The following is a 121,896-nucleotide window of genomic DNA, read 5'->3' as shown; positions in this document are numbered from 1 at the left end:
TGATTACTATGAAGTTATTGTTTTCCTGGCTTCTGCTGAACACAAATACTGAAAAGATTGAGCCTATATGTAAGGCATATGTTTGGGGTAAACAAAAAACATGCAGGTCAACAGTTTAGATTACAAAAGTCTTGTTTACCTATTTATGTCAACATGTCCTAAAAACTGCAACATCTTAACCATCTGGTTAGTTTCCATGAATCATGATCTTTTTAGTCAATACAACACAGGGATTTCAATTCAAAGTTCTATAAAGGGATGGCTTTATAGAAGGGATCTTTAAAACGACCATTTAACTAAGCCTGGCTTGGCTAATGAAAACATATTCGTTGTTTTCTCATCTGGGTGGGGAGATTGCTGGTTGTGGTAGATTTTCCTTTCAGTTTTGCAAGTATTTTCCATTTATATGACTACAGATTAGACATGGATTTTGCTCTGCTTTAAATTATGTAATTTAAATTATTTTCTATTTTATTTAAATTGTCCAATTAATTACTGAATCATCTATTTGGTTTGAAAGTTTATGACTTTACGAAAATTTTCAGTTTAACTTGAAGTGATTTCTTGCTCCGAATGATGGCATCCCAGAAGCACCAAGGATTTTACCCATGGTTGTGAAGTGCCATTTTTGTTTTGAATGGTTTGATGAATGTAAAATAATAAAAAAATAAAAATTATGTATGTATTTATATATACACTCACACAAAAAATAAACAAAAAACCTAAAATGGTCAGAATGGTCTCCTTAGGCATATATGGGCTTAAATGCAAGTTCTGATTCAGTAATGACTATGGAAAATTTTCCCCCACATTTAGAAAAGCTGTTCTTTAATGCAAAGGAAATATACCATGGTATCAAATGGTCTTTTCTGACAGATGAAGCAACTACAGAAATCTTTTATTTGTTCAAAGTAACCAGTGATACTGATACAAAAACAAAACAAAAACCAATACCCCCCAAAAAACCGAACAACTCCAATACTACTACTTCAAAACAAACATATCAAACTTGATTTCCATTAGAACATATTCTTCATACTAATAAATCAAAAAACCAAGATCCAGATTATATATATATAAATATATAAAAAAGCAATGCAAACAATTATTGTGCTTCATCTTCTGGGCACGAATGCCAAGTTAGTCGCTCTTCATAAAAAGCGATTACGATCTGAGGACACTTCATGTTTTGCCTCTTTTGCCAGCACCAAGTCTGGCCTCATCTGAATCTTTCCTGTTAAGAGGAAAAAAAATTTACAGTTAAAATTCTAAACTGTTTACATCAACTGAGAACTGTATATTTAAGAAAGAATAATTCAATCCAATAAAAGGCATTTAGTTGCTTCAAGAGTTATGTGGTATTTTTGGCTGTGTTCCAATAATTTTGATTTTAAAAAAACAGGCCATAGTTTGCTGACCTCTGCTTAAAAACATCATTAAACGAAAGTAACTAGAATCATCCTTTCTGCAGATAATTATAATTTATTAATGGAGGAGATTATAAACATTTCCAATGAAAAACTTAAAATTAAAAAAAAAAAAAAAAAAAAAAAAAAAGCCTGCTTATTTCTACTTTAAATTACAATGGTTATCACTTACACACTTACCATTTCATGAGAAACATTAATTCTCCACTGCTGTCCGTGGCACCAATTATGCGTTCAGGATCAAGACCTCTAGCAAAGCCTCTTGGTTTGTCAGCCTGTTTAAAAGAGGTTGACTATTTATACACATGCTTCCACAAATTTTTTCTATACAGCAAAAAGAACATTAACTCCTGTTTTTGTTATAGTTTTTAAATAAAAACCTTCAAATACTGAAACAGAATGAACAGAGCAAGAGCCTGTATTTAGTACTAAATCATGTAATTTCTATTAATTTTACAAACAGTAAAAACAAATCTGGATGTCTGCTATTCAATGCGGAATGCTTAAAATTTCTAAAAATATTCTGACTCAAAAGACAAGAAACAGACAAATTACTTTATTCATACAAAGGTAGCAGGGAGAGAACAGTGTGGGCACATAGAGAAGGGTATTTAATCTGCTCATTTCTGGGAACTCTGATCAATAAATAATTATTTATGAACTCCTGAAACAGTTATTTCACATCGCTTCTAGAAATCAGTCTAAATTACCCACTTTTTAAAAAAAAGCATACACAAAATACAAACAATGAAATAGTAAGGACTTTTAAACTTAGACTAATTAATATTATAGTTAATTTAAATTACAGGAAACCTTACAAAGTACTTAGTTTAGTATAAACCAGTGACTCTCTGTGTGGTCTGAGGACCCACAGGGATCCCTGATACTTTTCCAGTGGTTCTGCAAGGTCCCCTCTTTTCCATGCATGCATCATGTGACTTTCGATTGTCTTCACAAACCTCAACCAAAACAACAGACCACAGCAAATAAAATGCAGAAGTAGACAGATAATGACCAACACAACCAAAACTTTTACATGACCCCAAACAGAAACTCTGTACTTATTAAGCATTAACACCCCATTCCCTGCCACCCTGTAATCTACTTTCTGTCTCCTTGAATTTGCATAAGTTTTTTATTGTTACTCAACTAAATTAATACACAAATATCCTGGAAACTTTTCAGTTTTAACTTTTAATACAGTAAACATGGATATAGCTGTAACTCATATAAACAAAAGTTCTTTGGGATCCTCAATAATTTTCTAGAGCATAAAGGAGTCCTGGGACCAAAATGTTTAAGAACTGTTGATACCAACAAATCCCTTCTCCCTCCCACAGAGTGTTCCATCAATGACCTGGGCTCTGTAGTCAGACTGCCTGGATTAGAATGATGGCTCTTACCCTTACTAAGTGTGTGACTTTGATCAAGTTACTTATCTTCTTGGTGGTTCAGGCTCATTATCTATGAAATAGAATAATTACAGTATCTCTCTCATAGGTTTATGAAATGCAAGTTGAAGTACTAAGAACAATGCTTGGCAAAGTCACACTTCTGCTGAGCGCATGGTTTATTTTCATTTTATGGACACTGATTCTAACATTTTTTTCTTTTCACTTGGGCTGCCAAAGTATTCAGAACCAAATTTGTGGCCAACTTCTAGTTTTGCCATCTGTAAAAATGGGGTTAATACCTATCAACTTAATAAAGGTGTCATGAAGATTTAATGGACTATCTGTAAGGCATCTGGCATCTAGTTCAAATGATCAAATTTTAAGTCCAAAGTACTTACCAATAAAACAAAACATATCTGAAAAATGTTTAGTCCCCAAGCCTACAACATGATTCAGCACCAAGGCCTTTTCCTAAATTGTCATGCTCAGCAATACGCAGGGCAAGTATAATCTCTGTTCTAGAGTTGAGGGAAGAAGTAAGGAGTTATCTGATGTGACTACAGTCACAGAGATATTAATGAAGCAATGACAGGATCAAAATACAAAAGCTGTGAACCCAGTGTTTCAATCCATACCAATAAAACTGAATTATTATTATCAGAAGCTATTTTCCTCAAATCAAATTATTGTTTGGGAATACTTTGTCAAAATAAAGATCACATGCCAAAGTACTTTCTATGGTCAACGCCACTAATGGTCTACAATCAAGATGTGCTATGTGGACTGTTCTCTTTGTAATATAAGGGATCTCAGTGATCCAATCTTACTGCTGCTTGTATTTAAAATGCTAGTCTTGGGTGGCAGGAAATTGGTCTGAAATGGGATCAAATCCATGAATCTACCTGAAACAGCACTAGCATATTTATACAACGTAGGCTGAACTATGCCTATTCTTCTTGTCCTAAACATTAAGCATTTAAAAAAGACTAAAAATGGTGTTTAAAAAGTATTTGAGTTTTAAAAAATACCTTAAAGTTACTTAAAAATCAACCCACCAACCTTTTACAAAAAGTCAGTTTGGTTTATACTTACAGCATCTCTTTTCTTCTTTGATTTGCTGTCATCAGACTCACTGTCAGATAAAGATTTTCTTTTGGTACCATCTTTCTCTTTACCAGCTTTTTGAGAATTAAGGAATGCTTCAATTAACTCTGGGCAATCTAAATTTTCTTCAGGCTCCCAAGTATTGTCAGCACTATTCAGTAAAAAAAAATGTTGATTAAATTAAACATGGTCATCACATGATCTGGATCTATTTTATATGTATCCAAAACAAATGTCTTGCAGATACTAACCATTTCCTTCTTATCCCATATATTCTTGAGAGAATCTGCCTGTATTTCCTTTTCAGAGCATCTGCTTTCATAACCCTTACAATCAAACGGGAAATCTATATTGCCTCCAAGTTAAATGAACCAAAGGTGGATACCTGACTCTGACAGAGTAATTGGGACTCTTCAACTTCTACAGATGTCCCACCTCAGAATTTCTCTGAAGTGCTTGTTGAAAACACAGATTCCCAATTACTTCCCCAAATTAGTAAATCAGATTATATCCAGGGCTGACATTAAGCAGGGGTTGGCAAATCATGAGCTGGGAGTCAAACTCAGCCTATTGTCTTATAATATAGACTTTGGGTTAGGAATTTTTTTTTCTTAATATTTTTAAATAGTTGGGAAAAAAAATCAAAATGAAAATTATCTGAAACTCAAATGTCAGTGTCCATAAACAATGTTAAATAGATTTACAGCCAAGCTCATTTGTTTAGTGTTTAAATTGTCTATGGCTGCTTTTATACTATATCCTCAGAGTTGAGTAGATCTAACAAAGACCTATTGTCCAAAAAACCCAAAATACTTAATATAATGCCCTGTTCAGAAAAAGTTTGCTGAGCCCTGATATAAAATATGCCTATTTCCATTTGTTTTTTCAGAAGGGCTGAAAAAAAAAAAGTGTGTATTACCAAATCTTAAAAGATTATCCTAAACAAGTGATAGACTTTCCTAATTTTGTGTGCTATTATCCAAAAATCCTTTATGGAAGCAGATGAAATGAAATCAATCCTTTTAAGGATGCTGGGAAAGGTTCTATTATCCTCTGGCACTTACAACTGGGTCTGGGAGTCAGATTACTTGCTGATATCCTGAAACTCCAAGATTGGTAAACCTAAATTAGTGGGCAGAGGACAAAAGATCTGTGGTTGGAGTCTCTATTCCTCATTATAGCCTTCTATACTATCTAATACATTTTACTGCACATGGTAGGTTCTAAAAAATACCTGCAGTCTTAAGTTTGGGGAGGAGAAAGAGAAGAGTTAGTTTCTAATGTTTTGATGGGTACGACAAAGAGACGGGTTTTAGTGTCTCATGGGATTTCAAAAAACTGTCTTATCATTTGGAAGTAATCACGTCTCTGGCAAAGTGGATAAATCTAATTTTAAAATAGTTCACAGACTTATTTTTACTTGGCTTTGTTATCTGTAGGAAATTTTTCTGGTGGTAAATTATGGACTTATTTATGTATAACTAAGTTCAACTAAAGTAACTGGAAGGATTTAACACAGATACCTAAATCTTCCACTCAATCCATACCTCCAAAATTGCAATATGGAGGTGGCTTTAAATATGAAGGGTGGGAGTAGTAGTAGATAACAGGTATTTGAAGCCCAATTATGTATCATACACCCCCATCTCCATTATGCTCAGAAAAAACTGCTCATCAGTCTCCACCTATCCATTTTTAATTATTAAACTGCTTTGTCACTGACCATGATAGATGAGCACAAGTGTAAAAGCAGAAATTTTCTGCATTTAAGCTACTCACAAGACAACTAACATTACAAAGAGTGGTTATGAGAGCAATTCTTAACAAGAAAGATAAGGAATGAGCTAAAAAAATTTCCAAGTTCAACTTTTTAGAGATGAGAATATAGTATAGGACCTGGATTGTGATGAGCACTTCTGTTGAAGAATGACCTGTCTACATTATACAGCTTCAATGGTTTTTACTTCCCTGTGTATAAAGGGAACAAGATAGATTAGGTATTTCAACTACTATTATATCTAATTATATTAAAATGCATTCCATTGGAAACTGAACTCATTTTATGAACACGACTCTCCAGAGTAACGAACTAGCCTCATACATAGTTGGTTTCAACTGTAGGCTAAACAGACCCAAGCAAGATACCCTGGAATTAAAGGCATCTTTAAATTGAAAGAAAGCAGAGGGAAAATTGATAAAGACCCCAGGCTAAAACCAAATTTTAAACAACATGTTAAGTCCAGCTAAACATACATATATATATTAAAAAAAAGCACTGCCGTTTCTTACTCTGTAAATCCCTTCCACTTCAGGAAATACTCCACCTTCCCATTCACTACACGTCGATCCAGTACTTTTTCCACCACAAATTCTTCAGGCTCTGCCTCTTCAACTTTTTTACTCTTTCCATTCTGCTTCTTTCCCATTTTTTGCTAAAACAAAACAAAAGAGAAATTTAAGAAACATTCTTTTTTCAATTTTGAGTATATTTTAAAAGCTAAATTGCTTATATTATGGTTGCATTCAGAACATAAATTTTTACTTCTACATGCAGGGCAGACACTTTCTGAAAAGATAAAGTCAACAGATAATAAAATAAAGGAATGCTTAATTCCACTGGTTTAGCCCAAACCTATCACCCACCACCCTTCACCAAAATATATAATTAAAAACACTATATGGAAAATAGTTTTCTTTTCCCAGTCTTATTTCCACACAGCCTACAAGACCAAGTTTACCAGAGTCTTCACTCATTTTAACCAGAATAGAGAAACAGAAGGTATTATAAGATGAAAAGGAGAATAAGTAGCAGTGACACATATTAGGTGAACCGGAGACCTGTTAACTATAGCCCCATGACAATAGAAAGATCCCCTTTCCTAAATCAAACTAAGTTCAAACACCAGTGCTAAAAGCACTCACTATAACACAACTTTCATAAATTTTAAAGCAGAATAGCCTGAATACTTAAAAGCTCATTTCAGAATCCTGATACTTATCAATTGCACGGTCAACCATGGAGACCACGAGTAGGTTAAAATGACAAGTTTATTTTCCCATAATCTTTGTAGATACTCCTGAACACTTGGAACAAACTTACAATGCTGTTCCTTCAAAGTGGCCAAAATGCCTAATCATTTCAGTTAATCAAGGTGAAAAATCCTTCTTTGCTGGTTCCTTGAGAGAAGGAGTCTAAATTGCTAGCCAACCAAATTCACTTTAAAACAGTATGTTGTTGTTGTTTTGGTATAACACTATTTAAGTGATACAGGAGAGCAAATTCAACCAGCTATTTTCCAGTAACTCAAAACTATTATGGGAGGACTGAAAATGGGCAAATTAAAAAAACCAAAAAACAAAGAACAAAAAACAAAACAAAACAAAACAAAACAAAAAAACTTACATGGTTAATTAGAAAGACTAAGGGGGGGGGAACAACCCTAATGTTATGTTTATTTTAAAATCATTTTCTCTTGAAACAGGTGCTATTAAAAAAAAAAATTGCAACTGTCCAGGCACTAAAGCCATCACAGAAACAGAGCAGGCAAGCAAGAAAAAGTAACGGGAATGTCTCAAAATTGCAAAAGGACATTTAAAGTGATATAGATGTGGGAGTGGGGCATGGTACATAGACATATACAAAAAAAAATTTCCCTTGAATTTTTAAAAAAAACATCAAACATCTGATTTTGTTGGATACTATTTCCAAGTCAAGCCTTCAAATTCTCTGTCAGAATACTTGAGTATTGGGCCCTGTCAAACAGCTTTCTGCCTGTGTATAGTACAAAGAAAGAAAGAATGGTAGCAGCAAGAGCAAAAAGACAAATTGGAATACACAAAAACTTATTAGATACTGAAAAACAAAACAGCTACTGACTTTGAAAATAATAAGTTAACAGAATAAAGAGGAAACCCAAAATAATACAGAAAATAAAAGATGGTAGACAAAATGCCATATTTACTACTACAGCATTTATAAGCTAGTTTCAGGTGCTCATCTTTTTTCTTAAAAAAAAAAAATAATAAAGGTATTAACTGGTTTAAGCCAACAGATTGTTTTTTTCAAGCATAGGGTGAATTTTGGAGCCAAAATACATGTCTCATTACCTAAAAGACAATTTACTCAGTACTCCATTTTAAATACAGCACACATCTCACAAGACTAATGAAATTATTTTAAAATGGAAAGATAAAAACTTCTAAAGTAGTCAATTTGTGATACTATATGAAAAAATAAAATATTTAAATACCAATAAATTACGAACACTGAAGACTATCAAATTGCATGCAAAAGCAATATAAATTTAATGGGAGCATCTGTTCGTTTTCTATATTTACATTCCTCCTCAAGGCTGCCGCCTGTCTCATGGACAGCTAGTTCTTTTCCTATTAAAACTTACTTGATAAAAGACAGTTGACTGTAAAGCCAATTCAATTATCTACATTGGTTTGCTGATTCCAGAATTTCAAGGCTAGCTCAACCCCGAGGTATACAAAAGATGCTTCCTGCTTTTTCCATCCATGGTTTTACTTCATATTTGAGAATCATGTGCCCATTTGGCCAGACAAACTTTACATTTCAGATTTCAAGTTCTTTCTCAGGACACTTGACTCAAACATGCAATTTTATGATGGCACAAATTAAAAATCACCAATTTGCCCTTTTTAGTGTGAAACCCAGAGGGGAATATCCAGCCCCAAACAAAACGTTTTGCTTTATTTAGATGTTAACACCTTCATATGCTTAAGATTATTATAAATGCAGTGGGTTAGAATTCAATACCGTGGGAACCATAACTTTGAATTTCGTGATTTTTATGTGAATATTCCAGTGTTGGTTTTTAAAAACTTATAATTTGACATGGTTGAATATATGTAAATCTTTAAACATTTGTAAAATTTTTTTATGAAGCCTAAGTATGCCAACTGTGGATTTAAGAAACTGTAGGTGGAGAGAAAAATTTAATTTCTCAAAAAGATCTAGCAGCTCTAGCCTTCTCTCCTTACTGAAATAATAATTTGGTTCATTTTGTGTAATAATAAAAAAAAAGTCACCGCAATGATTTTAAGATTCTTCTCTATTTTAAAGTAAGCAAGTTTGAAACATGATAAAGTAACAAAAATAATTTGAAAAATTCAATGAATGTTGCTCCAATCTAGGTGTGCAAGGTACCTGTTCTTTAAACTGGATATTACTGAAAATACTTGGATTTCTCTAGCTTTCAGGTACAGTGATTTAGTGAATATTATGCCAACCAACAATGGCTTTACAGCTTTGGTTGCCTATACTTGAAAAATATTCTTCCATGTTACGTAATTTTATGTATTTTATTTCAAGATAAAAACACTCTACAAAAATTCATTTTGTGCTGTCCTCCAAATTCTCTAGAGTTAATAAAATTAGGTTTCTTTAAATGAATTAAGACTATTAAACGAAGCCAATAAGCGTCTCAATGTAATGATTTTGTTTTTGCCCCTAGTTCTCCCTCAAAAATACTGGGGTTGAGGGGAGGGGGGCATATGGATGTAAATTTCTCAACCACAGAGATGCAAAGTTATAATTTTCGGGAAAAAAACTTGAGTTAGATCCTTACATAGTTTAGGTTTCCATTAACTTACCAATGTAGTTTTATTGGAGGCCATTTTTTATTGCAGACTTGAAGAGCTATTACTAGAAAAATGCATGACAGTTAAAAGGAAGTTTGCATTACACATAAAAGGTAGCTAAACACAAGCTCTGTTTGGATTCCAACCCCCACGTAGGCAGTGTACATATCAAACAGATATAAATCCAAAGAGAAGCAGATCTGAGCTCCTATGAAAATTACTAGTATTATATGTCTGAAGAGTACATCGTGTTCTAATTAAGTGGATCCAGAAGACCTTACTGGGGATATTTGCACCTGAAAGGACTGAGCTTTACCTGGGCTGAAAAACAGTGAACAAGTGTCATTACCACTAAAATCCCGTTTATACCAATTCTATATTCAGCTTTGAAAGAGAACAAACGTTTTGTTCAAAATCACACACAATCACCCAAACCACCACATCGGTAAACTACCGTGAATTTTTTCTTCTCTAGACCTTGTTATTAGTCCGAAAGAGCTTGCGATCTAATCCCAACTTGATTTCTCCTCAGAAACTCTTCTTCATTCCAATTACTTGTTAAAAAAAAACTAAAGGGAAAACACACCGAGAAGGTACACTCCCATTTAATGTCACTTTTAAAAACAAACTGCTACCCTAAGTTCATCGAGTCCCCCTTGGCCCGAGGTCTCTCCTGGGTTAATTCCGGAGTAATGAGGCCTAGGTGCCCACCCCCCACCCGAGAACGCGGGCCTCGCGGTCAGCGCATCCGCGGGGAGAAACAAAGGCCGCGGCGCTGGGGCTCAAGGGCACTGCGCCACGCGCCACCCACCCCACCCCCCGCCACCACCTCGGCGGTGGCCACGGAAAGGAGCACACGCCGCAGCCTCCGGCCAGCGGTCCGTGCGCACTGCCAGGCCTAGCGGATGCTAGAAAATGCGCCGCTCTCCCAGGAGGCCCAAGACGCCGACTAGGCCCGGCGTGGCGGGCTTCTCATCTGGAGCGGGGCTGGGGGAGGGGAGAAAGAAATGCGCTTTGTCTAAAAATAAAGCCGCTGTTGCCACAGGTCTCCACCCTCCCGAGGACAGTTTCGTACCCCCGACTAACTACTGGCACAGGCCCTGCGCCCGGCCCGCCGCCGGGCCTCCGCTCGCGCCAACTCCTTCCCGCCAGACACGGACTAAGGGTCCAGCGGGAGCGAGCGACTGAGGGGTACCCGGGGTGCATGTGGTATCTTAATCACTACCACCGAGTCGTAACTAGATAGAAAGAGAGACACCGACTTCACCGCCTCCGAGCTGCTCCGAGTCCCGAGTCTGCAGCGTCTCCGGCCCTGGGCGCCTCCAGCTCCAGCCACATCCGACGGGGAGGGGGCCGAGGAGCAGAGCGCGCGGCCGCGGGGGAGGAGGGAGCGGCACCGCCCACGCCGGGCGGCCGCGAGGGGCGGGGCGGACGGGCGCGCGTGCGCCCGCTGCAAGGAAAGAGCCTAGCGCCGCGCCTGTCAGGAGCCCGGGGTCGTGCTGGGGCGGGGAGGGGTGAGCGGCGGCGACAGTGGCACTCACCGTTCGCGGCGTGGCGGAAGGAGAGGGGAAGAGGGGCGAGGATAGTGGTCGGAGTCATCTCGCTGGATGCTTTTCTGCTTCGCAGAGGTGGCGGCTGGCGCCAAAACAGGACTCCGCCCACTTCCTCGCCCCTGGGGTGGGTACCTCTAAACGCTGTGATCGGGGTGGAGAAAAACTTGGGGGAATTGGGAGGTAAGAAAACTCCCCTTTGAAAACCGTTCCGGAAGACCTCTACGGAACCCCAGCGGTCGACTCCAAGGACATTGAGCAGGGTTAGGTCGGTGGAATGTGAATAGTAATTTGATTAGAGGTCGCTTTGGGTGTTTCCGGAAGGGGTCGAGTCAGTTCTCTGGGGTGGAGGAGAGAAAACGAAAGAAGACTATCAAGATTTTCATGGCGGGAGAACCCGGGGAGAGGGGTTCATCAAAAACGCTGCTGCGGGCACCACTTTAGAACAGCGGAGTAAGCTCCTCCCGACAGCGTTAATTTCAAACTGCGCGACCGTTTCTCACCTGCCCTGCGCTTAGGCGGGGGCTGGACCCAATTCTGAGAAAAGAGATACGCAGGACTCGAGCGTTCCGCAATTCACTGCCCCCATTTACGCAAGTAACGTCAAGCACAGCCACTGGCCGTAAACGGGGGGAGGGGCACGTATTTGGCGTAAGGTCGCCGTAGAGCGTTCCCGCCACTGGCGGCGGTTAGGACGTTTACGCAACGGCCTGACGTAAGGGAAGACGCGTTAGTCGGAGGGAAGGTTCTAGAAAAGCGGCGGCAGCGGCTTTAGCGGCAGTAGCAGCATTGCTGGGGCCGGTGTGGAGCTGTTCCTAGCGGCGTTGTTTCCTGAGCAGCGGCAGTTCTCACTACAGCGCCAGGACGAGTCCGGTTCGTGTTCGTCCGCGGAGATCTCTCTCATCTCGCTCGGCTGCGGGAAATCGGGCTGAAGCGACTGAGTCCGCGATGGAGGTAACGGGTTTGAAATCAATGAGTTATTGGAAAGGGCATGGTGAGGCCGTTCGCGCCTCACTAGAATTCGGGTACGCGCCGCCCTGGGAGAGCGCTAGTGAGATTGGGTCGTTCTCGGAGGGTTTGATCGTGAGATTCATTTGAGGGGAGTCGTTGGCGGAGGACTGATTGTACAACGCTTTTCCCACTCAGCCGCCGGGCGCCATTTCCTTTTACTGGGGGTGGGGGATGGGGAATTTTTACATGGCGAACGCAATCCTGTTTCGGTGAAAGTGAGGCGCGGAGGTGGGAATTCTTGTTCCCTTTTTAAAACACGCTGATTTTGGGGCCCCGGCGTTTCCGCCTTTGAGCGTTTCGGTGGCCGTGAGGCCCTCGTGAGTGAGCCTGTGGAGCTTCCCCTCCCCCTCTCCCGGGAACCGGATTTGGCGGCCGCCATTTTCCGCTCTCCCCTGCCTCGCAGCGTTTTTCTTTCAACTCTTGTCAACTTTATTAGTTTGAGCCTTTAGCCGAGAAATTAAAGTAGCTAACTATTTCTTGTTTCTCGGGTTGTTTTCGTATCGTTTCGAGGTTGATTCGGAGTGTTCTGTGAGGTTGCATTTGAAGGTCCTGCGCACCTCGTTAAAGGCTTTCCTTTCCCCTCGATGAAATGGCGCCATTACGTTCTGAAACCACACGGCGGGGGGGGGCGGGGCTGGGCGTTCGCCGGGGCTGCAGTTTACTGTTCAAGAGAAGGTGAAGGCCTTGGGCCGGGTTTAAGGCGAGCCATGTTACAAAGAAACCATTTTGGTTTTTAGCACTTGTTTCTTTGACTAACGGTTTTATCTGTATCTGAAGTGATTAAAAAGGGTAGTGGGATCGCAGAAAATTTTAGAAATACAAAATCAAAATTTGGAGCCCGCGGATTAGTACCGACTACGAGGGTAGCAAGGGGAAGGAGGGTATGGTGGGGGGCGGTGTATTCATTCCGGAATCCTGTCCTGAAGGATTTAAATTGTAGAATTTATTCGTATTTTAAGTAAACGCTTGTACTGAGGGATTTAACTTACATTGGATTTAAAAAAAGGAGCCTTGTACGTGATAAGCCAGCGATTAAGACCAAAGTGGAATAAAAATGACTTTTTCCTTAGTGTTTTACGCTGGTTAAGACATGGCTCGGGCTTTAATGCGTGTATTGCTATGTATAAAACCGTTTTAGGTCTGGGTCGCTACGTATTTGAACTTTATATATGTTTGCAATCGTGGTTGATCACGTTGATAAGCATAAGGTCTCAAGCGAAGGGGTGGGTCCTACCTGGTTATTTTCTTTGATCCTAAAGCACGTTTATAAAATAATTTTGTTTATAATCGATAGAGTGGACATCGGGTAAGTTTGGAAAAAACTGAGGTAAGTAATAAGTTTTTCCTTTTTGTTAGTGATTTGTAAGTAAGAATTGTAGGTGTACAATTTTTTTTTATTCGTGATTTGTTTGGGTTCAAGAGATTTAATTTACTGGCACTCAGAATAAAATTTTGCTTGAATTCAAATATTAAATGCACCACTTTAACAAGGTGTTATTATTTAAATGTCTCATAGATTAATGATTTCAATTTTTTTTAATTTTCAGAATCTTGAAAACTTGCATGTGCAGAAAAAAAAAAATGCCCGACTGGTTGGCTCTTACTGTTTTCTCCCTTGAGCAGTTGGGAGAATATTTATGCTCGGGGGAGAAACCTTCGTAGAACTGTGGTGTAGAGAGCAATGATACTCTTTCATGGGAATCACATATTCCTAGTTTTCAAAATTACATTTATCTTTGTACCTTGTGTTAATACTTTTATTGCAGTTGGTTCTGGACATCATGAACTGTTCTGGTTTTTAAACCTACTTGTCTTAAGCCGTCTTTCCATAACTGACCACCCAAAATAAAGGGTTGTTAATTGAGCACATTAGCTTGCTGGTTTGCAGATGTTAAATTTTAGCTCTGATTTTTTTCCTTTTGACTTAGAAAATTCGAGGCATTTTATGCTGGATAAGTTAGCCACTACATTGAGAATGCCTAAACTTTCGTTGTTTTGATGAACAAGTAAAGTAAATGATGGTATAAATATGTAACTGCTAAATAGTCACAGTGGTCAGTTAAACATTTTTTATGGCTTTTTAAATGTGAGCTTATTACAGGTGAATATATTTTACTCTGTTAGCTGAGTAAGATTTGGATTGTTTCTGTTCTGTCATGTAAATAACAAATGTAATAGTGTCCGCAAAATTGCAGTTAGTCTTAAGTTTTAGAAGACGGTGGAAAAAAAATAAACTGCTTTAGTTAGAATCATTTTAAGGTTATTTTTTGTGTTTGCCTCCAACGTTTACCACAATTTTTAGTGGAGTTTTTACGTTTGGCTACTGCAATTCGTCTTTCCTACTTGAGTTTTTGGTTGGGATGCATTAGAATCACCACCAGAGGGGGCACTTGAGGGAAATTTTTCTTCAGATGTTGAATCCTGAAATATAAATAACAGGTTTTAAGAAACCAGAGTTACTGTAATACTTTCTGAAAAAGTTAATTGAGTGTTTAAAAGCTGACTTCTCTGTTTTTAGATATAAGATTGAATGAAATTTTGGATTTTAAGTTAGTGACTACAGAATTCTTTTTTCCCTAGAAAGTTTAAAAATTATAAGTGATATTAAATTTGTTTAAAATGATGTGAAGTAAATTTAGATCAAGACTTAATGACTTTGAAACTTGTATAGTTAAGTTTGGGCAATTTTTTTGGTGTAACACAGCTAATATGCAGTTTAACATATGGTTTAAATTTGATGTAAGTTTTTTTTTTCCCCCCCAGAAAACTTTAGAAACTGTTCCTTTGGAGAGGAAAAAGGTACTCTGCCAGCAGGTCACCTCATATTTAAGAATTTAATTTCCTGCATACAAAGAGAAAATGTAAATAAAAATTGAACTGGTGTTTTCCTTTGCAGAGAGAAAAGGAACAGTTCCGTAAACTCTTCATTGGTGGCCTAAGTTTTGAAACCACAGAAGAAAGTTTGAGGAACTACTATGAGCAATGGGGAAAACTTACAGACTGTGTGGTATGTTAACTGTGGAAGTCTGCCTGCAGATGTTAGCCTTTTAACTGTGTTAAAAATGTTAAGTGGACCATTAGTAAAGGATCACTTTTTAAAAGTCCTGTTTTAGTAAAAAAAAAAGTAGTCATAGTTCATATTGCTAGTTATAGTGGCTGAAGTTTGGTTTAATGCTAAAATTTCCTGTTTGCTTTGAAGGTGATGAGAGATCCTGCAAGTAAACGATCAAGAGGATTTGGTTTTGTAACTTTTTCTTCAATGGCTGAGGTCGATGCTGCAATGGCTGCAAGACCTCATTCAATTGATGGGAGAGTGGTTGAGCCAAAACGCGCTGTAGCAAGAGAGGTGAGCAAAAACATACTTTGTATAGTATATGTGAAGAAAAAAATGCTGTGCCACTGAAGAACAGAATGCAATTTTTGAAGAACTAAGTTCTTTGTATCCAGTACAGGGTTCTTCCCTTAAGAGTTTTGCTAGGTTTCTGCATGCACCCCCCCCCCCCCCATTTTCAGAGGACTAGGTTCTGGTAAGCAGTTACATTACCTTACCAGGCATGTTATAGTAGGTTATAAGCTCTATATGTACTCAGTGTGCTTTCAGATTATGCTTGTTTGTGGGGTTTTTAATGCACTTTTAAAAATACATGCACTGCTTTAGGAATCTGGAAAACCGGGTGCTCATGTAACTGTGAAGAAGTTGTTTGTTGGTGGAATTAAAGAAGATACTGAGGAACATCACCTTAGAGATTACTTCGAGGAATATGGAAAAATTGATACCATTGAGATAATTACTGATAGGCAGTCTGGAAAGAAAAGAGGCTTTGGCTTTGTTACTTTTGATGACCACGATCCTGTTGATAAAATTGTATGTAAGTATCTATGAGGCACTAGCCTCAATGTTCTTAGGTATGTTTGTGTATGTTGCCAACTACAGCTTATTAGGTAATTTATAACTTGGTTATTATATAGAATGTATACTTAGCAGAGTATGAATTTTTCATTGCAGTGCAGAAGTACCATACCATCAATGGTCATAATGCTGAAGTGAGAAAAGCTTTGTCTCGACAAGAAATGCAGGAAGTCCAAAGTTCTAGGAGTGGAAGAGGAGGTATCTTTAAATTTCGTTTTTTTTTTTTTTCTGTTTTTGTTTAAGTTTTTGTATAAGTACTTATCACTAACCAGGGCATTTATTCTAGGGAACTTTGGATTTGGAGATTCACGTGGTGGCGGTGGAAATTTTGGACCAGGACCAGGAAGTAACTTTAGAGGAGGATCTGGTAAGTTCTAGGGGCTGAAATGGTGAATGTACTTGATTGGAAAAAAATAAGACTAGCTTTTGATGAGACCTAATTTTAAGAAGTTCCTAATAACTTTTAAATACGTTGCATTCTGGTGGGTTCTTCTGATTTTGGCCAGGCTTTAAAAAACAGGGAATGATAGCATAACCATGTATTTATAGATCAAGGATAATCAATTTGCAGAGGTCCTTCTATAGTCTTGAGTTTCAAAAAAGTAAGAATGATGTTGCAACAGGCTAAAAACTATGAGGTGCTCCGGGAGTAGTAAATGAAATTACCAGAGGCTTTACTTTAAGCTTAAAATACCTGTGACTGCTGAAATTTTGGTTGTAACCTTCAGGTGTATTTACCTGAAATAATATCATAATGAGGTACCAACAAACTAGATGGCATGGGCCCATCTAGTATCATTCCTCTGTATAAATAATATGGAGCCTCTTCTGATGCACCAAGTTGAAGGCAAAAAATTGAGGCAGTTGTATTGATATATTTAATTACATGATTTTGTATGTTTATTTTTATGAGTAAATTAGAAACATATAAAGTCCCATCATGCGAGGAGTGGTTCCTAATTAATCATCCAAATGTGCCGATAAGAGAACTTTTGAGAGAAGGAATGTTAGAAATTGAGTGAGGAGGCACCATAATCCTTTCTTTGCATTTGACAGATGGATATGGAAGTGGCCGTGGATTTGGAGATGGTTATAATGGGTATGGAGGAGGACCTGGAGGTCAGTTTCTTAGTTTGGTTTATGTAACATCATCATTGTATATGTCTTTTAGTTGATGCGTATATATTAAATTGTTTAACATATTTTATCCCTTTACTTGCCCAGGGCTTAGGTGATGGTTGAGTTGTTTGGCTTTTCGTACATAATTATTTTGCATTTAAGCCATTGTATCCTAAGGAAAGTATACTAGTAAGTGTCACTGAGGTATTGTAAAATCATATGGTAAATTCTGAACTAGAATTTAAAGATGCTGTCCTATGTTCAAGCAAGAGAATTGGACCTAGCTGTGATATTGTTCATATACTGTGTGTATCTCAAAGGGGAACAAAGGATAGGACTCAAATCAACATGTAGGGTGGGATAGTAGATTTAACAGTAACTATGTCTTAGCACTTTCCTTGATGATGAATCCTCAGGATAACATCCCCCCAAATAGTCTAGGAAACATTTTAAAAGTGTGCTCCTGGACTCATAACATTTGTGAGCCAGTTATGTGTCAGGTGCAAATAGTATTGGATACATACCAGTTTTGTTGTGGTACAGAAAAGGTTGATACTTGGTGACAGATTTCCTAACAGTAAAGGGACATTTAAAAACTGAGTCTACCTATAAGATCTAGTTTTACCACTCATTAGGTGTCACTGTGAGTAAGTTCCTACATCTCACTATTCCAACCTTGCTTTGAAGTTTTAAGGTTTTTGTTTTGTTGTGCTTTGTTTTTGAGAAAGCTAAGTTCTTAGACTTGTTGCAAGTAAATTGAGCTGTACCAGTATTAAGGTTTAGACTTAAATTTATAAAAGTTTGCTAATTTCTGGTCCTCCCCCCATTTCTACTCAGAAGAGGGTATTGGGCACATTATATTTAAGAGACATGGTAATTCACAGGGAAACATGAGTAGTTGGGAATTTAAATCTTTTGTTCCGATGAAGGAATTGTATGATTTTTTTGCTTTCTCCCAGTGACCTACATTGCTTGTTTACCCCCAAGACCCTTGCCCAAAATACACTCTTAAGATCCGATCCTTCAAGAGAAACACTTAAATACCTAGTTTTGGGGAAGAGCTGTGGCATTATAGGTATTTAGATAATCTCTCTACAAATGGTTTTATCCGATTGGTTGTGGGTAGACTCCCCAAGCTCCCAGAACCCGAGGATAAGTATTCTGCCCTTGAGGCTGCTGTAGAAGTGAGTTTGCAGGATGGACGTTTCACTTAATAAAGTGTGTATTTGGAAAGCAGGAAATGGATGTGATAAAAGACAGTTCAAATGGCTTTGGAAGTATTAAGTAATTACTTAAAGGCTTATTTTATAATAGGTGGCAATTTTGGAGGTAGCCCTGGTTATGGAGGAGGAAGAGGAGGATATGGTGGTGGAGGACCTGGATATGGCAACCAGGGTGGGGGCTACGGAGGTGGTTATGACAACTATGGAGGAGGTAATAAATTCACCTGAAACCTTTATGTGGGAATTTGGATTGGAGTTAATGACTTAAAACTTGAGACTTTTCAATGTTGTCATTAGTTGCCTTTAAAAATTGTAGAATTGTAGATAGGTGTTTTGTGTTTTTTCTGATTTGTCTTTGTGGGTTATTTATCTTAAAAGTTTAAGCATGTATCAGTTGTTTGGTGTTTGTATTGTTTTGAGGTCCATAATGCAAAATTAGTATTAAAGTTTTTCTTTACAGGAAATTATGGAAGTGGAAATTACAATGATTTTGGAAATTATAACCAGCAACCTTCTAACTATGGTCCAATGAAGAGTGGAAACTTTGGTGGTAGCAGGAACATGGGGGGACCATATGGTGGAGGTAATTGATAACTAATTTTTGTGTGGTTAAAGGCATTATGCTTTTGTGACTCAAAGGAAGATAGCATTTGTTTTATATTATTTGGGTTAGTATTTCTATCTTATACATTATTACTGAAGTAAATTTTGTGAGAATCCTCCAGAAATACTTCCCAGCAATTTTTACATCAGATTGTGGACAGTTTTTAATAAGACTGAACAGATTTCCTATTCTTCGTGTGCTTTGTTTTAAATCCCTCACCAAGTGGTGGTACGTGGTAGATGACCGTCCAAAAGAATAGCAGCAGTAAAATGTCTTCAGATTTAAAGGAGCAAGTTGTGATAACTGTGAGCCTGAAAATTCATCACTTAAATGATTAGGTTAACTGGAAACAAATAATGGGTTATAATCTTATTTTTATAAGAGTAGATGGCTATGGAATAGAATCAAGTAGGTAGGATTATCATGGGAAACTAAAGTATTTCTCATTTTTTCCAACAATTCAGGAAACTATGGTCCAGGAGGCAGTGGAGGAAGTGGGGGTTATGGAGGGAGGAGCCGATATTAAGCTTCTTCCTATTTGCCATGGGTAAGTAGCTTTTGAGTTTTACAATTATTATTGTCTTGGGAGACCTAGCTGCAGGAGTAAAAGCTTTTTAGGATCATGTTATCTTTCCTAAAAATCTGGTTAGATGGATAATTTCATAACCTATTTTTTTTTTACTCTTTACTTCTGTTGAAACAGGCTTCACTGTATAAATAGGAGAGGATGAGAGCCCAGAGGTAACAGAACAGCTTCAGGTTATCGAAATAACAATGTTAAGGAAACTTATCTCAGTCATGCATAAATATGCAGTGATATGGCAGAAGACACCAGAGCAGATGCAGAGAGCCATTTTGTGAATGGATTGGATTATTTAATAACATTACCTTACTGTGGAGGAAGGATTGTAAAAAAAAAAAAAAAAAAATGCCTTTGAGACAGTTTCTTAGCTTTTTAATTGTTGTTTCTTTCTAGTGGTCTTTGTAAGAGTGTAGAAGCATTCCTTCTTTGATAATGTTAAATTTGTAAGTTTCAGGTGACATGTGAAAACTTTTTTAAGATTTTTCTCAAAGTTTTGAAAAGCTATTAGCCAGGATCATGGTGTAATAAGACATAACGTTTTCCTTTAAAAAAATTTAAGTGCGTGTGTAGAGTTAAGAAGCTGTTGTACATTTATGATTTAATAAAATAATTCTAAAGGAAATTGTGTAATTATAGACTTTTTATTTTAAATAAGTTAAGGAGTGGGTAGTATACTTAAGGTCCATTGCAAAGCTGTTGTTGTATTTGTGTTAAGATAAATGCTGGTCAGATATAAGTGTGTTGTCTGCAATTCATCAGGATTAAATTATCTAGATAACTTAAGGGATATCTCTGCAAGGAGAAACACCTTTTTAGATCTTTTAGATGCTGCTTCTTCAATGCAAGGAAAGGAAATAACCCCAGCGAGGTACTCTTCAGGGACACAGGTCTAGTACAAGAGCCAGTCTTAAGAAACTGTGCTGTTTCTACAAAGCTTTAACTACAGTAGTTATAAGGATGCCAACGAAAGCTGAGGGTGTAGAGCAAAATAGTTCTAAGCTTCAGTTAAACTTCTGTAGGTAAGATCTTATTTACTTTTCCTTTCTTAATTTTCCTCCCCAAAAGATAAACTAATACTCTTCAATGGTCTGTTTCAGTATAGTGGTTCTTATGTAGTTTTAACATAGTTATAAATTGAGTTTAACAATTTTTAAACTCAAAATAATAATTTTATAAACCCTGTTTTCCAATCTGTCATTTACTTAAATTATTTTGGTTGTTTTTTCCCTTTTTTTCCTTCTTTCCCATCCCTTCCCCTTCCATGAAGATTCAGGTGCTTAACATATCATTTTTTTCCCTGCTGGAATTTTAGCAATATGAACCATGGACAAGTATATTCTGCTGCCACAAAGACTGTAAAGTGCTTCATTTCAACAGCTGAGGCAAGCCAAGTGATCATTAATAAAGCTTTTCTTGGTTCCTTCAGTGGTGTTGGTAGTAAAATGGTAGGTAAAAGTTAGGCTGTGCAAGTTCAGTAAATCATAAAATTGTTACACCCTTCTGTATCACATTTCTTGGATCAAGCTTTTTGAGCAAACTAGGGGTTTTTATTAAAGACATTTTGGTCTTCTGTTACTTGATATGGTTCTATCTAATCTTACATGCTTATCAGGATAAGGGACAAGGTAGGGCAAAAAGGTTGAATCTGCTTACAGATAATAGTTTATACTTACAAAAGTGCGTGTCTACATTATAGTCCTGCATGTATCCAGTACTTACAGCTGGATTTCAATTGCCCTACCATATACTAGAGGTATAGGTTGGCTGCTGAAATTTATTTCTTAAAATAATTGTTTTCAGTTTGATCACCTGGCTTTATTGCCTTTTCAGGAATTTGATAATCAGGGCATATTCTCCTATATTTCACCAGTGAGTCTTCTTTGATCCTAGACCACCAGTGAAGTTATTTAGGTTCTTTTGAAAAACATGATAAACTTCTTCAGATACTTTTTTTTTCCTTTGGCAGGAAGGTGTCTTGCTGCAGGTAACTAATGAAGAAGTGGTCAACCACAGAATCTTCAAGAAATAAGAAATTCTGTACCATCTGAAAGTAGTTGTTGTTGGTGCCTTCATTTAAAAAGCACTCTTTAAGATTAAAGGGAAATGTTTTTTTGATAAAATACAAACTTCATTTAGTACAGGTTCTTAACTATAAAACAATTAGAAATTGAGTATTGTCTGTAAAACAGTGACATTCTAAAGTCAGCTAGAGAGATAAATGTATCGTGTTTTAAATTAGGTTTTGTGAGTGGACAGATTAAAATTCTATTTTAAATATAAAGTTTATAAAATAAATACTTTTGTATCCAAATACTTGGTGTACTGTTTACACATAAAATGTGTGAATTTTGTTTTTATAAACATTAAGCTGTCTAAAAGATTGCCATACCCTAAAATTTTGAATAATATCACAAAGGTTTGCGTATTCATATTTGCAGTATTAGATAAATGAGAAAAACTATTGTGGGCGTTGGGTTTTTCTAATAAAATGCCATTCCTCGTACACTATATTCAACATTTGAATACTAGTTTTCTTGCTTTCACATACGTTAAATACTGCTGGTGGCTTTTTAAAATCACAGATTCTAACCAGCTTAGTGTTCCACATAAACTAGCTATGGAAGGCACTGAGTGTAATCTGTCATGGTAGTTAATCTTAAATGACAATTAGTTCAATTGAATTTTAAACTAAATGGTTATCTGGTTATTTTTTGAAAGGGTTAAGCTTGGTTGATAGAATAAGCAGAACAGGAAATCACTTTAGAAGGGTTAACTTAAAAATGTTTTTATTTTGATAGTGGTATAACAGGTAAGTCAAGCTATTGATGGAAATAAGGCTAATAAGCCTAAGTGAAGGAATTGTGAGCTGTTTCCTATTTAAACTAACTGCATACATCATAGGCTACAAAGTTAACTTGGCATCAAATTGAAGTAATCTGATTTTGAAGGTTTTTAAAAATGTGTGTCTACAAAGAAGTTGAACGTTGGAGAACATGAAGGTAAATCAAGTTAACTGCACAACCTTGCTATCTAGCCCTGTTTTAGTGCAGTAACTCCTAAGGTTAAAGGGAATGTCAAATTGAGGGGAAAAAAGTTACATAATGCATTACATAATAGGTTAAAAATGAACTGACTTAAGGGTGTACTACAAGTGTATTAGGTCTTGCTGGGAATTCACTTCAGGCCCTTTTCTCATGTATATATTGATTTTTTTCCTTAAGAAAATAAAATTTAGGGAATAAATTCAAATAACTGTCCTAAAGGCAGGAAATCACATTGAAGTTTAGGGGTGCTGGGTTTTCACCTCTGGGTTATCCCCCCAGTGCTGCAGAACAAATAGCTGCAAAGCTTAGGACAGTGGCACAACAATGAACACTTTTTTGCCTTGTACAGTGTGGGCTGTTTGGAGCAACTTGGCTGTGTGGTTCCAGCTGAGTCTCAAGGTTACAGTCATGGGAAGACATGTCTGGTTGAAGAACTTGGCTTCCAAAATGTTTTAAAGGGTTGACAAGTTGGTGCTGGCTGCTGCCTTTCCCTTGAGTGATTCAAGAGCAAAAAAAAAACTGATGTAATTTCAGAAGTCATACTATCCTAACACAATGTGGGATGGTTTTCAAGAGCACGATTCAAGAGGGGTAAGGATCATTGAGCACTGTGTTGGGCAGTGGATACTGCACTAAACGTTTTGTGTTGTTTTTAATACAACATTTCTATGAAACTGGTTGGCTCATTCGTGCACATAGCATTTTGGAATGTCCAATTTGTCCCATCAGTACAAATTAGGTTGCTCTGAGCATGTTTTTCATCATGCTCAGATGTAAAATTCAGGTTTCAGGAGGAGAATCAAGTCTTAAGACAGCTGTGGTGTTTGGCAGTTGATAGTAAAAAAAAAGTATGTACCTTTGCAGATGGGAAAGTCACTTAATTTTTACCTAAAACACTGCATGTACTTCAGTTTCAATCACTGAGTTAACAATTGATTAAAAGGAAGGACTTGGACCCGGTTCAAATGGAATGTAGGTTTGAGCCAGTCTTCTGTGAAGTGCAAGGTAGAAGGTGAAACTGCTAAGACTGGTATGACTTCACAGTTGTCATTGGTCCCCTTTCAGATTTTTGTCCACACCAAATGCCAGGCACTGTGGGGCACAACAGTCCCTCTTGCCTTCGATCTGTTGGGATTGTTTTTCAAATCAAGGAAGTATTAATGAACTGTATCTGTTTATCTTTTATCTTGGTTAGATATAACAAAAAGTTGATCAAATGCCTGTTCACAGCTTGGTTCTGTAAAATGCATAGGGCATTAATGAGAACTTAAAGATCAGCTCTATGATGATCCAAGATGGTAGGCAGAAAAATACCCTGCTTACAGTTCCAGCTTATGTGCCACGAATCCAGTAAGTTTAGATGTGCTTTTGAGTGATAATTGCCATGGAACTAGCTCATGGTAAATTGGACGGTCACTGAATTTGAGTGTTGGTAGTCTAATCCACCTTTGCTAACAGTGCCTCAGATACCTTTCAGATTTAAGCATGAACATTTTGACTCCCAGCTTTCTCCACACTGCATATTGTTATTTTATTGCCTATCTGATGTTCTGTCATTTACTGTGGTCTTAATACTTTCATTGGTTTGGGAAGAATGCAGTCTGACAGACCTTAAGTGTTGAGTGAATAAGGCCACTGTAACAGTTTTGTACAAATACATAGGAATTAGTTTTTAAATTTACTTGATTTTTGTAACATGCCCTGAAGCTGTAATCTAGATAGATACCTGAGAGCTTTTCTTGCAGAAATGCACCCTGTGAACAGAGTAATCAAACCAATTGATCATTAATGAAGTGGTTATTGAAAGTAAATTTTTGCATCTAGAAGTAGTTGCCTTCAAATCTAGAGCTTCTAAAAGCGCTTAGGACTAGCATGAAATGGAAATTTTTATTGTTAAAAAATAGAGCATGTTATTTTCATTTAGAAATGAAAACTGCATTCCTGTAGCCCAGGATAATACTTGGGACTTGTGATATTCTATGTTTTAAGAAAAGCACGTGATTCTTCTAGAAATATTTGGCCTTGATTGTGAATTAAACATTAGACCAACAGGGTATGTGTTAATCTTGTTTTCCAAATTTGGCAGTGTTGGTGATTTGATTATAGCTATCATTGGGCAGTTCAGTACCCTGTTTGCCATATTTCTAGGATTGATTAGTATTTGGCTCATTTTCAGGTCCTCCTGACCAGAGTCTATTCCTTGTGTGGCTTTATAACAGTAAGCTTTGATTTTATTTTGGTGAAACCTCAGTGTTTTAGGATATGGTGTGAATTTGGCAGTTTTATTGGCTGCATCCTCAACCTGAAAAACGCCTGTTTCTTGTTGCATGAAGTTCTGTTTCCCTGTATATTGGTAGCTCCATTATATCTAGTTACAGGAGGGAGGCATGCTGAGGTTTCTTAGCCCCAGGCATTCAAAGGGCTATTAAAGGCCAATATATACTCATTCTAAAGCTCCCTTCTTGATATCTTGATGAGACCTTGAAAATGTATTTGGTTTTTGCTTTATATCAGCGTCCCATTACTACATGTGCCTCAGTTTAGCTTGCATCTCATTGATTTATATACACTTCCAAATGAAAATAACATGCTCTATTTGCTAGATTTTCACATTTCTGAATGTGAGTATTTTGGAGGGAAACTTAGCAAAAAAGTAAAATTTGCTTAGAATATTGGTATAAAATAGAAAAATTTTAGAATATAAATTCAAATATAAAATTTATTTCTACAGAAAGTAAAGGTTATAAATTAAGTATTCATAGAATTAAACTAAAATAGCTTTTGAAAAGCTATCATACTTCAGTACTACTGGATGAAACGTTAAGGCATTTAAAGTCAAAACATACATTCTTAAAATAATTTACATGTGCAATATGTGCTCTTTCTGAAGGGGCAGTCTTTCACCAGTTTTTCAGATATTACCCTATTACATTTCTGAACACACTGTGAATCTTGCATATACTGTAGTTTGGAGTACTTTGTGAAACGCCATGGCTTCTGCAAATTTCCCAGAAGTCTGATCTTCAAGAAGTTGAAACCTCTCAAAATGTAGTAAGTGGTTGATTTCAGTAGCAGTACAACACTTCATGGGAGTAAAAATTGAAGCTGTTTCAATGATTCGTGATATCACCAGTTTGTGAATACACACTATTTTAGCCATGTAATGGGAGTCCATCTTCAATTTCTTCTCACTTTTTCTTTTTCCCTTTTTCCTTTTTGTGGCCTGAGGTCACCAGTTCCTTGGGTACAATCAAAACACTTCCATCATGACCACACTGCAGAGCATACTGGTTTGGATTGACTGGCCTACCTTGGTCATCTCTCAACCTACTGAAAATATCGTGATAAAGATCATGCAGTTTCTGTTTCATTATGTTAATAGCTTTGTTACACTGGGCCTGCTCTCTCTTTAGAGTTTCCTTTTTTGCTTGCAAGTTAAAGACATCATCTTCTAGATTCAAAATTATATCTAATTTGCGTTTACGACAATTCTGAGCTGCCACCTTATTTTTTCCTCTTCTTCTGATATCACGGATGAGTGATACTTGTAAGTCTGTCAGATAGTACCTGCTTAGCATGTTGTTGAAAGAATCAACAGGCATGCAGACAATTTCATCTATAGAAAAAGGAATATGTAGAGCTTTAGCACGGTGTTCATCACGGCTTAAGTTTCTATCTGTATCATTGAGGCCCTTATTCCTTATTTTCTTAGACTTCTCAGGCCATGAAAGAGATTCAGAAGTGGATTCCATTGCACTTGACTGTAAGTGATAAGTGTGGTTATGCAGTATGTGTTGAAATTCAAGTTCTCCATGTAAACCAGAATCACTGTGATCCATGTGACAAAGCTTACCAGGCTCAGGGTAGCTGCCTCCTACGGCTCCTAAGTCATGATGGGAAACAGATTCAAGGTCACTAGTACAGCCTATAGCACCTTCATCACAGATACAGTGAGAGGAATTAGACTTTCTGACGGAAGTGCTACAGTGATTTGAATTTAAGGCGAGTCCAGAATCAGAATCTGGTTCTTCAAAAAGTTGAGAAACTTCCATTGGATCAAAACCTTCCATGGCCAAAGATAATAAATTTATGTCATCAAATATGTTTACATCCAGGTCATACAGAAGGTCCTGGCTTGTTAGATTCCTCATCTGATTATCAACAGGTAGAAGAAATCCTGTCAAATTAGTTCCAGGAAAGGTCTGCTCAGGACTGGTGGAAGAATTTAACTGCAGAAAAGACTGAGGTGGCTGTGAATTTCTAGTTACTGTATCTCTTCTAAATGTATTATTGGAACACAGTAACATGGCCTCATGGAGACTCACATCCTGACTTACAGCCTGGCTAAAATCTACATTATAATATGAAGAATTCATGCCATCATTGCCACTGCTGGGAAGAGGTGGGATATCTCCTAGTGAGATGCCCTGAAAAAGGAAGAGAAAACATTTTAAACATGCATAACAACAGCAGTTGTATTATGTAACAACGCTTTCTTGCTTTTGTCAATTCTACACTAATGAGGACATGCATTGTCTACAAAACTTTTCCCAGTTAAAGGCAATACAATAATGGGATATGAGCCCAAATCAACAGAATATGCTGTATTTAGGAAAAGAATTGGTCTGAGTATCCTGTAACTTAGTATATAAAAATCTGTCTCATTTTGTTACTATAATCTAATACTATGATCTTATTCAGTATTTAGGATACAATTCTCATCCTAGCTTTTGATAATCCACACTGTGGAGGGCCAGTAGTCTGTGGCAGGAGAGGAGTGTTTCAGGGGAATGCTTTAAAAAAAAAAAAAAATTTAAGTAGACTAAGAAATCAGAACTGGAGAATGTTACATCTTTAACATAAAGGTAAAGTTTTAAGTCAGTCATAGAATACTAGGTTGAAAACTTTTAAGACCCTCCCTTTTAAACCAGCTAATGACTGGATCCCTTTCATAACATTCCCCACTCGTGTGTTCACTCAATGCTCAGATAATTATAATTACAAGGAACTGAAAAATTGATGATCAAGAACACAGAAAAAGTTAACTTCTTTTAAACTAGACAGGGACCTAAGATTGTATAGTCCAGTCAAAAGAATTATGAGATCTCAATTCTATTTCTGTTCAGAATGTAGAAAGCCACAAGAAACTGTAGCTCCCATCTATTTTGATAATCTACAAAATAATTTCTTGGTCCAATCAAGAATTCAGATGAACTGAATTCTAAAGCCTGACAAGCCTCTCAAAGGAAAGATGGGACATTTGTTTAACCTTTAGCAGCATATGAGAGAAAGGTAGCTGTCAATTTATATAAGTGGGTAAGGAGAGCTTGGAACAACTAATAAAAGGACAAATCCCACTTGGTTGGAATGCTGGATGATGACAGGGACTAGAGGAACACTCCACAAATGCTGAACTGAATTGAAACAACAAAAAGGTTGGTGATGGATGACCTGAATCTGCCAGCTCAGACCTCTCCCCCTTGGTCTTGCAACAGCTTAAGAGTCAAAGAGGCAGCACAACTTCGGGACCTCCTGCGGTGGATTCAGACTATAGAGCCACTCACAGCAGCAAGTTAGAACCAACTCCATGCTTATTCAGGCACAAGAACCCAAGTCCACAGAGACCCAGAGTAGAACATAAGCAGCTGGTGAGTGCTTGCATGCAAAACAGCCCCCTGGAAGGAAAACTACAGCAAAATTGTTGGTAAGAGGTACACATAACCCGGTCTATGATTGCTGGATCACCTAAACAACAAAATAATGGAACTTTTTATACAGGACCTTTCTGGTTCCACAGGGGTGGACACCTTAATGGAGAAGTAATCAGAGGCAGAAAAAGCTCACAGAAAATATAAAGGGGGAAAGGGGGAGTGAACTGGTCCAAGGTGGGATGGGTCCCAGAAATGAAGAATGTAATGAAAAGGGGGCAGTAAGTGAGGGAGAGAAGTTAAATCAGAGGAGAAAATATTGCACAAAAACTAAACCGATCAGGATTTCTGGAGAAGGAACACAGAAAGGAAGCTTTCTTCTGGAGATGAAACAATTGCATATAAAAGAACAATTGTTGTACCACATATCCAGGTCAAGAATCAGATGAAGAACTGAGAAAATATGAACAGTAAAACATGGCTACTCTAGAGGTCCACTATAAGTTGGACCAAGCATCAAAGAAGAGCATTAAGATACACCAATCTACAATAAAATACCAGGCAAGGGGATAACTGACCCTGGGAGTGAGAACATCAAAATAATCAGATGCCCAGACATCAGCAAAAATGACAAGCCAATACTAAGACAGGAAGATAAGCTCAGTCAAGGTAACAAATTGGAGAAACTAGTCAAAAATGTTCAAACAAATCTCCTAAAATCAATTCAAGGAGATGAAGAAAAATATGGATAGAAATAAACTAATGGAGGCTACAGTGCTAAAAGATTAAGACAGTGTATGAGTAAAAATAATTAAATGGTATGTGATTACCTCGATAAAATTGCATTAAAAAATTAAATGGTTTAAAGCAGATTATGGGGATGAAAAGCACAATAATGGAGATTAAAAATACACTAGAGGCAGGAAAGGGACAAGATGGCAGCATAGAGAGGAGTGGAATTTAGTTAGTCCCCTGGAGCAACTAGTAAATAATCTGGAACAACTGCTGGGGGACAACCATGACTGTCCACACATCATACACCAACATGGATTGGGTGGAATGGCTGAAATCACAGCATAAAACCTAAATAAAAACTGCAGAACCATGCAGGGAGCCCGCTCCCCTGATGGCAGGCTGAGCTATAAGACCTCACTGTAGGAGAAAGCAGCGGTCCTGGAGCACTTATAGTTCAGCCCAGCTCCAATTGGGGTTTTAATTAACAAATGTGGACTGCTGAATAAAAGCTACAAACATAGACAACCCTTAAACAAGCAGACATAGGCTTTTAGAGATAACTGACCTTAAAGAGAGAAAACTCCTGTGCCCTGGGAAAGGGAGCCCAGAAGACCAGGTGCTCTCTCTGACCCACAGGTGAAACTGGGGGGCCGTGGACTGGCTCTGAAAGGGGGCTTTCTTTCCCTTTTTCTCTCTCTCGACCTGAATGGCTCAGTGGAGAGAACCTCAGCTATTTTCAGTTCGCAGCACTCTGACCCAGACAGGGTGGAGGTAACAAGAGTCAGAGAGACAAATGAGCAATTCAAATGCAGAAGATAACTCCCTAGAGGGTATATGTTCCCTAAGAGGAAGGAGGTGGGGCCCAGCTCTAGTGCCTGCCTTCCCTTCAGAACTCAGACACCAGAGCCTGGGGGAAAATAGCCAACACAGAAACTAAAGGGGCCACACCTCCTTACACCAGTAGAGAGTGACAGGCTGACAGGTGCCACCTGCTGGGTAGGTTAGGAGAAGCACAGTGGCTAGAGGCCTCATAGGAAAGTCTGTCAATCTTCTAAGACATACGCTCAGGGAAACTCGAAACTGAATATAACCCCATTCTGAGACCTGGACCCGTTCTGGTCTAGGAAAATCTGGTTGTGGTAACCAAGGAAAGCACATGCCTAGATAACAGAAAACTACAAATTACGCTAGGAAAAACGAAGATATGGCCAAAAGGAACAAACTTACACCTCAAGTAAGATACAGTTGACATAATGTTTCAGTTTAATGAAACAAAAATTTTCAAAGAAATATGCTAAATTATATCAAAAACCAAATCAACGAGTTCAGGGAAGATATGGCAAAAGAGATGAAGAGAGAGAGCTGCCCCTGCCGCCATCAACATGGAGACGTTGCACGGAGTCCCATCTTTAAGTGCTTGAATGTCCCAACCTGAAGCTGAAGAAGCTGCCCTGGGTTCACATGCCGTTGGCTATGACTGTGTATGCTCTGGTGGTAGCATCTTCCTCATCACCGGAGGAATAATTTATGATGTTATTGTTGAACCTCCAAGTGTTGGCTCGATGACTGATGAACATGGCATCAGAGGCCAGTAACTTTCCTGGCCTACAGAGTAAATGTACATTATATTATGGAAGAACTTGCATCCAACTTCCTGTTTACAATGTGAGATTTAGGATTCATAATCCTGGACCAATCCAATGCACCAAACATTCCAGAACTCAATAGATTTCTTCTGCTGTTCATTGGATTTGTCTGTGTCCTATTGAGTTTTTTCATGGCTAGAGTATTCATGAGAATGAAACTGCTACGCTATCTGATGGGTTAGAGTGCCTTTTGAGAAGAAATCAATGGATACTGGATTTGCTCCTGTTAATGAAGTTTTAAAGGCTGTACTAATCCTCTAATATGAAATGTGGAAAAGGATGAAAAGCAGCAGCAGCAGCATCTAGTGAAAACAGGAAGCTTATTAAGGCTTGGCTAGAATTTCTTCTTGGTAATATCAGAGCGACAATCATATCACAGTATTTTTTCCTGCTGACCTATGGTAGCATATCAACGATGTGAATGGCATTTTCTTTTTAGATTTTTATTTCTAGAAGGAAATATACTCCATTTCTACAACTATAATATTGAATAAAGTGATTTCTTTTTTAACAACCCCCTTAACAGTTTTTGGAGATGGCATTTCTGATTTTCAGAAATTAACGTAAAATCAGGAAGCAATATCCTATAACCTGAGAACTCTGGACAGTTCATCAGCTTTAGCTATGGTGCTTTGCCTTTAAACAGTGTGTGTGATAGCACATTATTTCAGATATGTATGTAAGATTATTTCCTGAACAATAAGATGTATGAAAGGAGAAATAATTTTTCTAATTAACACCTTTTATTAAAAAAAAAAGAATACAAAGGAAATACTGGGTGAACATAAGGTAGAAACCCACGGTTTGAAAAAACTACTAGAAGAATCTCTGGAAATGAAAGGCACAACACAATGGAGACATAGAACAGCAGCTCTCAAGAAGCAGAAGGGAACACTCAGGAACTGGAGAACAAGACATCTGAAATCCTACACACAAAAGAACAGATAGGGAAAAGAATGGGAAAATATGAGCAACATCTCAGGAAACTGAATGATAACATCAAGTTCATGAATGTACATGTCATGGGTGTCCCAGAAGGAGAAGAGAAAGGGGCAGAAGCAATAATAGAGGAGAAAATCAATGAAAATTTCCCATCTCTTATGAAAGACATAAAATTACAGATCCAAGAAGTACAGCGTACTCCAAACAGAATAGATGTGAATAGAACTATGCCAAGACACTTAATAATCAGATTATCAAATGTCAAAGACAAAGAATTCTGAAAGCAGCAATAGAAAAGTGATGCATCGCATACAAAGGAAGCTTGAGAAGACTATGCGTGGATTTCTCAGGAGAAACCATGGAGGCAAGAAGGAAGTGGTGCAATATATTTAAGATACTGAAAGGGAAAAACTGCTAACCAAGAATTCTATTATCTGGCAAAACTGTCCTTCAAATATGAGAGAGAGTTTAAAATATTCTCTGACAAACAGACAATGACCGAGTTTGTGAACAAGTTACCTGCTCTACAGGAAATGCTAAAGGGAGCACTACAGACTGATAGGAAAAGACAGGAGTCAGAGGTCTGGAATGCAATTTTGGGTGATGGTAGCACAACAATGTAAGTACACTGAACAAAGATGACTGTGGGTATGCTTGAAAGAGGAAGGTTAGGAGCATGTGGGACACCAGAAGGAAAAAAGAAAGATAAAAGACTGAGGCTGTATAACTCAGTGAAACCTGGAGTGCTCAACAATTGTGATAAAATGTACAAATGTGTTTTTACATGAGGGAGAATAAATGAATGTGACCCTTGCAAGGTGTTAAAAATGGGGTGGCACTGGGGAAAAAAATACAATCAATGCAAACTAGAAACTATAGTTAACAGAAACATTGTTTTATGCTTCCTTTAATGGAACAAAGGCAATATACCAAAGCTAAATGCCTGTAAGAGGGGGGCATAATGGAGGGGTATGGGACTCTTGGCATTGATGATGTTGTCTGACTCTTTTATTCTACTTTAGTTTAATTCTGTTTTCTTTTTGTTGCTTTTTAGCTGTCACTTCTTTTTCTTTTGTCTCTCTACCTTCTTTGACTCTTCCTTCTTCTTTGTGGAAGAAATGAAGATGTCCTTATATAGATAGTGGTGATGGTGGTGAATGCATAAATATGTGATTATACAGGGAACCACTGATTGTTTACTTAGGACGGAATGTATAGTGGGTGAACAAAAACTGCATTAAAAAAAAATGGGTTGATGAAGAAACCTTGAGGGCACTATATTGAGTGAAATAAGTCACACACATGAGAACAAATATTGTATGGTCTTACTGATACGAACTAATTAGAACATGTAAACTCACAGACATGCAATGTAAGTTACCAAGATACAGAACGAGGATAAAGAATAGGGAGTGGTTGCTAACTAGGTTGAACTTAAAGTATTTGGAAATGGGCAGAGGTGATGGTAGCACGTTATTGTGAGAATAACTAACAGTGCTGAATGGTTTGTGAATTTGGTGGAAAGGGGAAGCTCAGAGTCACATATGTCACCAGAAGGAAAACTGGAGGTTAAAATATGGGAATGTATAAAACAGTGAATCTTGGGGTGGACAATGTCTGTTGATTAATTCTGCAAATATTAGAAATCTCTTTCATGAACTTGAACAAGTGTATGACACTATAATTAGAAGCTAATAATAGAGCGGTATACAGGGAAAAAATACACCTACTGCAAACTATGTACTACAGTTAACAGTATTTTAACATTCTTTCATCAACAGTAACAAATGTACTATGCCAATACTATGAGTCAATAATGGAGAGGGAATGGTTAGAGGTATGGGAGGATTCATGTTTTCTTTTTTGTCTTTATTTCTTTTCTGGAGTAATGAAAATGTTCTAAAAATTGAAAAAAAAACATTTATTGTGGTGATGGATGCACAGCTGTGTGATGGTACTGTGGGCAACTGATTGTGCACTTTGGATCTTTGAATAATTGTATAGAATGTGAACAATCTCAATAAAATTTAAAGAAAGAGCCAAGGAAAACCATTCAAAATTAAAAAAAAAAATACACTATAGGCAAATAGCAAATTTGAACAGGCAGAAGAAAGAATCAGCAACCTAAAAGATAGGACAAAAAGAGGAATTAGAAAGTTTTAGAAGGAATAGAACAGAACTTGTGGTGAAAAGTGCAATGAAGAGTAACAGTACACTAGAGGTGTTCAGCAGATTTGAAGAAGTAGAAAAAATAATCAGCTACCAAGAACACAGGACAATCAAAATATTATAGACAGAAGAACAGATAGAGAAAAGAATGAAAAAAAGTGAGCAAAGCCTAAGGGCCCTCTGGGGACAACATGAAGCATACCAACATACATGTATGGGAGTCCCAGAAAGGAAGGAGAAGAAAAAAGGGGCAGAAAGAATATTTGAGGATTATCTGGCAAAAACAATCCTTCAAAAATGAGGGAGTTTACTCAGGGGTGTAATCTCCCTGGTAATGCAGGATATGACTCCCAGGGATGAATCTGGATCTGGCATCATGGGACTGAGAACATCTTCTTGACCAAAAGGGGGATGCGAAATGAAACGAAATAAAGCTTCAGTGGCTGAGACATTTCAAGTGGAGTCGAGGAGGTCACTCTGGTGGACATTCTTATGCACTATATAGATAACACTTTTTAGGTTTTAATGTTTTGGAATAGCTAGAAGTAAATACCTGAAACGATCAAACTCCAACCTAGTAGCCTTGACTCTTGAAGATGATTGTGTAACTATGTAGCTTACAAGGGGTGACAGTGTGACTGTGAAAACCCTGTGGATTGCACTCCCTTTATCCAGTGTATAGATGGATGAGTAGAAAAATGGGGACAAAACGTAACTGAAAAACAGGGTGGGATGGGTGGGGGTGATTTGGGTGTTCTTTTTTAATTTTAGTTTTTATTCTGATTCTAATTCTTTCTGATGTAAGGAAAATGTTCAAAAATCGACTGGGGTGTCACAGTTCCTAAAGAACCATGTTCTCTCCTTCCTCAAAAATGAGCCCTTAACTATATTCCAACTTGAGAATGTATTTGCTGCCTCATGTGATGCAGCAACTAAATTCTAAGATTCGGGACAGGAACCAGGCAGGAACAAGGAAGAAAGAACACTGGAAAAGTCAGACACATTTACCTGGGTTTGTGCTCCTGGCTTGATCTTATGTCCCTGAGCTACCCACTTCCCCTCTCTGAGCCTCAAATTTTTCAGCTGCAAAATGGGCATAATAATACTTACCTACGAGGGTTCTTGAGTGGGGAGTAGGAGATGGAATTTAAAGGAGAGAGGAAGGAGTAGGAGGAGACAGCAAGAATCTGAGGTTTGTGAGCTCAAAAACAATAAGGTTTCACGGTCCCTAACTATTAAGTGTGCTTAGCTCTGGGGAGAGAAATGGGGGCAGGGAAGGGCAGTGAGGAGGGGACTTTTATTTTTATAAACATTAGTATGTTTGAAATTTTTTTACAGTGAACATGACAATTTTGTAATGAAAATATATTTGGTGTGGATAGCATACATCAATAAAACGTTTTTTAGAAGCTTATATTTTTGAAGCATTTCATTGGAAGGTCATCCAGAAGTCTGGTAAGAGTGGTTGCTTCTGGAGAGGAGAACTGGGAGACATGAAGTCCAGGGTGGGAGGGAGACTTTGCACTGTGTACTTTTGTACTGTTTGAATTTTGTCATCATGAGCTCCTATTACTTTTTCTTTCTAATACGTATTACTTTTCAAAAGAGTTTAAAATTATTTTAAAAATAAAATAAAGAAAACATTTGAAGTAAAAAAAAAAATGGATTGGGGTGATGAATGCATAACTATAAGATCGTACTGTGAACAGGTGATTGGTACATCACAGATGATTGCATGGTATGTGAATATATCTCAATAAAATTGAATTTAAAAAAAAAAATGAGGGAGTTTAAACATTCACAGATAAACAGAAACTGAGATAGTTCATCACCAAAAGTCCTCCCTACGAGAACTGCTAAACAGAGTTCTTCAGGATGAAAGGTAAAGACAGGAAAGTGGCTTGGAGCAATGTGAAGAACTGAAGATCTTCAGTAATTTTAAATGGGTAAATGCAAAACCGAATAGTACTATATCCTCAATATATAACTCTAATTCCTATAAGAATTAAAATACAATTGAATAAGAAATAGTCATATTTCCTGATAATGGAATGCAAAATATAGACATAATGTGGGACAAATCTATATAAAAGGGGGAAACGGAGGGATATGGGGGCAGAGAATGTGTATGCTATTGAAGTTAAGTTAGTATCTTTTCAAATTAGGAGGTTATAGGTGGAGGTTGTATAATACAGACTAGACGGTAACCACAAAGAACATACTTAAAAACATACTGAAACAGATGAGAAAGGGATCAATCAGATACATCACAAAAGATAACTATAGAGAAAAGGTGGCTCCAATAAAGGAAGAGAGACAAAAAAGTTATGACATAAAAACAAAAGGACAAAATGGCTAAAATAAGTACTGCATTTATAATAACACAATGTTAATAGATTAAACTCCTCAATCAAAACAGAGATTGGCAGAATGGGTAAAAAAACACGATCCAACTATATGTTGTTTACAAGAGACAAACCTTAGACACAGAGACACAAATAGGTTGGAAGTGAAAGGATGGAAAAAGATAATCCATGTAAATAGTAACCAAAATAGAGCTGGGGTAGCTATACTAGTATGGGACAAAATAGAATTTATGTCAAAAGTTTTTACAAGAGACAACACTATATAGTAATAAAAGGGTCAATCCACCAAGAAGAAATAACAATCAAATATTTATGCACCTAACCAAAGTGCCCCAAAATACATAAGGCAAAACTGGCAAAACTGAAGGGAGAAACAGACACCTCTACTATAATAGTTGGAGACTTCAATATACTACTCTTATCAGTAGAAAACATTTAGACAGAAGATCAATAAGGAAATAGAAACCTTGAATAATATAATAAATGAACTATATCTAATAGACATATGCAGAGCATTGCACCCCAAAACAGCAGGATACACATTCTTCTCAAGTGCACATGATTGTTCTAGAGGATAGACAAAAGAAGTCTCAATGCATTTAAAAAGACTGCAATTATACAAAGCATCTTCTCTGACCACAGTGGAATGGAGGTGGGAATCAACAACAGGCAAGAACTGGTAAATCCACAAATATACAGAAGCTAAATAACACTCTCTTAAACAATCAGAGGGTCAAAAAGAAATCACAAGGGAAATCAATAAATATCTTGATGAATGAAAATGAGAAGACAGCATATCAAAACTTATAGGATGCAGTGAAAGCAGTGCTAAGAAGGGAAATTTATAGCCCTAAACGCCTACATTAAAAAGGAAGAAAGAGCTAAAATCAAAGACCTAACTGCATACCTGGAGGAAATAGAAAAACTAATCCCAAAGCAAGCAGAAGGAAAGAAAGATTAGGGCAGAAATAAATGGAATATAGAATAAAATAAAAGAGCATTAACAAAACCAACCTTTGAAAGGATCAATAAAGTTGACAAACCTTTAGCTAGACTGACAAAATGAGAGAGAGGATGCAAATAAACTCAGAAATGACCCCACAGAAATAAAAAGGATCATAAGAAAATACTATAAACAACTGTATGCCAAGAAAATAAGACAACCCTAGATGAGATGGATGAATTCCTAAAAATACACAAAGAAACACAGACTGACTCTAGAAGAAATAGAAGATCTCAACAGACCAATTATAAATAAAGAGACTGAATCAGTCAACCCTCCCCCCACAAAGAAAAGCCAAGGACCAGATGGCTTCACAGTTCAATTCTACCAAACATTCCAAGAATAATTAATACCAATCCTGCTTAAACTCTTCCAAAGAGTTGAAAAGGAGGGAACATTACCTAACTCATTCTATGAGGGCAACATCACTCTAATACCAAAGCCAGATAAAGATACTACAAAAAAGAAAATTACAGACCCATTTCTCTAATGAATATAGATATAAATTCCTCAACAAAATAACTGCAAATCAAATCCAAATGCAAATTAAAAGAATTAGAAACCATGATCCAGTGGGATTTATCCAAGGTATGCAAGGGTGGTTCAATATAAGAAAACCAGTTAATGTTATATACCATATTAACAAATCAAAGGGGAAAAACTACATGAACACCTCTGTTGATGTAGAAAAAACATTTGACAAAATCCACATCCTTTCCAGAAAGCTGTTCCTTTAAGATCCAGAATGAGACAAGAATGTCCACTGTCACCACTGTTATTCAACATTGTACTGGAAGTTGTAACCACAGCAATTAGGCTAGAAATAAAAGGCATCCAAATTGAAAAGGAAGAAGTAAAACTTTCACTATTTGCAAATGACTTGATCCTATATATAGGAAGTCCCAAAAAATCTATAACAAAGCTTCTAAGCCTAATAAGCAAATTCAGCAAAGTGGTGGGGTACAAGACCAACACTTCAAAATCAGTAGTGTTTCTATACACTAATAATGAGCAATCTGAAGAGGAAATCAAGGGGAAAAAAAGCTACTAAAAGAATAAAATATACAGGAATAATATTACCAAGGATGTAAAGGACTTATACACAGAAAACTACAAAACATTGCTAAAGAAATTAAATATCTAAATAAATGGAAGGACATTCTGAGTTCACAGAATGGAAGACTAAATATTGTCTACTCAAAGTGATTTACAAATTCAACACAACCCCAATCAAAATTCCAACAGCCTTCTTTGAAGAAATGAAAAAGCCAATCATCAAATTTATTTGGAAGGGTAAGGGGCCCCGAATCGCCAAAAACATCTTGAAAAAGAAGAATGAAATTGGAGGACTCAGGCTTCCTGATTTAAAGCATATTACAAAGTTACACTGGTCAAAACAGCAGGGTATTGGCCACTAGAATCAAATTGCAAGTTTAGAAAAGGACCCTCACATCTACGGCCAATTGATTTTTTTTAATTTGTTTTTCATTTTTTAAATTCAGTTTTATTGACATATATTCATATACGATACAATCATCCTACAATCATCATACAATCAACTGTTCACAGTACCATCATATAGTTATAAATTCATCACCCCAATCTATTTTTGAACATTTTCCTTACAACAGAATCAGAATCAGAATAAAAAATAGAAGTAAAAAAGAACATCCCAATCATCCCCCCCCATCCCGCCCTATTTTTTATTTGGTTTTCTGTCCCCATTTTTCTACTCATCCATCCATACACTAGATAAAGGGAGTGTGATCCACAAGGTTTTCACAATCACACTGTTACCCCTTGTAATCCACATTGTTATACAATTGTCTTCAGGAGTCCAGACTACTGGGTTGGAGTTTGATAGTTTCAGGTATTTACTTCTAGCTATTCCAATACATTAAAACCTAAGAAGTGTTATCTATATAGTGCATAAGAATGTCCACCAGAGTGACCTCCTCGACTCCACTTGAAATCTCTCAGCCACTGAAACTTTATTTTGTTTCATTTTGCATCCCCCTTTTGGTCAAGAAGATATTCTCAATCCCACGATGCCCGGTCCAGATTCATCCCTGGGAGTCATATCCTGCATTGCCAGGGAGATTTACACCCCTGGGAGTCAGGTCCCACGTAGGGGGAGGGCAGTGAGTTCACCTGCTAAGGTGGCTCAGTTAAGAGAGAGGCGGGAAGGAAACATCTCAGCAACAAAGAGGTACTCAAGGAGACTCTTAGGCACAATTATATGCAGATTTAGCCTCTCCTTTGCAGTAATGAGCTTCATAAGGGCAAGTCCCATGATAGAGGGCTCAGCGCATCAAACCACCAGTCCTAATGTTTGTGACAACATCAGCATCAGTCCAGGTGAGGAAACCCAACACCTCTGCATTTTCCCCCAGCTCCTCAGGGGGTATGGCCAATTGATTTTTGATAAGGCTGCCAAGCCCACCAATTGGGAAAGTACAGTCTTTTCAACAGATGGTGCTTGAGAACTGGATATCGATATGCAAAAGAATCATATATAAAAATTTACTCAAAATGGGTCCAAGACCTAAACATAAGAATGAGAACTATGAAACTCCTAAAAAAAAATGTAGGGAAGCATCTTCAGGACCTTGTGTTAAGCAATCTTTTCTTATATTTTACACCCAAAGCACAAGCACCAAAAGAAAAAAATAGGCAAATGGGACCTCAACAAAATTAAAAACTTTTGTGCATCAAAGGGCTTTTGATTAAAGTGAAGAGAACCTACCCAACGGGAGCAAGTAACTTGGAAACCACAGATCCGATAAGGTTTAATATCCAGAATATATAGAAAAATCCTACAATTCAGCAACAAAAAAAAAAACAACCCATTTAAAAAGTGGGCAAAAGACCTGAATAGATGTTTCTCCAAAGACAATTTACAAATGGCCAAAAAGCACATGAAAAGATGCTCATCATTAGCTATCAATGAAATGCAAATCAAAACCACAAGATACCATTTCACACCCACTAGAATGGCTACTATCTTAAAAAAAAAAATAAAACACACACACAAATTACAAATGTTGGAGAAAATGTGGAGAAATAGGAACACATTCATTATTGGTGGAAATATAAAATGGTGCAGCCATTGCGGAAGACAGTTTGGTGGTTCCTCAGAAAGTTAGGTATAGAATTATCATATGACCCAGCAATCCCTCTACTTAGGTATATACCTAAAAGATTTGAAAGCCAGGTTTTCGAACAGGTATTTGCACACCAATGTTCATTCAGCGTTATTCACTACTGACAAAAGGTGAAGCAACCCAAGTGTCCATCAACCAATCAATTTATAGATAAATAAAACATGGTATATACATAAAATGCAATATTATTTAGCTGTAAAAAGGAATGAAGTCCTGAAATATGCATCAGCATGGTTGAACTCTGAACACATCATGTTGTATGAAATAAAGACAGTCATAAAAGGACAAATATTGTATGACCTCAATGATATGCAATAATTAGAGTAAACAAACTCGTAGAGTCAGAATCTAGAATATAGATTACCAGGGGAATGGATAGAGTTAATGCTTAAATCGTACAGATTTTCTATTTGCATTGATTGTTAAGTTTTGGTAATGGATGGTGGTAATCGCAGCACAACATTGTGAATGTAATTAACAGCACTGAATGTTGTTAAAAGGAGAAATTTTAGATTGTATGTATGTTACTAGAATAAAAAGTGTGTACAGTCCTATGTTTGTACAATACAGAGAACCCTATTGTAAATGATTCTAAACCCTTCTGTAAACATTCTTTCATCAATTTTAACAAATGTACAACACTAATGCAAGGTGTTAATAATAGGGTGGTTTAGGGAACTTATTTTATGCATGATTTTTCTGTAAACACACAACTTCTCTAATTAAAAAAAAAAAGTGGGTAAGAAGAAGCCAGCTTAAATTTTAAATTCTTAAAAGCCAAATGTCTGCCCTCCCCTCTAAGTGGGACCTGACTCCCAGGGGTGTGAGTCTCCCTAGCAATGCGGGATATGACTCCCAGGGATGAACCTGGACCTGGCATTATGGGATTGAGAACATCTTCTTGACAAAAAGGGGGATGCAAAATGAAACAAAAAAGTTTCAGAGGCTGAGAGATGTCAAATGGAGTCGAGAGGTCACTCTGGTGGGCATTCTTACGCACTTATGTGAATATCCTTTTTTAGATTTTGGTATATTGGAATAGCTAGAGGTAAATACCTGAAGCTGACGAACCGTAACCCAGTAGCCTTGACTCTTGAAAATGATTGTGTAACTATGTAGCTTACATGGGGTGACAGTGTGATTGTGAAAACCCTGTGTATCACACTCCCTCTGTCCAGTGTATGGATAGATAAGTAGAAAAATGGGGACAAAACTAGATGAAAAATAAACAGAACTTCTAATAGGAAGTGAGACCTGGTAAGTTTGCATAGGTTAGTGTGAAATAGCAACACATCCCAAAGTAATTTGGGCAGAGAATAAAATATATGCAGGGCCCCCTTGAGGAGCCGGGGGGAAATGCAGAGGTGTTGGGCTTCCTCACCTGGATTGTTGCTGATGTTCTCACAAACATTGAGGACTCTGGTGGTTTGGTGTGCCGAGCCCTTATCTTGGGACTTGCCCTTATGAGGCTCATTACTGCAAAAGAGAGGCTAAACCTGCTTATAATTGTGCCTAAGAGTCTCCCCTGAGTACCTCTTTGTTGCTCAGATGTGGCCCTCTCTCTCCAGCTAAGCCAACTTGGCAGGTGAACTCACTGCCCTCCCCCCTACATGGGATCTGACTCCCAGGGGTGTAAATCTCCCTAGCAACATGGGATATGACTCCCAGGGATGAATCTGGACCTGACATCGTGGGATTGAGAACATCTTCTTGACCAAAAGGGGGATGCGAAATGAAATAAAGTTTCATTCGCTGAAGGATTCCAAATGGAGTCTAGAGTCACTCTGGTGGGCACACTTATGCACTATATAGATAACCCTTTTTAGGTTTTAGTGCAGTGAAATAGCTAGAAATAAATACCTGAAACTATCAAACTACAACGCAGTAGCCTTGACTCTTAAAGACGACTGTATAGCAATGTCACACAAGGGGTGACTGTAATTGTGAAAGCATTGTGGAGCGCAGTCCGTTTATCCAGTGTATATGGATGGATGAGCAGAAAAATGGCAACAAAAAACTAAATGAAAAATAGCGTGGGAAGGGAGGGATGATTTGGGTGTTCTTTTTTACTTTTATTGTATTCTTTTTTTCGCTTTTTCTGGTACAAGGAAAATGTTTAAAAAAATGCACAACCATATGATGGTACTGTGAACAACTGATTGTACACCACGGATGATTGTATGGTATGTGAGTATATCTCAATAAAAATGAATTTAAAAAAACAAAACCCCAAAAAACACACACAAAAAACAAAAAAAAATACATGACTCCTGGGGATGAGTGTGGACCTTGTATAATAGGATTGAGAAAGCCTTCTGGACCAAAAGGGGAAGAGAAATGAAACAAAATAAAGTTTCAGTAAGAACAACAACCAGACGTAGCCCCCTTCCCCATACTGCTGACACCCCCTTTCAAAGTTAGGATAGTCACCGCCTAGACACCCCTGAAGATGGAGAAAGAGCTTAAGTGAGAGGAAGGGATAGCAACAAACAAGATTTAACAAAGGTCTATGAATACTGAAACTTTATATAAATACATATTTTTTCAGATGCTGGGGTGTTGGAATAGCTGGAAGGAGGTAAATGACATGGTGGAACTGTACCCTATAACATCCTTTGAAATTTGCTCTACAGCTACTCATTGAATTGTGCTTTGAAAACCTTCACCTTTCTGTATATACCCTAAATTTCATAATAAGGGAAGAACTGAAACTGTAGAACTGTAATTCGTAACAATTTTTTTTAATTTACCTATATAACTATGTAAGTTTTGAAATTACCTATATAACTGCTCGTTGAGCTGTACATCGAAAGTTAACATATTTCTGTATGTATATTACATTTTACAATAATGGAAATAGCTGAATATTGAATAATGAAGACATTCTTTGAAATTTACTATCTAACAACTTGTGAAATCATACTTTGAAAGTCAGCACTGTTATGTATATATGTTCAAGTTCAAACTAAAAAAATGCATTAAAAACTAGATGAAAAATAGGGTGGGATGAGGGGAATGATTTGGGTGTTCTTTTTTACTTTTATTTTTTATTCCTATTTTTATTCTTTCTAGTTTAAGGAAAATGTTCAAAAATAGATTGGGGTGATGAATGCACAACTATATGATGGTACTGTGAACAGCTGATTGTACACCATGGATGACTATGGTATGTGAATATACCTCAATAAAACTGAATTAAATTAAAAAAATTAAAACAAAAAAAAAACCAATTGGCCAAGTATGGGTGAGCAAGAGTTTGAAGTGCAAGAATCCCCAGATACAAGGAGACTGCACTCACTTGAAAGCCCTTTTCCACAGGCTTCTAACTAGGTACAGGTAGGAGGTGATAAGCTACTGGGGATAAGCACGGAGCTCCAGGAACTTCCCTACACATTTCTCTCCTAAGAAGCAAAAGCTTAAGCCGCTGGGGACTGTGCAGCAAACCTCTCATCCCCAGAAGACAGGCAAAGATCCATTAGTGCCTGGGGATAGGTAGAAGCCGAAACCCTCTGCCCCTGGGGCCCTGAGCCTTGGACTCAGTATCCTGCATCTTTATGGACCAGTAAGAGGTCTGCTACTATGAGGGGTGGAGCAGGAAACTCTCCATAAAATACCAACCACAGATTAAAAAGGCAGTTTGCCATGGAAAGGAAGGACAAGAATGCTGAGAAAATCTACTTTCACCATTCGGTATTATACCAGAGGTCCTAGACAGTGCAATAAGGCTAAGACAAGAAAACTGTATCAAAAGTACAAACGTTGGAAAGAAAGAAGTAAAATGTTCTCTATTTGCAGATGACCTGACTGTAGAACCCACAAAATAACTCCTATAATTACTGAATTAGTAAGTCACAAGAGACAAGGTTAATGTACAAAAATAATTACATTTTTATAAGCTATACTGAAGCAAAAAATAAAACGAAATTAAAACAATTCCATTTACAATATTTTTAAAAAGCATAAAATATTTAGGAATAAATTTTACAAAATCCTCATAAAATCTCTATGCTGAGAACCATGTAATATTGCTGAGAAAAGTTAAAAGACCTAAATAAATGGAGAAACATATGATATTAATGGATTGGATGACTCTGCTGTTAAGATGTCATTTTTCTAAATTCAGATATGGATTGAATGGAATCCCAATCATAATTCCAGCAGGCTTTACTACAGAAATTGAAAACCAGAGTACGGTTTTTGCTATTTAAAAAAAAAAAAAAATACAATGCAAAGATGTTCAGTTTAACTCTCTTATCAGGGGTGGCCAATTTTTTCTGTAAAAGGACAGATAGCAAGTATTCCAGGCTTTGTGGGCCAGGGTCTCCGATGCAGCTACTCGGCTCTGCCACTGCAGTGGAAAAGCAGTCATCAACCACGCTTAGGAGAATGAGGCTGACTATGCTGCAGTAAAACTGCATTTACAACAACAGACCACAGGGGCCTTGGTTTACAGACTTCTGCTCTATGTAATGGGGTTTTACCTTGTACCAGATCATCAAATTTGTCAAGATTATGAGTTGTTTTGGGATAAAATTTGATTTTATTCAGTTATTTATAAAGTCCTTAACTTGAAGGGTTTTCTATTAAATTACTAATCTACCTGTAACTCTGGTAAAGAAAAAAAAAACTCTGCCATATTTCTCCCAGTGTTATTCTGTAATGACATTGTCAAATGTTTATTGCCATTGTGCTTCAATATGGGTTAGATTTGACTATATCTTTGTGATTATTGTTTGCAAGGAGGAAAGACATAAATAATTTGGTTAATTCTCCAAAGCTGAAGTGTTTCTATAAAAAGGAAACCTAAGTCTGTGTGCTTAAACAATACACTTGATATAAATCAAATATAACATAAGTATTACTTTAAACTATGTTGTCAAAGTAAAAGGATTGTACTTATTCACAGAGAGGTGGGTGCAGGTCTGTTTCCACAAAGATAACAGTCAAGCTTCCAGTTACCTCCAGGGAATTTTCAGGCTGTGATGAAAGCAACTGAAATAAATCTTCCAGAGAGGAAGATGTGTCTGTCCCATTTAGATGTCTCTGTAGAAAAAGAGAAATGGTAAATCATTCTTTAGATAAATTAAAAGACTGAAGTAGTTACCTGGGGATTTATACTTAATCTTTAAAGGGTAACCAGGTCTTACTTCCATGCTGGATTTTTATTCCTATTTTTTTCTCAGTTGGTTGAAAATTTTACATTTTATTTCTTTTTTTTTTAGTACTCTTCTTTTAATGCTTTTTTTTATTGTGAACTTTAACATATATACATAACAGGATTAACTTTCAAAGTACGATTTAACAAGTAGTTAGAGAGCAAATTTTCAAAGAATGTCATGGGTCACAGATCCACAACTTCAGCTATTTCCATTGTTATAAAATATAACATACATACAGAAAGGTGTTAACTTTCGATGTATAGCTCAACTAGCAGTTATATAGGTATTTTGAAAAACTGTTATGAGTTACAGTTCCACAGTTTCAGTTCTTTCTTTAGTACTCTTTAATAATCTAACATTCACAAAGTCAAAAGGATATCTCTTATCTCCTTCCTAATAAACAAGGACCTTTAATTCCAAACTCCTTCTCCCCCACTTCTGCCCTAACCATCCACCTTTTCATTTTTGGCTAGTATTTTAAATTCCATGCTATTTTATCCCTCCATAGTTACCCCTCACAATTGGTTACAAAATTATGTAATTTTTACAATCAATATTTATTTAGATTTACCCAAAATGTTTTACCAACTTTTTTATTCATCATTGCTTTTTTTTTTCAGTTACTTTAATCTTTATTTCTATTAGGTTTTTTGTCTACATCATTACAATAACATAGCACATACAATTTTATGTCATGTTTAACATTTACATTGTATCCTAAGCACTGTTATTACAAGTTTTTGTGACTCTCATTTTTTTTGCAATTTTATTGAGATATATTCACACACCATCTTTATTTCTATTAGGTTTTTTGTCTACATCATTACAATAATACAGCACATACAATTTTATGTCATGTTTAACATTTACATTGTATCCTAAGCACTGTTATTACAAGTTTTTGTGACTCTCATTTTTTTGCAATTTTATTGAGATATATTCACACACATACAATCACTGCTTACAGTATCATCACATAGTTGTCCATACGTTCCCATGATCAATTTTAGAACATTTTCATTACTCTAGAAAAGAAACCAGAATAAAAATAAATCCCCAATCCTCCTGTTTCAGTTTACTAATGCTGCCAGGATACAAAATACCAGAAATGGATTGGCTTTTATAAAAGGGGGTTTATTTGATTACACAGTTACAGTCTTAAGCCCATAAAGTATCCAAAATAACGCATCGACAGTCAGGTACATTCACTGGAGGATGGCCAACGGCATCTGGAAAACCTCTGTTAGCTGGGAAGGCACATGGCTGGCATCTGCTCCAGAGTTCTGGTTTCAGAATGGCTTTCTCCCAGGATGTTCCTCTCTAGGCTGCAGTTTCTCTCCAAAATGTCACTCTCAGTTGCTCTTGGGGCGTTTGTCCTCTCTTAGCTTCTCTGGAGCAAAAGTCTGCTTTCAGCGACCATCTTCAAACTGTCTCTCATCTGCAGCTCCTCTCTTAGCTCCTGTGTGTTCTTCAAAGTGTCTCTCATGGCTATAGCTAGCTCACTCCTTCTGTCTGAGCTTATGCAGTACTCTAGTAAACTAATCAAGGTCCACGCTGAATGGGCGGGACCACACCTCCATGGAAATTATCCAATCAGAGTTATCACCTACAGTTGGGTGGGGCACATCTCCATGGAAACACTCAAAGAATTACAATCTAATCAACACTAATACATCTGCCCACACAAGATTGCATCAAAGATAATGGCGTTTTGGGAGACATAATACATTCAAACTGCACACCTCCCATACCCTTAACCCCCCATATGTTGACTCATAGTGTTGGTGTGATACATTTGTTATTACTGATGAAAGAAGATTAAAATATTACTGTTAACTCTAGTCCACAGTTTGCAACAGATATGTTTTCCCCCATAAACCTCTCTATTATTAACTCCTTGTAATAGTGTTGTACATTTGTTCTAGTTAATGAAAGAACTTTTAAATATTTTTTTAATATTTGTACATTTAATCACAGTCATAATCCACCACAATATTCACTGTTCTACATTCACATCATCATTGCTTCTTAATCTCACTCCTGCCTTCAGGGATCAGTTTCTTTCTTGATGAAAAAACTTTCAGTAGTTCTTGTTAGGAAAGGTATATGAGTGGTAAATTCTCTTAAGGTTTTGAAACCTGTAATTATTTTTATTTTATCTTCAAGCTTAAATGATTGTTTAGTTGATAACAACATCAAGTCTAATGTTTTCTCTCAGGACTGTCTCTTCTGGCATTTATTACTATTGATTAAGTTTGCTATCAGGCTGATTTTTATTAATAGCTAATCTTTTTTTTTCTTCTGATAATTTTCAAGATTTCTTCCTTATTCTTTGCTGTTCTGCCATTTCACTTTGGTATGTCTGCGACTTAATTTGCTTTTCTTTACTCCCTTGGGACTGTGTGTGTTTTTAATCTGAGGACTCATCTTTAATTCTGGAAATCTTTTGCCACAGATTCTTTGAATAGTGATTCTTCTATTAGAAATAATTTAGATTTTCTCCTTCTATCAGTGATGACTGAATTTTCCTTTCATATTTTGCATATTGTTTTCTCTCTGTGATACATTCTGGGTTGATTTCCAAGTCACCATTTTCTTTAGTCATGTCTAATTTGCTATTCAACCCATCTGTTGAATTCTTAATTATGACATTTTTCAAATCTAGAATTTCATTTTGACTCTTCTAAATCTATTTTCTCTTTTCTGTTCTTGCCTTGTAGATTCTGTTCCAGTTTGCTAATGCTGCCATTATGCAAAATACCAGAAACGGACTGGCTTTTATAAAGGGGGTTTATTTGGTTACAAAGCTACAGCCTGAAGCCCATGAATATGTCCAAATTAAGGTATCGAGAGGAGTATACCTTCACTGAAGGAAGGCTAATGGCGTCTGGAAAACCTCTGTTAGCTAGGAAGGCACATGGCTGGCATCTGCTGATCCCGTGTTGTGTTCCAGCTCCTCTCTCAGCTCCTGTGCATTCTTCAAAATGTTGCTCTTGGGGTGTTTTGTCCTCTCTTAGCTTTTCTGGAGCAGACACTGGGCTAACATCTCCAAAGTGTCAGCAAAAGTCTGCTTTCAGCAGCCGTCTCCAAAATGTCTCTCTCAGCTGCTCTGAAGTCCTTCTGTTTGTGAGCTCTTTTATGGGACTCTGGTAATTAAATCAAGATGCACTCTGAATGAGCGGGGCCCACATCTCCATGGAAACAATTCAGTCAAACATTTCACACACAGTTGATTGAGTCACATCTCCACGGCAACATTCAATCAAAGGATTCCAACCTAATAGGATTGCATTAAAAAACATGGTGTTTTGGGGGACAGAATACATCCAAACTGGCACAGATTCCATTCCTTCATCTCCTTGAACAATTTAAGAACCTCAATTTTGAAGTCTTTTTCACAGAATTCAAGTGTGGATCCTGACATTTTTGTCACCTCCTGATTCTTCTGGCTATTTATTTATTCCTATTGTCTGCAGTTTTTAAAGGTGAACACATCTTTGTTGGGAGTTGTTTCTGTAGGAATCCCACACACCACGGATTATGGACTATAAAAGCAGTTTTGTGTTTTTCTCTGCAAGGGCCAATTTTTATGTTTCTATGTTACTTTCCTAGCTGCTCAGGATTCGATGGAGATGGTAGTGTGATGTGGACCCTTTATCTGGCATTGGTCTCCATTTGGGATGGAAAGACAGATTCTTTGTTTGGTCTCCTAGATGGTGGACAGAATTGCGCTAGTTCCCAATTCCTGAAAAGGAGAGCCTTTAAACATTTCTTAGCTTTCATCAGGGTGCTCAGGTTCCCCCAGGCTGGCTTCGCTTGTCATCTGCTGAACCCCAGTCTCTCTCATGACATCTGTTTCCAATTCCTCTTTGAGCTCTTCAACATCAGTGCCTGGTAAATTCTGAATTTGAGTTTCTTCTATTTGTAGAGTTCCCTGTCTTGTTTTTGAGATCTACTGTAGATTCAAAAATCATATCCATTATATTTTATCCAGGAGTTCTACATTTTTGGTTTGTGTATGGAGGTATTTTTACATGTTAGCAAGTTCACAATACTAAGTGACGTACCCATGTGCTGTGCATCATTCCCACCCAGCTTTGTACTTTACAGTTCCCTCTTCCAAAGATTCAGATCAGTTAGACTGATTAATGATTCATAATTTCTTAAGAATTTTCAGAAGTACTCAATGACTTCTGTTAATGACTCCAAAACCAACTGCTTAGTCCTGGCCGACCAATGACCAAAGTTTGCTGATGGTCACAACTGTGTGAGCATGGATGATGTCAGCACAAACAGACCTGAATTCCTAGGAAAACAATCCTTAATCATGGGTAAATAGCATTATTTGCAGAAAAGAAAGTTTAACACTTAGAGCATAGAAGTATGGGTAGGAGGATCAATCTGCTTAAACTGAATTATGGACTGGTTCTTCAAGCTAAAGATGTGTTTCATTAAATTATTTTGCCTTTTCCTTTCTTCAGTGCCCCTGGAGGTGGGAGGCCGAGGGGCTACTCCCCTACCAGCCAGGCTCTCTAGCCCTCAGCTTCTGGTTGGATGGTGGGTCAACAGGAGATCCAGGCAAGAGATGGAAGGCTGGGAGGAGAGAGCATGCCTTTGAGACTACAGTTAAGTGATAAATAAATGGTACCTTCCCAAAAGATGACTGTGAGGTTTGGATGAGTACCTGGGAAAGTGGGCTGAAATGTTGTCTCCTTCAAAGTAAATGTGGTCTTTTAATATTTCACGAATATAAAGTCCACTGGCACTAACTTGGCAGGTGAAATCACTGCCCTCCCCCTTATGTGGAACATGACCCCTGGGGAGGAATCTAGACCTGGCATCGTGGGATGGAGAACATCTTCTTGACCAAAAAGGGGATGTGAAATGAAATAAAATAAGTTTCAGTGGCTGAGAGATTCCAAAAGGAGCCGAGAGGTCACTCTGGTGGGCACTCTTACGTACAATATAGACAACCCTTTTTAGGTTCTAATGACTTGGAATAGCTAGCAGTAAATACCTGCAACTATCAAATTGCAACCCAGGACCCTTGAATCTTGAAGATGATTGTATAATAATGTAGCTTATGAAGGATGACAGTGGGATTGGGAAAGCCATGTGGACCACATTCCCGTTTGTTCAGTCTATGGATGGACGAGTAGAAAAACGGGGGCAAAAAAAAAAAAAAGAGTCCACTGGCACTGATCTGACAATGCAGTAATGTATGTGCATGGCAAAGCCACAAAGGGCACATGAATTATGAGGAAATGCAAAGTCTATACGATGAGAGGAGCTGGGGAGACTACCCACCAAATGAAGGTACAGGCAAGTGTGCCCAGGAAGGGGGATACTTGGAGAGGCAACAGAGAACTGGAGGGTGAGATCAAAAGAGCCACACAGGATATTCAAAAAGGTGCATCAAGAAGCTCACAGAGCTCAAAAAGTAATGGCATCTGGGAGATACCTAAACGTCTTTAAAAACGAGCTTATCAAAAACCTGACATTATGTTAATGCTGTTTCTCATCCTTGCTCCTAACTTTGCTTTAATGGCTTCCCACTGTCCTCCAGTACTTGAATTCCTTAATCAAAGCCCTTCCTTATCTTGTCTCTGCCCCCCTCTACGGCCTCCTCTCCACCTCTGCCCCCTTCCACTTCATAGCTGAGCCACAGAGGACATTCCTCCTGGAGGAAAAGCCTCCCAGGTGTGGCATCCATGAACATTTCCTAGGTCTAGAACACGGCTCCCCTCTTCCCTGCATCTTTTTGGTCCCAATTTAAAGTCTGCTCCCTCCAGGAAGGCTCCTGATACCCTCACAGTATGACTAAGCTGGATACCCCTTCTCGGTGCTGCCCCTCCAGCAGGCACATCGCCGGAGCACAGCACTTAACCCCGCTGGGCTCACAGGTACCTGCTCTCCTCCCCACCAGGCTGGACGGTCCTGAACGCAGGACCGCTGCCCCTGCTGCCCTGAGTCCTCACGCCCTGTCTGGTGTTTGTGACGAGGAGGTATGGAGTAACAGTGAATAAGCCTTTATGGAATAAATGAATGAACAGTTTGGTTATTCAACCCTCATTTTATTTTGTTAAGTTAAAATTATAAAGCCAATTTATTTCGTATTATAAAAATAATTCATGGTCATAATAAAATAATTAACAGCTGAGGACCTGGAGTGAAGTCAGTGTCCTGATGGCTCCACCCTCCAGGGAGGTCCTCACTTCTGTAACTCAGATACACCCAGATAAAATGCACACTGTTCTGCAGCTTATTTCCCACATCACATTGACCCACCTAATTCTTTTCAATAACTACATCATTTTCCATTATGTGGAGACGCTTTATTATACATACACACACACACGTGCATATATTTAACCAAATGGATATTTAAATATTTATGGGATTTAATTTCATCAACCTTTTCCTCCATAGCTTCTGGGTTTGGTTAGGCTTAGAACAACCACTCCCTCTCAAAGATAATAATATTCACTCATATTTTCTTCTTATACTTTTATAGCTTCATTTTATTTAAGTATTTGATCCATCTCAATTTTATTTTGATGTAAGATGCAAACCAGACTTTTCAGCATAAGTTGTTCCAATATCATTTTCTGAAAAATTCATCTTTTTCCCATTTATGTAACACAAATAAACCAGACATATATGCTGCTCTGCTACAATAAGGCGTAGCTGCGTAGCAAAACTACACACACACACATATACAGAGGAATGAGAAAGGACTTGGATTCAAAGTTTGGCTTTTTTAGGATTAAGAGCTCTTTTTCTTCATCTTCCTCCTTATAGTTTTATTAAGCTGGCATGAATGTATTTTAGATAACACCTCATTACAGGTTTAGGGGGGGAAGAGAGCACTGTGGACTGAGGTGGTCCTTTGGGAATCTTAGAAGAAGAAACAGGTTTAGGATCAGAAGAGGCAGAGAGAAGAATGAAGAGAAGGGCTGTAAAGGTGTGGAGGGCAGATTGCTGGTGTGGAGGGGCCAGAGAGAAGACCACAGCAGCCAGAGCCAGGGGCTTCTGTCGAGAAGCTGCTATAGGGAATGGGGGGGTGGTTAGGTGGTAGGGGGTTTGCTCATTATGCCAAGGAGTCTGGGTTTTATCCCAGAGAAAACAGTGAGCCATGAGGCAAAGAAGAGACATTGGAGGTGGGGAGAGGAACACACCCTGTATTTTAGAAAGATGACTCTGGAACATGGAAGACCAAAGGCTAAGAGGCCAATCGGGAAACTCATGACCAAGGGCATGGTGGCAGTTAAAGATGGGCTGAGAGGCGGGGCAAGATGGCAGACTGGTGAGCTGTATGTTTTAGTTACTCCTCCAGGAAAGTAGGTAAAAAGCCAGGAACTGCGTGGACTGGACACCACAGAGCAATCTGTCTTTGGGCATACTTCATACAACACTCATGAAAACGTGGAACTGCTGAGATCACCGAAATCTGTAAGTTTTTGCGGCCAGGGGACCCGCGCCCCTCCCTGCCAGGCTCAGTCCCGGGGGAGGAGGGGCTGTCAGCTCCAGGAAGGAGAAGGGAGAATTGCAGTGGCTGCTCTCATCGGAAACTCATTCTACTGATTCAAACTCCAACCATAGATAGACTGAGGCCAGACACCAGAGACTCTGAGAGCAGCCAGCCCAGCAGAGAGGAGACGGGCATAGAAGGAAAACAACACGAGAAGCTCCAAAGTAAAAGCAGAGGATTTTTGGAGTTCTGGTGAACACAGAAAGGGGAAGGGCGGAGATCAGGCCTTGAGGCGCATATGCAAATCCCGAAGCAAGGCTGATCTCTCTGCCCAGGGCACCTTTCCTTAATGGCCCTGGTTGCTTTGTCTATTAGCATTTCAATAACCCATTAGATCTCTGAGGAGGGCCGTTTTTTTTTTTTTGTTTTTTTTTTTTAAATCCTTTTTGCTTTTTCTAAAACAATTACTCTAAGAAGCTCAATACAGAAAGCTTCAAAGAATTGAAATTTGGGCACGTCAAGTCAAGAGCAGAAATAAGAGAGCTCTGAGACAAAAGGCAATAATCCAGTGGCTGAGAAAACTCACTAAACAACACAACCTCCCAAGAAAAGGGGGGTGTCCGCTCACAGCCACCATCCTGGTGGACAGGAAACACTCCTGCCCATCGCCAGCCCCATAGCCCAGAGCTGCCCCAGACAACCCAGTGTGACGGAAGTGCTTCAAATAACAGGCACACACCACAAAACTGGGCGTGGACATTAGCCTTCCCTGCAACCTCAGCTGAATGTCCCAGAGCTGGGAAGGGGGAGCAGTGTGAATTAACAGAGCCCCATTCAGCCATCATTTGAGCAGACTGGGAGCCTCCCAACACAGCCCAGCAGCCCAGAACTGCCCTGGGGGGACGGCACTCACCTGTGACATAGCACAGTCATCCCTCAACAGAGGACCCGGGGTGCACAGCCTGGAAGAGGGGCCCACTTGCAAGTCTCAGGAGCCATACGCCAATACCAAAGACTTGTGGGTCAGTGGCAGAGACAAACTGTGGCAGGACTGAACTGAAGGATTAGACTATTGCAGTAGCTTTAAAACTCTAGGATCATCAGGGAGATTTGATTGTTAGGGCCACCCCCCCTCCCCGACTGCCCAGAAACACGCCCCACATACAGGGCAGGCAACACCAACTACACACGCAAGCTTGGGACACCAATTGGGCCCCACAAGACTCACTCCCCCACTCACCAAAAAGGCTAAGCAGGGGAGATCTGGCTTGTGGAGAACAGGTGGCTCGTGGACGCCACCTGCTGGTTAGTTAGAGAAAGTGTACTCCACGAAGCTGTAGATCTGATAAATTAGAGATAAGGACTTCAACTGGTCTACAAACCCTAAAAGAACCCTATCAAGGACAGCAAATGCCACGAGGCCAAAAACAACAGAAAATTATAAAGCATATGAAAAAACCAGACGATATGGATAACCCAAGCCCAAGCACCCAAATCAAAAGACCAGAAGAGACACACCTAGAGCAGCTACTCAAAGAACTAAAGATGAACAGTGAGACCCTAGTACGGGATATGAAGGAAATCAAGAAGACCCTAGAAGAGCATAAAGAAGACATTGCAAGACTAAATAAAAAAATGGATGATCTTATGGAAATTAAAGAAACTGTTGACCAAATTAAAAAGATTCTGGACACTCATAGTACAAGACTAGAGGAAGTTGAACAACGAATCAGTGACCTGGAAGATGACAGAATGGAAAATGAAAGCATAAAAGAAAGAATGGGGAAAAAAATTGAAAAACTCGAAATGGACCTCAGGGATATGATAGATAATATGAAGCGTCCGAATATAAGACTCATTGGTGTCCCAGAAGGGGAAGAAAAGGGTAAAGGTCTAGGAAGAGTATTCAAAGAAATTGTTGGGGAAAACTTCCCAAATCTTCTAAACAACATAAATACACAAATCATAAATGCTCAGCGAACTCCAAATAGAATAAATCCAAAAAAACCCACTCCGAGACATATACTGATCACACTGTCAAACATAGAAGAGAAGGAGCAAGTTCTGAAAGCAGCAAGAGAAAAGCAATTCACCACATACAAAGGAAACAGCATAAGAATAAGTAGTGACTACTCAGCAGCCACCATGGAGGCGAGAAGGCAATGGCACGATATATTTAAAATTCTGAGAGAGAGGAATTTCCAGCCAAGAATACTTTATCCAGCAAAGCTCTCCTTCAAATTTGAGGGAGAGCTTAAATTTTTCACAGACAAAGAAATGCTGAGAGAATTTGCTAACAAGAGACCTGCCCTACTGGAGATACTAAAGGGAGCCCTACAGACAGAGAAACAAAGACAGGACAGAGAGACTTGGAGAAAGGTTCAGTACTAAAGAGATTCGGTATGGGTACAATAAAGGATATTAATAGAGAGAGGGGAAAAATATGGCAAACATAATCCAAAGGATAAGATGGCCGATTCAAGAAATGCCTTCACGGTTTTAACGTTGAATGTAAATGGATTAAACTCCCCAATTAAAAGATATAGATTCGCAGAATGGATCAAAAAAAATGAACCATCAATATGTTGCATACAAGAGACTCATCTTAGACACAGGGACACAAAGAAATTGAAAGTGAAAGGATGGAAAAAAATATTTCATGCAAGCTACAGCCAAAAGAAAGCAGGTGTAGCAATATTAATCTCAGATAAAATAGACTTCAAATGCAGGGATGTTTTGAGAGACAAAGAAGGCCACTACATACTAATAAAAGGGGCAATTCAGCAAGAAGAAATAACAATCGTAAATGTCTATGCACCCAATCAAGGTGCCACAAAATACATGAGAGAAACATTGGCAAAACTAAAGGAAGCAATTGATGTTTCCACAATAATTGTGGGAGACTTCAACACATCACTCTCTCCTATAGATAGATCAACCAGACAGAAGACCAATAAGGAAATTGAAAACCTAAACAATCTGATAAATGAATTAGATTTAACAGACATCTACAGGACATTACATCCCAAATCACCAGGATACACATACTTTTCTAGTGCTCACGGAACTTTCTCCAGAATAGATCATATGCTGGGACATCAAACAAGCCTCAATAAATTTAAAAAGATTGAAATCATTCAAAGCACATTCTCTGACCACAATGGAATACAATTAGAAGTCAATAACCATCAGAGACTTAGAAAATTCACAAATACCTGGAGGTTAAACAACACACTCCTAAACAATCAGTGGGTTAAAGAAGAAATAGCAAGAGAAATTGCTAAATATATAGAGACGAATGAAAATGAGAACACAACATACCAAAACCTATGGGATGCAGCAAAAGCAGTGCTAAGGGGGAAATTTATAGCACTAAACGCATATATTAAAAAGGAAGAAAGAGCCAAAATCAAAGAACTAATGGATCAACTGAAGAAGCTAGAAAATGAACAGCAAACCAATCCTAAACCAAGTAGAAGAAAAGAAATAACAAGGATTAAAGCAGAAATAAATGACATAGAGAACAAAAAAACAATAGAAAGGATAAATATCACCAAAAGTTGGTTCTTCGAGAAGATCAACAAGATTGACAAGCCCCTAGCTAGACTGACAAAATCAAAAAGAGAGAAGACCCATATAAACAAAATAATGAATGAAAAAGGTGACATAACTGCAGATCCTGAAGAAATTAAAAAAATTATAAGAGGATATTATGAACAACTGTATGGCAACAAACTGGATAATGTAGAAGAAATGGACAATTTCCTGGAAACATATGAACAACCTAGACTGACCAGAGAAGAAATAGAAGACCTCAACCAACCCATCACAAGCAAAGAGATCCAATCAGTCATCAAAAATCTTCCCACAAATAAATGCCCAGGGCCAGATGGCTTCACAGGGGAATTCTACCAAACTTTCCAGAAAGAACTGACACCAATCTTACTCAAACTCTTTCAAAACATTGAAAAAAATGGAACACTACCTAACTCATTTTATGAAGCTAACATCAATCTAATACCAAAACCAGGCAAAGATGCTACAAAAAAGGAAAACTACCGGCCAATCTCCCTAATGAATATAGATGCAAAAATCCTCAACAAAATACTTGCAAATCGAATCCAAAGACACATTAAAAAAATCATACACCATGACCAAGTGGGGTTCATTCCAGGCATGCAAGGATGGTTCAACATCAGAAAAACAATCAATGTATTACAACACATTAAAAACGCGAAAGGGAAAAATCAATTGATCATCTCAATAGATGCTGAAAAAGCATTTGACAAAATCCAACATCCCTTTTTGATAAAAACACTTCAAAAGGTAGGAATTGAAGGAAACTTCCTCAACATGATAAAGAGCATATATGAAAAAACCCACAGCCAGCATAGTACTCAATGGTGAGAGACTGAAAGCCTTCCCTCTAAGATCAGGAACAAGACAAGGATGCCCGCTGTCACCACTGTTATTCAACATTGTGCTGGAAGTGCTAGCCAGGGCAATCCGGCAAGACAAAGAAATAAAAGGCATCCAAATTGGAAAAGAAGAAGTAAAACTGTCATTGTTTGCAGATGATATGATCTTATATCTAAAAAACCCTGAGAAATCAACGATACACCTACTAGAGCTAATAAACAAATTTAGCAAAGTAGCGGGATACAAGATTAATGCACATAAGTCAGTAATGTTTCTATATGCTAGAAATGAACAAACTGAAGAGACACTCAAGAAAAAGATACCATTTTCAATAGCAACTAAAAAAATCAAGTACCTAGGAATCAACTTAACCAAAGATGTAAAAGACCTATACAAAGAAAACTACATAACTCTACTAAAAGAAATAGAAGGGGACCTTAAAAGATGGAAAAATATTCCATGTTCATGGATAGGAAGGCTAAATGTCATTAAGATGTCAATTCTACCCAAACTCATCTACAGATTCAATGCAATCCCAATCAAAATTCCAACAACCTACTTTGCAGACTTGGAAAAGCTAGTTATCAAATTTATTTGGAAAGGGAAGATGCCTCGAATTGCTAAAGACACTCTAAAAAAGAAAAACCAAGTGGGAGGACTTACACTCCCTGACTTTGAAGCTTATTATAAAGCCACAGTTGCCAAGACAGCATGGTACTGGCACAAAGATAGACATATAGATCAATGGAATCGAATTGAGAATTCAGAGATAGACCCTCAGATCTATGGCCGACTGATCTTTGATAAGGCCCCCAAAGTCACCGAACTGAGCCATAATGGTCTTTTCAACAAATGGGGCTGGGAGAGTTGGATATCCATATCCAAAAGAATGAAAGAGGACCCCTACCTCACCCCCTACACAAAAATTAACTCAAAATGGACCAAAGATCTCAATATAAAAGAAAGTACCATAAAACTCCTAGAAGATAATGTAGGAAAACATCTTCAAGACCTTGTATTAGGCGGCCACTTCCTAGACTTTACACCCAAAGCACAAGCAACAAAAGAGAAAATAGATAAATGGGAACTCCTCAAGCTTAGAAGTTTCTGCACCTCAAAGGAATTTCTCAAAAAGGTAAAGAGGCAGCCAACTCAATGGGAAAAAATTTTTGGAAACCATGTATCTGACAAAAGACTGATATCTTGCATATACAAAGAAATCCTACAACTCAATGACAATAGTACAGACAGCCCAATTATAAAATGGGCAAAAGATATGAAAAGACAGTTCTCTGAAGAGGAAATACAAATGACCAAGAAACACATGAAAAAATGTTCAGCTTCACTAGCTATTAGAGAGATGCAAATTAAGACCACAATGAGATACCATCTAACACCGGTTAGAATGGCTGCCATTAAACAAACAGGAAACTACAAATGCTGGAGGGGATGTGGAGGAATTGGAACTCTTATTCATTGTTGGTGGGACTGTATAATGGTTCAGCCACTCTGGAAGTCAGTCTGGCAGTTCCTTAGAAAACTAGATATAGAGCTACCATTCGATCCAGCGATTGCACTCCTCGGTATATACCCGGAAGATCGGAAAGCAGTGACACGAACAGATATCTGCACGCCAATGTTCATAGCAGCATTATTCACAATTGCCAAGAGATGGAAACAACCCAAATGTCCTTCAACAGATGAGTGGATAAATAAAATGTGGTATATACACACGATGGAATACTACGCGGCAGTAAGAAGGAACGATCTGGTGAAACATATGACAACATGGATGAACCTTGAAGACATAATGCTGAGCGAAATAAGCCAGGCACAAAAAGAGAAATATTATATGCTACCACTAATGTGAACTTTGAAAAATGTAAAACAAATGGTTTATAATGTAGAATGTAGGGGAACTAGCAGTAGAGAGCAATTAAGGAAGGGGGAACAATAATCCAGGAAGAACAGATAAGCTATTTAACGTTCTGGGGATGCCCAGAAATGACTATGGTCTGTTAATTTCTGATGGTTGTAGTAGGAACAAGTTCACTGAAATGTTGCTATATTATGTAACTTTCTTGGGGTAAAGTAGGAACATGTTGGAAGTTAAGCAGTTATCTTAGGTTAGTTGTCTTTTTCTTACTCCCTTGCTATGGTCTCTTTGAAATGCTCTTTTATTGTATGTTTGTTTTCTTTTAACTTTTTTTTTCATACAGGTGATTTGAAAAAAGAAGGGAAAGTTAAAAAAAAAAAAAAAAAAAGAAAAAAGAAAAAAGACAAACAAGGGGAAAAAAAAAAAAAAAAAGATGTAGTGCCCCCTTGAGGAGCCTGTGGAGAATGCAGGGGTATTCGCCTACCCCACCTCCATGGTTGCTAACATGACCACAGACATAGGGGACTGGTGGTTTGATGGGTTGAGCCCTCTACCATAAGTTTTACCCTTGGGAAGACGGTTGCTGCAAAGGAGAGGCTAGGCCTCCCTGTATTTGTGCCTAAGAGTCTCCTCCTGAATGCCTCTTTGTTGCTCAGATGTGGCCCTCTCTCTCTGGCTAAGCCAACTTGAAAGGTGAAATCACTGCCCTCCCCCCTACGTGGGATCAGACACCCAGGGAAGTGAATCTCCCTGGCAACGTGGAATATGACTCCCAGGGAGGAATGTAGACCTGGCACCGTGGGACGGAGAACATCTTCTTGACCAAAAGGGGGATGTGAAGGGAGATGAAATAAGCTTCAGTGGCAGAGAGATTCCAAAAGGAGCCGAGAGGTCACTCTGGTGGGCACTCTTATGCACACTTTAGACAACCCTTTTTAGGTTCTAAAGAATTGGGGTAGCTGGTGGTGGATACCTGAAACTATCAAACTACAACCCAGAACCCATGAATCTCGAAGACAGTTGTATAAAAATGTAGCTTATGAGGGGTGACAATGGGATTGGGAAAGCCATAAGGACCAAACACCACTTTGTCTAGTTTATGGATGGATGTGTAGAAAAGTAGGGGAGGGAAACAGACAGACAAAGGTACCCAGTGTTCTTTTTTACTTCAATTGCTCTTTTTCACTCTAATTATTATTCTTGTTATTTTTGTGTGTGTGCTAATGAAGGTGTCAGGGATTGATTTAGGTGATGAATGTACAACTATGTAATGGTACTGTAAACAATCGAAAGTACAATTTGTTTTGTATGACTGCGTGGTATGTGAATATATCTCAATAAAATGATGATTTAATAAAAAAAAAAAAAAAAAAAAAAAAAAAAAAAAAAAAAAGATGGGCTGAATGAGCCAGACACGGTGCAGGAAGACAGGGCTTGGTGGCTAGATGGGGGACAAGGGAGAGGGAGAGAGAATGCTGTGGCTCCCAGCTGATAAACAGGAAAGTAATTGGATGCTTATGGACGGCTGGGAAGAGTGTCAGATTTTAAACAGGTGTAACAGGATGTTACAGTGGAACTATTTCCAGGTCTATTAAGGGCCCAAGATAATAGGTGCCAAATATTTCTGCAAAGTGACATGCTAGGCTGCAGTGGGGCCCCTCACCCAATTGAGGGTCAAGAACGTGTGGAAGTTGGAGAGGTCAGGGAGTGCAAAAGGGAGGACTCTTTAGGGGTAAGATCTCTACCCTTCCCTCTCACTTCAAGACTGTCAAGAAGGGCTTCAAGGAGATCACTTAGAAAGCTGGGTGTGTGTTCCCTGCAGCCTGGGGAACACAGTGGATTAGTGTCCTACACCTGCCTGAGAAATATAAAGGGCAAGAGGCCAAGCAAGGGCTCCATTAGGGAAGTGACTAAACTCTCAACTTCAGGTGTATAGAGCACGTTTCCTGGACCAGGGGTAGAGAGCCAGCACATGGTTAGAGGTGGGTGTATACACCTGCAAATTCAGGTAGGAATCCTGAAGCTGGAGGTGGAGATGCAGGTGAAAGACTCCAAATAACCTTTGAATTGGAAGTGCCCATCAGACAAAGGATCAGTCATGGTCAAAGGAAACCCGAGTCAGACTGGTGCCAGTCCTGAGCCCTTAGGACCCTCACCTTTCCATCAGAGAGAAGGCAGCCTAACCAGCAGGATAGGAAGAACTGGGAAAATAGAGAAGCCAGCCACACATCCACTTTGCACTTCAGAGTGCAGTACATGAGACGGGAGGGGAGAAGCTGAACCTTGTGGTACTCTCCATCTCCAAGGACGTTCAAGGCACAGGCCCCAAATGTCCCTTCCAGGTCACAGCTGAGAACCATTAGGGTGAGGCCTGCAGGGATGTGCCTTCCATAAGGAAGTGCTGGGGGTTAAAGGGGCCTGGGAGCTCCAGACCTTCTCTGGAGCACTTGATTGGCAAGCTTGTGGGCAGGTCCTTGACAGGGCTGAGTGGAAACCAGAAGATGGCCCAGGTGAAAGAAGAGAAGCACACACTGTAGGAAGGAACCATCTTGAGCTGGCTCCAGGATTCCTCTTGAGATACCTCTGCTCACCAGTGAAGAAGGTTTAGACACTGAGAAGCCTAGGAGGTGGTCCCACTGGAGCTGCTGTTAGTCTAGGCCAGAGGCACAAAATGGGCTCCTGGACGTCCAGTGGTTCAGGTGGCCCACCAGAGACTGAGTGAGGGTGTGAGCCCAAGCCCCAGCTGGTACTGAAGGTGACCTGCTTTGGGGTCCTCTGGCTCTCCTCATCTGGCCAGCCTGGCTGCCTCTACAGATGGCTGGTTGAGAGTTACTGGGTTCAGGAAACCAGCTATTTCTTTATCCCCTGCCATGGCAAACACAACTAACAAAATCTGCTAGCAAGCTCCTGGAGAAATATACATATGTGTGTGTGTATACATATGCATATATATTTAACACTTGAGTTTAACCAGAGATAATTAATTCTATAGGATGATTACTTTGTAAATTAAACAGCCACTCCCTCAATTTAAAAAAAAAATAAGTATTTTCATATATTAGATTTGCTTATAGAACACACTCATATACAAAAATTCATTTTCAACACAAACTGTCAAAGTTAAAAAATCTACATTAAAGCCAGTGCCATGACTATACTGATAAACTCACCTCATGTCTAGATTCAGAGGCCTTTTCTGCCTCCTGGTTGGGTTTAGTTGCTATTTTATTTTCATCTTCATTGATCTGCTGTGGTGATTCCTCCTTCTGGACTGACACCCTTAGTTCATTTTCCTCATGTTGGCAACTGTAATCCACAACTTCACAGCCCTCTCTTAGTACCTCAACCTCCTATAAAAATACAGGGAGAATGTGCTAAGTAGAAATCTGGATTTCAACAAATAAGTCAAATAAGTCAAATGTCTTTAAAACTGCATTGTATTTACTGAGCAGTGACCGTGAAAACTCACAAGTCAAAAGCTAAGACTGGTATTTTATTATTTCAATACCAAAGACACATCCAATTCTGAAACCAAGGTCAGTTTTGTATCCTCTCCTTCTTAAGTGCTATCTCTGAGACAGACCATTCTAATCTGCATAATTTAAATTAAATTCTATGCATCTAAAAGCATCTGAATTTAAAATACTTGCAAATTTGATTAGATATGGAAGCCAAGATTGCTAGCAGGCAATTTTTATTCAGTTTCCTGTTGAAAATAGATCAAACAGCTAAGGTGGGAGGAAAACTGGTTACAGAGTTGACTTCCACTTTCTACACTTCTGTATTATTCAAATATTTTACAATGAACATGTATTCTTTTTACAATGAGGGAAAAGATATTTTATTTTGAGAAAATAAAGTTAACAACAAAGCTTAAATTATTTCCACAGATATTTCCCACTATGCTTATCTACCCAGATGAATTCTTCCACCTTTTAACTGAACTGAGACTTAACTAATTAAAAGACTAGGGATCCTTCTAAATGTTCAAATAGTCACACACATACACACACTGATACTTTCCATTATGATATGAAAAGATCTGTAAAAAAACCTGTAAAAAAATTTTCTCTCTCCAACACCAAGCTTCTCAAACTCTTTCAAAGGATCTATTTTAAATTTCTGATTTCTAGCAACATGACACACAGGACAACTCAAGGACAGCACACCCTTTTCCTGTACCCCATGTTGATGCCAACCTTAAAAAAAAAAAAAATGAAGGTCAAAAGAAACAGTATTCCACAGATGTCAAAAGCAAGGAGCGAAATCAAAACAAGAGCAGTAAAAGGTGACCCTGGTGACCCGTGGGATTTTACTTACTTCTCTTTTTAAATACATAGGTATTAAGAAGAACTAATTTCTGCATGCCCAGAACACACATTGAAAGAAGCATAAATGAAGTGGAAAATTCTACCATATAATAATGGATCATAATTCATTGTGTAAATTAAGAATCAATGAGTTCACTCAGATATAAACAAATAAATAAATGAGGGAGAAGGGAAACTCATCCTTAGAGTAGACTGCAACTAATAAATACAGGAGAATGATGGAATTTGAACATCAATTGATTCTAAGACTTGGGAATAATAGTTTGATGAGACACAAGATTATTTCTTCTCAAAGTATCATCTCATAGATCACTTGTTAATTAAAAAATGGGGGGGGAACACTATAGGAGAAACCTGGCAGATCCCTTCCTAAGCAAATCGTCAAACCTAACATCACAACATTGATATAAACCAACATAATGTGCCTCCTGATATGATCTGGAGAAGCACACAATATTCCTGCCTAACACTCATAACCTCTTTGTAATCATGAGACGAAATTAGACATATCAAAATCAGGGACCAGTTTACAAAATAACTGGCTGATATTCTTAAAAAATCTCAAGATCAAAAAATACCAAGGCTAGAGATTTTTCTTCTGGGGAAAATGGAGGAGTAGGGGCTGCAGGACACACTCCTCCTCCACAAGCAGCTAGTGGACAGCCAAAAACTATCTGAAACAACATTTCTGGGGTTCCAGAGGCCAGGCGAGAGCACTGTACAGCATCCAGGGAAGAGCATGACAGAGAGAATGGGAAACTGCAACAGACAAACTGTGAGTGAATCGCTCAGCAGCAGTGGCTGTGCCATCCCCCATGTTCCAGGAAAGCAGCCTCAGTAGGGTCTGTGGCTGGCTGCTCCAGACAGAGAGGGATGCAGAGGCCTTCCTCCCCAGAACACGGTGGGGCAAGGCTGAGCACCTAGTGTGGCTTCTGATGGCTAGTTTGGAACGCTGGGTCCTAGGTCTGAACCCTGGTTCTAGCCTGTCCGGACAGGATTCCCTGCAGACACTGTTTCAACACCAGGGGTGGGGCCTATGAAGGTTGAAGAAACACACTCCCTTCTTAGTGCTGCAAGGAATAGTTTGCCTGAGAGTGCCAGCAACTGGACAGGCCAGGAAAGCAAAGTTTCGAGGAGCCACAAAAAGGGGGGGGGGGGGGAGGGTGCTGGCATCTTTCCTGACCCTCTCCCCAGGCCCTTTGGAACTGATCTGTGCCCACTTTGTGGGCCCCTGGGTCCTCTTTTGATCTGTTAAACATGGGCAATTCTAAAGATTGAGAATAAGTTGAACCAAGTGTCAAAGAAGAGCCTTAACTCAAAGCCAAACAACAATAAAACCCCTAGGCAAGAGAGAGAAATTGTCTATCAGAGAAAACTCATCAAGATAATCAGATGCCTAGACATCAGCAAAAAATTAGAAGCCATACCTAGAAACAGGAAGATATGGCCCAGTCAAAGGATCAAATAAAAAAGTTGGAGGAGACACAGAATTTGGAACTAATCAGAGATGTTCAAACAAATCTCCTAAATCAATTTCAGGAGATGAAGGAAAATATGGCTAAAGAGAAAAAGGTTAATTTTCTTGTGGTATGGTAGGGGCACACTGGAAGCAATGACATTATTTTAAGATATTTGTTTTTCCTATTCCTTTCTTTTATTTTGTCTTGAAAAAAAATTTTTTTTGATAAGTATTTAAAACTTAAAAAAAGAAAAAAGAATATTAAGACACTGGGTGAGCATAAAGAACAATTTGAAAGTATATAAAGAAACATAACAGAAATCATGGGAATGAGAGGCATGCCTGAAGGCACTAAAAACAGACTAGAGGCATAAGCAGCAAAAGAAAGGATCAGTGAGCTAGAAGACAAAGACATCCAAAATCAGACAGACAGAAGAACAGATAGAGAAAAGAATGGAAAAAATGGAACAGGGTCTCAGGGAATTGAATGACAGCATGAAGCACACAAACATACATGCCATGGGTATCCCAGAAGTAGAAGGGAAGGGAAAAGGGGCAGAAAGGATATTTGAAGAAATAATAGACGAAAATTTCCCAACTCTTATGAAAGACTTAAATATGCATGTCCAAGAAGCACAATGTACTCAAAACAGAATAAACCCAAACAGAACAACCCCAAGACACATACTAATCATAATGTCAACTATCAAAGATAAAGAGAGAATTCTGAAAGCAGCAAGAGCAAAGCAATTCACTGCATAAAGGGCTCCTCAATAAGACTAAATGCTGATTTCTCATCAGAAACCATGGAGGTGAGAAGGCACTGGTACACTATATCTAAGGTACTGAAAGAGAAAAATGGCCAGCCAAGGATTCTTTATCTGGCAAAACTGTCCTTCAAAAATGAAAAGTTTAAAATATTCACAGATAGACAGAAACTGAGAGTTCATTAACAAGAAACCTGCCCTACAGAAATACTAAAGGGAGGGTTCTGAAGGCTGAAAGGAAAAGACAAGATACAGTGGCTTGGAGGAGAAGGTAGAAATGAAGATCATCAGTAAGGGTAACCAAAAAGGGTAAAAAGAGAGACAAAAATAATGACACATAAAAGTCAAAGGATAAAATCGTTGAAGTAAGTACTGCCTTTACAATAATAAGATTGAATGTTAATGGATTAAACTCTCCAATCAAAAGGCACTGACTGGCAGAATGGATAAATAACTATATGTATATATATGATCCATCTATATGCTGTCTACAAAAGACTCATCTTACATCCAAGGACACAAATGGGTTGAAAATGAAAAGTTGGAAAAAGATATTCCACACAACAGTAACCAAAAAAGAGCTGTAGTAGCTATACTAGTATCAGACAAAATAAGATTTAAAATGCAAACCTGTTATAAGAGACAAAGAAGGACACTATATATTAATAGAAGGGGCAATTTACCAAAAAGAAATAACAATCATAAAAATGCACCTAACCAGGGTAGCTCAAAATACATGAGACAAACACTAGCAAAACTGAAGGGAGAAATAGACGTCTCTACAGTAACAGGAGGAGGTTTCAGTCCATCAAGAAAACATAAGAATCATAAATATCTATACACTGAGCCAGAGTGCCCCAAAATACAGGAGGCAAACACTGAAAAGACTGAAGGGAGAAGTAAACACTTCCACAGTAATAGTTGGTGACTTCAATAACCACTCTCATCAATAGACAGAACACCTAGACAGAGGATCAATAAGGAAACAGAGAACTTGAATAATATGATAAATGAACTAGACTTAATACACATATACAGAATATAGCACTCATAACAGCAAGATATAAATTCTTCTCAAGTGATCACAGATCATTTTCTAGGATAGATCACCTGTTGTCACAAAACAGGGTTCAATAAATTTAAAAAGACTGAAATTATATAAAACACTCTCTCTGACCATAATGGAACAAAGGTGGAAATCAATAATAGGTGGAGAAACAGAAAATTCACAAATATATAGAGGTTAAACAACACACTCAAACAATCAGTGGGTCAAAGAAGAAATCACAATGGAAATCAGTAAATACCTGGAGACAAATGAAAACGAGAACACAACATATCAAAACTTATGGGAGAGGCGGGGCAACATGGCGGAGTGGTGAGGTGTATGTTTTAGTTACTCCTCCAGGGAAGTAGGTAGAAAGCCAGGAACTGTGTGGACTGGACACCGCAGAGCAATCTGACTTTGGGCATACTTCATACAACACTCATGAACATGTGGAACTGCTGAGATCAGCGAAATCTGTTAAGTTTTTGTGGCCAGGGGACCCGCGCCCCTCCCTGCCAGGCTCAGTCCCGTGGGAGGAGGGGCCGTCAGTGCTGGGAACGAGAAGGGAGAACTGCAGTGGCAGCTCTTACCGGAAACTCATTCTACTGATCCAAACTCCAATCATAGATAGACTGAGACCAGACACCAGAGAATCTGGGAGCAGCCAGCCAAGCGGAGAGTAGATAAGGAAAGCAAAAACAGCAAGAAAAACCCAAAAATAAAAGAGGAGACATTTTGGAGTTCTGGTGAACATAGAAAGGGGAAGGGCAGGCCCTGAGGCTCATACGCAAATCCCGAAGAAAAACCGTCTCTCTGCCCTCTGGACCTTTCCTTAATGACCCTAATGGCTTTGTCTCTTAGCATTCCAATAACCCATTAGATCTGCCAGGAGGGACTTTTTTTTTTTAATCATTTTTTCTTTTTCTAAAAAATTACCCTAAGAAGCCCAATACAGAAAGCCTCAAAGACTTGCAATTTGGGCAGGTCGAGACAAGAGCAGAACTAAGAGAGCTCTGAGACAAAAGGCAATAATCCAGTGGCTGAGAAAATTCACTAAACACCACAACTTCCCAAGAAAAGGGGGGTGTCCTCTCACAGCCATCATCCTGGTGGACAGGAAACACTCCTGCCCATCGCCAGCCCCATAGCCCAGAGCTGCCCCACACAACCCAGTGTGACGGAAGTGCTTCCAATAACAGGCACACACCACAAAATTGGGTGCCTTCCTGCACCCTCAGCTGGCTGTCCCAGAGTTGGGAAGGTGGAGCAGTGTGAATTAACAGGCCCCATTCAGCCATCCTTTCAACAGACTGGGAGCCTCCCTACACAGCCCTGCAGCCCAGAACCGCCCTGGGGGGACAGCACTCACCTGTCACATAACACAATCATCCCTCAACAGAGGACCTGGGGGTGCACGGCCTGGAAGAGGGACCCACTCGCAAGTCTCAGGGGCCATACGCCAATACCAAGGACTTGTGGGTCAGCGGCAGAGACAAACTGTGGCAGGACTGAACTGAAGGATTAGACTATTGCAGCAGCTTTAAAACTCCAGGAACACCAGGGAGATTTGATTGTTAGAGCCGCCCTCCATTCCCTGACTGCCCAGACACACGCCCCATATACAGAGCGGGCAACACCAACTACACATGCAAGCTTGGTACACCAATTGGACCACACAAGACTCACTCCCCCACTCAGCACAAAGACAAAGTGGGGGAGAACTGGCTTGAGGGGAACAGGTGGCTCATGGACGCCACCTGCTGGTTAGTTAGAGAAAGTATACTCCACAAAGCTGTAAATCTGACAAATTAGAGATAAGGATTTCAATCGGTCTACAAATCCTAAAAGAATCCTATCAAGTTAAGCAAATGCCAAGAGGCCAAAAACAACAGAAAATTTTAAAGCATATGAAAAAAACAGACAATATGGATAACCCAAGCCCAAGCACCCAAATCAAAAGATCAGAGGAGACACAGTACTGGAGCAATTAATCAAGGAACTAAAGATGAACGATGAGACCATGGCAGAGGATATAAGGACATCAAGAAGACCCTAGAAGAGCATAAAGAAGACATTGCAAGACTAAATAAAAAAATGGATGATCTTATGGAAATGAAAGAAACTGTTGACCAAATTAAAAAGATTCTGGATACTCACAGTACAAGATTAGAGGAAGCTGAACAACAGATCAGTGACCTGGAAGATGACAGAATGGAAAATGAAAGGACAAAAGAAATAATGGGGAAAAAAATCGAAAAAATCAAAATGGACCTCAGGGATATGATAGATAATATAAAACGTCCGAATATAAGACTCATTGGTGTTCCAGACGGGGAAGAGAAGGGTAAAGGTCTAGGAAGAAATTGTTGGGGAAAACTACCCAAATCTTCTAAACAACATAAATACACAAATCATAAATGCCCAGCGAACTCCAAATAGAATAAATCCAAATGAACCCACTCCGAGACATACTCTGATCACACTGTCAAATATGGAAGAGAAGGAGCAAGTTCTGAAAGAAGCAAGAGAAAAGCAAGTCACCACATACAAAGGAAACAGCATAAGACTAAGTAGTGACTACTCAGTGGCCACCATAGAGGCGAGAAGGCAGTGAGTGGCATGATATATTTAAAATTCTGAGTGAGAAAAATTTCCAACCAAGAATACTTTATCCAGCAAAGCTCTCCTTCAAATTTGAGGGAGAGCTTAAATTTTTCACAGACAAACAAACGCTGAGAGAATTTGCTAACAAGAGACCTGCCCTACTGGAGATACTAAAGAGAGCCCTACAGACAGAGAAACAAAGAAAGGACAGAGAGACTTGGAGAAAGGTTCAGTACTAAAGAGATTCGGTATGGGTACAATAAAGGATATTAATAGAGAGAGGGAAAAATATATATATGACAAACATAAACCAAAGGATAAGATGGCTGATTCAAGAAATGCCTTCACGGTTATAATGTTGAATGTAAATAGATTAAACTTCCCAATTAAAAGATATAGATTCGCAGAATGGATCAAAAAAAATGAACCATCAATATGTTGTGTACAAGAGACTCATCTCAGACACAGGGACACAAAGAAATTGAAAGTGAAAGGATGGAAAAAAATATTTCATGCAAGCTACAGCCAAAAGAAAGCAGCTGTAGCAATATTAATCTCAGATAAAATAGACTTCAAATGCAAGGATGTTATGAGAGACAAAGAAGGCCACTACAAACTAATAAAAGGGGCAATTCAACGAGAAGAAATAACAATCATAAATGTTTATGCACCCAATCAAGGTGCCACAAAATACATGAGAAACACTGGCAAAAGTAAAGGAAGCAATTGATGTTTCCACAATAATTGTGGGAGACTTCAACACATCACTCTCTCCTATAGATAGATCAACCAGACAGAAGACCAATAAGGAAACTGAAAACCTAAACAATCTGATAAATGAATTGGATTTAACAGACATATATAGAACATTACATCCCAAATCACCAGGATACACATTCTTCTCTAGTACTCATGGAACTTTCTCCAGAATAGATCATATGCCGGGACATAAAACAAGGCTCAATAAATTTAAAAAGACTGAAATTATTCAAAGCACATTCTCTGACCACAATGGAATACAATTAGAAGTCAATAACCATCAGAGACTTAGAAAATTCACAAATACCTGGAGGTTAAACAACACACTCCTAAACAATCAGTGGGTTAAAGAAGAAATAGCAAGAGATATTGCTAAATATATAGAGATGAATGAAAATGAGAACACAACATACCAAAACCTATGGGATGCCGCAAAAGCGGTACTGAGGGGGAAATTTATAGCACTAAATGCATTAAAAAGGAAGAAAGAGCCAAAATCAAAAAACTAATGGATCAACTGAAGAAGCTAGAAAATGAACAGCAAACCAATCCTAAACCAAGCAGAAGAAATAACAAGGATTAAAGCAGAAATAAATGACATAGAGAACAAAAAAACAATAGAGAGGATAAATAACACCAAAAGTTGGTTCTTTGAGAAGATCAACAAGATTGACAAGCCCCTAGCTAGACTGACAAAATCAAAAAGAGAGAAGACCCATATAAGCAAAATAATGAATGAGAAAGGTGACACTACTGCAGATCCTGAAGAAATTAAAAAAATTTTAAGAGGATACTATGAACAACTCAAACTGGATAATGCACAGGAAATGGACAATTTCCTGGAAACATATGAACAACCTAGACTGACCAGAGAAGAAACAGAAGACCTCAACCAACCCATCACAAGCAAAGAGATCCAATCAGTCATCAAAAATCTTCCCACAAATAAATGCCCAGGGCCAGATGGCTTCACAGGGGAATTCTACCAAACCTTCCAAAAAGAACTGACACCAATCTTACTTAAACTCTTTCAAAACATCGAAGAAAATGGAACACTACCTAACTCATTTTATGAAGCTAACATCAATCTAATACCAAAACCAGGCAAAGATGCTACAAAAAAGGAAAACTACTGGCCAATCTCCCTAATGACTATAGATGCAAAAATCCTCAACAAAATACTTGCAAATTGAATGCAAAGACACATTAAAAAAATCATACACCATGACCAAGTGGGCTTCATTCCAGGCATGCAAGGATGGTTCAACATAAGAAAATCAATGAATTACAACACATTAACAAATCAAAAGGGAAAAATCAAACGATCATCTCAATAGATGCTGAAAAAGCATTCGACAAAATCCAACATCCCTTTTTGATAAAAACACTTCAAAAGGTAGGAATTGAAGGAAACTTCCTCAAAATGATAAAGAGCATATATGAAAAACCCACAGCCAGCATAGTACTCAATGGTGAGAGACTGAAAGCCTTCCCTCTAAGATCAGGAACAAGACAAGGATGCCCGCTGTCACCACTGTTATTCAACATTGTGCTGGAAGTGCTAGCCAGGGCAATCCGGCAAGACAAAGAAATAAAAGGCATCCAAATTGGAAAAGAAGAAGTAAAACTGTCATTGTTTGCAGACGATATGATCTTATATCTAGAAAACCCTAAGAAATCGACGATACAGCTACTAGAGCTAATAAACAAATTTAGCAAAGTAGCGGGATACAAGATTAATGCACATAAGTCAGTAATGTTTCTGTATGCTAGAAATGAACAAACTGAAGACACACTCAAGAAAAAGATACCATTTTCAATAGCAACTAAAAAAATCAAGTACCTAGGAATAAACTTAACCAAAGATGTAAAAGACCTATACAAAGAAAACTACATAACTCTACTAAAAGAAATAGAAGGGGACCTTAAAAGATGGACAAATATTCCATGTTCATGGATAGGAAGGCTAAATGTCATTAAGATGCCATTTCTACCCAAACTCATCTACAGATTCAATGCAATCCTAATCAGAATTCCAACAACCTACTTTGCAGACTTGGAAAAGCTAGTAATCAAATTTATTTGGAAAGGGAAGATACCTCAAATTGCTAAAGACACTCTAAAAAAGAAAAACGAAGTGGGAGGACTTACACTCCCTGACTTTGAAGCTTATTATAAAGCCACAGTTGTCAAAACAGCATGGTACTGGCACAAAGATAGACATATTGATCAATGGAGTTGAATTTAGAATTCAGAGATAGACCCCCAGATCTATGGGCAAGTGAACTTTGATAAGGCCCCCAAAGTCACCGAACTGGGTCATAATGGTCTTTTCAACAAATGGGGCTGGGAGAGTTGGAAACCCATATCCAAAAGAATGAAAGAGGGCCCCTACCTCACACCCTACACAAAAATTAACTCAAAATGGATCAAAGATCTCAATATAAAAGAAAGTACCATAAAACTCCTAGAAGATAATGTAGGAAAACATCTTCAAGACCTTGTATTAGGCGGCCACTTCCTAGACTTTACACCCAAAGCACAAGCAACAAAGGAAAAAACAGATAAATGGGAATTCCTCAAGCTTAGAAGTTTCTGTACCTCAAAGGAATTTGTCAAAAAGGTAAAGAGGCAGCCAACTCAATGGGAAAAAATTTTTGGAAACCATGTATCTGACAAAAGACTGATATCTTGCATATATAAAGAAACCCTACAACTCAATGACAATAGTACAGACAACCCAATTATAAAATGGGCAAAAGATATGAAAAGACAGTTCTCTGAAGAGGAAATGCAAATAGCCAAGAAACACATCAAAAAATGTTCAGCTTCACTAGCTATTAGAGAGATGCAAATTAAGACCACAATGAGATACCATCTCACACCAATTAGAATGGCTGCCATTAAACAAACAGGAAACTACAAATGCTGTAGGGGATGTGGAGAAATTGGAACTCTTATTCATTGTTGGTGGGACTGTATAATGGTTCAGACACTCTGGAAGTCAGTCTGGCAGTTCTTTAGAAAACTAGATACAGAGTTACCCTTTGATCCAGCGATTGCACTTCTCGGTATATACCTGGAAGATCGGAAAGCAGTGACACGAACAGATATCTGCACGCCAATGTTCATAGCAGCATTATTCACAATTGCTGAGAGACGGAAACAACCCAAATGCTCTTCAACAGATGAGTGGATAAATAAAATGTGGTATTACACAGTATGGAATACTACACAGCAATAAGTAGGAACGATGTCATGAAAAATATGACAACATGGATGAACTTTGAAGACATGATACTGAGAGAAATAAGCTAGGCACAAAAAGAGAAATATTATATGCTATCACTAATGTGAACTTTGAAAAATGTAAAACAAATCGTTTATAATGTAGAATGTAGGGGAACTAGCGATAGAGAGCAATTAAGGAAGGGGGAAAGATAATCCAATAAGAACAGATAAGCTATTGTGGGTAAATTTAACATTCTGGGAATGCCCAGGAATGACTATGGTCTGTTAACTTATGATGAGTATAGTAGGGACAAGTTTACAGAAATGTTGCTATATTAGGTTACTTTCTTGGGGTAGAGTAGGAACATGTTGGAAGTAACGGAGTTATTTTAGGTTAGTTGTCTTTTTCTTACTCCCTTGTTATGGTCTCTCTGAAATGTTCTTTTATTGTATGTTTTTTTTAATTTTTTAAATTTTTTATACAGTTGATTTAAAAAAAAAAGTTAAAAAAAAAAAAAAACCCAAGGAAAAAACTATGCAGAGCCCCCTGGAGGAGCTGGTGAAGAATGCAGGGGTATTGGGCTTCCCCACCTTGATGGTTGCTAATGTGCTCACAGACATAGGGGACTGGTGGTTTGATGGGTTGAGCCCTCTACCACAGGATTTGCCCTTGGGAAGACTGTTGCTGCAAAGGAGAGGCTAGGACTCCCTATAATTGTGCCTAAAAGCCTCCTCCTGAATGCCTCTTTGTTGCTCAGATGTGGCCCTCTCCCTCTGGCTAAGCCAACTTGAAACGTGAAGTCACTGCCCTCCCCACTACATGGGATCAGACACCCAGGGGAATGAATTTCCCTGGCAACAGGGAATATGACTCCCGGGGAGGAATGCAGTCCCGGCATCGTGGGATGGAGAACATCTTCTTGACCAAAAGGGGGAAATGAAAGGAAATAAGCTTCAGTGGCAGAGAGATTCCAAAACAAGCCGAGAGGTCACTCTAGTGGGCACTCTTATGTGCAATACAGACAACCCTTTCTAAGTTCTAATGAATTGGGGTAGCTGGTGGTGGATACTTGAAACTATCAAACTACAACCCAGAACCCATGAATCTCGAAGACAATTGTATAAAAATGTAGCTTATGAGGGGTGACAATGGGATTGGGAAAGCCATAAGGACCACACTCCCCTTTGTCTAGTTTATGGATGGATGAGAAGAAAAATAGGGGAAGGAAACAAACAAACAAACAGACAGACAAAAGCACCCAGTATTCTTTTTTACTTTAATTGCTCTTTTTCAGTTTAATTATTATTCTTGTTATTGTGTGCTAATGAAGGTGTCAGGGATTGATTTAGGTGATGAATGTACAACTATGTAATGGTACTGTGAACAATCGAATGCACAATTTGTTTTGTATGACTGCGTGGTATGTGAATATATCCCAATGAAATGACTATTAAAAAAACACACAAAAAAACTTACGGGATGCAGCAAAGGTAGTGCTGAGAGGAACATTTACAGCCCTAAATGCATAGATTAAAAAAGAAGAAAGAGCTAAAATCAAAGACCTAACTGTATCCCAGGTGGAAATAGAGTAAGAACAGCAAACTAATCCAAAGCAAGCAGAAGGAAAGATATAACAAAGATTAGAGCAAAAATAAATGAAATAGAGAATAAAAAAAACAGAGAGCATTAACAAAACCAAAACTTGGTTCTTTGAGAAAAGCAATAAAATAGACAGAACTTTAACTAGTCTGACAAATAAAAAAAAGAAAGAAGATGAAAATAAATAAAATCAGAAATGAGGAGGACCTCACTACTGACCCCACAGAAATAAAGAGGATCATAAGAAGATACTATGAACAATCGTATGCCAACAAATTAGAAAACTTAGATGAAATGGACAAGTTCCTAGAAACAAATGAACAACCTACACCAACTCTAGGAGAAACATAAGACCTCCACATACCAATTACAAGTAATGAGATTGAATCAGCTATCAAAAAGCTCCCAAAAAAGAAAAGCTGAGGACCAGATGGCTTCACAGGTGAATTCTACCAATCACTCCAAGAAGAATTATTACCAATCTTGCTGAAATCCTCCAAAAAACTGAAGAGGAGGGAACACTACCTCACTCATTCTATGAAGCCAACATTACCCTAATACCAAAGACAAAGATACTACAAGAAAAGAAAATTACAGACCAATTTCTCTAATGCAAATAGATGCAAAAATTCTCAAGAAAATACTTGCAAATCAAATCCAACTGCACATTAAAAAGAATTATATGCCATTACCAAGTGGGTTTTATCCCAGGTATCCAAGGGTGGTTCAGCATAAGAAAATCAACTAAGGTAATTCACCACATTAACAAATCAAAAGGGAAAAACCACATGATCATTTCAAATGACACAGAAAAGGTATCTGACAAAATCCAGCATCCTTTTTTGATAAAAAAATTCAAAAGATAGTAATAAAAGGAAACTTCCTCAACATGAAAAAGAATATATATGAAAAACTCACAGCAAACATTGTACTCAATGGTAAGAGACTGAAAGCTTTCCCTCTAAGATCTGGAACAAGACAGGGATGCCCACTGTCACCACTGTTATTCAATATTGTTGTAGAAGTTCTAGCAAAAGCAGTTAAGCAAGAAAAAGAAATAAAAGGCATCCAAATTGGAAAAGAAGAAGACAAATTTTCACTATTTGCAGATGACATAATCCTATATACAGAATAGAAAGCCCCCAAAAATCTACAACTAGGTTACTAGAACTAATGAGTTCAGCAAAGTGGCGGAGATACAAGACCAACACCCCCAAATTCAGTAGTGTTTCTATAGGCTAGTTACGAGCAATCCAAGGAGGAAATCAAGAAAAAAATTCCACTATAATAGCAACTAAAAAAATATCTAGAATAAATTTAACCAAGGATGTAAAGGAATTGTACACAGAAAACTACAAAACAGTGCTTAAGGAAATCAAGAAGATCTAAATAAATGGGAGGACATTCTGCGTTCATGGATGGAAGACTAAACATTGTTAAGATGTCAGTTCTACCCAAAACAAATTACAAATTCAACACAATCCCAATCAAAATTCCATAGCCTTCTTTGCAGAAATGGAAAAGCCAATCATTTCAAATTTATTTGATGATACTGTATGCCAGTGATTGATACTTTGGATGGTTTGTATGGTGTGTGAATATATCTCAATAAAACCACAATAAAAATATTTTAAAAAATTTTTATTTGGAAGGCTAATGGGCCCCAAATAGCCAAAACATCTTGAAAAGAAGAACAAGGTTGGAGGATGGCTCAGTTCCTGACTTTAAAGCAAATTACAAAGCTACAGTGTCAAAACAGTACGATACTGGCATGACAGATATACTGACCAATGGAATTGAATTGAGAGTTCAGAAATAGACTCCCACATCCATGGCCAAGTGATACTTGACAAGGCTACCAAGTGCACTCAACTGGGAGAAAACAGTGGCTCATTAAAGGGTGCTGGGAGAATGGGCTATCCATATCCAAGAGAATTAAAGAGGACCCCTACCTCACACCTAATAAAAAAATTTACTCAAAATGGATCAAAGACTTAAATATAAGAACCAGGACCATAAATACTCCCAGAATAAAATGTAGGGAAGCATTTACAAGATTCATGGTAGGCAATGGTTTCTTAGACATTATACCCAAAGCACAAGCAACAAAAGAAAAAATAGATAAATGAGACTGCCTCAAAATTAAAAACTGCTGTGCTTCAAAGGACTTTGTCAAGAAACTGAAAAGTTGCCTATTCAATGGGAGAAAATACTTGGAAACCACATATCTGGCAAAGGTTTAATATCCAGAATATATAAAGAAATCCTATAATTCAACAATAAAAAGACAAATAACCCAATTGAAAAATGGGCAAAAGGCTTGAATAGATATTTTTCCAAAGAGGAAATACAAATGGCCAAAAAGGACATAAAAAGATGCTCAAGACCACTGCTATTAGGGAAATGCAAATCAAAACCACAATGAGATATCACCTCACACCTACTAGAATGGGCATTATTAAACAAACAGGAAACCATGAGTGTTGGAGAGGATGTGGAAAAACAGGAACACTTATTCACTGCTGGTGGGAATGTGAAATGGTACAGCCACTGTGGAAGACAGTCTGGTGGTTCCTCAGAAAGTGAAGTATAATGTTGCCTTATGATCTGGCAATTCCCCTACATGGTATATACCCAGAAGATCTGAAAGCAAGGATGTGAGCAGACACTTGCACACCAATGTTCATAGTGGCACTATTCACAATTGCTAAAAGATGGAAACTATCCAAGAGTCCATCAACTGTGTGAATGGACAAAATGTAGTATATATATATATCCGATGGCCTATTATTTAGCAGTAAGAATGAATGAAGTTCTGAAGCATGTGACAACATGGATGAACCTTGAGGACACTATGTTGAGTGAAATAAGTCAGACACAAAAGGACAAATAATGTATGATCTCACTAATATGAACTAATTATAATATGTATACTCATTGACATAAAATATAGACTATAGGTTATACCAAGGGATAGAATGAGGCTAGAGAATGGGGAGTGGTCGCTTAATAAGTACAGAATGTTTAACTAGGTTGAACTTAGATGTTTGAAAATGGATAGCAGTGACAGCAGCACATTATTGTGAAAATAATTAATAGTGCTGAATTGTGAGTGAATGTAGTTGAAAGTGGTAGTTTAGAGGTCATGTGTGTCACTAGAAGGAAAGGCAGAGGTGAAAACATAGAAATGTCTAACACCAGCGAAGCTTCTGGCAGACAAGTGTGATTAACAGTGAAATTAAAAAGTTCTCTTATTAACTAGAACAAATGTATGGCACTGTTACAAAGAGTTAATAATAGAGGGGTATTTGGGAGAAAATGTACCTATTGCAAACTGTGGACTACAATTAATATTCTCTCATCAACAGTAACAAATGTACCACCCCAATACTAGGGGTTAATATGGGGAGATAAGGGGTATGGGATATTTTGTGGGGTTTTTTTTAATATTTTTATTTTATATTAAATTTTTTGTTTGTTTGTTTTGGAGTAATGAAAATGATCTAAAATTGATTGTGGTGATGGCTTCACAATTCATGTGATGATACTGGGAGCCACTGATGGTATACTTTGGATGGATTGTATGGTGTGTGGCTATATCAATAAAAATGCATTAAAAAAAAAGAAAGCTACAAGTGTTGGAAAGGATGTGGAGATAAAGGAACATTTATTCACTGCTGGTGGGAGTTTAAAATGGTACAGCTGCCATGGAAGACAGTGTGGTAAGTCCTCAGGAGGCTAAGTATAGAATTGCCATATGATCCGGCAATCCCACTGGGTGTCTACCCAGAAGAACTGAAAGCAGGGATGCAGGCATTTGCACACCAAAGTTCACAGGCATTATTCGCAACTGTCAAAAGAACAAGCAACCCAAGTGTCCATCAACTGATAAGCAAGATGTGGTACACACATACAAAGGAATATTGTTCAGCATAAGAAGGGATGAAGTCCTGATGCATGCAACAATGTGGATGAACCTGGGGGACATTATGTTAAGTGAAATAAGCCACACTCAAAAGGAAAATAGTGTATGATCTCAATTATATGAAATAATTAGAATAAGCAAACTCTTAGAGTTGGATTTTAGAATATGGTTGCCAGGAGATAGAATGGAGGTAGGAGAATGGGGAGCTGATGCTTAAGTTGAGCAGAATTTCTATTTAGGTTGATTGTAAATGTTTGGACATAGAGAGAGGGTACAGAGCTGGAACGTGTGATGTGATGAAAGTTTCAGGTCATGTATATCACTAGACGGAAAGCTAGAGAATAAAGCATGGGACTGTATACACAGTAAACCCTGTGGAGGACGACGGACTGTGGTGAATAGCACAAATACATGAATGTTCTTTCATGAACTATAACAAATGTATGTCACAAGTACAAGGTGTTAATATTAGGGTGATATATGGGAAAAACTCCTAATGCAAACTATGCACTATAGTTAACAGATATATTTTAGTATTCTTTAAATATAAATAAATCTATAGAGACAGAATTAGATTAACGGTTATATAGGGCTGGGGAATAGAGGGACTGAGGTGACTGCTGTGGGGTATGGGGTTTTTCTTTTTGGAATAATAAAAATGTTCTAAAATTGATTGTGATGAAGAATGCACAACTCTGTGATTATACTAAAAGCCACTGATTGTACACCTTGGATGGACTGTTTGGTATCTGAATGTATCTCAATAAAAAGAAAATATGGGCTCAAAATAAAAAATCTGGGGGGTGTTAGAACTTTGTCCTTGCACCAATGGGGTGCCATTTAAGGGTTTTTAGCAAGGGAGTGACATATGATACATATACAGATTTGCATTTTATGAAGATCATTTATGGTGGCTGCAGGGAAAATGGATTTGAGAGGCTAGAATGAGGGAGGAGTAAAAAATGATTCATAGGTCTTGAGAGAGAGAAAAGCCTCATTAAAAAAAAGTCTACTACAGTATCTAGCAGGGCAATCTGATTGATTAGACTAGATTTTCCATAGAAAATCAGTGTATCTTTAGAACTAACTGGATAGTTTTATGCTCATTGATCATTTTCTATTTCAGATTCAGAATCAACCTAAATCTTAAGAAATGCGGACATCCTTGTTTTCATCCCTTTATCCTCCCCCAGTTAAAAAATCTTGATTGTTTATATGACGTTTCTTATTAAATTGAATTATGTAAGGAAAAAAAAATACCAAGGCTGAGTAACTCTTCCAGATTAGGTGACTAAAGATGCTTGAGAACTAACTACCATTAGATGCTGATTTAGGAAGAAAAAATAGCTAACAAAGGACAATGGACAGGATATGGATAGGGTACTAGATAAGTCTTAAATTAATGTTAAAATTCCCTCATTTTGATAACTAGTTACAGAAAAGAAAATCCCTGCTCATAGGAAGTCACATTCAAGTATCTGGGGATCACAGAACACTCTTAAATGTTTCAGAACAAAAGAAATTATATATGTATATACAGAGAGATAATATAGCTTTAAATACAGACAAAGATAAATCAAAGGGGGCAAATGTATGTAAGTGGTAATTCTGGGTAAAGGATGTCTGCACAATTCTTGCAACATTTTTGTAAGTTTGAAATTATATCTAAATAAAAAGTTACCCCAAAAATCCCTACATAGCAAAATTGGTTGTCCCAAAGAGCTTTTTTTTTCCCATTAAATTTTCTGTTAATTACTTGTCCTTACTTTTCCCCCAAAGCATACAGTCATGTCAATTGCTTTAATACTTATTTTCTGTCTTCTTTTCCAACATCTTAATTTCATATTTCACTTTCTTGTCTAATTGCTTTGACTAGGCTTCCATAATAATGTTAAATAATAATGGTAATACCCAACTGACAAGAACTTGTCAGGTCTTTGTCCGGGAAGATACCAGCAAAATCTGTGGAATTTTCTGTGATAGCACTGTCTTTTATTATTCAAGGTGGAACCCAGACCACACCTTACAGTTCATGCAAAAGAGATGACTCAGGGTAGGGCTAGCCACAATCCGTCTTAGTGCAGGTCAACCAGCCTAGAAAGACTAACCAGGGGTATCAGAGGTGGGGCTTTGAGCCATTTTTGCATTTCCTTTTCTGTGAACTGTTTGTTCCCGCCCATTGCACATTTTTCTATTGGGGTGTTGGTTTTTTTTCTCACTGATTGATAGTAGGGTAAGATCCTTTTTACACACTCCTCTCATCTAGTCTCCACAGGGATCCAAGAGTGTGGAGGTGACTGTGGCAGTAAGACACAGAATGCATGATATATTTTAGGGGAAAAAATGGACTGGGCTTGTTCATGGACTGGAAAGGAGGAAGACAGGAAAAAGAAGCAATTCTTAAGAATGACTGCTAGATTTCTGGTTTGAATAACTTAGTGGCTAGTTGTGAGAACAGTTTAAAAGAAAAACATCAAGAGTTTTTCTATTTTTGGGTTATGTTAAATTTGAGATGTGAAAAGTCAAGTAGAAATATCGAGTACACTGGTAGAGATGAGAATCTGGAATCTGTGCTGGAAGTATAAATTTTTAAAAATCCATGGGAACTGATGAGCACCCCAGCAAGAAGGCAGACAGAGTCCAAGGAAATGCAGTATTAAGAAGCCAGGTAGAGAAGACGGCAAAACAGACCAAAGAGGACAGGCGGTGAGGTACAAGAGATGGGGTCAGGGAGGAAGCCAGGGACAGTATAGTTCAGAATCCAAGGGTTTTCCAAAAAGAAGGGAGTGGTTGATTGTGTTGAATACTGCTTGTAGGCTGCACCAGATAAGAGAGAAAAGCATCCACTGGATTTGGCAACAAGGAAGCTATTGTGACCTCCAAATGAGCAGTTTTCCAGTAGAAGCCAACTGGTACCGTGCTGAAGAGTAAATGGGAGTTGACAAATTGGAAACTGGGTACAGACAATTCTTTCAAGAATTTTGGTTAAGAAAGTGAGTGGAGAAATGTGTCTGCACAGTGTTTTTTGCTTTGTTTTTAAGATAAGAAGTACCAATACATGTTTGTATGGGATGATTCAGGAGAGAGGATAACTGCAAAGCAAGGTCTTTCAGAAGGCAACTCCAAAGTCCCCAAGGCAAGGAATGATTTTAAAAGAAGAATAAAGCCTTTATTTCTAGATAAGGAGTAAAAAGATGGATGCAAGAATATATTTGAGTTGGTAGATGGAATATCCATCTATTCTAATTTTTAAATATAAGAGGGATGTATTTAAAAAGTAGAAAAGGATATTGAACATTAAAGCGGCTTTAAAATATATCCACAAATTATTTGACACTCCTGTCTCCAAGAGGGGAACAGCCAATTCCCCTCCCCTTAAGGGGTGCTAGACATAATGACTTGCTTTTGGAGAATATGGTAGAAGTGACAGCATAGTGTGACTTGAGAAACTCAGTGATAAAAAGCATTGTGGCTTCCTCCGTGCACACTCTCTCTGATGAAAGCCAACTCTCATGTTGTAAGGAGAGTCAAGCAGCTGAACGGAGGCCCACAAGGCAAGGAAAGGCCCATCAGCCATATGAGTGATTCCTCTTGGAAGCAGATCCTTCAGTCCCGACCAAGCCTTCAGACGACTGCAACCCCAGCCAAAGTCTTGATTTCAACCTCATGAGACCCTGAAAGAAAACCACCCAGCTAAGATGCTCCAGAACTTCTGACCCTCAGATACTGTGGGATAACAGATGTTTAAATGACGGGAGAATTTGTTATGTAGCAACAGAAAATGAATGCAAACATTTAAAAAATGTTTTCTGCATCTGTATTCTTTGTACACCTTGCTGATATTTCATTTAACAATGTGCATGAATTTTCATGTGGGAGTGATTCGTTGTTTTCTTCAATGTGTTTTTATGGATCTGGGTGTCATTTTCATGTTGGCCTTGGAAAAATAATTATGTTACATCAGAATTCCTCATTCTTTCTTGGAAGGTCAGTTCTTCTTGACTTCTGTTTATACAGGAGATTTTTTTGTTTTATTTGCTTGAGGAAACTGTTTTGTTAACTTTTTCACTTCTTTCATGGATATTGCAAAGCACCCTACATAAAGGCTGTTCTAACTTAATGTTGTCATCAGTGGTACTTGAGCATCCATCTCTCCACCCACCCATCTACCCAGCGTTGGTTTGTTTCTTAACATTTGCTGATTAAATGCTAAAATTGCAGCTCATTAGCAGTGTACAATCCCGGGGAATCAATGTATATATGAAATGGGTGACTACGTAGATGGTGGAGGCAGGGCTCCAGACTGAGGCAGGGGACAGAGAGAAAGCTTGAGTACTCATAGAGATGGAGGTGCAAGGAGCTAACGGAGCCAAAGGCAGGAAAGTCATGGTCGAATAGGAATTTGTGTTTTTGTTGCCTACAGGTATTTCCTCCTCCTCTTGAGCCAGGTAAAGAGGTCGGAAAGGCAGAAAGTAAGACCTGGGGCAAGTCAATTCTGTGTACGGGACCTGCTTTTCTGAGAGGGCCCTTTCCAGCTCTAATAATTCAAGAGTCTATGAATAAGTGGCCAAACCAGTACATTTCTTGAGAGGGTAAGAGGGTGCTATTAACAATTAAGCTGGGACAACAGGCATAAACCAGGACTACCCCGTACAGTCAAGTCTACCTATGAGGCCACCAAGGAAAAGAGAAGGCACTTGCGTATTATCAAGAATCTCAATGGCAGAGTTAAAAGTGTTACCTGAAGTCCAGTGGGCCTAGGAAAGAGAAATACTTTAACTTGCACAACCTTAGGTATTCAATGCCTATCTTCTAAGATAGTCCTTCATTTATTCATTCAGGTCCCAGAGAATCTAATATGAAACCAATAGGAGCATGCATCCTAAAACAGTAATGAATGAAAAGAATAACTTTTCCCAGATTAGTGTTCAACCCAGATCCCCTTCAAGGAAGGACTTGTGGTCAACTGCTGGGAGAGAATGCCTCAGCTGCTGAGACCAAAGGCTACACCTTCCCCAGAGTGCCCTCACCCTAGACTGATGAGGCTAGGGTATTAAGGCCTGCCATCTCCACCATCACAGCTTCACTTAGCACATTCTACAGGTGCTAAGTCCAAGGACACTCCCTTATAAACATCTTGCTTGCTAAACTCAGTCTCAGAGTCTGTTTCCCAGAGAACCCAACTTTTGTCAGCAATTCCATCTTGCAGAAGCCTGGGGGAGACCAGAATCTCAAGCCAGGGAGGGGTGGAGGTTCAATATTATACTATTTACATTTAGAAAATGAAAAAGCCCCATCCCATTTCTAGCATAATTTGCAATCTGCAAAGCCCCACAAAAACGTCTTGGTTAGGAGGGCTCAAGTGCTGGAAGATTAAGCAAAAAGGCCCATTCTACCTCCCCCATCAGTTGTGTAACTTTGGGTGAGCCGCCAAACCTCTCTGGCCCTCAGTTTCCTCATTTGGGAAATGAGAGGAAAACATCATCTAATTCACATTTTAAGGAATTAATTGAGAAAAAGCACTTCCTAAACTTTTAAAAGCTGTATAAATGTTAATGACTATGCCTTTTGGATTCTGAAAAGTTGCAATTAATGACTAATCACTAAAAACTCAATCATAATGTCAAGAAAACCAACCCTTTATAGGCAGTAATTAGCATCTCTTTGCTCTCTTCTCTTTCTGTGCTTCCGAATGGCAGGGGGCTGAGATACAGAGAGAATCTGTGTCTTACAGGCACTGTTGCATTTACTGGAGGTTTATGGTCCAGGCTCTTCATTTACAGGGTTGGTAAGTTAAACCCATCATTAAGTTACTTTTTATTTGTGTGTAAGTGATTTTTACCTTTACAGAGCAAGGACCCAATAAAGAAAGTTTCCATGCTTGCAATAGGAAGCCACTATAAACTTGTGAGCTGGGGGCTTAATCATGACTAAAACCCCAGTGACTGAACAGAACTGGCACCTGCTAGAAAAGCCCAAGGCTCTCCCATACCACCACCTTTGCAGGGAAGCAATCCATCCCAGCCTGTTTTAGGATCCAGACCCATCACAGTTTGGGCCCCTTAGCCAAAACTGGGTTCTCCTGTATCGAAAATCCTGTGGCTTCTAGGTTCTCTCTTACGGAGCTTATCCTATTTTATCTAAAATTATAATTATTTGGGTCTTTTCTTTCCTACTGGGCTGAAACCTGCAGCACCTGCCCTCAAAGTACCCATGTAGGGCATAGGGCATGAATGTTTTCTGAGTCAAGGAAAAGAGTCAGAAGGAGGAAAAAAGGAACAAAGCTGGGCTTTTCTCTTCTACTTGCTAAGTCTCTGCAAAAAGCCAGTCTCTCCAAAACCCCTGATAAATGGCAACATGGTTTCTAAGTGTACAGTACTTATTACACTGTACTGGGATCTCAATAATGTGAGGGATAGTTTGCCCCTGAAAAATATTCTTTGTTAACAGTTCAGCAGGCTTAGCTGGGGCCATTCATTTATTCCTCTGGGGGAGGAAGGTGTGAGACCTGCTTTGACCTTTAGGGCTGGAAGAACCTTCCAAGACAAAGAACACTGTGGTGCCAGGGAGAAAGGTGACATCACAGGCAGGGCATGAAGGCCCAAGGGTTCTGAGGCCTGTCTCCAGGCTGGAGGCAAGCTGGTGTCATTGGGTTAGGGAGAAACAAGGAGCCAGATAAAGAGAGACTGTGTCCTGTTTGGCCTGGGTGGTTTTTAATAGTGTTTTATAATGATTATGGCCCACATTTACTGAGCACTGTCTGTGGGTTGGACGCCATATACATCATCTCATGCAAGTTGCTCAGCAACCTCCCTCTAAGGTAGGTACTGCTATCACGCTCACTTACAGAGGAGGAAACTGAGGTACAGAGAGGTTAAGCAACGTGCCTTCAGTCCCACAGCTAGTAAGGACTGTTATGGATTGAACCGTGTCCCCCAAAAGGAAGCGTCCAAGTCCAAATCCCTGGTCCCATGAATGTGACCCCATCTGGAAAGAGGATCTTTATTAGTTAAGATGAGGCCATGCTGGATTAGGCCAAACTGGATTAATCCAATATGACTGTAGTCCTTATATGCACAGGAAAGTTGGACACAGTAAGAGAGAAGCAGAGAGTGAGCGAGCGAGAGGCCACGTGATGGAGGCAGAGACCGAGTTATGCTGCCACGAGCCAAGGAAGGCCACGGCCTGCCAGCCACCTGCCAGAAGCCAAGAGAGATAGGGGACGGATTCGCCCCTTTAAAAGGAAGCATGCCCATGTGGACTCCTTGACTTGGGACTTCTAGCCTCCAGAACTGTAAGACAATAAATTTCTGTTGTTTACACCAACTAATCTATGGTACTTTGTTAGGGCAGCCTGGGCACAGTGACAGAACCAGGATTTGACTGCAGGCATTTTTATTTCATAGCCAGCTCTTAACCACAGTCATTGTTTGCCTCTCCAGATCCACCGTGTCCTTTTCTGTGCTTGGCTTCCAGACGCATGCATCAGTGGGAGGCTTGAGCAGGCGACTGAGGTGGGCAAAGTTGGGGACAGGCATCTCTTCCCACTCCCTGGGGCTTCAGCGCAGCACCGAGGGCCACAGCCATATCCCCCCATGACCTGTGGGGGCTACACGGTCCCTGCCGGGAAACCTCCTCCAGCTCCCACCAGACTGGTAAGACTCTTTCCACCCCTTCCCACTGACAGTCTATGGGCACCTTGCAATCCTTGTTGGTTTCTGTCCACACCTCTGTAAGAAGCTTTTCACCCAAGTCTCTTCGTTTAAGCCGTCTAAGGAGAATCTGTTTTCTGCTACAACCACTGCACACACTAGCTTTCCACTGCATTACACAGATTAAAGCAGTAATGGTGAAACGGGCTGACTCCACAAAATAAGTGAAGTCCCCATCTATTTGAATATCACTTTATCCTGAAAAAAAAGAAAAAACAGCTGGATAAAATGCAAACTGTGGATCCTATTTGGATTGTGACTTGAATAACCAACGGTGAAAATCTGGATATTTGATGCTTTTAAAGAATTACTGTTAATTTTTTTTTAGGAGTGCTCATGGCACTGGGGTTTTGTTTAAAAGAGTCCTTGTATTTTAGGGACATATATACTGAAATATTTGCAGGTTTTCTGAGTCGATAAAGGCAGTGGAAAGGGAGAAAAGGAAAAAGCTGGGCTTTTTTCTTCTACTTGCTATGTCTCTGTAAAGAACTGGCACAAGAATCATAGAAATATGTCTGGGATTTGTTTCAAAATAATGGGTGGGGTGTGGGAGTTACAGATGAAACCACATTGGCCATGAACTGGTAACTGTGGAAGCTGGATGGTAGGCACTGGGGCATTCACTATCCTTTTCTCTGTTCTCTCCATTTTTAATATTTGCTTGAAAATTTCCAAAATAAAGTGTGGAATATAGACTAAACTCACTTCTGAAGGTCCCTGGGAAAGGGGGAGGCAGCTAAAAAAAAACTGGCAGGCAGCCTCCAGGTGGCTGAAGCTAAATTACGAGAGCCTGATATTCAGTATTCAATGTGAGTGCCCGCCAGCAGAGATCAGGCACAAAAATAACCAGTGGTTCCAAACCACCCCCGGACCAAGGCCAGGAACAGAAACCTGCAGGTCTTGGTTTTAAAAAGAGATGCTTCTCAGGCAGAGTCTGAGGGACCGGGGAGCAGGAGAGATTCATTATTTTAGGCTAGATTATTCCAGCAGGCAGGATGGGTCAACTGGCCCTCAAAATATGTGTTTCTTTAACTGATTATGGAAAATCTCAAACATATACAGGCCAATGAGCTTTGCCTATTCTAGAACTTAAGCACAAGTTTTATACTGCATTTATGTGCAAACTAGTTCTGCATTTATTATTAGCTTTTTTGGCAAGCTAGTTCCTCATTCCCCACCCTACCTCCATCCATAAAGAGATGTTCTTTAGAATATGTGAAGAAATGTCAATAAAAGGAGCCAGAGAAATCTGGCTGCAACTTTAAAACCCTGGTAAACCAGGGCCCTGGCCCTGGCCCTGCTGCCAAAGCATGCCACCATGGCCTAGTCCTCCAGCTATCCTGGGTCTTAAATTCACAGAAGGAGTGATCCTCAGCCAGGTACCCCCTCCACCCAGGAACTGCTGGATGCTGGATGGGAGGGAGAGGAGTGTAACTCAGTGGTCTTCAAGTCTCCCCCACCCCCACCAAGAGTCACTTGGGGTCCTGGCAACATTCAAACTCTCAGGCCCCACCAAAGGCTCTCATTCAGCAACTGGGATGAGCAGAGAAGCTGCAACAATGCAGCACTCCGGGTGACTCGATGCCCTCAGTGGACCACCCCTGGAGAAAAAAAGTCTGAGAAGTTTGGTGAGCTTGTCTTCCTGAAGTCTGCTTCTTCCACAGGTCCAATGCCTCTTTCACATAACAGCTCTTCAAGTATTTGAGGGTGGCAAGCATGTTCCTCCCTCAGTCTGATCTCGTTCAACTACTTCCAACGTGATATCCCCCGTTGGGGAGGGATGGGCTTCTTTCCCAGCATGACCGAGCAGTCTTTGCTAATCTCTTCTAGAGGGCAAGGGGTTCCTGGAGATTCAACCCCAGTCCAGGAACAATAAGAGCAAATCATCTGTTGAACATAAATGCCAGGAACTGTGCCAGGCGGTCTGTGACGTTCCCTGCTAGAATCTGCAAGGAAGAGGTGAATGTTCTCTTCTCACCAAATGGGAAACAGGCTCAGAGGCTGCCTAGGAAGAGATGGAGTTGGGATTGAAGCCCTGTTCTAAACAACTTCTGAAGGTCACATCTTGCCCGCCTGCCTCTCTGCCACTTCCCACCCTCACCCGAGCCTCAGGAAGCTTTTGCAGCCCAGCAGTATCTCTGAGTATTAATGTGATCCTCAACAACTAGATTTTGAGAATAAACTATTCCTCCCATAAGGCCGCCATGAATTGAAGCTTGTTTTTACTTTTGAAGTTTTGTGGTGGGCAGAAGGTGTGCGTAGGAACAGTGACCTGTTCTAATTGGGCAGTCACTCACTAGCTATATAACTTTAGGCAATCCCCGGTTTCACCATCTGATTAATTATAATGCAAACCTGAAAGTCTGCTTTCCACTGCCCCCATCCACTCAAATAATTGGCATTAACTGATCAGGTGGCCCATCAGGATTTCAGATCTGACCTACTTTCTAATTGGCCCATCTGTGAACTCTGGCCTGAAGGCCCCAACACACACATTCAAGCTCTTGGTATCCCTGAGGATCCACAAATCCAGTGTGGAGCAATGGATGATAAGTACTCAAAAGACACTGGTTGAACTGACCTACACTTATAACCCTATCCTGGGGGCGACTTGCAGGTTAATGTGAAGACCCAGTTTCCAGGCTCAGAAACACGTGACCACAGTTCAAAGTAGAGGATGCAAAGTCCCCGAGAAGACATGTTACAAAGTGCAATGGGGCTCAAAGGAAAGAATAGGAAATGACTTACAGAAGAGATGATGGTAGGGATAACTCAGAATTTAACAGGAAAAGGTGTGGGAAGAATGAAAGGAAGGCATCTGGGCAGAGGAAACAGAAGCAGGAAAGCACAGGGTTGTTTGGGAAAAAGAAGGGGGAAAGTTTTGGCTGGAAAAGTAGGCTACAGTTAGACGATCAGTAGGAGATGTGCTCAGCAAGGAGGGTTGTGGGGCTTGGGTTACACTGGCCACAGGAGGTGCCTTGAGTGACAAAATATCTGATTGGTAGGTAGAAGGGAACTAGCGGGAACTCTCCAAATGAAAGTGGAGATGAACGAAGATGTGCTTTGGAAAGTTGCACCTGGCAACAGAATGGATGTAGTAAATGGGAGAGGGGGCATTGCAGAGGTCCAGCTCAATTAACTGTTGCAGCTAACATTACCAAGGGCTTACCAGGTACCACTGCTGCTGAACTTGACCCATTATCTCATTTAATCTTCACAATTCCCAAAGGAACTCTCACCTTCCCACTTTACAGATAAGGGACCCAAGGCTCAGAAAGTTAAGTATGTCCCACAGCATACACCCAGATCAGAAGGTTAGTTAGTGACATCCAATAGGCTGACTTCAGGGCCAGCACCCCTGACCACTAGGCCATCCTGCTTGGGAAATGGGGCCTGCACCCTGCACTCTCTGATTCAAGTCTGATCTCCCACTGTCTGAGCTAAATAGGAGGGATGGAAAGAAAATGAATGATGCCAGAGGCATTGCAGAGGTGATATCTCTGTGACCCTGCAACCGAGGTGAAAGGCTGACCGGGAACAGGTAGTTAGAACTAAGGTCCCCCAGTATGGCACATCAAGCCAGCAAAACCCCACATTTCCTCATGTGCACACACCAAGTCCTGCTGCAAATGATCCTACACACACACCAGCTGCTGCCAGAAACTCATCTGCCTTTGCTTTTAACACTGAAGGCTATTTGCTAAGCTATTTGCTTTCCACAAGAAAATTACAAATCTTTTCACAGTACTTTAGTTAAGCAAAATGAAAAACCTACTACGAAACTTTGTTGCACTGCAATATATGTAGTAAGACTATTTCTGTATCATAGCTGTGCATTAAAAAACAGGCAGGTCTCTGAAATTTCATTCCCAACTGTCCAGGCAGTAAGGATTATCTTTGATTTTCAAAGAACAAAATTTTAACTTATCGAGGAGAGTCTTTTTCTTCCCTTTACTTCTAGAATTAAGTATTGGCTATCCCAGTGAGCAATAAATTAGGAGGTTCTGCCGAACCTCTCACCCAGCAGTGGGGCCTTGTCACAGGACATGAAACCACATCAGGATGACCACAAAGAGCACTTTTAGTTTCAAAGTGGTAAAAGCTTTCTGAAATACTGATACTGCCTGAATGAGGCCACTTCATCATCAAATACCTTCACACATTCAATTCTGGGGGAAAAAAGTTCACTTCTTTGTTTAATCTGGGTATTAACTTTGAAAAACACACGCTTCACCAGTTGTTAAGTGAGTGGTTGTGGTTAGGAAGGGAAGTGTTGTCTGCCCTGGGGTATTCTGGATTCTGTTTTCAGATCATGATTAGCCCGACTAAGAAGTGAAACCCAAGGAGTAATTTCTTGATACTTGGAAAATACCCTACTCTAAAATATTTTTGCACGTGCATAAAAATTATAGAAAATTATACCATAAAACCAGAACCTCCTACAACTCAAATGTAAGGGGCCAGAATTGTCTAAAAAAACAAAACAAAAAACATATGAGGTTCCTTCAGGGCAATGCACCCTCGCTTTTAGAAGTTAACAGTTCTTAACATTGATTAAGCATTTAAGACCTGACAGGCACAGTTCTAAGCCCTTTACATGGAATGAATGGTTTCATTTTCACATCAACCCCAGGCAGCAGACACCTTGACTATTCCCATTGTTCAGGTGAGGAAAATGAGGCACAGAAAGGTTAAGCAACTTGCCCAAGGTCATAGAGCTCTAAGTGGCAGAACTGGGATTCAAAACCCAGCAATCTGGCTCCAGCATTCCCCTGCCCCTTCAACAACCAAGCTACAGACAGAAGTCTAGACAAGCAAGTCAAGAGGGAATCAAGTGAGTAGGGACAGGTTAAGGAAGATGGGTTGAGGATGGAGGGTGAAAGAAGAGAACTGTACCCACCACATATCAGGCACTGTGCTGGCCCTTCACACATACTTTTCCCTTTCAATCTGCACAACACCCCTCCAAGGGAAGCATTATGCTCTCCCTTGATAGAGGAGAGGCTAAGGCTTGGAGTGAATTAAAGTAAACTGTGCAAGGGCATTTTAGTAAGTGATGCTCCCAAACCCAGTTCTGGCTGACTGCAAAGTACAAACTGGATGCAAGAAAGCCTGGAATTCAGATCATGAGGGTGATATAAAAGGCTTTAAAAATAATAACAGTGAACTGTCTTTGAAAACTGTAAGGTGCTTGCTTGACAGCTGATCACTGCCAGAATGAAGACAACCAAGGCATCCCAGCAGCCAGGTAGCCATTAACACCCTCCAGCAGATCCACACAGGCCAGATGGAGAAGGCAACACCAGGAGGAGTTTGGTCCTGCATGAATTTCACCCTGGGAAAGACAGACTGTAAGCCTCCAAGGAGATCTGGCTGGGCCCAGCCCCAGAGCTTCTTCCTAAGCACGACTGTCTAAATAGATGTCAATCAGGTGATGCTGGGAGGGAAGTCCTTTAAGAGCAAATAGCCTCCCCTCCTCCAAGTCCCCATGCACTCTGAAGGCCAAGTTAGCATTCAGCTGGGGGTGAGGGGCCGGTAACTGCTACAGTATCCGGTGTTGGGTTTCAACCCCATCTTACTGATCAGGAAAGGGTGCAGCACAATACCACTCATTAGAGCAGAACAGTCAGGAGAGGTGGGTCCTCATCAGGTTTGAGATTGGTTCAGTGAACGGGGAAGAGCCTCCCACAGTTTGTTCTTAAAAGACAAGAGCCCACCAAAACTCCCACTAACAAACATCACCCCCACCCCCACCCTCTCCTCCTTAGTCCAGATTCCCAGGAAGAGGAAGGGATCAGATCAGCGTAACAGTGAATCACCCAGCACTTCGACACAATGACCCTCCAGGAGAGGGTGGAGAAGCTCGTCTGGCAACTGCCTACACAAAACAGGGCAATTCTGAAGAGCAGCAAACAAACCAGTTTAGTCCCAATTTCCATTCTGCAAAAGACTGCACACCACAAAAACAACGTCCAAGCTACCCTTGTCGATGGTTCACAATTGTTAACACTGGGGTTTGAACCAAGAAAAAATTCAGAAGTTCCCTTTGAAGGAACTCTGGATAAGGTGGTTTTGTGGGAATGGTGTAAGTGTCGTGAGTCTCTTATGGGCCATTGGAAGCACAAGATATTTCAACAGATCCTGGTGAACTTTGTTTCAAAAGGAAGTTATGCTGCAAGTTCTGCCGCAGAAGGGTTTGAGTCCATAAATCAAAGGGAACTTAGTCGCCAGGTGACTGTTAAGGTACCTGTTTTCTTTATGTTAGTAAGGGGTTACACAAGCTCCAAGTGGGAGGAGGATTATTAGGCTCGGGGGTTGGTGAAATCAGGGAGGGATGGTCTGCCAGCTGGCCTCGGAGTGGACACTGACCACGGCTCGTTAATTCAGGGCAGCAGCAAAAACCAACTGCAATTGGGTTAAATTAGCGCCGGTGCCACTGCCTTAGGCCGGGAATGTGGTTTTTATGAGAAATGTGCACGCTCCCAGAGGCCAAAGCCTCCTTCGTATTCCCCAGGTCCGGCCACGGGTTCCGCAGAAATACAGTCAGAAGGAAGACAGTGGACAATTAAATTACAACCAAAGCTTCCCCCCGCCCTCCCTACCCTCAAACTACCTTTGATGGCCGTCAAACACAAGAAAAGGTGTTCTCTACAAACGAATGGATTTCACCCCTTTCCCCCCAAAAAACCATAGAGACAGCACTAATTTAGCCTCCGTTCGTATTCACGAAAAGGAGAGGAGCAGAGTTGTCCGCGAACCGTCACCTACAACCACCCCGGGGCCAAGGGTGAAAGGAGAAAGCGCATTTCCCAAGCTCCAGTTACCTGGTTCGCGCGTCCGCCAGCGTCCGGCACTTCAGCCGTCGGTTCCGCTGGTGCCTTCTCCTCCTCCCCGGAGGCCAAGAGGTCTCTCTGAGCCGCACGGGCGTCTTCGCCACCCCTCGGCGCAGCCTGGCTGCCGCCGTCCACGCTGGCACCGACTTCTCCCGCCGTAGGGGCGGCGGACTCGTCGGCCGCCCCGGCAGCCACGCTGTACACCAGCCAAGCATCCACCCGGGTGCGAGGAATGAAGGGGACCCCCAGCGCGCGCACCTCCCGGAGCAGCTGGCCCTCGAGGGGTGTCGCGGGGTCCGGCTCCCGGCCCTTGGGGTGCAGCAGGCCCGTACTTCTCCAGTCTCCCCAAGCGGGAAAAGGGCTGAGCGCATAGGCGGAGCTGGTAGGGCCGCCCAGGAGCAGCAGCTCATCCCGGAGCAGGGTGGGCGACGAGAGCAGCAAAGAGGCGTCCAGGTCTACACGGAGCCCCGCCAAGCTCAGCAGGATGGTGAGGTGCAGCAGGCCCTCGCCGTCCGACCACCACGGCTTCAGGTACTTCATCTCCTGCCGCGCGCCCGGAGACGCCCCCTACCCGGCGCCCGGGGGTCCGTCGCTTGTGCCCGGCTTTGGCACGTGTAGAGCCCGCGCGCCGCCCGCACCTGCCCGGAAGAGAAAGAGAAACGAAACAATGGTCTCAGGCTGGCAGCGGCCGTTGCGGCTCCCCGAGCCGGACACAAAGGCACTGTCTGTTGGTGGCCGGCACCGTGCCTGGCGTGGTCCAAACCCAGGAGAAGCGGAGGAGGAACCACCTGCACGCCCAGCGCGCCCGCCGCGCAGCCTGGCAGCCTTGTAACCGGACGCCGCACCAGACCCCGCCCAGGGCCGCGGGCGCAGCCCGGGGGAACACGCCCACGGCCGCCCCAGGCCCGCGCCCGTGGGAGGAGCCGCTCGGGGCGGAGCTCCCCGAGCGCAAAGACTTTTATTTGGGGGGGAGAACGCTAAGCTTTCCGGGAGCAGGATGTTCTGGGCCAAAATTGGCCCCTTCCAACCCCTTGGTGTTGGGCTAGGCTGTCGTAGCTGAAAGGCCGGGGGCACCTACTAGCCAGGACCTTGGACGAGTCACTCACTCTGTGCCTCAGTTTCCTCACTGTAAAATGAGACTAATATTAGCACCTCCCCTGCAGACCGGTTGTGAGCCCCAAAATTTCACCCTCTGAATTTTCACCAGTTGGAATTAATCTCTTCCCCATCTTTTTCTCTACAGTGGTTTCTCCGTTTGCTAACCTTGCGAACTTTGGAGCACTCTACTTTGTATCGTAGTTGAGGGTTGATCTGATTGGCTCATTGTAAATTCTTGAAGACCAGGAACCTGTGTGGTTCACCTTTGTGCTCCCCCAGTACCCAGCATCAGGCCTTGCAAATGCAGGTGTTTTTAACCCTCATCCTTGGCAGGAGGGGGGTTCCCAACTGGAAGTTGACAGTTGTGTAAGAAGTTGAAGTTGAGCAAGACTTGTTTTAAAAGCCTCCTTCCTTCACCTGGCTTTCTCTTTTCCTGGGGCTTGTGTGAAAACAGGAGACTTTAATTTGCCCCGTAGGGACCAGGGGAGTGGAAGCAGGCTACTTAAAGTCTGCTATAGGCTTTCGAGGATGGGTTAGGGGGTGGTAAAGAAGCCAGAAAAGCAGGCTGTTGTTACCAGGTTAGCAAAATTTGGAATAGAAGCCCTGTTCACAGAACTTAGACCCTAGTTGGGGGATTTGGATTCCGGGCTCAGTAAATGGGCTCAGGACTCACTAATTGCCTGACACTGTGCTGGAACCTGTGAAGGATATGAAATGGAGTTCTTCTGTTCAATAAGTTCATGGTTTCATTAGGGAGATTAGATAGACTCACGAAACGCTTAGAAATAAGGGGAAGAATATACTCAAATGCCAAAATTTTGAGGAGTTACAAATTGATACTGTGGTTTGTAAAAGAGGTGGTACCTTCTTCAATATGGTATTTTCCTAAGTCTTGCACATAGTTGGTGTTCAAAAAATGTTTTTTTTTTTTTTTTTCAGTTGAACTGAGGAGTTTGCATTGGAGATGTGTTTTGAGGGATCTGAATTGATCATCACTAGACTGCTCAATTCAAAAGTGTGGCTTAACTGTAGCTTTCAGACAGGTGCAAAGGAGGGCACATAAAGAAACTCTGCATAAAATATTAAACAGGAGACTCGTAATCAACCCATGTGCTCTTCATCTTATTCACAACTAAAGGTCCCATTTTTCAAAGTGCAGAGAGAGTGAAGTAAGATTAGAAGGAAAGGCTTCTACTTAGAATCCTCCATGTGGGAGTAGCCTAGTGAAAGTCCAGAGCATTGTTTTGTAAAAGCCTTGAAAAAGCATCTGGATTTATTAAAATCCTTAAATCAGTGCTACTTAAGGATGATCTGGACTGGTGCCAGTCCATGAATTATTTTTTACAGATGAGTAAAAGAATTGAGAGCTAAGTAAACTTTTATAGGAGTTTGACATTGATGTGACATGACCAGTGGGTTCATTTTTTGTATGCCTTTAAAATGTTTTTTTCTAGAAATTAATTTTTATTGTATTTTACAAAAATGCTGACCTGTGACAAATTGGAAATTTAAAAAAAGTGTGGGGTGGGGAGCTGGTCCTTCACCAGGGTTAGTTTGAAAGCACTGGCTTAAATGCATCCCTGAGAGGCAGGCGGCTTCCAAGATGACTTCCAATGATCCCCTTCCCTTGAGTGTCAGCTGGACCTGGTGACTTCCCTCTAATATAGAAAATGGCAAAAATGATGGGATGTCACTTAGAAGATTAGGTTGCAAAAAGCCTCTGAGTGGCTTCTGTCTTGCTCCCACTCTCCCTCCATCTCTCCCTCTCTCCCTCCCAGAGCCCTCACTCTGGGAGATGCACACTGCCGCTCTGTGAGTAGCTGTAGAGAGAGGCCCGTGTGGCAAGGGACTGGTGTCTCCTGCCAACAGCCAGCAAGGACCTGAGGCCGGCTCACTGTCACTTGAGTGGGCTTAGACACAGATCCCAGGCAAACCTGGAGGCGGCTGCAGCCGGTCAACACCTTGACTGCAGCCTCGTGAGAGACCCCGAGCCAGAGGATTCATCTAAGCTGCATCTGCTTTCCTGACCCAGGAATGACTGTGAGATAATAAATGTTGCTTTAAGCCACTAGGTCTTGGGGTAATTTGTTATGCAGTCATGGGTAATTAATATGCCCCATGTCAGAGATGGACCTTTGACAAACAGAAGGAAAACTAAACATGTAACTGCACTTGTCCTGTATGGTTAGTGATATATTCAATTAATAATTTATAACTATAAATTTACATGATACTAGTACATTCTGTCCCTAGATGCAATTATCTGGCTTAAGCCTTTAAATGTAAAATTGGAACTTGGCATGAAAGATAGCTGCCACTAAAACATAGCCGCCGCCAGCTGGTGTGAGGAGCACAAGTGCTTTTCTCCACAGTAGTTTCTTGTCAGCATCTATCCAAAATCAGCAAGAAAGAAAATAGGTCCAAACTCGACATTTTTCACTTAGAATGTTTCAGCTAATATTAGCCACAGGAAATTTAAATGTGTGGTTGAAATTCTAGGATTAAGCAAAACAACCTATGTATTTTTTTATTTTGACAATAGGCTGTCCTAAACTTGATGAAAAGACTAAAGGGCAATTTAAAAAGTCCAGGACAATGACAAAAAAAAAAAAAAGGAAAAGAAAAAGAACGTCCAAACATAAGATATGTCTAATATGATTGAGGAGGAGGTATTAAGGATAGCTTGTTTCAAAAAGGCGTAGTCACTAGAATATAAATGACTCTGCAGTTGTTAAGACAATTTTGCCAAAGGCTTTTCTGCAAAAGAAAAAATGCTTGTGAAGGGCCTAATTTGCTATCTAGTACTGCACTTGGTGATGATGAATTAACAGATACTGAATGGAAGAATTTATCCTTTTTTCTCTTGTTAGTCCATTGTCTTCTGAAAGTTTGACATTGAAGTTGCTTTGGACATCATGATGATAACTATTACTATCACCATCTGTGTGCTCATGCATACATAGCATTCACAAGAGAAGCTAGTGTTCTGAACTCTACTCTGTGCTGGGTTGTTCTCATGAATCATTTCATTTTATTCACCCAGAACTCTATGAAGTAGGTGTTACCTCCATTTTTCATTGTCTAGAAGAGGACACTGGTTCAGGGGCCTGAAACCCTGTGCCCAAGGATGTACCATAAGTAAAGGGCAGAATCAGGATTCGAACGCACAATCTCTCCATTTTCCACTGCAGTCCACCACCACCCCCCACACACCTGCACACACTTTGTTTCCTTCTTTATTCATTACTCCTCCTCTTCTTTCTGCAGGAGGGAATGCCCTTCTTCAATCAAGGCATTCTTACCACAGCTTTTGAAAGTGCAAAACCTGCTTATCTTCTCTGCAAAGTTTCAGGGGAAATGAAGTATTAGTTTTGGCCCTCCATACAATACTCCTCCTTGATCTTTTACACAAAGGTAACTAATCCTGTCTTTAGCACACTGTTTTAGTTTCCTTGGCTACTCAAGCAAATACCATGCAGTGGACCGGCTTAAATTATGGGAATTTAATTGCTCATGGTTTTGAGGTTAAAAGCAAGTCCAAATCAAGGCATCATCAAGGTGATGCTTTCTCCCCTAAAACTGTGGCGTTCTGGGGCTGGCTGCTAGCAATCCTTGGTCCTTAGCTTGTCACGTAGCAAGGCACATGGTGGCATCTCCTGGTGTCTCCCTTCTCTTCTAGTTCTGTTGATGTTCAGCTTTTGTCTTTCTCTCTCTCTCTCTGAATTTCATTTCACTTATAAAGAACTCCAGTAATAGGATTAAGACCCATCCTCACTGAGGTGGGCCACACTGTAACTGAAGAAATCCCATCAAAAAGGTTCTACTTAAGATGGGTTCACACCCACAGGAATGGATTAGGTTTAAGAATGTGTTTTTATGGGATACATTTATCTCCCAACCATCATAAGCACCCTATATTGTTGTTTGGCTATTTGGTGATCCCTGCACAGTTTTCATTCCTATTGCCCCATGCTGGCTGTGTTTACCATCAATGACACATGTTAAGCACCCTCTAATGATAGTCGCTGGGTTACAAAGATGTTCAAGACAAGAGCTTGCAGTCTTATTAGGGAAGCAGAATGTGTACAGAGTGAAATGCGTGCCACTCATTTAAGTGACTGAGACTCTTCATGAGAGAAATATGTTTGTTTGAGGCCAGTCCTATGCCAGGGAAGTCATAAACTAAGTAGGTGTGCTGCCTCCCATCTAGTCTCTCCAGAGTGAATTGGGATTCTTATGTTCTGGTTAAGGTCCCACCTTTTAAGTGGCTTGGTATGTGTATGTGGAGGGGTACGGGGACAGCAAAGGACAGAAAGGGAATTAGGAAGAGAAGCCTAGGGGACGTTGAGGCCAGGCTGATCAGCAAGAAATGAGACGTCTACAGCAAGTTTACATATATATTGCAAGCAAAGGGGAAGGACCACTGCCAACCTTTGTCCTGCCCATCACACTCAAAGTGCCAGCCTCTGGGCCTGGTTCTGTTTAACCACTCACAGAAGTCTGGTGTTATTAGTTAGGGCAGTCTAACCACTACAACAAACAACCTCAAAATCTCAGGGGCTTCTGTTTTATGGGTACAGTGGTCTTAGTAAGTAAATATACATGTTTTGGGCTTCGGTGTTCTACAGTTTTGTTTCCCCATAAAGTTGATCTTATCTGGTTTCAAAATCTATAGCTTCAGTGTAATCTCACTTCTAAAATCACAACAGATTTTTTTTAAAGCTGCCGTCTTGAAGAAAGGAGAAAACTGAGACTTGAAGAAGCTAAGTGATTTGCTGACTGTTATAAAGCTTATAAATGAAAAAGCCAGAACCCAGATGACCAGCCCAGCCTTCACGTCCCCAAAGAGAAGTAAAACACACACTATCCACATTTGAAGTATGTTCTAAGATTAAAACATTTCACCAAAACTTTTACTAGAATTACTAATAAAAATAAAATCAGATGCATGTATATGTATTAAAAAAAAATCTCAGCGGCTTAACACAATAGAAGTTTATTTCTTGCTTATTTTATATCAGGAAAGGGTGTGAGACAAGGGGGAGGCTGAGCTCTTTGGAGTTTTTTGAGGATCCAGGCCCTTTCCTTATTGTGGCTCTGTCCTCCTCTAGGTCTTGAATCAACTGATTGAACTCTCCAATCAACTGATGCCTGGAGAAAGAGAGTGAAGATCAAGCATGGGAGGATTTTATAGGCCAGGTCTGGAAGTGGCATCTGTGACTCCCACTCCCATTCCATTGACCAGAACGTGACCGCATGGCCACACCTAACTGAGAGGGGGGATGGAAGGTGGGGCCCAGCTGCATGCCCAAGACCAAGAGGAGAGTATGGGTGGCTGTCTCTGCCACCTAAATTTTATTTTGCATTTCAAAACCATTTAATCAGCACCCACTGGGTATCTGGCTCTTTTTAAAAAAAAAATGTTATTTAGTGTGCCAGTTTGAATGTATTATGTCCCCCCAAATGCCATTATCTTTGATGTAATCTTGTGTGGGCAGATGTATTAGTGTTAATTAGATTGTAATTCTTTGAGTGATTCCGTGGAAATGTGCCCCACCCAACTGTAGGTGATGACTCTGATGAGATATTTCCATGGAGGCGTGGCCCCACCCATTCAGGGTGGGCCTTGATCAGTGGAGCCATATAAATGAGCTGACAAACAGAAGGAACTCAGTGCAGCTGTGAGTGATGTTTTGAAGAGGAGCTACAGTCAAGAGGGACACTCTGAAGAAAGCACAGGAGCTGCAGATGAGAGACAGTTTGAAGACAGCCGTTGAAAGCAGACTTTTGCTCCAGAGAAGCTAAGAGAGGACAAATATCCCAAGTGCAACTAAGAGTGACATTTTTGAGGAACTGCAGCCTAGAGAGGAACGTTCTGGGAGAAAGCCATTTTGAAACCAGAACTTTGGAGCAGATGCCAGCCACGTGCCCTCCCAGCTAACAGAGGTTTTCTGTACACCATTGGCCATCCTCCAGTGAAGGTACCTGATTGCTGATGTGTTACCTTGGACACTTTATGGCCTTAAGACTGTAACTGTGTAACCAAATAAACCCCCTTTTATAAAAGCCAATCCACCTCTGGTGTTTTGCATCCTGGCAGCATTAGCAAACTAGAACATTTAGCCACTCATAGTGAATTAATGCACTATTGAAAACCTAGAGCCACTATTCAAAGTAGAGAAAGACTTGATCTCGACAGTCTAGGTTTTTAATAAATGCTGGCTGGTGAGAATGATCAGTACAGAGCCCAGGAGTCCCTGGTCAAATCCTAGCTTGGCACAAGCAGGTCAATTTGGAAAAAGGCCCCTCCCCTGCCCAATGAGAGATAGAAGAGAATAGGCTTTTTAAGTTCCTTTCTTGCCTTGAGTATCTCGGAAAGTCTTGGCAATATTTGAGGAATCATGTTAGATTATTACTTAACTCCAGTGTTTTCACTTTAGTATGAGGTTTTCAGTTCTAAAAGCACACATAGCTTTGGAAAAGAAAGCAAAAGAAAATACACTCTACTCTTGATTAAATCTCCAAGTGGAAGATGAATCTGAAAGGTGTTTCTCTCTGACTTTTGGATGCAACTTACTTTTTTTTTCTAGCCCAAGCTGCGTGATGATATTTTGAAAGTCTGACACTTACCTTGATCTGAATTCCCTAACTTCATGCTATTTGATGATAGTTAAGCAGCACATAAGTAAATTGGGTTGTGGGGAAACTTGCTGATTATCCACAAAGTAGAAGATTCAAGCACCCAAAATGGGGAATTAATACAAGTACGGTTTGCAGAGTTCCAATTTACTACATCTTTGCTATTAGAAATTTTAGTTTTGATGCCAATGACCCTAGTCATTATTTAATAAAACAATTGAGTTTTTATTATTTAAACTGACACTTAGTTTAGTACCTGATTCTCTCATTTGTTTAATCATCTCCCTCAAGCATCTATATTTTTGGTAGCACTATAATGTTCTCTTTACTAATTCACAGCATTAGACAATTTCTGTTTAATTACTTTTTTGTCCTGACTCGTTTTCTCTAATTCCTAGTTTTATCTTCCTGTATTTCAGAATCTCTGCTTTTAACTGGCAGCAGCATTCTGATTGCCCAAGTACAAGAGGCACTTCCTCCCATCCTTACCTGCCTCCTTCCCACCTTTTAAAAAGTTAAATGCTTGTCATTATTTTCACTCGCTAAACAAATGTGACTATGATAATGTTTTTTTCTTCTCCTTCCCTCCGTTTCACTGACATGGGGGGAATTGAACTACAATGACACAACTCATTTCAACTGTTTGGTTCTTGTTATTCTATAAGAACTATGTTTTCTTTTCCCTCCAGTAGAGACTGGGATATTCTGGGTGCTGCTTGGTTTGTAGCAACTTTAGAGCAGGGCACAGAAGGGAACCTTGCTGCAGCAGGGGGTTGTGATTTTGGAACTCAGGAGGCCAACACTTTGTCCTCGTGGTGGAGCGGTGGACATAGGAGGAAGTTTTGTTCAGGTAAGGGAAGACAGGCAGGGCGGCTTGGCTGCTGAGGCACCTGTGTCCTTTACCTTGTCCCTGGGTCTCTCTTTCAAGGTGCAATCTGCACCCACCCCCCATTTCATTCCTTCTCTCTCACTGCAGCAAGGCCCCATCCAAACACTATCTTAGTCTTGTGTAAAGAAGTTGATTAAAAGTTATGTGGCTTACTTTTTAAAAAATTTATTTTTGGTTTACAATTTTTTAAATAGGCTGTTTTTAGAGCAATTTTAAGTTTCCAAAAAATGCACAGGAAGTACAGAGGGTTCCTATATTGCCCCCACCTCAATCTCAGCGTCCTCTTTTATCAGCCTTTTGCATTAATGTGGCACATTTGTTACACTTGATGAACCAATATTGATACATTATTAACTAAAGTCCCTAAACTTACTTCTAACAAACTGGAAATAACTTTGGTTTTCATCCTGACTATAGAATAATATGTGCTCATGGTAAAATAACACCAAAGGGCAATACAGAAAGGAAACAAGAACTTAAAGTCACTTTGAATTCCCCCACTCAAAGATACCTACTTTTTTCTATGTATTATACACATGCATATATATATATGTGTGTGTGTGTGTGTGTGTGTGTTGATATATTAAATAGCCTTTTTGTAACATTCCTTAATGTGAATGTAACTCGATTTGTTGAAATAATTCCCTACTGATAATGATTAGGTAGTTGTCAAGTTTTCACTATTATAAACAGCTCTGTGATAAACTCCTCTTACACATATTTTTTGACACATAGCTGATTATTACATTGTATAAATTCCCCAACATGGTATTTCTGGGTCAAAGAACATAAACTTTTGGGGGATTTAGATATGTTTTGCCAATTGCTGCCCAGAAAGGACTGTATATAGGAACTTTCAACAATGTTTTTTTAAACAGTATATGCTAACTTTGAATTACAGTAAATACTCCATGATTTTCTGAGTACAGCTAGTATAACCCTGATGCTAATGACATCTAGATTAGAAAGGGTCTTTTTTAAAAAGTTCTATATAGTGATTTCAGTTTTTGTGTGTGTGAACATTTGTCTTCAGTTGTCTCCTCTCTCCCATTCTATCCTCTGTCATTTCTGCTTGAAAGTGCTCTGGGATAACAACATCCTAGTATTATTTACAACTTTGTGACATTTATGTGCATCAATTAACTGTGAACATTACTCTCCTTGAGGTATATCTTTTTTCTTTTAATTTTTATTTGGAAATAAATTCAAACTTACAGTAACATTTGCAAAAATAATACAAACTCCATACACAGAACTCCAGCATACCCCAACCCCCCTCCACCAATACCCCAATCTACCAACTTTAATATTTTGTCACTTTACCCTTTCTTTCTTTCCCTCCCTCCCTCCCTGTCTATCATACATCATCTATTGCTGTCTTCTGAACATATGAGAGCAAGTTGCACACATATGCATATAATGCACATATACATTTCCTATGAACAAGAATATTCATTTATGTAATCACATTAAGTGTAGTGAAGAAGTTCAAGAAATTTAACATTGATATAAAGCTTACATTCTATATTTCATTTTTTTTCTTATGTCCCAATTGTGTCCTTTTGAGACTTTTCTCCTCTATTCTTAGATCTTATCCAGGATCATCTATGGTATTTAATTGTCTGTCTATTTAGACTGTCTTTTTTTCAATTGTGGAAACAAATATACAGCATAAATCTTCCCATTCCAACCCCTCCCAAGCATTCCATTTAGTGGGATTAATCACATTCACAATGTTCCGGTGCCATCACCTTCCCACCATCCATTACTAGAAATTTCCCTTCACCCCAAACAGAAACCCTACACTCATTTCTTATTTACTCCCCATTGCCCCTTCCCCCACTTCTTGTAACCCATACTCTACTTTTCATCTCTATGATCATATTCTCTGATACTTTTTGTGTTTACTGTGGGGCTTAAATTTAACATCTTAAGTCCATAACAATCTTGTGTTCTTTGACACCAACTTAACTTCAATAGGACACATAAACTATGTTCCTATACTCCTCCATTCTCCCACCTTTATGTAGTTCTTGTCAAAAATTACATATTTTACATTGAGTCCAAAACCACAGATTTATCATTACACTTTATGTATTTTAGATCCTGTAGGAAGTAAATAATGGAGTTACAAATCAAAAACATAGTAGTATTGGTATTTATATTTGCCATGTGATCTTTATTGGAAATCTTTATTTCTTCATGTGGTTTCAGTCAGTTGTTTAGAGTCCCTTCTTTTCAGCCGGCACAATTCTCTTTAGCATTTCTTATAGGACTGATCTACTGGTGATGAAGTCCCTCAGCTTTTGATTATCCAGGAATGTGTTCATCACCCCCTCATTTTAAACCTCCAGGTGTTTGTGAGTTTTCTAAGTCTCTGATGGTTATTGACTTCTATTTGTATTCCATTGTGGTCACAGAATGGGCTTTGAATAATTTCAATTTTTTTAAACTTATTGAGGCTTGTTTTATGTTGCAGCCTATGGGCTATTCTGGAGAAGGTTCTGTGATCACTAGAGAAGAATGTGTATCTTGGTGATTTGGGAGGTAATGTTCTATAGATATCTGTTAAATTTCTCTATCTCTCTCTCTCCTTTCTCTGTTTCTCTGTCGGTAGGGCTCTCTTTAGTATCTGAAGTAGGGCAGGTCTTTTATTAGCAAACTCTCTCAGCATTTGTTTGTCTAGGAAAAATTTAAGCTCTCCCTCAAATTTGAAGGAGAGCTTTGCTGGATAAAGCATTCTTGGTTGGACATTTTTCTCTCTCAGAATTTTAAATATGTCATGCCACTGCCTTCTCGCCTCCATGGTGGCCGCTGAGTAGTCACTACTTAGTCTTTATGTTGTTTCCTTTGTATGTGGTGAATTGCTTTTCTCTTGCTGCTTTCAGAACTTGCTCCTTCTCTTCAGTATTTGACAGTCTGATCAGAATATATCTTGGAGTGGGTTTATTTGGATTTATTCTATTTGGAGTTCGCTGGGCATTTATGCTTTGTGTATTTATATTGTGTGGAAGGTTTGGGAATTTTTCCCCAACAATTTCTTTGAATACTCTTTCTAGACCTTTACCCTTCTCTTCCCCTTCTGGGACACCAATGAGTCTTATATTTGGATGTTTTATTTTATCTATTGTACCTCTGAGATCAATTTTGATTTTTTCAATTTTTTTCCCCATTCTTTCTTTTGTTCTTTCATTTTCCACTCTGTGGTTCTTGAGGTCACTGAGTCATTGTTCAGCTTCCTCTAGTCTTGTACTATGAGTATCCAGAATCTTTTTAATTTGGTCAACAGTTTCTTTTATTTCCATAAGATCATCTATTTTTTTATTTACTATTGCAATTTCTTCTTTATGCTCTTCTAGAGTCTTCTTCATGTCCTTTATATTCTGTGCCATGCTCTTCTTCATGTCCTTTATATCCTGTGCCATGCTCTCATTGTTTGTCTTTAGTTCTTTGATTAATTGCTCCAAGTACTGTGTCTTCTCTGATCTTTTGATTTGGGTGTTTGTGTTTGTGTTATCCATATTGTCTGGTTTTTTCATATGCTTTAAAATTTTCTGTTGTTTTTGGGCTCTTGGCATTTGCTTTACTTGATAGGGTTCTTTAGGATATGAAGGATTATTCAGACGCCAATCTCTAATTTGTCAGATATACAGCTTGGTGGCGTACACTTTTTCTAACTAACCAGCAGATGGCATCCACAAGTCACCTATACCCCTCAAGTCAGTTCTCCCCAACTTTGTCTATGTGGTGTGTGGGGGTCAGGTTCTTGAGGGGTCTAATTGGTGCACCAAGTTTGGGTGTGTTGTTGGTGCCGTCCACCCTGAATGTGGGGCATGTGTCTGAGCAGTTAGGGAGGGAGGGCAGCTTTAGTAATCAAACCTCCCAGGTGTTCCTGGAGATTGAAGGCTGTTACAAGAGTCAAACCTTCATTTCAGCCTTGTCACAGATTGTCTCTGCCACTGACCCACAAGTCCTTGGTATTGGCGTAGGGTCCTTGGGATTTCCAGGTGGGTTCCTCTTCCCAGCCATGCCCTTCTGGGGCTTCTGCTGAGGGAAGGTTGTGCTATGTCACAAGTACATGCCGTCCCTCAAGGGAAGCCCTGGACCACCGGCCTGTGCAGGGGCATTCCCAGCCTGCTGTAAAGATGGCTGAATGGGGCGTGTTAATTTCCTCCTTTTCACACAGCTCCGCCTTCCCAGCTCCGGGACAACTAGTAGTGGGTGCATGAAAGGCTATCTTCCACGCCAGATATTGAGGCGTTCGCATAGCCCTTTCCTGCCATGCTTCACTGTGTGGTTCTCGCTGCCGTATCTGCAGCCGCTTTTGGGTTTTGTTTTTTTCAAAAAAGAACTAGTCCACCTCCAAACGCCAACCCATGGTTTCCCCACACTGCAGCGTGGCTGCCGGACATTCAGCAGGCTCACTCACTTGTTTCAGAACGCAGACTCCCGGTTTCACCAAGTGCACAGTCCCTGTGGATTTAGCAGACCTTGTCCAGCTGGTGCATCGCTGGAACTGGTGTTCTGGTCACTTTCTGGCCTCTATCTAGTATTTTTCACAGAGGTGTTTTTTTGCCCTGTCTCTCCTAGCCACCATCTTAGGTTCTCCAATGTACATCTTTTTATAATTTAGTGGCAAGTACACTTTTTCAATCCTACTGAACTGTACCTCTCCAAACCTCCAGGACTGGCAAGATGAGTTAGGAAGAAAGAAGTCCTGGATCTCTTTCCTAAAGGAGTCTCAATATTTGTTAAAACAAGAGCTGGGAGTACCTTCAATTGAATGCCATCTGTCCTTGTCTCTGAGAGCCTGCCAGAAAGCATAGCCAAAAGATGATAAATTGGCCTAACTGACACTGAAATTCAGCAAGCTGGCTTTCAGATCAGAAACTGGTTTATGAAAAGAGATGTGTGTGCTATATGAACGTGAAGTATAGAAATACTTTGTCCACCTATAAACTAGGGATTCTTTACTTTACCAGCATATTCCCCATAGGAATCTTTTAATCAGAAGGATCACATAGTGAATTTAAACATTCAGATCATTGACAGCAAATTATTGTGTTGTATAGCTTCATGGGAAACAAACGATGAATAAGATGAGAGACCATTCCTTCTCATAGTTCCGTTACTTCTTCCAAGTGGTCTCTTAAGCAAATAAGCTCACTGCTTTCTTCTATGACATATGGAGACTCAGCTCTGGTGCAGGTTTAGGGTAGAGGCATGATGGCAGACCCCAGCAGATCAGGGGTCCCCTGCTCAGGTCTGTACAGATGCATCACCTGCATCCCCATAGCCTTTCTTTTTATGAGGCAAACACACCCAACATGCTTTTGAAGTGTGGTCGGTTCCTTGACTTGAATTCCAAAGGAAGGTCTTAGCTGCCTGCCTGTCTTTGAATGAAACCCAGATTCCTTTGAGCGCAGTCAGAAGAGTAATTCAAGAGGTCATCTTTGGGTAGAAGAGATTCTTCAAGTAAATTCCACAGCATTCAGGGCTCAGTTCTCATCGTACAGCATATTGCTCAGTTGGATGTTTGCCACTCAAAATGCCTGAACCATCTGTGGAGTCTGACTCTACAACACTCTCGTGGCCCCCAAATATCAGCTACTCCATATAGCCTGTAGTTTTATCCAAGTTTACTTCCAGTAGATTCTTCCAACCCTCAGTTGTCCATCGTCTAATCTCCCTCTCCCCAGGAAAGGAATGGTGATCTCAGCCTCAGTCAGGGCTCTTGGCCAGCTCCTTCAGCCGTCCTTGTTCCAGGGTGTGATGGACTGGGAGTAGTCCACCTTCTCTCACTGGCAGGCTCTGGGCTGCTCTGTAGCCGTTGTAGCCCAGGTTAACTGGATCCAGCTAATCCACTATGCAAATACACAGTCCCAACCCCCAAGATGCATTCATCTCATAGGTTTTCTGAATGGGCTGGGTTAATTAATTCACTATATTTAATGAGCATCTTTATGTGTCAGGCATTATTCGGAGAACATTGTTCTATGAGGCAAAACAAAGTTCCCACTTTCACGGAGCTCACATATCTATGGGCACATGGCTGTGCTGCACAGGGTAGTGGATAGGGCAGGCCTGACCTGAAAGAGAGAGAGGGCATCACACAGAAAGCCAGAGGAAAGAGGGTTCCAGGCAGTGAAACCATCAAGTGCAAAGGCCCTGAGGCAGGAGAGGGCCAACTATGCTCAATAGTGGTGAGACCAGTACAGCAGGAGGGAGAGGGGTATTGGGTGCCAAGCCATACTGGACATCACAGACAATGATGAAGAATTCGTATTTTACTCTCTGTGGAATGGTAAGGAATTAAAGGATTTTGAACCAGAAATTAATGCAGGCAAAACACTTAAAACACTGCGTTCCAGTTTGCTGATGTACCACTAAGCAAAATACCAGAAATGGATTGGCTTTTATAAAGGGGGTTTATTTGGTTACAAAGTTACAGTCTTAAGGCTGTAAAGTGTCCAATGTAACCTTCACTGGAGGATGGCCAATGGCGTCTGGAAAACCTCTGTTAGCTGGCAAGGCATGCAGCTGGCGTCTGCTCCAGAGTTTTGGTTTCAAAATGGCTTTCTCCCAGGACGTTCCTCTCTAGGCTGCAGCTCCTCAAAAACGTCACTCTTAGTTGCTCTTGGGGCATTTGTCCTCTCTTAGCTTCTCTGGAGCAAAAGTCTGCTTTTAAAGGCCATATCCAAAATGTCTCTGTAAGCTGCAGCTCCTCTCTCAGCTCCTGTGCATTCTTCAAAGTGTCCCTCTTGGCTGTAGCAAGCTCGCTTCTTCTGTCTGAGCTTATATAGTGCTCCAGTAAACTAATCAAGGCCCACAATGAATGGGCGGAGCCACAGCTCATGGTAATTATCCAATCACAGTTATCACCAACAGTTGGGTGGGGCGCATCTCCATGGAAACAACCTAATCCAAACATTCCAACTTAATCAACCCACTAATAAGTCTGCCCACACAAGACTGTATCAAAGATAATGGCATTTTGGGGGACATAATACCTTCAAATTGGCAAACACTGCATACAATAACTACTCAAAAAATGCTAATTTTAATTTTTACTCTTCTTCACTCTGAAGGTGATCTCTATTCTGCTTTATATGAATTGCATTTTTTCCCCCTGAAATGGGGCAGGAAGGATGGAAAGCAAATATAAAAATATCTTACAATGTTTAAGTCCTATTATAACATTGTAGGTCTATGAGACTTGATTATTAGAAAGGTGAGTCCTTGTCCAAGATTTTAGGTCTTCTTTTTCTTTCTGCTGTTCAGGATATATTTCTTTAAATACTTTATTATGGACACTTTCAAACTTAATACAAAATTAGAATATCCTCCTTCAAGCAGTTATCAATTCATGGCTAATATTGCTTCCTCTGTACCACCATCCATTTTCCTCCCCTTCATACCAATGACTTATTTTAAAGCAAACTCCAGACTTATCTTTTCACCTCTAAAAATAAAATCTTTCTTTTTTTTATGGTACCATAATACTATTATCACACCTAAAAATTTAACAATTCCTTAATATCATCAAAATCCCATTCAGTACCCTATCTTCCCTGGTTGTCTCATTAATGCTTTTTAAAAATAGCTGATTTGTTTAAATCAGGATCCAAAAAAGGTCTGCACCATGCATTTGGTTGATAGTTCTTCTAAGTCACTTTTTTCCAGTTCAGTTTTTTTACCTTACAATTATCCACAGTGTACTGTCAATTTTTCACAGTACAATCATATAGTTGTTCATGCATCACCAAAATCAATTTTGGAACATTTTCATTACTCCAAAAAAATAAAAAATAAAAATAAAAATACAAGTAAAGGACACCCAGAACATCCCACTCCCCCATCCCCCTATTATTCATTTAATTTTTGTTCCCATTTTTCTACTCATCTGTCCATACATTGGATAAAGGGAGTGTGAGTCACAAGGCTTTTACAATTACATAGTCACACTATGTTAGCTACATAGTTATGCAGTTGTCTTCAAGAATCAAGGCTACTGGGTTGCAGTTCAACAGTTTCAGGTATTCTAGCTATTCCAATACACTAAAAACTAAAAAGGGATATCTATATAATGCATAAGAATAACCTCCAGAATAACCTCTCAACTCCATTTGAAATCTCTCAGCCACTGAAGCTTTATTTTGTTTTCATTTCTCTTCCCCTTTTTGGTCAAGAAGACTGTCTCAATCCCACGATGCCGGGTCCAGGCTCATCCCCAGGAGTCATGTACCATGTTGCCAGGGAGATTTACACCCCTGGGAGTCAGGTCCCACGTAGGGGGAGGGCAGTGAGTTTCCCTGCCAAGTTGGCTTAGAGAGAGAAGCCACATCTGAGAGGTTCTCTGGGGGTGACTCTTAGGCACAATTATAAGTAGGCTTAGCCTCTCCTTTGCAGTTACAAGCTTCATAAGGGCGAGCCCCAAGATTGAGAGCTCGGCTTTCTAAATTGGTAGTCCCCAAAGCTTGTGAGAATATCAGGAATTCCCCAGATAGGGAAGTTTAATATTTCTGCATTTTTCTCCAGTCCCTCAAGGGGGCTTTGCAAATACGTTTTTATTTTCTGCCCAAATTACTTTGGGATGTATCAGGATTTCACACTAACCTGTACAAACCAACCAGATCTCACTCCCTATTCAAGGTTCCAAGTAATCATGGCATTTGAATAAACTGGCCATACAAATTAAATTACTTAGTGTGCTACAGAAAATACAGATTTCGCATCAAATAAACATCCCTTCCTTTAGTCTCGCTCAGAAGTTGAAGTTTTAAAACACAGTCAATATCATCTTTTAACCTTTAGAATGATTTGCCTTCTTCTAAGTCATTTTAAATCTTACTGTTCACCCTCCTTCTGCTTCCATCCCCACCCCGGCCTTGTCATTTTATTTGTTGAAGAAACCTGGTCATTTGTTCTATAGGTATCTCTCCTTTTGGATTTTGCTGACTGTCTCCCCATGGTGTTGTTTACCGTGTTCCTCTCTTCCCCGCATTTCTGATAACATGGTAGTTAGTTCTAGAGACATAATCAGATTTCATTTTTTGTGTCCAGGAGGCATCCTAGGAGGTGCTGTGAACTTCCTATTGCAGATGCCATCTGGAGCACATGCTTTCTTGCTGCTTCTCTTTCCGTGATGTTGGACAGACCCATCCATGATCAAGTTCCCTGAGGGCCTTTCATTTAATGGCTTTAGTTACCACTGATGATCACTGCCTATCCCAATAGGGTTCCCACAACATACTTTTCATAGAGGTCAAGGCAGCCTGGTCATTTTTCTTTTAATTATTATTACAGCAACACTGTTTTGAGTAATCAAGGACATGCTGTTTTTGAAGGGAAAAAATGGCTGGAGGTGTGGGAGCTGTTGACCAAAAAAGCTTGGGAAATACTGAATACAAGGGAACCCTCTTGTTGCAGATTTCAATGCCCACTCACATATGAAGACCTCAGGAAGTCCTGTAGTAAAGAAGCCTGTTCAACTTTGTTTAACTCCATATTTCCCAAGTTTATTTGCTGCAGACATTTTTTTTTCTCCATAATACCTCTTATTATCCATTGGAACCTACTTCGGAGAATATTGTTTAGTGTCTAGGTTACTTATAATAATAAAAGACCACTTATTAATATGTGCATGAGTTTCTTAGCTTTCCGGAGCCACTTGACAGCCTTCTGAAACTTATACTCACTTAGTGGCCATAAGCTAACCATATAACATTGAGAATTGGCAATATTTCTTGCAAACTTTTACCTGGAAACTCAGAGTCGAGAAGATTTTATGTCCCCATGATTGAATACTTGAGCCAAAGAAGAAAATATGAATTTTACTTTTCACCCCTATGATTGTGGTAGAGCAATTTCTCATCTACCAGGTAGAGCATTTCCCTGGGTCACACTGCTGTTGACTGTCTCACACTGCTGTCCAGGTGGAGGGGGTGACGATGGCCAGTAGGGAGAGCACAATGGAGAGACGATCCAGCCAACTCCTTGACTGACTTCCCAAGGTCAACGCTTTGACAGCACTGCTTTCATGTGGCCTTTAGGAAGAGGCGTCCATTTTAATTATGTTTCATTTAGCAGCCTGCTTTTAAAAAAACTGTTACTGGTCAATTAGCTGTGCAGACAGTGCTGACTATGTCATCTGTACCTTGGGGCACTGTCAGAAGCAGAGATGGTCCCAGCCCTCATAGAATGTTTCAACTCATCATAATTTAGGTGGGCTCAGTATGGAAGCAGGGGTTTGGGGAATGGGAGAAAGCTCGGGGAAGGACAAGTGATGCACGGCCCAGTGCAAGAGACCCTGGGCCAACTCACCTACCAGTGGGGCCAGTCCCGTGGCCGGAGTGCTGCACGTGGGGCTTCCAGATAGAAGCAGTACTCAAAGCCAGCCACAGTGCAGCGTAGTGGTCCCAGGTGAGAATTTTGCTGTCAGCAGGACTCCAACCAGTAACTGGAAACACGGAGTTAAGGTTAAGCCCTACGGGAAGGGGCCTGGTAAGACCTGGGCAGGGTGTTAGGGTCCTCCTTTCAACTGCCTTCGTTCAGGAATTAGGCAGGGCCGAACCTCCACTAAGGTTTCCTTGACTACGCAAGTAGGGCCTGAGGAGTAACTCATACAACCTGTGCCGGTTTGAATGTATTATGTCCCCCAGAAAAAAGCCATATTCTTTGATGCAATCTTGTGGGGCAAGCATAATAGTGGGGATTAAGTTGGACTGTTTGGATTAGGTTGTTCGCATGGAGATGTGCCCCACCCAGCTGTGGGTGGTGACTTTGGTGGGATACTCCCATGGAGGTGTGACCCCACCCATTCAGGGTGGGCCTTGATCAGTGGAGCCATATAAAACATGCTGACTCAAAGAGACTGAACGGAGTGCAGCTGTGAGTGGTGTTTTGAAGAAGAGCAAGCTTGCTAGAGAGGAACGTCGTGGGAGAAAGCCATTTTGAAACCAGAACTTTGGAGCAGACGCCAGCCATGTGCCTTCCCAGCTAAGAGAGGTTTTCCGGACGCCATTGGCCATCTCCAGTGAAGGTACCCGATTACTGATGTGTTACCTTGGACGTTTTGTGGCCTTAAGACGGTAACTGTGTAGTGAAATAAACCCCCATTTTATAAAAGCCAATCCATCTCTGGTGTTTTGCATTCTGCAGCATTAGCAAACTAGAACACAACCACACTCCAACAGCAGAGGACACGCTGCAGTAGAGAGGCAGCATGAAGTAGTGGTTAGATCATGGACCCTGGTACCAGGCTTCCAGTGTTCAAATCCTAACTCTACTACTCACTTGCTGTGAAACCTTGGGCAAGTCCCTCAACCTCTCTGGGCCCCAGTCTCCTCATTTCCAAATGAGCACATCAGTGTGATAAAGTCCAGGAAGCCTGGGTCATTTCTGATAGACTGCTTTGACATTCTCTGATCTGTTGCCTCAGTCCCTGCAACAGTCTGTGAGCCAACCCCTAATTCATAATCACTTTTAACCATAAAAAAGTTGGCACATATTTGGTACTGGCCACGTAGGAGGTATGAGACGCTATTTGAAGTTCTCACTGTTTGGTGCCAAGTCCTTTGTGATCTTAATCAGCTTTTTATTTTCCACTAAAGGTGGCCTGTGCTTCTTCTCTGTTCTGCTCTTGGCACTGTGGGTGAGGACATAGGTGGTAAGATGCTCCTAAGGCCAAACACGTGACCTGCTTCCCCATTATGACAGTCTCCAGACGTGGTCTCAGTGCCCATCCAGAGGCTGCCCTAAAGCACACGTACTGAAGGGAGACATGGTTCCGCAACAGAAAGAAGTTGCTCCCAAGAATGAAAGGACAACTCCAAACATGCTGTCAGTACTGCCTGAAATGACAGTGATGAAGCAACCAGTTCAGGTTCTGCTGGGCAGCCAGCCAGTTCTGGGTTGAGAAAACCAATGGCAGATGAAAGGTGGAAGCGCTCCTGAGCCAACTTGCTCACAAGTTGAAATAGTCAAATGTGGGTGCAAAGTGAGTACTTAATTCTTGCACCTGTTCTGACTCAGCACCTATTGAAGGGTTGATCCAGGATTTGGTAGATGCCAGTGCCAGTAGCAGAGGCAGAAGAATTTCACAGTGACACCACCCATGTGGTACCAGGGAAGGGACAAAGAGAGCCCCTGGGGACCCTGCCATCAGCTATGGGGAACTTTCGGAGGCAGGGTAGACCTAAGCTCACCTTATGTTTCAGATCTGCCAATTGTAGATTATTAAAGTGTCTCGATGGGGTTTGGGTTTCATCACTGCTGCCAGAAACATTTAGGGCAACTCACATGACTATACAAGTTTCATTGATTTAATTACTGCTTAGAAAAGAGGTTGCCAGATTTAGGCGCTGTCTTAATTTGCTGGAGCTGTTGTAAAAAAGTACTACAAACTGGGAGGCTTAAAATACCAGGGATTTATTATCTTGTAGTTCTGGAGGCCAGAAGCCTGAAATCTGTAGGCGTTGGTCTGTCTGTACAGCTTCCTCCAAAGTCCGTAGTGTCCTGGAGGTGGCTTGGCAGCAATTTGTGGCATAACTCATCTCTGCACCCGTCACATGGCCATCCTCTTTCTATCTCTCTCTTACTGGCTCTGTCTAAATTTCCTCTGCCTGTAGAGACACCAATTACACTGGATTAAGAGTCCACCCTAATACAGTTTGGCCTCATCTTAACTAATAACATCTTCAAAGCTCCTATTTTCTAATGCGATCACATTCAAGGAACTAGGGATTTGGACTTGAAATGTATCTTTTAGGGGACACAGTTCAGTCCGTGACAGGTGTCAGGAAAAGAGGAGAGCATGCATCACATTTCTCGTGGTGTTCAAGGCAGAGTCAGTGTTGAAAACACCCTTTCAGCAACCTTTAGTCTACATCCAGTGGTTTGAAGGTGACCTGTAATTAGCTGGCATTTTGTAGTGCCCTCTGCATGACAGTACATTGGGCAGTATCAAAAGAGATCTGCCAGCAGCTGTTTATATAAATCTTTAAGCTCAGCATCTTGTAGGCTTCCATAAATGGTAATTGAAGAACTTTGGTTTGCCGAATATGGAAGTGCTTTAAAGTGCTTGTGAGAGAAAATCTTGAAAAGAAGGTAGACCCGTTTATAGGAGAGGTAGCAAATTATGACCTGTCTGGAATATAGAAAAAAAAAAGTGTTCATCTTCTTTAAACAGCTTTTTATTAGTAGAACACATGCCTTTAGTTTATAAATAGTAAAACCTAAACCTTGGCAGCATTTCCAGTTCTCCAGGAACCACAACTTATTGGTATAAGGACTAGTTTGGCTCATGGTAAGGTAAAAGTGGGCTATCAGAATATTTAGACAGAACACCCAACTCAAAATAAATGTTGACTGAGGGGCTACAGACTCAGGGCTGTTATTGACAGATAGAGCCAACCTGGATACATTTGAATCATCACCACCGAGTGGGAAAGGACCTTAGCTGTCATTGCCTCTACCTTCCCCAGCCTCTGGTGCTGGAATCTATTGTTTGACGATCTAGACGGTAGAACCTGTTCAGGACCTCACCAGGCAGCCTATCTCATGGGTGCCTGCCCAGCTCTAGTTTTATAAAGCTTCCCTGTGGCCTCTAACTACTAGGCCTGCCCTCTGGAACTGGCCAGAGTGAATCCCACCTGCAAAAGACAGGTTTTCTAATATTTGAAGTTAGGTCTCCTATGTCCCCTAACTTGACCCTTTCCTTCTCTAGGTCGATTCTGTGGATCTGGATCCTTCTGAGGTTGCTCATTTAATCAAAGAGGATGAACTTCCCAGAGAGAAGAGAACAGTACTTTGGCCAAGCAACTAGCAATAGCTGTGCTCTTGAATAGAAGCCCACGGTCACTTTTTTCTCTCATTCAGCCATTCCTTCCTAGCAGAATTTGCAGATCTTTCTCTGTTCTAGAAGTCCCCACTAGATGGGTGTCAATTAGCTGATGATCTTAAAATGGAATCCCAGTAAAAGACTGGAATACACAGCTATGGTCTGCTTGGAGCCCCTTCGTGTCTGGACAATACACTTCTAGATGATTGGGCAAGATGAGCGATTCACCTATGTCCTTTTGGATATAATTTAACATTTCCTGAACACCTTTTACAAATTGTTATTTTTATGATGTAAGTTATGTAAAATAGTATAACTACTTCAAACAATTTGCATCTAATTTGTGCATTTTTTGTTATAAATACAGAAATATGAGGAATTCATTAGCAATCTGTATCCTACCCCCTTTCTCAAATCACACACACAAACACACCCACACACACACACCCACACACCTATGAGGGGGGAATTGTTAGGGTCAGATTTTAATAGTAAAGACACTGGTACTGAGCCGAGAATCAGCAGTTCCCATTGGGGGATGGTTTCCTCCCTCCCCTCACATAAAAATGTGCTGATCAGGGAGGGGGTTGTAACCCTCAGTCCCAACCACTGTGGTTGTCTGTGCGCCTGCCTGCTGGTGCTGTTCCTTGTCACTGCCTCCCCGTGGCTCTGCTCCCAGACAGAGGCTCCTCACGGCTGCTCTCAAAAAATTTTGCCTAGAGACACTTTTCTTTCCCCCAAACAGAAGGACCCTCTCTTCCTGTGACAGTGCTCTCCACCCTCAGTGGACAGTCTGCAGTGAACAGGATCACAGCTTATGCAGAGGCACTGGGGTTTGCAGCTCCTGAGGGGTTTGGCTGGGGACATTTGCCTGACACATCCCTGTGCAATTGTCTTTCCCTTCCTCTTGGTCTTGAAATGAAACACACCACTGTCAAATTTTCCTTCCTTAATTTTCTCTCTTCTGGGAGGCATTTTCTCCAAAAGGGCAACTTCCATGGTCTTAACTATGATGTCTAGGGGTTTGGTATTTGTTCTGGTTTGCTGATGCTGCCGTTAAGCAAAATACCAGAAATGGATTGGCTTTTATAAAGAGAGGTTGTTTGGTTACAAATTTATAGTCTGAAGGCCATAAAATGTCCAAGGTAAGGCATCAACAATAGGGTACTTTCACTGGAGGAAGGCCATTGGCATCCAGAAAACCTCTGTTAGCTTGGTAGGCACATGGCTGGTGTCTGCTTGCTCCCAGGTTGCATTTCAAAATGGCATTCTCCAAAATGTCAGCATCAGCTTTCAATGGCTGTCTTCAAAATGTCTCTCTTGGCTGCAGCTAAGCATCTGGGCCTGTGTGGCTCTTTTTAAAGTACTCCAGTAACCAATCAAGACCCATGTTGAATGGATGAGGCCACACCTCCATGGAAATAATCCAATCAAAGTTATTACCCACAATTGGGTGGGTCACATCTCCATGGAAACAACCAAATCCAAAGATTCCAACCTAATCAACACTAATAGGTCTCCCCCACAAGACTGCATCAAAGAACATGGCATTTTGGGGGACACAATACATCCAAACTGGCACAGTCTTTAATCCCCTATCCCCTACTATTTTCCTCCCAAGGAGCTCAAGGCTTTTCTTTTCAGTGTAACCTCTAGAGCCTGATGTAACATGTGGTTAAATCCAACGGAGGTTCTCACTACATCTTGACACCAAATAAAATACACAAATGTTAGTAACTTACAGTGAAGTGGGTCAGGGAAATGGGTGAAAAGATTTTTTTTTTCCATGGCAATCCAAATTTATTGAACTACTGATGCTAAGTTAAACAAAATTGCACCACTTTAATTAAGGCTTTAGTTTACATTTGGCCACTTCAAAATAGTTGTAACGTTAGGTTGGTCTATCTAAATATGTGGCTTTCTGGTGGATAGACAGACAATCTTTACACCCAACTGTTAATGCATACAAAGCATCAAGGCATTGTTAAAGAAAACAGCAGCAGTTACTGCGGCTTTGGCCTTGTGAACAATTACATATGTTTAAAATTACTTCTCAACATCCACATCCACAGTACTCATCCACCATTTAACATTGAGACCAAAACCTTACACATGTGAAACAATCACTAACAGTCAAAGATACTAAACCCGTATGTTTAGTATGGCAAATACACTTAGGCATGAGTGAGCAAGGGATTCACAGTGAGAATCTACAGCTGCAGAAGCCTGAAAATGACAAAAATCTTTAAATCATTAAAAAATTGTTTGAAAATATAAACTTCTTATTGTAGGCCCCCACTGTACACACAACTATAAATATTGCTCCTTATGTTAACAAAAAAAAAAAAGGAAACAAATAATACCAGATTTGAAAAGTCTGGACATTTCCTTTCCAACAGATGTTAAAGGCAATGTCTTTAATCTAAGGCATTTTACTGAAGGGACTATCATATTTTAAAGACAAGATCACCGTCTCCACAGGTTTTTCAAAAATTAAAAAAAACTATGTAGCTGCATTTATCAAAAGTGCTTATTTTGTACATGATAATGACCTTGAATTTCTTAAAAAAAACTACAATAAGCTACAAGTATCAAAGAAACAAAGTTATCTAGAGTAATCTATAAATGAGCTCTTTGGACTTTCTTTTATTAAGCTAAAATAGTGGTGCTTTTAGGATTTACACTGTTGAACTCTCCAATACAAAGCATATGGGGTGTGTTAAAGAATACAATACATCATTTTCATACGTGTACAACATTGGTGGGTGAAGAATGTCTCTTAAGCAGTAATACTGGATGTAGCCTCTGGTTTCACCAGTTGCATACTCCAGGACAATTATTTAAGTAAAAATCTGTCTTATGATACTGCAAAGTGATTAGAATGTGCAATTGTGGTAGCTTTCATTTGCCTTTTAAAGCGTACCACCACAGGAAAGTCCATCTAAGGTGCTGGTAGGTGTAACAAAGTTGGAATGTGGAATTGGGCAACGACAGTTCTTCAGCTCTGGCTCAGAGCTACAATGCATTTAATATATTAAAGCAGCTGACATGATGTCTTTTTGTGGGCCTTCCCAGGCACTGGAGTTTTTCTGTTAATTTGCCGTATCAGGTCATAGAAGATCTCATTAACATTTATTTTTGATTTCGCAGAAGATTTTAAGAATGCACAGTTGTTCCATTGTCTTGCTAGATTTTTAACTTCTCTCTTGCTACAACTCTTTCATCCTCGGAGCCACACTTACTACCAACCAGAATCATTGGAACATCATCAGTGCCTTTTACTCAAAGAATCTGTTCTCTCAGATCTTGTAAATCATTAAATGTGGATGTGTTGTGATGTACTGTATTCTTTAATACATCCCATATGCTTTGTAATGGAGAGTACAACAATGTAAATCTTAAAAACACCACTATTTTAGCTTATTAAAAGTCCAAAGAGTTAATGCAAAGCCTTGTCCACTTTTCATGTACAAATCCCTGATAATGTAAATTGTTCCATTCCTGCAGTATCCAAGATTTCTGGCATACATTGTTGTGCATCTACTACAACTTGCTTTCTGTAAGAATCTTCTTTCGTAAGATCATATTTCTGAACAAAAATTCCTTAAAGAAATTGCACGGTCAGAGCAGAATTTCCAACACCTCCTGAGCCCAGAACGACTAGCTTATACTCACGCATGGTGCCAAGTTGTGAAAATCTAGAGCTTCTCTCCCGCTGTCGCCGCGTCCGCGCAGCCAGCGTCTCCCCGCGCCCCGCGCTCGCTCCTGGTCGCGCTGCTCCCGCGCCACGGCTGTGCTGTCGCTGCTGCCGCCGCCGCTCCAGCTGCTTACACTGAAATGATATTTTGAAGTGACTTTTTTCTCTTAAAATGAAAATCTTGCTTTAAATTCTGACAATCAGTTTCTCTGGGCAACGTCAGCTTCTTTAGCACATTTCCGTATGCAGTAAGACTAACCCGTCCTGCAACTTTCTGCGAACTGAGAACATCGAATTTCCAATTTAGATTCCTGTTTGTGTTGAGAGAATCTTTTCGCAAGTTTGTCAAACCCTGAAGGCCTTCTAGGTTGATCTTTACAAAATGTCTTAATTTAGGACAAGAAAAAAAAAGTTACAAATATTCACTCTCTGTGGTGTTTCCTCATAAACTCACATACTCTCAGCAGCTATGCTTGTTGGGATCTTGTAAATTGATCTTCTAAATTTCTTCCTCTCACATTGGAGTCATGTTTTGCAAGGTTCTCAGCAGGAGGAAATTAAGGAGGACTGGGGCTTTTTCCTGCCCCGTGGCCAGCATGAAACATCTACAGACCAGTCCTTTTTCTGCGAACAGGTGTGTTTGCAGGAGCTTTACTCCCCCAAAGATGGCTCACAGCACTGCATTTCAGAGCTAGGACCAAAAGACCAAGTCACCCGCAGGGCCAACGTGAGGACAGAAGCAGAGAAAATAGCCTGGTATCTTTTAAATTATGAGGTTGCTAGTACTCACCTTGAAAGAGAAATTCACATGAGGTTAACCAACATTGTATGTTTCCAATTCAGTTCAAAAAATGTGTTGCTGCCAAATAAGAACTTAGAGCCTTACCTGTTTCTCAAGTAGAATGAAATAAAATTGTCTATAAAATATTTATCAGATCTAGGCTAGTGTTTGAATTATAATATCTCCTCCAGGCTTTAAAATGTCCTCTCTCTGGTTATCTCATTATTGATTGGGCAGACAAAGATTTTAACTCAATGATTATAATTTGTTTACTAGGATTAATTTACTCACCCTTGAGGATTAATTTTATTCTTTTACGATGGCAGTTCTTCCCAGGAGATTTTTCCCCAAAGAGTCACATCCAAATTTTTTACTGTTATAAGGGTCACAATAATTTGGATGTTCCTGAATAATTTCTGCTTGTGTTTGCCAAACCTGACTGCCAATCAGAATTACCTGGGAAATGTCTTAACGATTCCCAGATTTCCTGGTCCCACCCCAGACCCAGTGAAGCAGAATCTCTGGAGGCACGGTTTGGGAAGAAGCTTCCTTGAGACACAAGTATAGCAGCCTGGAACCCACTGATGGACTAGGGTTTGGGAACTAATCATTATAGTTTAGTCTCAGGTAATTTTAAGGTTAAATGCTAATGTCATTAAATATAGCATTTTTTTTGTTGCTAACACCGTATGTCCTTATTTCTTTTCATCTTCCCACCCACTAGAATTACCCAAGCTCTACTCCTTATCTTAAAAGTGAACATCAGAGGGGATGACACGTGAGGGAAGGGAGCTTTGTGTGGAACTGTGTTGGCACTGACAGTAGTTGCAGTGATGTGAGGAGCTAGCTACAGCAAAAGAACAGCCACCTGACAAGGTTCTCTCTCTCCCTCTTGCTGCCCTGGACTGGGCCAAGCTCTTTGGGTCAGAGTCACTCCATTTAACTGGGTCTCTGGGTTGGTCCTGGTTACATGCCTGGCAGGATTTGGTTGGCTAATTAGCAAGCCAGGTAACTGACCCACCAAGTTCAGTGATATCAACTGGCTCCTGGTCACAGACTTGGAGTATATTGACCTGTGATGTCAGATGAGCAGAGACACAGCTACAGTGCTTCAAAGCTACCAAGATGGCAATCGCAACCACAACAACGACAGCAGAAACACTTCCCACTCACCAAAAAAGCCCCTAATGTGTTGTGTCTCTCTCCCCCCATGCCAATGAATAGGTTTTCTTTACTCAACAAAGGTCATTTATTTTGAACTAAAAATCAGTCTCCTGGTTTGATCAAGGATTTTATAAAAATAAATTCATCTATTAGAAAAGCCTTACATGTCATATAGAAAGTAAATCATATTTAAGTCATGTGTTTTAATAAAGTGCATTTGGGGGCACATGGCAAATAAATTCTAACTGAATGAAAGACATATGATAACAAATAAACCTTCTTCTCTACTTTCTAAGTTCCGTTCTTAGAGATCAGTCTCTTGGGTATTCTTTGAAAAATATTTTA

General features: G+C 39.9%; 3 protein-coding genes and 2 pseudogenes across 10 annotated transcripts; 2 read left to right on the top strand and 3 right to left on the bottom strand.

Annotated features, from left to right (window-relative positions):
• Positions 1-1,182: 1,182 nt before the first annotated feature.
• Positions 1,183-10,902, bottom strand: CBX3 (chromobox 3). Its single transcript, XM_037836933.1, has 6 exons — positions 10,795-10,902; positions 9,545-9,596; positions 6,215-6,357; positions 3,914-4,076; positions 1,608-1,702; positions 1,183-1,234 (listed from the first exon to the last, which is right to left on the bottom strand). The coding sequence occupies exons 2-6, from the start codon at positions 9,566-9,568 to the stop codon at positions 1,183-1,185; spliced, it is 477 nt and encodes a 158-aa protein (XP_037692861.1). The 5' UTR covers positions 9,569-9,596; positions 10,795-10,902.
• An 891-nt stretch (positions 10,903-11,793) lies between these two features.
• Positions 11,794-22,040, top strand: HNRNPA2B1 (heterogeneous nuclear ribonucleoprotein A2/B1). Of its 7 annotated transcripts, none has more exons than XR_005217038.1 (13): positions 11,794-12,036; positions 14,857-14,892; positions 14,990-15,100; positions 15,293-15,439; positions 15,752-15,962; positions 16,100-16,201; positions 16,290-16,370; positions 17,060-17,122; positions 18,437-18,556; positions 18,806-18,928; positions 19,414-19,496; positions 20,845-20,914; positions 21,499-22,040. XR_005217038.1 is itself a non-coding variant. In XM_037836930.1 (12 exons), exons 1-11 carry the CDS (start codon positions 12,031-12,033, stop codon positions 19,473-19,475), a joined length of 1,062 nt encoding a protein of 353 aa, XP_037692858.1. In that variant the 5' UTR covers positions 11,794-12,030; the 3' UTR covers positions 19,476-19,496; positions 21,499-22,040. The 7 variants fall into 7 exon arrangements, 4 of the variants coding, with proteins under 4 accessions (XP_037692858.1, XP_037692857.1, XP_037692860.1 ...); XR_005217037.1 differs by having other exon boundaries at positions 20,845-20,977; XR_005217036.1 differs by having other exon boundaries at positions 20,349-20,977.
• Positions 22,041-22,306: 266 nt separating this feature from the next.
• On the bottom strand, positions 22,307-94,272 carry NFE2L3 (nuclear factor, erythroid 2 like 3). 2 transcript variants are annotated; one of them, XM_037836928.1, is made up of 5 exons: positions 94,232-94,254; positions 93,435-94,081; positions 62,345-62,524; positions 45,209-45,292; positions 22,307-27,003 (listed from the first exon to the last, which is right to left on the bottom strand). In XM_037836928.1, exons 2-5 carry the CDS (start codon positions 93,981-93,983, stop codon positions 25,765-25,767), a joined length of 2,052 nt encoding a protein of 683 aa, XP_037692856.1. In that variant the 5' UTR covers positions 93,984-94,081; positions 94,232-94,254; the 3' UTR covers positions 22,307-25,764. The 2 variants fall into 2 exon arrangements, with proteins under 2 accessions (XP_037692856.1, XP_037692855.1); XM_037836927.1 differs by having other exon boundaries at positions 93,435-94,272.
• Positions 30,336-30,905, top strand: LOC119534503 (annotated as a pseudogene).
• A 24,671-nt stretch (positions 94,273-118,943) lies between the features above and the next one.
• On the bottom strand, positions 118,944-119,588 carry LOC119535102 (annotated as a pseudogene).
• Positions 119,589-121,896: the final 2,308 nt, after the last annotated feature.

Source organism: Choloepus didactylus, chromosome 5, assembly GCF_015220235.1.
Source record: "Choloepus didactylus isolate mChoDid1 chromosome 5, mChoDid1.pri, whole genome shotgun sequence".
In the NCBI taxonomy this organism is placed as follows: Eukaryota; Metazoa; Chordata; class Mammalia; order Pilosa; family Megalonychidae; genus Choloepus; species Choloepus didactylus.
This window is presented reverse-complemented; position numbering and strand designations above follow the sequence as displayed.

Bases quoted from the DNA above. Each gene is read 5' to 3' on its own strand.
- CBX3 (XM_037836933.1), bottom strand. From the start codon at position 9,568: ATGGCCTCCAATAAAACTACATTG. The intron at 4,077-6,214 runs GTAAGAAACGGC...TTTACTGAATAG, and splicing joins AAGTGGAAGGGATTTACAGA to TGCTGACAATACTTGGGAGC. The intron at 1,703-3,913 runs GTAAGTATAAAC...TCTTTTAAACAG, and splicing joins CAAAGAAGAAAAGAGATGCT to GCTGACAAACCAAGAGGCTT.
- HNRNPA2B1 (XM_037836930.1), top strand. The intron at 15,101-15,292 runs GTATGTTAACTG...TTTGCTTTGAAG, and splicing joins GAAAACTTACAGACTGTGTG to GTGATGAGAGATCCTGCAAG. The intron at 18,557-18,805 runs GTAATAAATTCA...TTTTCTTTACAG, and splicing joins TTATGACAACTATGGAGGAG to GAAATTATGGAAGTGGAAAT.
- NFE2L3 (XM_037836927.1), bottom strand. From the start codon at position 93,983: ATGAAGTACCTGAAGCCGTGGTGGTCGGACGGCGAGGGCCTGCTGCAC. The intron at 62,525-93,434 runs GTAACTGGAGCT...GTATTTTTATAG, and splicing joins CTGGCGGACGCGCGAACCAG to GAGGTTGAGGTACTAAGAGA. The intron at 27,004-45,208 runs GTAACTGGAAGC...TTCCTTTTTCAG, and splicing joins AGCCTGAAAATTCCCTGGAG to GGCATCTCACTAGGAGATAT.